Source organism: Heterodontus francisci, chromosome 13 (assembly GCF_036365525.1).
Source record: "Heterodontus francisci isolate sHetFra1 chromosome 13, sHetFra1.hap1, whole genome shotgun sequence".
In the NCBI taxonomy this organism is placed as follows: Eukaryota; Metazoa; Chordata; class Chondrichthyes; order Heterodontiformes; family Heterodontidae; genus Heterodontus; species Heterodontus francisci.
The window spans coordinates 8450060-8594238 of NC_090383.1; the positions used below are offsets into that span (position 1 = coordinate 8450060).

The 144179-nt window shown below is 43.4% G+C and overlaps 1 long non-coding RNA gene across 1 annotated transcript; it reads left to right on the forward strand.

Moving 5' to 3' along the window:
• The first annotated feature begins 18583 nt into the window (after positions 1–18583).
• LOC137376746 (uncharacterized) lies at positions 18584–103576 on the forward strand. Its single transcript, XR_010976290.1, has 3 exons — positions 18584–18663; positions 19903–19977; positions 102825–103576. It is a non-coding gene; the product is annotated as an uncharacterized lncRNA (long non-coding RNA).
• The last annotated feature ends 40603 nt before the right edge of the window (positions 103577–144179 follow it).

Here is a 144179-nt window from a genome sequence, read left to right on the forward strand (position 1 = left end):
TGGGTCTGATATTGTTTGTAATTGGTATGATATTGTTTGTAATTGGGTGTGATAGTATTTGTAATCGGGTATGATATTGTTTGTAATTGCGTGTGATATTGTTTGTAATTGGGTATGATATTGTTTGTAATCAGGTGTGATCGTGTTTGTAATTGGGTCTGATATTGTTTGTAATCAAGTGTGATATTGTTTGTAATTGGATGTGATATTGTTTGTAATTGGGTGTGATAGTGTTTGTAATCAGGTGTGATAGTGTTTGTAATTGGGTGTGATATTGTTTGTAATCGGGTGTGATATTGTTTGTAATTGGGTGTGATATTGTTTGTGATCAGGTGTGATATTGTTTGTAATTGGGTGCGGTATTGTTTGTAATCGGGTGTGATATTGTTTGTAATTGGGTGTGATATTGTTTGTAATCAGGTGTGATATTGTTTGTAATTGGGTGTGATATTGTTTGTAATCGGGTATGATATTGTTTGTAATTGGGTGTGATAGTGTTTGTAATCGGGTATGATATTGTTTGTAATTGGGTGTGATAGTGTTTGTAATCGGGTATGATATTGTTTGTAATTGGGTGTGATATTGTTTGTAATCGGGTATGATATTATTTGTAATTGGGTGCGATAGTGTTTGTAATCGGGTATGATATTGTTTGTAATTGGGTGTGATATTGTTTGTAATCGGGTATGATATTGTTTGTAATTGGGTGTGATAGTGTTTGTAATCGGGTATGATATTGTTTGTAATGGGGTGTGATAGTGTTTGTAATCGGGTATGATATTGTTTGTAATTGGGTGTGATAGTGTTTGTAATCGGGTATGATATTGTTTGTAATTGGGTGTGATATTGTTTGTAATCGGGTATGATATTATTTGTAATTGGGTGTGATAGTGTTTGTAATCGGGTATGATATTGTTTGTAATTGGGTGTGATATTGTTTGTAATCGGGTATGATATTGTTTGTAATTGGGTGTGATAGTGTTTGTAATCGGGTATGATATTGTTTGTAATGGGGTGTGATAGTGTTTGTAATCGGGTATGATATTGTTTGTAATTGGGTGTGATATTGTTTGTAATCGGGTATGATATTGTTTGTAATCAGGTGTGATCGTGTTTGTAATTGGGTCTGATATTGAATGTAATCAGGTGCGATAGTGTTTGTAATTGGATGTGATATTGTTTGTAATCGGGTATGATATTGTTTGTAATTGGGTGTGATATTGTTTGTAATCAGGTATGATATTGTTTGTAATTGGGTGTGATAGTGTTTGGTATTGGGTATGATATTGTTTGTAATTGGGTGTGATATTGTTTGTAATCGGGTATGATATTGTTTGTAATTGGGTGTGATATTGTTTGTAATTGGGTGTGATATTGTTTGTGATCAGGTGTGATATTGTTTGTAATTGGGTGTGGTATTGTTTGTAATCGGGTGTGATATTGTTTGTAATTGGGTGTGATATTGTTTGTAATCAGGTGTGATATTGTTTGTAATTGGGTGTGATATTGTTTGTAATCGGGTATGATATTGTTTGTAATTGGGTGTGATAGTGTTTGTAATCGGGTATGATATTGTTTGTAATTGGGTGTGATATTGTTTGTAATCGGGTATGATATTGTTTGTAATTGGGTGTGATATTGTTTGTAATCGGGTATGATATTATTTGTAATTGGGTGTGATAGTGTTTGTAATCGGGTATGATATTGTTTGTAATTGGGTGTGATATTGTTTGTAATCGGGTATGATATTGTTTGTAATTGGGTGTGATAGTGTTTGTAATCGGGTATGATATTGTTTGTAATGGGGTGTGATAGTGTTTGTAATCGGGTATGATATTGTTTGTAATTGGGTGTGATAGTGTTTGTAATCGGGTATGATATTGTTTGTAATTGGGTGTGATATTGTTTGTAATCGGGTATGATATTATTTGTAATTGGGTGTGATAGTGTTTGTAATCGGGTATGATATTGTTTGTAATTGGGTGTGATATTGTTTGTAATCGGGTATGATATTGTTTGTAATTGGGTGTGATAGTGTTTGTAATCGGGTATGATATTGTTTGTAATGGGGTGTGATAGTGTTTGTAATCGGGTATGATATTGTTTGTAATTGGGTGTGATATTGTTTGTAATCGGGTATGATATTGTTTGTAATCAGGTGTGATCGTGTTTGTAATTGGGTCTGATATTGAATGTAATCAGGTGCGATAGTGTTTGCAATTGGATGTGATATTGTTTGTAATCGGGTATGATATTGTTTGTAATTGGGTGTGATATTGTTTGTAATCAGGTATGATATTGTTTGTAATTGGGTGTGATAGTGTTTGGTATTGGGTATGATATTGTTTGTAATTGGGTGTGATATTGTTTGTAATCGGGTATGATATTGTTTGTAATTGGGTGTGATATTGTTTGTAATCGGGTATGATATTGTTTGTATTTGGGTGTGATATTGTTTGTAATTGGGTATGATATTGTTTGTAATTGGGTGTGATATTGTTTGTAATCGGGTATGATATTGTTTGCATTTGGGTGTGATATTGTTTGTAACCGGGTATGATGTTGTTTGTAATTGGGTGTGATATTGTTTGTAATCAGGTGTGATATTGTTTGTAATCGGGTATGATATTGTTTGTAATTGGGTGTGATAGTGTTTGTAATCGGGTATGATATTGTTTGTAATTGGATGTGATAGGGTTTGTAATTGGATGTAATAGGGTTTGTAATTGGGTGTGATAGTGTTTGTAATCGGGTGTGATAGTGTTTGTAATCGGGTGTGATAGTGTTTGTAATCGGGTATGATATTGTTTGTAATTGGGTGTGATAGTGTTTATAATCGGGTATGATATTGTTTGTAATTGGGTGTGATATTGTTTGTAATCGGTTATGATATTGTTTGTATTTGTGTGTGATATTGTTTGTAATCGGGTATGATATTGTTTGTAATCGGGTATGATATTGTTTGTATTTGGGTGTGATATTGTTTGTAACCGGGTATGATATTGTTTGTAATTGGGTGTGATATTGTTTGTAATCAGGTGTAAGAGTGTTTGTAATTGGGTGTGTTAGTGTTTGTGATCGGGTATGATATTGTTTGTAATTGGGTGTGATATTGTTTGTAATCAGGTATGATATTGTTTGTAATTGGGTGTGATATTGTTTGTAATCAGGTGTAAGAGTGTTTGTAATTGGGTGTGTTAGTGTTTGTGATCGGGTATGATATTGTTTGTAATTGGGTGTGATATTGTTTGTAATCAGGTATGATATTGTTTGTAATTGGGTGTGATATTGTTTGTAATTGGGTGTAAGAGTGTTTGTAATTGGGTGTGATAGTGTTTGTGATCGGGTATGATATTGTTTGTAATTGGGTGTGATAGTGTTTGTGATCGGGTATGATATTGTTTGTAATCGGGTGTGATAGTGTTTGTAATTGGGTGAGATATTGTTTGTAATCGGGTATGATATTGTTTGTAATCGGGTGTGATATTGTTTGTAATCGGGTATGATATTGTTTGTAATCAGGTGTGATCGTGTTTGTAATTTGGTGTGATATTGTTTGTAATTGGGTGTAATAGTGTTTGTAATTGGGTGATAGTGTTTGTAATTGGGTATGATATTGTTTGTAATTGGGTATGATATTGTTTGTAATTGGGTGTGATATTGTTTGTAATCGGTTATGATACTGTTTGTATTTGTGTGTGATATTGTTTGTAATCGGGTATGATATTGTTTGTAATCGGGTATGATATTGTTTGTATTTGGGTGTGATATTGTTTGTAACCGGGTATGATATTGTTTGTAATTGGGTGTGATATTGTTTGTAATCAGGTGTAAGAGTGTTTGTAATTGGGTGTGTTAGTGTTTGTGATCGGGTATGATATTGTTTGTAATTGGGTGTGATATTGTTTGTAATCAGGTATGATATTGTTTGTAATTGGGTGTGATATTGTTTGTAATCAGGTGTAAGAGTGTTTGTAATTGGGTGTGTTAGTGTTTGTGATCGGGTATGATATTGTTTGTAATTGGGTGTGATATTGTTTGTAATCAGGTATGATATTGTTTGTAATTGGGTGTGATATTGTTTGTAATCAGGTGTAAGAGTGTTTGTAATTGGGTGTGATAGTGTTTGTGATCGGGTATGATATTGTTTGTAATTGGGTGTGATAGTGTTTGTGATCGGGTATGATATTGTTTGTAATCGGGTGTGATAGTGTTTGTAATTGGGTGAGATATTGTTTGTAATCGGGTATGATATTGTTTGTAATCGGGTGTGATATTGTTTGTAATCGGGTATGATATTGTTTGTAATTGGGTGTGATATTGTTTGTAATCGGGTATGATATTGTTTGTAATCAGGTGTGATCGTGTTTGTAATTTGGTGTGATATTGTTTGTAATTGGGTGTAATAGTGTTTGTAATTGGGTGATAGTGTTTGTAATCGGGTATGATATTGTTTGTAATTGGGTATGATATTGTTTGTAATTGGGTGTGATATTGTTTGTAATTCAGCTGTGATATTGTTTGTAATCGGGTATGATATTGTTTGTAATCAGGTGTAATCGTGTTTGTAATTGGGTGTGTTAGTGTTTGTGATCGGGTATGATATTGTTTGTAATCGGGTATGATATTGTTTGTAATTGGGTGTGATATTGTTTGTAATCAGGTATGATATTGTTTGTAATTAGGTGTGATATTGTTTGTAATCAGGTGTAAGAGTGTTTGTAATTGGGTGTGATAGTGTTTGTGATCGGGTATGATATTGTTTGTAATTGGGTGTGATAGTGTTTGTGATCGGGTATGATATTGTTTGTAATCGGGTGTGATAGTGTTTGTAATTGGGTGAGATATTGTTTGTAATCGGGTGTTATATTGTTTGTAATCGGGTATGATATTGTTTGTAATTGGGTGTGATATTGTTTGTAATCGGGTATGATATTGTTTGTAATCAGGTGTGATCGTGATTGTAATTTGGTGTGATATTGTTTGTAATTGGGTGTAATAGTGTTTGTAATCGGGTGATAGTGTTTGTAATCGGGTATGATATTGTTTGTAATCGGGTATGATATTGTTTGTAATTGGGTGTGATTTTGTTTGTAATTCAGCTGTGATATTGTTTGTAATCGGGTATGATATTGTTTGTAATCAGGTGTAATCCTGTTTGTAATTGGGTCTGATATTGTTTGTAATCAGGTGTGATAGTGTTTGTAATTGGATGTGATATTGTTTGTAATCAGGTGTGATAGTGTTTGTAATCGGGTGTAATAGTGTTTGTAATCGGGTGATAGTGTTTCTAATCGGGTATGATATTGTTTGTAATTGGGTGTGATATTGTTTGTAATTGGGTGTGATATTGTTTGTAATTCAGCTGTGATATTGTTTGTAATCGGGTATGATATTGTTTGTAATCGGGTGTGATCGTGTTTGTAATTGGGTGTGATATTGTTTGTAATTGGGTGTGATATTGTTTGTAATCAGGTGTGATAGTGTTTGTAATTGGGTGTCATATTGTTTGTAATCAGGTGTGATAGTGATTGTAATTTGTTGTTTGCTCCCCAGACACTGCTGAACAGAGCTTTTAAAAAGTTGGGAACTGTGTGTTACACAGATTCTACACCCATGCTTGCACCAATAGGTATGTAAATTATTATGCCCAGGAAACCTTCATGTCACTCCCTCTAGGGGAGGTCAATACCGCTTTATTTAAAAGGGCAATAAAGAATCAGTAATTCCTCCAACAACAACAACTTGCATTTATATAGCACCTTTAATGTAATAAAATATCGCAAGGTAATTCAAAGGAGCATTATCAAGCAAAATTTGACATTGAGCTGCATAAGGAAATATTAGGGAAGCTGACCAAACGTTTGGTCAAAGAGGTAGGTTTCAAGGAACGTCACTTCTCTTCTATGACTTAATTTCAAAAGAGTTTGATGAGGGGATACAATTTAGTTCTTTTTAAAATAATTTGTGTAGCTCATGCTGTTGATGTGGTGTACATTGTCTTCCAGAAGGCATTTGATACAGTGCTGCACAACAGAGTTGTGAGCAAAGTTATAGCTCATGGAACAAAAGGGACAGTAGCAACATGGATACAAAATCGGCTGTGTGACAGGAAACAGAGAGTAGTGGTTAATGGAGGAAGGTTTGTAGTGGAGTTCCCCAGGGATCAGTATTGGGATCCCTGCTCTTCCTGAAGAGTGTACAGGACACAATTTCAAAATTTGTGGATGACACGAAACTTGGAAAGATTATGAATTGTGAGGAGGAGAGCGTAGAACTGTAAAAGGACAGCGACAGGTTGGTGGAATGGGCGGACAAGTGGCAGATGAAGGTCAATGCAGAGAAATGTGAAGTGATTCATTTTGGTAGGAAGAACATGGAGAGACAATATAAGATTAAGAGTATAATTCTAAAGGGGGTGCAGGAGCAGAGGGACCTGGATGTATATGTGCATAAGTCATTGAAGGTGGCAGGACAGGTTGAGAGCGCAGTTAATAAAGCATACAGTATCCTGGGCTTTATTAATAGGGGCATAGAGTCCAAGAGCAAGGATTTAATGTTGAACTTATGTAAGACACGAGTTTGGTCTCAGCTGAGGTATGGGTGCCGCACTTTAGAAAAGATGTGAAAGCATTGCAGAGAGAACAGAAAAGATTCACAAGAATGGTTCCAGGGCTGAGGAACTTCAGTTTTGAAGATAGACTGGATGTTGGGACTGTTTTCCTCAGAGAAGAGAAGGCTGAGAGGTATTCAAAATCATAGAGTCATAGTATTTTAAAGCACAGAAATAGGCCCTTCGGCCCATCGTGTCTGTGCCGGCCATCAAGCACCCAGTAGATAGAGAGAAACTGTTCCAACTCGTGAAAGGATCGAGAAGGAGAGGGCACAGATTTAACGTAATTGGAAAAAGAAACAAAAGCGACATGAAGAAAACGTTTGCACGCAGTGAGTGGTTAAGGTCTGGAATGCACTGCCTGAGAACGTGGTGGAGCCAGGTTCAATCGAGGCATTCAAAAGGAAATTAGACTGTTGTCTGACAAGGAAGAATGTGCAGAGTTATGAGGAGAAGATGGGGGAGTGGCACTAGATGAATTGCTTATTTGGAGAGCCGGTGCAGACACGATGGGCTGAATGGGCTCCTGTGCTGTAGCAATTCTGTGATTCATGAATACAATTTGAAGATATTACAGGCAGTTGCCTGGCAAAGTTTAAACTTCTATGTGTGAAAGAAGATGAAAAAAAGTCTTGCATTTATACAGCGCCTTTCATGACCTCAGGATGTCTCAAAGTGCTCTACCGCTAATAAAGTATTTTTGAAGTGTAGCCACTGTTGCAATGTAGGAAATATGACAGCCAATCTGCACACAGCAAGATCCCACAAACAGCAATGTGATGATATGATGTTGATTTAGGGATAAATATTGGCGAGGAACTGGGAAGAACTCCCCTGTTCTTCTTCAAAATAATGCAATGGGATCTTTTATATCCACCTGAGAGGACCAACAGGGCCCCAATTTAATATCACAGCTGGAAAACAGCACCATCTAACAATGCAGCACTGGAGTGTTAACCAAAATCTTTGTGTCCTGTCTCTGGAGGGAGACTTGAGCTCACAATTTTCTGACTTGAGTTAAGCATACTACCCACTCTGCCACCTCCTGATCAGGAACCCATTCTGCCCTTCACCCTCCCTAAACCTCTCCAACTCCTTAAAACCCACCTATTTGACTAAGCTTTTGGTCACCTGTTCTAATATCTCCTTATATGATTCATTGTCAAATTTTGTTTGATAATGCTCTTGTAAAATGCCTTGAGACGTTTTACTACTTGAAAGGAGTTACATAAATAAACGTTGGCATTGTTTTTAACTTCCTGTTGGTTTCTTGACTGGATCCTAACCTCTCTCGAGACTTACAAGCTTGTGCTAATCAACAGAAGCGTGTCTTAGCGTTTAGGTTGTAAATGACTCTAAGATGAGTCTATTTACATCACTGAGTACACAAGCAGTCACCTTCGAGAAAGTGGTACATTAAACTCAGCTGAACATCACAGACATGCTCAGACCTCATTCTGCTCAGGGGTGACTGTCTATCATAGGAGATCAGATAGTTTTACCTGAGGAGCAATAACAGTTGAGATTGTTTTGCTCTTCCCTTTAAAGAATTAGCATAAATGTTGCTGCTCTGCCCTTAAATCCTGGGAAAGGATAAATGGAAAAAATAAATCATCAGTCCATTGTACAAACAAAAACAAACCAATGGCGGTTCCTGCTCCTGGCCACATCCAGTGACCCCTCTGCCAGAAAGGGCGTTAGTGTAGATGTCAGATCAGAACAAGATGGGGCTTGATTATGAAGGCACAACCTGTCAATGGCAGCTGTTTAACTACACACGTAGCAGAGAAACCACTTGGGTCTAGTGCTGCAGAGCTACCAGCATCCGCAGAACGATAAACAGCTTGAGCCAAAATCTTCAGAAGTGGTGAGAGGTAAACTGGAATAAAAGGAAATGCACATTCATCATTAAGATTGACTCAACCAGCCTGAATCATGCTGTTCAGTTTAGTTCGAACTTGTTAAAACACTCAAATATGACTGAATCGCAACAACATTTGTCCAAAACATGCAAATGGAGCACAATCAATTGTATTTTTTACAGCCTCAAAAATCCTGGCACCATACTCATCCAGGCTTTTAGGTTTTCCTTCATTGTGTTTCATTTATCTTTTATGACAATTTAATCAAAGCAGCTTCTGTGATGTCTTAAATCTCATTTTGAGGAAATGCACGCATATTTTATAGGGCACGGAGGTATCCCTGGGGCATTATGCCAATGACCTCTGAAGTCAGCAGAAATATTGATTTTCTTTCCACTCAGTAAGCCTAAAATTACATTTTAGTGTTGCATAATGAAGACTGATTACATTAGCGACTTGTTACCTGTTTTGTTAAATACAAGCTCTTGATAACTTCAAAGACCTACCTTGTGATATACTTCCTATTTGATGTAGATAAGACTTGTCATTGAGGGAATGGGATCCACTTCTATTTAGAAAGCTGGCAGGATGGTGGCGTACTGGTATTGTCACTGGACCAGAAACCCAGGTATTGCTCTGGGGACATGGGTTCGAATCCCACCACAGCAGAAGGTGGAATTTGAATTCAATTAATAAATCTGGAATTTAAAGCTAGTCTAATGATGGCCATGAAACCATTGTCGATTGTTGTAAAAACCCATCTGGTTCACGAATGTCCTTTAGGGAAGGAAATCTGTTGTCCTTACCTGGTCTGGCCTACATGTAACTCCAGATCCACAACAATGAGTGGTTGACTCTTACATGCCCTTGAAATGGCCTAGCAAGCCACTCATATCAAGGGCAATTAGGGATGGGCAATAAATACTGGCCTGGCCTGCGACGCCCACATCCCATGAATGAATTTTTAAAAATGGTGCTGGAGAGCATGCAAAGCAATGTGGGTGCCACCTTGAACCCTGGAATATGGTGGAAAAATTGGAGTTCTCTCGTCCTGCCTCTCTCTGTCCATTCGCAAAGAGATGGAGCTTGCATAGAGGAGCCTGAGTGATGTCCCTGATAAAACAATCCACATCTGTGCCCAGTTCTTTGGGAACAGCTATAATTCATCCATCCTATGCCAGTCCTCTGCGCCACCTTTATTCCAACCAGGCTGTTAGGTCACAGACCGGCCACTGCGCAACAAGACATGGGTCGTGACTCCTGCCCAAGAACTGGAGCACAGCCGCAGAGCTGACCTACAACGAGAGCCATTCTGCCACCAGAAATGTCATCGAGTAACCAGCTGGCCTGCTCAAGCAACACTTCTGCTGCCTCGAGCATTCAGGTACAGGCCTGACCATGTATCTAGATTAATGATCATTTTCTGCGTAACTTTGCCATACTGAGGGACCGGTCCTTACCACCACCACCTAGGCAGCATAAAGTGCAGGAGCAAGGAGGAGGAGGAAGAGAGGGAGGAGGAGAATGAACTACCTTGACCACCAGTGCCTCTAGCTACCTTGCCTCTTAGGAGAAAAGGATCATTATCCTCCTGTGCAACATCTGGAACAGAACTTACAACATCCAAGAACTAGGACATCCGCCCTGGACCTTAGGTAGCCATTTTTTCCTATTGTGGTTTCCTTGGATTTTTCTGGCTGTCTGCAGCCAGTATGCACCATCCCTTTAAGAAGTGCTGGCTGCCTTTAATTGATGTCAGCCAAGCCCCATTTCCCACTATCCAAACAGGCATGCAGTCAATGAATAACATGGCTAGTGCTAGTTGTATGTCACCCATGATCTGCCAGCACCAAATTCACGTGGTTCCTGTAGCAATGTGCAGGATTGTGCTGTGTGTCCTCTGCCCATTTTAAAACATCCAATGTTCTAATAACCTTCTGTGTGGGAACATTTCTTTTCACTATTCTCTTTGCTTTAACCTTCAGTTTACACCCCTTTGTAAACAATTCACCCAAGACATGTACAATTACTTACCCTCTCAAAACCTTCCATAATTTTGGAAAGCTTCTGTTAGATCCTTCTTAACCTTCTCTGTTCCAATAAAAACACATCCCCATTTTTCAAATCTTTCTTCAGAAATATAACTCTCCATTCCTGGTATCAATTCTACCGCATCTTTGCTACACTCTAATATCCTTCCTATAAGATGTTGCCCCAAATTACACATGTTACTCCAACTGTGGCCTAACCAACATCTTGCTTTTATACTCAAAGAACCTTTACATAAAGTACAGAATCCCATTTTCTATTTTTGTGGTATTTTTCCCACTTTTAAAGATCGATGCAGCTACGTCCTTAACCTCTCAGTTCTTCAACTCCTTTAATAGTCTTACTATTTAGATTGGATGTTCTTTCACTGCTCCTTTTCCCAAAAGTACAACTACAAGTGTTTCTGCATTGAACTGCATCTACCGTCCATCTGTCCCTCTGTCATCCTGTTTATGTTTTCCTGCATCCTTCCCTACAGTTTTCCAGTTAACATTCCATCTTGAAATTTAATTTGCAGAATCAGCAAACTTCAATATCATTCCTCTTGTGCCTATATCCAAATAAATTGTTAAACAAAAGAAGTTCTAGATTCCTGGGACACACCGTTGTCCACATTCTGTCAATGCAAACAACATACATTGTCACCCAGTTATTGCTTTCCATTCCACACACTTTGGTCTATCTGTGCAGCTATGTTTTAATTCATAATATATGCCTTGTTTTTCATGTCTTATGTGCTACCTTATTAATTGCCTTCAGAAGATCCACACATAATATTGCCTCTGCTTTGTCTGTAGACATGTGATCTCACAAAGCATTCAATAAACTGGGAAAGCATGACCTACACTTTGCGAAACCATGTTGACTGCTCTGATTAGTCAATGACCATTTGATGTGTCCACCAATTTCACCCTGTGTCATGGATTCCAGAAGTCTACACTCAACTGAGCAATGACAACGTAGGCTGGAATTTTACATTGGGCAGGAGGGTCTGCCCAGGTGCCAAAAATTTGGGGGCGAGCCCACCTCTTCCAGGCCTGGGAGCCACTCTACAATTTTATGGGGCTTAGGCCCTTAATTGGCCTCAGGCAGGATTTCTGCCTCTCTGAGGCAGGAGTTTCCGCCTTCAGGAGCTGCTGACCAATCAGCTCTTAGTCCCAGCAGCACCACCAGGAGTAATGGCCACTGCTGGGACTGCAGCCAAGGAGTGGGGCACGAGGGATGCCAGCCCTGGAAAAGAGGTAAGTTTGTGCGGCCTCGCCAGGGACAATCGGCCGGGCCCTGGCGAGGCAAGGGGATTCGGTTGGGTGGAGAGGAATGTATTTAATTGGGGGTGGTTGGGCCGTGGGGAGCCCACTGTGGGGCACAGGGTGCCCGATCAGGATAGCCCACCCCAACCCACAAGGAGACCGCCAGGTTTTACTGGGCAGCCTCCTGAGGGGCCTGGGATGCTCATCCACTGTTGATAAATTCCGAGGCGACGGGAGTAGGCCTTTAAATGGCAGCCAATTGACCACTTAAGGGCCTTGATTGGCCTGGGGCAGATGGTCTGCTTCTCGTAAAATTGCAGCGGGGGTGAGGAAGGTGATGGGAACGGCACCCCCTGCCTCCCACTCAATTTTATGATCCCTCCCGCCTCCAGACTGTTCCTGCGGGGGCAGGTAAAATTCCAGCCCTGGTCTTTAATTTCCCAACTGCTTTCCTCTTCTTTGAGCAGCGATGTAATATTTGCCCCTCAAGTACCTTAACCCAAATTCTTGTTTCCAAAGATTTATGGAAAATTATAGTTAAAGCCTCCTGTATCTCCTCCTCAACCTTCTTCAGGATTCTGGGATGCATACTGTCTGGACTTGATGACTTTTTTACTTTTAGTCCCACTAACTTTTTTGATGAAGTTTCCTTTTGAATATGTATTTTCAGTAAAGGCCCTTTTCCTCTTTGGGTACTCTGTGGTTCCACTCTTGTATTTCTCTGAAGCTAATAAGCCCCATTACCAAGCCCCGTTCTCTCACTCTTGAGATCAAAATGGCTTGCTCTGTCTGTAAGTGGTCCCATGTTTTCTTTCAATACCCTCTTACTTCTTATGGCCTTATAAAAGCCTTCTCTATTTCGATTTATATTGAACATCAGTTTGCTTTCACATTCCCTCTTAGCTTTTCTAATCTCCCTTTTTGCATCCCATCTACTTTTCTTACAGTTTTTTTCTGTATTATCCTCCATTCTTTTCAAACCTAATTTTTGCTCTAATCCCTCTATTTATCCACAGAGCTCCAGTCCTTGATACAACCTCTTTACTCCTAGTTGTAATGTATTTAGCTAGCCTATGCTTTATGCATTTTACATTTAAATTTCTCCCACTGTTGCATTTTTTACCAACCTATTTATCTGGGCTGAGTTCCTGCTCAGAGCTAATATCCAATCCAGCAGCTTTATCCTATGTTACAACGTGACAATGCTTCATAAAGTACTTCATTGGTTGTAAAGCACTTTGCAACATCCTGAGGTTGCTTAAAGTCACTATAGAAATGCAAGTCTTTTTCTTTGCTTTTTGACTCTGCAAGCACAGTCTGCTGATAGCCACCAGGTCGTAGTCCCTCAATCGATGGTTCTCCAGAGTCAATTGTTAGTAAATGTTGGGGGTTATTATGGTGAAAGGGTGAAAACAGACACCAAAAATGGATGCTGCCTGTTTGAAAGTCTTGATTTTGCACAGAATGTTGATCCTGGTTGCTGATGACTATCATTTGGACTTACCTGGAGGCACTAATACAGCAACTCTTGAAGGTTTAACACACAAGTATTGATTAGATGCAACTTTCGTAGGGCAGTGTATGTGGGCTCCACTTACCCACTTCCACTGAAGGTGTGTAGTGGGCTGGCTGACTCACAGTGGCAGGTTTCCGGATAGCTCAGGAATGAGGGAGAGGATGGACAGGTCCTGGTGGAGGAGATCCACATGAGGAGGGATGACCTGCACCTGCAATGGCGAATGAGTCCATCTTGCCCTCCTGTCCGTCTCTTTTGCAGCAGCTGGTGCTGCTCCACCTGACCGCATCTCCGCCTCCCATGCCACCTGAAGACCAAGGGCAGACCCCTAGCAAGATACCCATGACCAAGCACTCCCTTTCTCCTGATGACTCCTATAAAGGTGTCCAATAACAGAGAGTAGCACAGCCCGTAATATCTTTAGGTGGAGTCTTCGAAGAATTTCCAGAATAAATGTCGATTTAGTGTTGGTGCCATTTTGACAAAGTGTCCCAGAAAGTCTCCTGATATGTTTCAGAGAGGTCCTTTTCACAATCCAGCAGCAATGAAGATAAAATGGTGAGCATCCCTTTAAGTGGTGAGGATCCGTCAAAGTTTACTCCCGATGAGCTGGTTGCTGTGAGAAGAGACTGTTAGTTGAGGCGTTAGCCAGCAAAGTGCTGTGCAGCCTCTTTAATGAGAACCAGCAAGCATCTTACATGGCAACCAGCTGTTTAACAAGGTTCCAGGCAGCCATTGCTAGTGCTGACTTCAAAACCTTCACCAAGATGGTGCCTTGTGCTAAATGTGAGCTGAACCGATTTCAGCTTCAGACCCCACCTTGGCCACCTCTTTGGCACCTAAAGTATTTGACAAAAATTGCCTTCACTGTGCCTTGGATTTAAAACCCAGCTGGAAGCTTTACTCAGAGATGATCCCTCTGTTTTCCCACTGACGGAGTTACATAGCATTTATAATACAGAAACAGGCCATTCGGCCCAACAGGTCCATGCCAGGGTTTATGCATAAAGGAGGCTCCAGCTGTGCATAAAAATTAAAAATGATTCCCCTCCTCAACAACTCATCCTCAATCCAACCCCCACCCCATTTGCAACCTTACGTTCATCTCTACGGACATCACCAGAGAAACTGTTTCCAGTGGCAGATGAGTTGGTGACCAGAGGACACAGTCTGAATGCGGTTGGCAAAAAAAACCAGACGTGACACGAGGAAACAGTTTTTTTACGCAGTGAGTTGTTGTGATCTGGAATGCGCCGCTTGAAAGAGCAGTGGAAGCAGATTCAATAGTAACTTCCAAGAGAATTGGATAAATAGGGAAGAAAATTGCAGGGTTACGGGGTAAGAGCTGGGGACTGGGATTAATTAGATAGCTCTACCAAAGAGCTGTGTTATTCTATGATTCTCTGAACAGACTCAAGGGGCTGAATGGTCTCCTCCTGTACTTAAGTTCCTAACACCACCCTGCTGAGATCACCAAACTGCAGATTGAGCCTGGGAGCTTCATGATCTGCAAAGTTCACTCCCAGAACAGGCAGTACCTTATGCAACTGTACCTTTGAGGGGGTGGGGGTTTCCCAAGGTATCATTTGCATTTCAAATGGCTGCAAGTTTTACATTAAGCCGAGTTCGCAGACAGCTTGTGTAACAGGCATCACTCAGATATCACTGTGTGACTCAAAGCTGCAACCCGGGATAAGGGAGTTAGCGTCTGGACTGCTATGAGTAGACGATGTCTAGTTAGTTATCAGTATATGGCAGGTACGGTGTGTAGTAGTGTGTTGCATGGGACAAACTAGCTCAAGGTTCACATTGATTGTTCATTGTTCTCCACATGTCAGACCAGTGTTTCCTTATTGTTATGACCAGGTGAGAAAGGGGTCTAGGGCTCCCCTCTCAGCCTTTGCCTGGTTTGGCCGTAACAGAGTTTGATTTTTAAAACATCGTGTTTTCAGCTTCCCCTCTGTGAATCCTTGTTTACTGCTCTCTAATTGTGATGACAAAGAAATCAACCGGACAGGTTATCTTAGATTTAAACAAGAAAAGTGTAAGTTTATTAACCTTAAAGCTATAATTCGGTTAAAACTACTAGAAATACGCGATGCGACTACACTAGCATGCACTCGCGATAAACACATACAAATAGAGTCAGTGGAGGAGAAAGAAGAGGAAAGATTTAAAGTAATAGCTGGAGTTCAGTTACTGGCTTTTGGGTTTGATGTGAAGTCTATGATTGTAGTTGTCTTGCAGTTCTCGTAGGGGCCCAGTGCACACTTTCGGACCTGTTTCACTGCAGGAGTCTTCTCTCTTGAGGTTTGAGTGGCTCCCGTGGATCCCTGGAACTTCGCGAGAGAGGGAGACAGGGAGACACCTTCCTTCTCTGTTGTCTTCAAATTGCAGTCTCTCCTCAAACTGTTCTGTGAGCACAATTCAAACAACTCCAAGTTGGCCAGCAAATTAGTCATGTGACTAACCCCTTATTTGGAATAACCTCTCCTGCGGTTTGTGCATTTCAAAGCTCTTGGTGGGGGTGGGGGGGGGGGGCGGGTGGTGTGGGGGAGGGTGTAATGCTGTCTCTTATACAGACAGGATGTGCATCATCACTGCAGCCCAGACCAAGCTTTGTTAATTGACTCAGTGAGCAGTTTCATTGTCTCTCTTATTCAACTGTCTTTTAGAATGCAAAATCTGCAGCCTTGTTTCGTTTAAACCAAGTTATTTTTTCAGTCCAGTAACAAAGTAGTATTCAGTATGATGAAATTAATATGTCTCATTTTGGCAGGTGTGGTTTTCATGACATTATGAAAATAGTGCCAAGGATCTAACAAAGAGCATGTTCTATGTCAATAAACATTAATTCATTTCAAAATAAGCTCATAGTGTCATAAATCACCAAAGTTGGCCATTCGGCCCAATGCTTCTGTGCTCACTCTTTGGTAGTGCTATCCAATCAGTCCCAGCCCCCTGCTCTTTTCCCATAGCCCTGCAATTTTCTTTCCTTTTTAATATGTCCAATTCCCTTTTGAAAGTTACTATTGAATCTGTTTCCACTGCCCTTTGCAGGCAGCGCGTTCCAGATCACAACAACTCGCTGCGTAAAAAAAAATTCTCCTCATCAACTCCCTCAGCTTTTTTTTGACAAGTACACACAATCTGTGTCCTCTGATTAGTGACTCTGCTGTCAGTGGAAACAGTTTCTCCCGAGCTGCTCTATCAAAATCACCATCAAATTTTCTAAAAGTTTATCGCAAAATGTGAACAGATATGTATTTTGAAAATTGTACAGCTGCAGCGATTAATAACTGAACAAGCCGTAATGCTATCACTATTTAATTTATCCTCTTGTCTGTAAAGGGATCGATCAGTAGCATTGAAACTCTTTACGACAGATTCCACTTTACCCGTGCAACAGCACCAGGCTCAAAATGCTGAGACCAACTACATGGCACTGAAAGGTGTACCTGCCTTTTAAAATTGATTCACCAAACAAAGTGAGAAAGGAGGGTCACTAACTAAATACTGTATCTCTATGCTGTACACCTGGATCAGCATTATCAAACTTCTGGAAATGTAATCATTTGTTTCTCCGTCAACACTGGGCGGAGGAGGCAAAATGATTTAGTCACCAGGGCGTACACAAGGCCTGAGCTACTGTAGACGATAATTCCAGTGGCTATGCTGACTGTACACCAGAGATATATATGCTCCTGCAATCCTGTGCCAATTAATTCTCAAAACCAGTATAGAAACTGCAGACCTCAAACCCCCAAGACTGAATACACAAAACAATCCTCTGATGAAAGGTCACAGACTTGAAACGTTAACTCTGTTTCTCTCACCACAGATGCTGCCAGACCTGCTGAGCATTTCCAGCACTTTTTTTTTAAATTTCAGATTTCCAACATCTGCAGCATTTTGCTTTTACGATCCCTGTTAATATAGACACCTTGTGACCCAGTTATACTGCAGCTTTTGATTTGATGGAATGAGGTTTTAAATCTTGCATCAATGAAAAAAAAACCCAGCAGTATAACTGGGAGTCAAATCAGCAATCTGAATACTGAATTCTGACAAGTGATGAGAGCCAAACACATGAATGTAATCCTACACCGTTTTAACTTTGCACTAGCTATAGTGTAACTAGCAACTGGTGGAAAGTAAACTTTAATGGAGTAGAGATTAATCTCGGGCGGTGGCTCAAAATGGGCACTATCTGATCAGCTGCCCATTCTACACAGTGTTTGATATTTAATTCCATTGACTGCAGTGGATGTGACTATCTGAGTTCCTTTAAACTTTCAGGTTGAACTTTCCAATGTAAGTGTAGAGCAGACTATCCTGACAACTTTACTCTAATATTAAAAGTCTTAACATAATAGCAGTATGTCATATGTTCACGAAAGTCTACATGCACCAGAACTCTGCTTTACTTGAGGCACCTTGACTTGTGTCAGCCATGGCTCGGTAATAACACTCTCCCCTTGAAGTCTCAAGATTCCAAATTCAAGTCCCCCTCCATGACTTGAGCACCACAATCAAGGCTGAGACTCCAGTGCAGTACTGAGGGAGTGCTGCACTGCTGAGGCGCTGTCTTTTGGATGCGATATTAAACCAAGGAGCAATCTGCCTGCTCAGGTGGATGTAAGAGATCCCATGGCAATATTTTGAAGAAGAACAGGGGAGTTCTCCCTGGTGTCCTGGTCAATATTCATCCCTCAATCAACATCACAAAAACAGATTATCCGGTCGTTATCACATTGCTGTTTGTGGGAGCTTGCTGTGCACAAATTGGCTGCCACATTACAACAGTGACTGCACTTCAAAAATATTTCATTGGGTGTAAAGCGTTATGAGACACCCACTGGTTGTGAAAGGTGCTATATAAATGCAAATCTTTTCAGAGAGCGAGACAGGTTCAGCGTTAGAACTCCACAATGCCAATCATGCGACTCTGTGCCAGGAACTGATACGAAACAGGTGCCTACAATACAATATCATTAAACTGCTGTCTTAATATTTCTTCTGCACTGAAAAACACACTTCAAAGTGAGTATTTTCTATTCATGAGCATGGTCTCTGACCCATGGATCACTGTTGCCAGTAGCCACAAGAACACAACTGACTCCACACTGCTGGCTGAACTTTTACACAGAGCTAAAATTGTGTATCCTTGAGTTTATTTTGAATTCTCTGCGTCCAGTCATTAGGACACAGACAAGCACTTCTGTTTAATGATGAGTTTAAAAAGCCGCATTTTTTAAAAATAAAATTCCCTCGTTATAAAGCCCTGTAATGTTAACATTTCTAGTTTGACATGAGGATCTAGCGACAAAAGGCTCCTACAGATCTCAAAAGCAGGCCTCGGCGGAGCTCCCAGTAAGTGAAAAACATTCCCTTTGAAACTTGTTTTTCCTGCATAGATGAAACGATATGATTGAATTAGTGCTAGGAACTAGATATTGGAAGACTTTTCTGTGTATTAAGTGGAAGTAGTTTGAGAGCTGGAGTTTCCCTTTAGTGAACATTTCCAAAGAGCCTTTGTTAATCCAAATCCCCCACCTCTTTTGTGGAGCCCAGCTGACTGGTGTCTATTGTTCTGAGAAAACCCTTCATTTTCAAGATGTTTTCTACGAAGCTTTTGCAGTTTCAGCTGGATTCCAGTTCCATACATTGTGCAGGTTCACAGTCAGCATCTTTTAAAATTATAGATTCTCGTGCAATTTAAATAATAAGTCAAATTTTGTTACTTGCACCATGAACTATTTCTACATCTCACTCAAGTTATTTCATCGTAATTTGTCAAGAATGTTGCCTTTCCAGTTTGAACCCTGACCTCGCCAATCCAGCAGCCATTTTGCTGAGTAATTTTGTCTGTATGGCCAGTTATTTACTGATGTCATCCAGTGGTCTCCACCAGACTGTAAGTGCACTGTTTGTGCTGTTAATCTGCTGTTGATGATAAAAGTCTAACATCATTTGTTTTTCTTAGTGGGATTTATTAGGCAAATCTGCACTCTCACTTCAGGGTTAAGTGTCTAATGACAGTGCATGAGTAAAAGGACAGGTGGGTTGAGTTCTGTGAAATCCTGCCATTTCTTCTTTAAACCTTTAATCAAATAATAACTAGGATTCATTCATAAGATTATTTAAAGCACATGTAAAGCTGAGGCAAACACCTTAGGGTCTGTCAGATGAGGTGTTAAACTGAGACCCCGTCTGCCCTCTAAGGTGGATGTGAAAGATCCCACGATCACTATTTCGAAGAAGAGCAAGGGAGTTCTCCCGGTGTCCTGGCCAATATTTATCCCGCAATCCACATCACAGAAACAGATTATCTGATCCTTATCACATGGCCATTTGTGGGATCTTGCTGTGTACAAATTGGCTGCCGCATTTCCTGCATTACGACAGTGACTACACTTCAAAAGTACTTCGTTGGCTGTAAAGCGTTTTGGGACATCCTGTGGTTGTGAAAGACGCTATATAAATGCAAGTCTTTCTTTTGTTCAAAAAGACCACGTGGGAAAGTTAGGATACTAAGAGGGAGAGCGTCGATGGGACAAATGGCCTTTTCTCGTCCATTACTTTTCTCTCAACTTCTTAATCGTTGTTTAGGGCCATGAATATATGATGGTACAGGCAGCAGACCCACAGCTGAGCTGAAGAGGATAAAGAGACCAGGAAATCAAGGTATCTAGCAGCTATTCTGTTATAGCACATTGATACAGTGTATACAGGAAAATCACGTGGGGAAATCCTACATTCAGAAGGAAGAACACTCAGTTTTCTGTCTATTAACTTAAAAAGGCAGGGAAATCAGATGGGCACTGTTACGGTCAGGTTAGAAGGGGTCGAAGGGCTTCCCTCTTTTCCCGCTCCTTATTTGACCACAACAGGTTTAATTTCTTCTTCAAGTGAATGTACTGGCCAATTCAGTGAGTGTTTGATTACTTACTTGCTATGATCATAACAAGAACCAATCGGACAGATTTTCTTGAGTTTAACAAAGAAAGAGGGTCACTGACCTGAAACGTTAACTCTGCTTCTCTCTCCACAGATGCTGCCAGACCTGCTGAGTATTTCCAGCATTTCTTGTTTTTATATAAGAGGTTAACTTTATTGTACTTAAACCGAACTAATTAAAACAATGAATTACACACCAACTTTCACTCACACACAGACTAGAGGTTTACACACACACAAATAGGTTACAGAGTGGGGAAAGGTAAATTGGTTGAATTAAAGTCCATAGAAAAAAGAAGTATACAGTCTGTGGGGTTTGGTGATTCAGCTGGCTTCTAGCCGAATTCGGTGCTGCTGAGGCTTTTAGTTTGAAGAGGTAGATGACTGGTTCGGTGGGTCTCTTGGAGACAGTGATGCGGATGATTTCCTCCAATGTGATTTCTGATTGTAGCCGGAGTATGCAAAGGTGGTCAGTCAACAGGCAGAAGCTTGCAAACTGGAATGGAGAGAGATAGAGAGACTCCCACTTGGGTCTACACGTGTCAGAGTCCAGAAGCTTCTCATTGCTGTTGCAGAGAAATGCAAGCTTAAAATCCACAGGTGGGGAGGGGCCTGTCACATGACAGTCACTCAGTGATTCAAGCATAGTAGCAGTATTTCTTCTTGCAACAAGCAGTTCCCTTAAATTTCCTGGGTCTTGGTTCTGCTGGGATGAGCAGACATTTCGTCTCCCTCCTCATAGGCCTTGCAATGTAGGATACAGTGTCGCAAATTAGGTGGCCATCTTAAGCTGCTAGCAAAGTCATTTTCTTTCTGTTGCTTTTTAAATTTCTTTAAAAAAATATAAATTCATGTCTCCAGTCAGTGGATTAAAGAAAATTATCATTTAACAAAGCAAGTTGGTGTGACAGGCACTATTGCTGACTAAGCTGAGAGAGCCTTTGCGAATGGGTATTCTGCATTACCATAAAGAAAGAACTTGCATTTATATAGTAAGGCGGTTTGCAAGTGATGGATTACTTTTGAGGTGCAGTCATTGTTGCTTTGTAGGCTAACACAGCAGCCAAATGCAGATAGCAAGATCCCATAAAGAGCAAACAAATGGCCAGATAATATTTTTTTCAGTGTTGAGGGATGAATTTTAGCTAGGCTACTAGAAGAAGTCACTCTTTGTCAAATAGTGTCATGAGATCTTTTATGTTTATCTACGAATGGCAGACTAAAGATTGCACCTCTGACAATATCACACCCCATCAGTACTGTACTGAAGCATTAGCCTTCGGTATATGCTCAATCAGGGCTTATACTCACAACCGACTGAGTCAGAAGCAGAAGTGTTGCCAACTGACCCATGAAATTGGCAGTTAATTATTGAGAGTGTTCATTAGTTGTGTACATGGCATAATTTCCAAATGGTATTGCCCATGACCCTGTTTTTGTTGGGATTATATTAGCCTGGAAATTTTGTTGTCATATAATACAAACACTTAATGAATTTGTATCAATTTTTCTCCATAATTCTATTTGAGGCATCAGCCAACATAAAATAGTCAACAAAGGAATTTAGTAGAAACGCATTAGACATCCATACAATAATAACAGACTTTCTATGCTATAATTAGTGCAGCACAGCATTAGTACATTTCACTCCGTTAGACTTTGACCATAATTAACACGAATGTTTGTTCCACTTGATCAATCAATGGTGTTGGTTGAGGTTAGCCAAATGTGCCGAGAGTGAGGATTATGTGGATACTGCTCAACCTCAGTCATGTAGGGACATTAACAGTAACCAGAGGGGAAACTTTCATCAAATCTGGTAGGATTGGAAGTGATAGCACAGAATTTCCTGTGCACCTTGCAATTCCCAGTCTCGTGTCTTTTAATTGTTGTTTTCTACCTCCATCAAGGTGAGAGATGTCAGTGTGAGAAAGGATTCCATTTCAGGTACCCAGTAGCTGCATCATGAGGGGGAATTTTATGCTCTCCCCCTGTGTCGGGTTTGGAGGTGGGGAGAGCATATAATTGGTAGGGAAGGTGGCAGGGTCGACCCCGCCACCTTCCTGCCTCCACTCGAATTAAGCCCGGGGTGGGAAGGTCTGTGAATGGCCTTTCTGTCCCGCTGCCAATTGAGGCCCTTAAGTGGGCAGTTAACTCCCAATTAAGGGCCTCCTGCTGCCGGATTTAGCCCAGCGGCTAGCGGGCCTGTTGCCACATAAGTAGCACGACAAGCAAACCCTTGCAGGTTGCTTGCAGGCTCCGGGGCACGGGGTGGGGCGGGGGGTCCTCGATAAAAGGCACTTATTGCCTGAACAAGGGTTCCGGCATCGGCAAGGTGCCACTCCCCTGCCCTTGCTGCCAACCCCTCTACAACTCTCTCCCCTTCAACCCGTGAAACCCCTCCCGCTGAGACTTGCCTGTGGCCTGGGTTCAGGGCCTTGGGTGAGTGCCCTACAGGCAGCAGCCACCGCCTTCCCAGTGGCGCGGCTCAGTGAAAGAGCTGCCAGCCTCTGATTGGCCAACAGCTCTCAGCAGGTGGGACTTCCGGCACCGGGGTCCTTAATCCCCAGGGAAGGCCCACTGCTGTCCACTTACGTGCCTAATTGGCACTTGATTCGGCGGGCCTTCCCCAGAGGAGGCAACGCGGTCTCTCACCAATGCTTTTGCCAGTGATTGAGACTCCTGCCGCCCGGATAAAATACCGGCGATGCACTCCCTCATCAGTTATTGCATGAATTAGGTACAGGGTAAAGATGACTACCAGAAGTATACCCAATACATCACCATTTTAACTTTTTCCCAATTCCCACACCAGCCATCTGGGAATTCTTTGAAGGAAATTGCCAATTGCTGCTGAATTAAAGCTGGTTTTGTGCTATGGATCCATGCCCACTAGCACATTGCAAGCAGCAACATGATGACCAGCAGGCAGAGAAGACTTTTATTCGGTCGGTTGGGCAGTGGGTATGTGTTGTGCAGTGGGGGTGGATGGGCATTGGGGGGGGGCCCTCCGCGGGGCACAGGTTGCCTGATCAGGAGCATCCCCCCCTTCATCCCACCCGCAAGGAGGCCACTAGGTTTTACTGGGCAGCCTCCTGGAGGGCCTGAGCCACCCGCAGGTGGTATTTTACCCACAGTGGCAGGAGGAGGCCCTTAGTGACAGTTAATTAACCACTTAAGGGCCTTGATTGGCCTGGGGTGGGTGGGCTATTTCTCGCTGCTGCTGCCCCTCATAAAATTGCAGCGGGGGCAGAAAGGCGTTAGGAACGCCCCCCCCCCCCCCCACCCCCCACCTCCCGCTCAATTTTACAACCCTCACCCCTGCCCCCACCCCCCCAACCAGCCCAATCCCGTGGGAGGGCGTAAAATTCCAGCCCCTGTGTCACTCTGCTCTTCTCCCCACCCGCCTTTCATTCTTTGCTACTGCTTTTCGTTTTATCGTAACGATGTTGGTTTTAATTAATAATTGAAAGTTCAAGAAAGTGGCTCAGCACCACCTTCTCAATGGCAAACTAGGGATGTTATATGAAATGCTGGCCTTGGCAATTGCACCAATATCCCAAGAATGAACATATTTAAAAAAATTAAATTTATTGAATTGAATGAAGATATGAGAGATGAGAGGGCTGTCCTATGAGGAAGGATTGAGTAGAATTGACCTATATTCTCTGGAGTTTCAAAGAATGTGAGGTGATCTCATTGAAACGCATGAAATTGTTAGAGGGCTTGACAGGGTAGATACCGAGAGGCTCTTTCCCCCTGACTAGGGAGTCTGGAGAACACGGGGTCACAGTTAGGACTGAGATGTGGAGAAATATCTTCGCTCAGAGGGTTGTGAATCTTTGGTATTTGCTACCCAGAGGGCTGGGATGCTCAGTCGTTCAGTGCATTAAAGCCTGAGATTTTGGATATTAAGAGAATCAAAGAATATGGCGGAAAAGTGGAGCTGAGGGAAAAGATCAGTCAGGATCTTACTGAATGGTGGAACAGGCTCAAGAAGATGTATGGCTTACTTCTGCTCCTGTTAGGTTTTTGTGTAAAAATCAGTGCACATGCAACAGGTGACAGCACACATGCATGCTGTATTTGACACACATGCATTTGCGGGCACATATACTCAGGGGCAGGCAAACCGACACACATAACAGCATTTAGCCACACCAATTACACCCGACTGGGAAGAAATTAGTTTTTAGTGCTGGGAAGCACAGGAAGGAAAATCTGGGAAGGATTGTTCACTCGTTCACAGGGTAGGAAAATCTGGCGGATTCTGATCCAGCTTGCGATCCTCCCTGCCAGATGTTTCCTTTCTACGCTCCACCCAGATGCTGCTCACCGTCCAGGCAGTAAAGATGAAAATTCACCCCACGTATCCAGATGCTGAATGACCTAGAATCATAGCATGGTACAGCATTGAAGGAGGCCGTTCAGCCCATTGTACCTGTGCCGGCTGTTTGAAAGAGCTATTGAGTTAGTCCCTCTCCTCTGCTCTTTCCCCAGAGCCCTGCAACATAAAAAATCCTTCAAGTATTTATTCAATTCCCTTTTGAAAGTTGTTATTGAATCTGATTCCAGATCACAAGAGCTCAGTATGTAATTTAATTGCCTCAACTCACTTTTGCCCATTACCTTATTTCTGTGTCCTCTTAATACCGATCCTTCTGCCACTGGAAACAGTTTCTCTTTATTTACTCTATCCAAAACATTAATGATTTTGAATATCTCTAACAAATCTCAACAACAAAAACTTATGTTTATAATGCACCTTTAACATAATGAAACGTCCCAAGGTGTTTCACAGGAACTTTATAAAACAAAATTTGACACCAAGCCGCGTTAAGGAGATATTAGTTCAGATGACCAAAAGCTTTGTCAAAGAGTTGGCTTTAAGGAGTGTCTTAAAGGAGGAAAGAGAGTAGAGAGGTGAAGAGGTGTTCAGGAGGGAATTCCAGAGCTTAGGGCCCAGGCAACTGAAGGCACGACCACCAATGGTGGAGCGATTAAAATCGAGATGCTCGACAGGCCAGAATTAGATGAACACAGATATCTTGGAGGGTTGTGGGGCTGCAGGAGATTACAGAGATAGGGAGGGGTGAGGCCATGGAGGGATTTGAAAACAAGGATGAGAATTTTAATATCAAGACATTGTTAGACTGGGCAATGTTTTTTTTCAGTCATTCCTGGGATGTGGGCATCGCTGGCCAGTCCAGCATTTATTGCCCATCCCTAATTGCCTGTGAGAAGGTGGTGGTGAGCTGCTTTCTTGAACCGTTGCAGTCCATGTGGTGTAGGTACACCCACAGTGCTGTTATGAAGAGTGTTCCAGGATTTTGACCCAGCGACAGTGAAGGAACGGCGATATAGTTCCAAGTCAGGATGGTGTATGACTTGGAGGAGAACTTGCAGGTGGTGGTGTTCCCATGCATTTGCTGCCCTTGTCCTTCTAGTTGGTAGAGGTCGCTGGTTTGGAAGGTGCTGTCTAAGGAGCCTTGGTGTGTTGCTGCAGTGCATCTTGTAGATGGTACACACTGCTGCCGCTCTGCATCGGTGGAGGAGGGAGTGAAAGTTTGTGGATGGAGTGACAATCAAGCGGTAATCCCCAGGCTGTTGATAGTGGGGGATTCAGTGATGGTAATGCCTTTGAATGTCAAGGGGAGATGGTTAGATTCTCTCTTGTTGGAGATGGTCACTGCCTGGCACTTGTGTGGCGCGAATGTTACTTGCCCCTTATCAGGCCAAACCTGGATATTGTCCAAATCTTGCTGCATTTCTACATGGACTGCTTCAGTATCTGAGGAGTCGCGAATGGTGCTGAACATTGTGCAATCATCAGCAAACATCCCCATTTCTGACCTTATGATTGAAGGAAGGTCATTGATGAAGCAGCTGAAGATGGTTGGGCCTAGGACACTACCCTGAGGAACTCCTGCAGTGATGTCCCGGAGCTCAGATGATTGACCTCCAACAACCACAACCATCTTCCTTTGCGCTAGGTATGACTCCAACCAGCAAAGAATTTCCCCCCTGATTCCCATTGACTCCAGTTTTGCTAGGGCTCCTTGATGCCATACTCGGTCAAATGCTGCCTTGATGTCAAGGGCAGTCACTCTCACTTCACCTAATGTAGGCCAGCAAGCACTGGGGTGATAGGTGAACAGGACTTGGTGTGAGTTAGATCTCCTCCTAATCTTCTCTGCTCTCGGGAAAACAACCCCAGCTTCTCCAGTCTCTCCACATAACTGAAGTCCTTCAACACTGGTACCATTCTAGTAAACCTCCTCTCCAAGGTCTTGACATCCTTGACCTTTGCACACGCATGCACATAGCCTGTGACATATGTGCCCATGTGTACATACAAATGCACTGTAAAACTTATGTATATGTAAGGTCTAATGTATGTATATAGACACGTGAGCACAGTATCCGACATATGCATATCTGCAGAGCATTTAATATAATTACATACATACACAAACGTATGTACAACCAGAATCGGGTGTTACATTGAATATTCTTGTCCCCGCACAGCTTTTGAGCTTCAGAATATTTTACTTGACAGAACAGTAAACCATTTGTACCATGTTATGGGGTTACACAAACTGTCGTTCACCATTACATCAACAAAATCCACTTTGTAATCTGTTTATTCCAACAAAATAGGAGCCATATAAGATTAAATCTGGCATAAGCTCGGGTTAGGCCCTCTGGAGTATTGCGTCCAGTCCTGGTCACTACACTTTAGGAAGGATGTGAGGGTCCTTGCGAGGGTGCAGAGGAGATTTACCAGAATGGTTCCAGGGATGAGGGATTTTAGTTACAAGGTTAGGTTGGAAAAGCTGGGGTTGTTCTCCTTAGAACAAAGGAGATTGAAGGGAGATTTAATAGAAGTTTACAAGATCATGACAGGCTTAGATAAGTTAGACAAGGAAAAATTGTTCCCATTAACTAATGGTATAAGGACTAGGGGACACAGATTGAAAGTTTTGGGTAAGAGATGCAGGGGGAATATGAGGAAGCACTTTTTATGCAGCGGATGGAAATGAGCTGGAAATCGCTGCCCACAGGGTGGTCGAAGTAGAGCCAATCAATGACTTCAAGAGGAAGTTGGATGGCCACATGAGAGAAATAGACTTGCAGGGCTACGGGGATCGAACGGGGGAGTGTGACTGATTGAATAGCTCTGTGGAGAGCTGGCGTGGACTAGATGGGCCGAATGGCCTCCTTCTGTGCCGTAAATGGCTCTATGACTCCTAGCATAACATTTTATAGATTCTTATCTAAGAAATAATTGTGTCAACATATTGACCAGCAAATTTACATTTTTAATTAATAATCTGCAGTTGAGCGTCTTTCTTCCTGTAGCAGAAACAGGTACTAAGATTCATATATGTCCTGCAGTCAAGAGGACAAGCTTCCCAGCAATGTGACATTGTACTGAATATTAGTATGCGCAATAATTCAGCCAATGGGCAATACTCATTCCATTCTCTGTAACCTTCTCCAGCCCCACAACCCTCCAGGAGCTCTGTATTCTTCCAGTTCTGGCCTCCTGCACATCCCCTGCTTCTTCGGCCCACCATTGGCAGCCATGCCTTCAGGTGTCTATGTCCTAAGCTCTGGAATTCCCTCACTAAAGCTCTCCCCCCTCCATCTCTCGCTCCCTTCCTTTAAGGTGCGGCTTAAAAACCGACCTCATTGACCAAGCTTTTAGTTGCCTGTCCTATTATCTCCTCCTTTGGCTCATTGCCAACTTTTGTCTCATTACGCTCCTGTGAAGTGCCTTGGGATGTTTTACTGTGTTAAAGGTGCTATATAAATGCAAGTTGCTGTTGTTTTACCCCTTTGCTCCATGTTTCCACACAGCAATATTTGCTCAGACAGGGATTCAATGAAAGTGGGACCTTACTCAATCAGGCAACCCTCACTGACATGGTCAGGCAGGGACAAAGAGCCCTGTCAAATAGGGCAGCAGCACTGCTCAGTATAACACACCGCCACTCCTTGCCACTTCAACAAGACTCTTTAGTGAATAGAGAGCAGGAAAAAAATAACCTCCCATTTTCTTTCCATGCCATTAGTTGAATTTAGCGACAAAATTGTAGAGAGAGCAACAGATTATTTCAATGTCACGTTGCTACCATGAGGTGCTTTCTAATAAGCAACTGTTGATATTAAAAGTGACGTGAAGTCTGCAGATTTCTCTGAGATAGAACCGAATTTGTGCCAGGCTGGTCTGACTCACCCATTAACCAAAATCCATGTAATCATGAAGGCTTCAAATTTGCATTCCATTAAAAAAAAAATTGCTTTCCATACATTTGTCCAGACTCAAGCACGTTATCAATTGATCTTTTTTTAAAAAACTTTTATTTGATTGGTTGAAGAGAGAATGTGATTTGAAGAAAGTGTTGATGCCAACTAAATACTTTGAAATTCTAAAAAAATGCGCCAGGAATTTATTTATGTATTTATTTGATGTGAGGGTGCATGATGGAGAAGATAGTTTGCCTGTTTTTTTCCAGTGAAAAGCAGAGACTTGTTGCTTGATAGGTAACCAAACATTAAACATTTATAGCAAGTTATATGAAGACATTACACCTGTGACATAAATGTACTCACCAGGTTTAATATACAGTGTGTCTTTAACCCTAGCTGAATTAGTCAAACATTAAGTGTTGTTTTATATAGTTTCAATGAACCAAAGCATCATGCAGTTCATTTTCCCAGGACAGGGTATACAAACACTGTGAAGAATGTAATGGTCTATTAATTCTGTTTCAGCAGCACTGTGAGTCATGTAGATGCAGTGACATGAGAGACACAGGCACTGTGGGAACAAATAAACAGCACAGTCATTAGGTCTTTCTTCACTGAAGTCTCATTCTAATGCAGCATTTTTTGAGTGTGTGTTTGCAGAGGTGAGGGATGTCAGCTCACCCTGTGGAAGTAATCGAGCAATCCCATAGCAGGAATAGCATAGGGTCAGATGCAAGGTTAACTCTTCGGACACACTCTTTTCCAAAGGTGAGGTTTGATCCCAGATTCGGCAGTGCGCTCCCTCCTGCACAGCAGTGCCATTTCCATTTCCTATGTTCCTGATGATTCTCTATGTGGGAGTGCAGATGTAGAATCATAGAACAGTAGAGCACAGAAAGAGGCCATTCAGCTCATCCAGTCTAGGCCAGCTCTTCTGCCCTGCTCTTTCCCATATCCCTGCAATATTTTTCTCCTTCAAGTGTTTTTAGTTGTTGGGTAGTACACAACTTGAGTATTGCTGAAAATAGAGACATTTTGTCAAAGCTTTTCGTCTTGCACTCATCAGGACAATTCACAAGAATACCAATGTAAAGGAAACAACAAATTTGTACAACAAATTTCAACAACAAATGAACACACATTGCACCTGTTTCAGTAAACAAAATAAGTGAAAGCCATTCGCTGGTTCATTCCTCAGGGCAATGCCTTGACCAATCAAAACCAAGCTGCCTGATTTAATTTTCAAACAAAGCTTGGCGGTTAACTGTCAGTCACCATAAACCGGTGCATTCTCCATGGAAATGCCTCTACCAATCAGCACTGTCTTCTCATACAGTATAAATTTGTTGTTTCCCTTACATTGGTATTCTTGCGAATTGTCCTGATGAGTGCAAGATGAAAAGCTTTGACAAAATGTCTCCATTTTAAGCTATACTCAAGTATTTTTCCAATTTCCTTCTGAAGGCTATTATTGGGGATATTTTCTCTGCTCACTATTTGAAATGCATTCTTCATAAATACATTTGCAACATTGCTACAGATAGTGTCTGGAAAAAAAACCTATTGAATTATAATTTTTTTTCTGCTATAAACCCAATGTGTATAGATGGTGGAACTTATTAATGTTAAAAGACTTTCATTTACTCATGACTGCAGGACATCCCAAAGCACTTTCCAGCCAGTCAAATACTTTTGAAGTGTAGTCATTTATGAACTCAGTGGTAAGAGTGCTACCAACTGAGCCGCAGCTGACACTCAATGTTTTAGCACTGTTTCTGCCCTGACAGGCACAGATGGGGAAATCTGCCTCTGGTTTCTGCCATGCACCCTGGCAATTCCATTTAGTTACACTAACAATCCCTAGCAGCACAGTTTAGGCATAAGGTTGCTAACTATGAAGGTTTCATCACATGACCTTCAGTCCTGCTCAGTCCTGTCCCTGTAATGAGTTCTTTATGATGCAACATAAAGGAAATGTGTGGAATCCAGTTATGCTGAAGATCTCTAACAGGTTTATTACAGCTAAATTATTATATACAGTACAGAGCAAACGATTTACAGAACCTTCCTCTAGGTGTTACAGTTGCAGAGTGACTAAGGCTTGTAGTCACATGACTACATCCTGGTACTTATCTCATGAGCATACTAAGATCTTAAAGGGACATCACTCTTAAAGGCAATCATACAACAGTCCCCACACTCCTGTCCTTGGCCCCTCCTCCCGGCATGCTGCCTTCCCACAGCCAATTGGAAAGTGAACAAACTCTTTATTACCAGACTGGATTATTCCTTTTGTTTTCCCATCTCGAATACCTTTTATGACTCATAAATGAAAATCTTGAAAGAAAATGCAAAATAACACCATTTTTTTTTTAATGCTGCAGTGATCTTTCTTCAGAATTGCTCACAGCAATGTCCCTGAGACTCGAGGACAATACCTGAGGTCTGGCAACCCTAATCAGGCATGCAGTAATACTTCTGATTGGCAGGGAGCCTTTCGGCACTTTTTGTTTTCATTTCAGATTTCCAGCATCTGCAGTATTTTGCTTTTCTTTTGATGTTTCTAATGGTTTATTTAGACTCACCCAAACTAACTGCTGGAATAAGACTAGGGATAATTTATTACATAAGAACATAATAAATAGGAGTCGGAGTAGGCCATATGGCCCCTCAACATCATGCCTGATCTTCTACCTCAACCCCACTTCCCCGCCCTATCTCTCTATCACCTAATTCCCTTTGTATTCAGGCTCCTCTTGCCATGTTATTCAGATGAAAACTTTAAACAAGTTTGTGGTTAGAAATGTTATGGTACGATAATCACAACAGGAAAACCACATTAGGACTGGGTCATGCAGTTGCACCTGGATGTTGCATTACGGATTCCATTCAGTTCCTCTGTGGTTCACTGCTGAAAAATGCACTGTGGAAGAGAAGAAAGAGGTTAGAGATTTACAGCGATATGGGAGGCACAACATTATATTACAAAATGCAACACAGATACACTTTTGCCAGTAGGTGAACTGAATAAAATGTTGGCTGTGGTCTGCAAAAGGGAAAAGTGAATAAGCAATATCAGGGGCAAGAGCAATTTACATTTATATAGCACTGTTAATGTAGTAAAATGTCCCAAGGCACTTCACAGGAGCCTGGGATCCTGGTTTCTGGGACGAGGAGGTTATCCTATGATGAGAGGCTGAGTAAATTGGGCCTATAATCTCTGGAACTTAGAAGAATGACAGGCGATCCCATTGAAACATTCAGGATTCTGAAGGGGCTTGACAGAGTCGACATTGAGATGTCATTTCCCATCTAGAACATGGGGGTACAGTCTCAGGATAAGGGGACAATAATTTAGGACTGAGATAAGGAGAAATTTCTTCACCCAAAGGGTTGTGAATCTTTGGAATTGTCTACCTCAGAGAGTTGTGGATGCTCCGTCATTGAATATGTTCAAGGCTGAAATCGACAGATTTTTGGTCTCTCAGGGAATCAAGGGATATGGAGAGCGGCAGGAAAGTGGAGCTGAGGGAGAGCAGCCATGATCGTATTGAATGGCAGAGCAGGCTTGAGTGGCTATGTGGCCTACTCCTGCTCCTATTTCTTATGTTCTTATGTAGGGGCATTAATAAAGAGATAAAATACATGTTGACAAGGCCACAATTTGCTGTTTCTATAGAAAAATGATCAAATTATGGAATGTGTTGCCTGAAACATTGGTAAAAATCCTAGATTCCTGTTTATATGCTGATACATTATTTGGTGAAAGAATTATAAACAATGTGCATCGGGAACATTCCAAGAAGCAAAGGATTTCCTGGAAATTAGCAGGGGTGTGATCTTAAGTGACAAAGATTCAAAACATTGGCGAACCCCGTAGATAAACCAGGTAATTATAGGCCTGTGAGTCTAACGTCAGTGGTAGGGAAATTATTGGAAAATATTCTGAGAGACAGGATCACTCTCCACTTGGAGAGGCAGGGATTGATCAGGGATAGTCAGCATGGCTTTGTCAGGGGGAGATCGTGTCTAACAAATTTGCTTGAATTTTTCGAGGCGGTGACTAGATGTGTTGATGAGGGTAAAGCAATTGATGTAGTCTACATGGACTTCAGTAAGGCTTTTCATAAGGTCCCATATGGGAGATTGGTTAAGAAAGTGAGAGCCCATGGGATCCAGGGTAATTTGGCAAATTGGATCCAAAATTGGCTTAGTGGCAGGAGGCAGAGGGTGATGGTCGAGGGTTGTTTTTGCGAATGGAAGCCTGTGACCAGTGGGGTACTGCAGGGATCGGTCCTGGGACCCTTGCTGTTTGTAGTGTACATTAATGATTTAGACGTGAACATAGGAGGTATGATCAGTAAGTTCGCAGATGACACAAAAATTGATGGTGTCGTAAATAGTGAGGAGGAAAGCCTTAGATTACAGGATGATATTAATGGGCTGGTAAGATGGGCGGAGCTGTAGCAAATGGAGTTTAATCCTGAGAAGTGTGAGGTGATGCATTTTGGGAGGACTAGCAAGGCAATGGAATATACAATGGACAGTCTGACCCTAGGGAGTACAGAGGGTCAGAGGGACCTTGGTGTACTTGTCCACAGATCACTGAAGGCAGCAGCACAGGTAGATAAGGTGGTTTGGAAGGCACATGGGATACTTGCCTTTATTAGCCGAGGCACAGAATATAAGAGCAGGGAGGTTATGAAGGAGCTGTATAAAACGCTGGTTAGGCCACAACTGGAGTACTGTGTACAGTTCTGGTCGCCACACTACAGGAAGGATGTGATTGCAATGGAGAGGGTGCAGAGGAGATTCACTGGGATGTTGCCTGGGCTGGAGCATTTCAGCTATGAAAAGAGACTGGATAGGCTGAGGTTGTTTTCCTTGGAGCGGAGAAGGCTGAGGGGGGACCTGATTGAGTATACAAAATTATGAGGGCATTGATAGGATAGATAGCAAGAAACTTTTTCCCTTAGTGGAGGGGTCAATAACTAGGGGGCATAGATTTAAGGTAAGGGCCAGAAGGTTTAGAGGGGAGTCGAGGAAACATTTTTTCACCCAGAGGGTGGTTGGAATCTGGAACACACTGCCTGAAGAGGTCGTAGAGGCAGGAACCCTCACAACATTTAATAAGTATTTAGATGAGCACTTGAAACGCCATAGCGTACAAGGCTACGGGCCATGTGCAGGGAAATGGGATTAGTTTGGATGGGTGCTTGATGGTCGGTGCAGGCGCGTTGGGCGGAAGGGCCTGTTTCTGTGCTGTAAAGCTCTATGACTCTGTGATTCTAATCCTGTTAGCATTTCCAGTTTAAAAAAGAAAGACTTGCATTTATATAGCGCCTTTTATGACCTCAGGACATCCCAACTTTCTGTGCAGCCCATGATGTACTTGTGAAGTGTAGTTACTGTTGTGATGTAGGAAATGTGACAGCTGATTTGCACGCATAGTGTTAACTGTGGCTCAGTTGGTAGCACTCCCATCACCGAGTCTGAAGATTGTGGGTTCAAGTTCTGCTCCAGAGACTTGATTTAAAAATCTAGGCTAACAGTGCAGTACTGAGGGAGTGCTGCAGTGTCAGAGGGGCTGTCACTTAAATGGGGACTGAAATGTTAAACTGAGGACCGATCTGCCCTCTCAGATGGGCATAAAAAACATCATGGCACTATTTTGAAGAAGAGCAGGGGAGTTATCCCCGGTGTTCTGGCTCATATTTATTCCTCAGTCAACATTGCAAAAAACATTATCGGGCCATTAGCACATTGCTGTTTGTGGGGGCTTCCTGTGTGCTAACTGGCTGTTGTGCTTCCTACCTTGCTCTAGCTATAGTCTCAAAGGCATATCTCCCCATTAGAGAAAGACATTTGGTGATGCATAGTTTGAGGGTCACTACTCCTGAAGCATGGGATAAGGTGAGGAGGCAGTCCTCCATTAACTACCACAGCTGGGACAAGGATTGAACCTGTGCTGTTGGTATCTTTTATACATTTTATACTAGCTGTCTAGCCAACTGAGCTAACCAACCCCCAAGTTCTCTGTGTTATAACAGTGACTACACTTCATCAGTACTTCATTGGTTGTAAAGCATTTTGGGACATCCTGAGGTTATGAAGGTGCTATATAAATACAAGACTTTTTTTCTTTCACAGCAAGTTCCCACAAGCAGCATAAGAAATAGGGGCTGGAATAGGCCATTTGGCCCTTCAGGCCTGCCCTGCCATTCAATAAGATTATGGCTGATCTTCTCCCTCAACTCCGCTTTCCCACTCTATCCACATATCCCTTGATTCCCTTTGTGTTCAAAAATGTGACCATGAACAGATCATCTGTTTCAGTAATGCTTACATTAAATGCAAAGTACTTCCCTTCCCTGATTTTGTCTACACCTGGGTGGCCCTGGAGAGGGAGCACACTGTTTTCCTGCCGGTACATTTGAGGCCTTTTGCGACCAGTAGACACTGGAGGGATTGGAATGCACAATGAATTCAGATAATAATATTGTGATTTGATGAGTTTCCTTTGTTTTTATGATAATTTGGAGAGTATTGTTCGTGCCCCTTGGAAAAGGGGGCACTTTTGTTCACTTGATTTCATTGGATAAGGTCATCCTAATCGGCAGTTAAAAGAGTAATAAGTTCAAAGTGACAGCAACCAAATCCCATGGCAACTAGATCCCATGGCAACCAGATCTGACTTCAGAGTCCTGTGGCTGTTCCTAGAGAACCTAGAAATTGAAGCATATCCGAATGAAATTCCTATTGACAGTCGTTGGAACTGCCCTTTGATGGAGATAGTAACACCGTTGGCTAGTTATTGTTAACTCTAGATGACTATGGACCACCCTGTTGACTGACCGCTGTGACAAGATATGGCTAATGAAGTGTATCTCTATATTGGAATTGTGCTTAAACTGGGCAATATTTACATGGTAGCTAACACAGTGACATTAACTGCTCATTACACATCCCATCCATTGACTAGAAAGGAATGGAAAGTCCTATCCTAGGCATATAATCGGCAGCCAATTTAATATCGTCCAAATTTAAAATGACCCCTGGACATCACTGAAATACACTGACACTTGACTGGATAACTAGGAGTCATGGTATTTGATTTTGGGACAAAAGTTTAATCTTTAATCATTCTTATTTGTATACTTAAATTTGGTCTCATTAGAATACCTCGTTCATCTTTTCTCCCCTTTTAAAGTAATGAGCAAGCCCCTTTTAGAGTTAAATTGGAACACTTGTGTTATAATTAATTCAATTTACTTATGTCATATTGGGCTTGATTAGCATATATCCTCACAAGTTTCATAATTAAAATGTAGATGCAGATGCCTGGAAGGGCAACTCTTTCTATGGCCTTTTGCTGTTATGTTAAACCAGCGAGAGAATTATGGAAAGCCCAATGGGTGAAGGTCAAGGTGAAGCATGAATTGTGCACCAGTTCCTTTGCTAATACTTGTCACCAGTGCAATGAAAGACTGACAGTCCATAGTTCAGTGTTATTTGATACAGCTGACAAATGTAAAGAGGAAGGAAAACTTAATTAAGTGAACTTTAACATAACAACTGGACCAATTATATGTAATTAAATCCAATCATCTAACATTTGTTATTCATAATATTGAGACAAATTGGAATATTTTTTAACATTTAAACACATTGTACACCCTAGCTGCTTCTTCTTCTCAGGAACTAGTGATCAACAACAAAAGCACTTAAGACATTGTTTGACGCATACCTTGTTTCAAATTGTCAAGCTGGAGGATGGGAAATCTATGGTCCTGGTAGTAATTTACCCATGGACCAAAAAAGTTGAGTAACGGTTGGGTCATTTCCTGAACTGTCACACATGCAAATTTTTGGGCTGTTATTATACTATTTTAGTCAAAATTCTGGGCATGTTGTTACTCTATTCTCCATGGTCTTTTGCAGAAGTAACAGTGAACATTATTGGATGTATGAGAATATCACAGTGGTTAGTCTTTCCCCGGTAGTCCCTTGTCTCCTGAGCTGTGCTGCTCTGTAGACAGGACAATGCAGTTGTCCCAATTTTTAGTGTCCAACAAAACTGGGGATGTGCATGTCTATGGTACAGATGTTCATGTTGTACGAGAGGCCGGCCAAGCCAGATTTTCTGACTGAGACGTCGCCCACTCTTTAGACTGCGCTCACCATGAATGGAAAACATAAAGAACCAGTGAAGCCAAAATGTTGGTCATCTTCCGATAAGATAACTGGGCCAGGAAAGGAACAAAGCTGCCTAGGATGAAGTCATCTCGGGAGTGACTGTTGTACCCACCCACCGCAATCGGGCAAACGAGGAAGAAGTTTGTTGGCATCTTAAAAATGCCAAGGATAGTGTATTCACTTTAGCATACATGCTTACACCTCCTTCATAAAGCCATGGCGCCATTCTAACTGGTCCTTTGGTTTATCCCATGGAGAAGGAGCTGTTAAGATCCCACAGTCCAGTGTTCCCCTGCTGTAACATACTGTTAATCAACAGGAGCCATGTGGCACATTGGTCTGCTCAGGGGAGGGGTGGAAATATGAAATCCATGCAAAGAGCTTTTTACAGATCAGCCACAAAATAGGTCTGGGCCAAGATGGAACAGTGCTCCCTCATTGGCTTTCTGTAATGCCACTTTAGTGCTATTACCACAATTTGCTTTGCATAATAAAATATAGAAAACAGGAGTGGAAAGAATTGCCCAGTCGCATACTAAATTTTCAAGTTGCTCACAAATGAGGACAAAAAAGGAAGACTTGTGTTGATATATTGCATTACACAGCCACCAGACATCCCAAAGTGCTTTACAGCCAATGGGGTACTTTTCTGAAGTGCAATCACTGTTGTACTGTAGGAAATGCAGCAGCCAATTGGCATACAGCAAAGCTCCCAAAAACAGCAATGTGATGACCAGGGAGAACTCCCCTTCTTGTCTTTGAAATAGTGCCATGACTTGAGAGCAGAGATGGGCTTTGGTTTAAGGTGTTATAAATTACCATCCCACCAACAGCACAACGTTCTCATTACTACACTGAAATATCAACCTTAACTTTTGTGATCAAATCTTGCAGTAGGACTTAAACCTAGAACCTTTGGATACAGAAGTGAGAGTGCTAGCTACTGAGCCAAGGCTTACAATAGGTTGGCTTGCTATGCAGCAGCAGCAGCTGTGGGTGATCAACTTATGTGGCAGGGAAGCCATTGAGAATCTTGGAGATGGTGAGTTTGAAGTGGAGGTGGCGTGAACCCAGCAGACACCTTCCATTTATGACGATCCTTTATCTTGTTACTGCCTTTCCCAATCCTCACAGTCGGGATTTCATGAAGCACCAAGTGGTGCACATTGGTTGTAGTCACTAACCAGCAGTAATTCCCTCAACCGGAAGGCCTGAGGCTGCCCTGAAATTAGTCCTCAGGCCTCATTATCATTCTCACTCCTTTTCTACATTGTGCTGCTTGTCACGTGGGTGGAAGCCCAAAGATAAGCCCCAAGGGGGAGGGGTGAGTGTAGAAGCAATGAGGTGTGGTTGGCGTGGTAGGGAAGGGGGAGAGGAAGGTGGGGGGGGTTGTTGTCCATCCGCAATGCTGTGAATTCGGGGCCACCATTTCACTCTCGGAAGAATCCCGAGCAGAGGAGGCCTAGTCTCGTGGTTCACTCATCGCCAACCAGCTTCGCCAAGGGGACCGAAGACAGACGTTAGGCCCCTCATTTACAAATGTATGGGGCCTAATAGCTGATTTAGGTGGCCGCAAGGGAAAATTAGAACAAATTGGGTAAATTTACGTGCTGCGTCCTATTACTGTGAACCAATTCAAAAAGGGCACGATGAAAGTGCATGTTTTAAACTGCTAAAACTAGCGATCTAACAAAATTGTTCAGCATAGCATTGTGCGGCATGACTCACTGGCGCCATATACTGGTGGCTCACATGTTTGGTGTGTCACTGTGCCATGGCGGTTATCACATGCCAATCTCAAGGTTTAAGTTCCTGTTGGGGATGGAGGAGGTGGGAAGTGGGTTGGGGGGAAAGTGAGGTTTGTCATGGGTAGGGTGAGAAACTCAGAGGGCGAGGCAAATCCAGTCCATTCCTGTAGACTTTCTATTGAGAACATAGGCAGAGGCACAGGATTAGGTCACGGAATGGGACACGCATTCAGATAAGGGTTTATGGTGCGGGACACCATTATGCCACTCAACTCCCTTCTCCCCTTACACCTCCGGGACTCTGAGACCCTACTTGAGGAAATGACTTTTGTTGGCACCTTTGGAGGCAATAATGCACGCAGTAGCAAAGGGTAATCAGCCCCCTGTATACAGGCCAGCAATGTGGTCAGGGATGATAGAGCAAGACAGAAACAAAGGCCCCGACATTAACTATGAGGCAGGAAAGGAGGAATTTGTGGCCAGGAAACCTGGAAAAAGGAAGTCCTTTTTTTTCCCAGTTTCTCCAGCAGGTTTTCCAGCTGCGGCAAGCCAGATTGACACTCCGCTGGCTGTCGGCTGGAAAGGAAACTGGGGAGCAGAGCAGAGCAGAGATTAGTCCAACATGGAGGGGGATGCGGAGGTCAGGAGGAGTCTGACATTGCGGTGGGGGTTCATCAGCCAATCAAGTGGATCCCATCGCATGGAGGTAAGCTTGGAGGTTATGCAGGGGTGGGGGGGGGAATGGGGGGGTTTGCGGGAAGCACTCCTGCTGTACTGAGTCACAAGCTGTGCTGTAAAGGTGCTCACGATCCAACCAGTCACACCTGCATTCAGCTGCCAGATCCCCCAAGGCTTGGGAATCCCAGTTCGCTTGCATTAATGTTAACAATTAGACCCAAAAGGTGCAATCCATGACTTTCAAGTAACTGCCCCTGTTCAGTTGCTTACTTGATATTGCAGCCACCGTGGAACTTGCTTCAGAATATTAATAGGTTGGGTTTCATTGTACGTGGAAGCAGAATTATTCCAGTTCAGTAATTAAAATACAACATCAAAGGCTGATCCCTAATGACTAGTCAGTCAGGTGTTCCATTTTGACTGCAGAACTTTGGCAGGAACTGGACCCACCGTGATCACAACTGTAAAGCAATTGTGCCTGCAGAATTTTATTATAGCTTAGATGTTCCAAAATGTTGTGATGTAGAGTTTCTGGCCGTGGGCCTCAACATACGTTGGTGAAAAACCCGCACAGGACAGCAATGCAAAGAGCCACACCGCTACCCTTTACAGATCAAGCTGAAAGCTCTCCGTCTGAGAAAATGTATCCAGTGCCAGCCATGCTCATTTATGTTTGTTGGAAAAGGTGCTTCACTTCTAATGTAGTGTGAGGAATCACTGATCAGGATGCTACAAGGCGCAGTGGTTAGCACCGCAGCCTCACAGCTCCAGCGACCCGGGTTCAATTCTGGGTACTGCCTGTGCGGAGTTTGCAAGTTCTCCCTGTGTCTGCGTGGGTTTTCTCCGGGTGCTCTGGTTTCCTCCCACATGCCAAAAACTTGCAGGTTGATAGGTAAATTGGCCATTATAAATTGCCCCTAGTATAGGTAGGTGGTAGGGAAATATAGGGACAAGTGGGAATGTGGTAGGAATATGGAATTAGTGTAGGATTAGTATAAATGGGTGGTTGATGGTCGGCACAGACTAGGTGGGCCGAAGGGCCTGTTTTCAGTGCTGTATCTCTAAATAAATAAATAAAATAAGAAAGAGCAGAGCAGTAGCCTATTCAGCCCCTCGAGCCTGCTCCACCATTCAATGAGATCATGGCTGATCTTCTACCTCAACTCCAATTCCCTGCCCTATCCCCAAATCCCTTAATTCACTTAGCGTCTGGCTTGTTTACATTACATCAGTGCTGCCAGAATCAGTCACATAAATGCAGTAACAAGGTGGGTGGGGGTGGGGCATTCTGATCTGTTGAAAGCTACAATGCAATCCAAAGACGTTTTTATGTTGAAGGAATGTCCTTGGCGGCGAATGCATCGTACGCCGAGCATCAACTGGATTCTGTAACGGAACAAAGCCCAGCTTCTGGAGAACCACTGAGGCGGAAATTTGTCTTGAGTGCAAAATGGGTGGAAAAATATCAGCCGTCCATTATGTTAAGTTCCACTGACTGCGATGTGGCTGCGAATCCACCTGTTTTGAGATACTGCGTAAGATGAGCTTACATCCAGATAACTTTGGAGACCCACTCCTTCAGGCATCTCAAATGCTGCCATTGGGTCTCCGTTTAATGTTAAGCCCATGGTTTTTTTTTTAGCTCTAGGAATTAAGGGTCTCCAGTGGTCGAGCTGGCTTTACTTAGAAGCAACAACACAAGCCTAAACAAACAGCAGGGAGCGCCACATGGATTTTTGGCCAGCGTTTTGATTGGACTCCCTCCCCCCTTAAGAAAACGAAAGTTTCAACAAGACTTTAACAGCTTTAGATGAGATCTGGTGCTTGTGTTGTGGGCATCAATGGGAGAATGAACGTTAAGCTGTAGGTTGAATGTGTGAAGCAGTTGCCTCTCACTTGGAAGTGACTCATGTAATGATGTGTGGCCTGAGGCATTTTAGGCAGATAATCTCGCAAAACCATTAGATGTAATTGCGGAGACATTAATAGGTCACATCCAACAAATAAACAACTTTCAATGATGACATCAGGACAGCATAACCACACAGACACTTTATGGAAGGGTGGGATTCTGATCCATTTTTGTTTATGACACACTTAACATTGCAATCATTAAGCTAATAAGCACAAAAAAAAACACAATTTAAGTGCAGTAATGACTCCAAATCTGCAGCAGTGATTGGCAAAGCCTCAATTTTAAAGTTCTCAATGTTGTTCTCAATGCTCTCCACGGCCTCCTCACTCCTCCCTATTTCTGTAACCTCCTTCAGCTCTACAACCCTCCGAGATCTCTGCTCTCCTCCAATTCCGGCCTCTTGCGCATCCCCGATTTTAATTGCTCCCCCCATTGGTGGCTGTGCTTTCAGCTACCTGGGCTCCTCCTTTAAGATGCTCCTTAAAACCTACCTCTCTGACCTAGCTTTTGTTCAGTTTTTCTCTTATCTCCTTAGATAGCTCCGTGTCAAATTTTGTATGGTAACACTCCTGTGAAGCACCTTGAGATGCTTTATTATGTTAAAGATGCTATATAAATGCAAGTTGTTATTTTAAGTACAACACCAGTCCGCACATACTGGTGGGAAGAAATATAATGACCCTTCTCATCATTCGCACCTCAGTAACACACAGCTGTGTTTTCACTCCATGTCTGAATAGCAATAAATATTCACTTAAGTTAGAAATTAAGAAAAGAAGGAAACCTAAGGTATTCATTGAGGCATCTTTTCGCGTAACCTATTTTCAATTGGGTGTGCAACTCCAGAAATCCCCCTAGAGCTTCCATTGTATTAATTACTTAAGACTGCTTGGGAACATCTGGAAGAATGAGGTTTCTATTCTTGTGCCAATGATGTGCCACGCAACAAGAAACATAGGGCTGGATTTTAAGAGCCCGTGGTAGGCGGGCGAAAAATGATGGTAGTCTGCCCAGAGTCGCTGCGATCTACCATGGCAGCTCATTTAAATACCCTGGTCGGCCCACCCACCCACATGCAATGAGATCATGGTTGATTTGTATCTTAACTCCATCTACCTGCCTTGGCTCCATATCCCTTATTACTCTCGGGTAATAAAAATTAGGTGTAAAATTCTCATTGGGCTAGCATCTCGTGTTTTTTGTGGGAGAGATTTCCACAATTCAACACCCGTTGCATGAAGAAATGTTTCCTAACTTTTCTGCAGAATGGCCTGACTCTCATTTTAAGGTTTTGTCATGGATTCCCCCCAACCCGCAGCAGCAGAAAAGGTTTTTATCTATCCACCCTATAAGTTGCTTTCAAAATCCTGAAACCTCAATCAAATCACCCACCTAACCTTCTATATTGCAGAGAATACAAGCCTAGTTAATATAATCTCTCCTCATAATCTTACTCTTGGAGCCCTGCTAACATTCTGGTCAATCTGCACTGCATTCCTTCCAAGGAGATATGCATATTGACTTCTCCCATGAGGGGCCACACAGCAGATGTCACAGCAGCTGCTGCTTGCTCCAATGCTGCCTCTGTGCTTCCAGTACCATACATGGGAACCTGACACGCATGGGTTGCGGAATTCTCCACACTCTTCACTATGTGTTGGAAACTGGTGGCCCAGTTGGCCAATTCCTCCAACTATCTCAGGCTTCCGAACATGACCCCAGGGATCAGCACCCATCGCCCTCTTCAGCTGTGGATGGAGGTGACCTGAACCTCCATCCAGATGCTTCCTGCTCCTCCTGGGCCTCCCCATGCCTGCCTCTGTGCCCTTGTGCTTCATGCACCAATCACCCCTTGTGCTGCCCTTAGATTGACAGGATGAGCGGATCTGGCCTGGCGAGACCCAATGCAGGAGACCAGTGTTAGCTTCTTCTGCATATATACAGAGGAAGAAAAAGGAGACGTGTTGCTAGCACGCCCTCAGACCAACTTTATGAACAGAGCTCTTGCCAAACACCTCAAAGAGTCCTGCTGATGTATGCAAACATACCTGTCAGTGCTTGTGTGATCAAGTGTAAGGAAAGTTTAAGTGCTGCACTAGCCCTATGCTGGGGCCATGTCTCCAGCTTCCCCAGCTCATGTCTCTTGCACCCAGACCTGGCCCTGAACTTCCTGATCCCCTCCTCACTTGCTCAGGCTGCTCAATTTGTGGCCATTAAGATGAATGGCAAAGGAACCAAAGATGACAGGAGAAAAAACGTCCTTACGCAGCGAGTGTAAGAGTGCACAGCCTGAGAGTGTGGTGAAGGCAGATTCAATTATAGTTTTCAAAGGGGAATTTTATAATTACCCAAAAAGCAAAAATATTTGCAGGGCTACGGGGAAGAGGTGGGGTGTGGGACTAGCTGGGTTACTCTTGCAGAGAGCCGGCATGGACACGACGGGCCAAATGGCCTCCTTCTGCACTGCAACCATTTTATGACTCTATGCCTTCTGTTATGTACTACCCTCTGCTACAACAGCAGGAGTATGTATTGCTTGTCTAGCAAGAACTGCAGGAAAATCTGCCTACCTCCTGTTTGTGAAGGTTCACTTCGGAGGGATTGAGAAGACAGAAACATGCAGCGTGGTGATTTCGGTAATGGAAGATGTTGTTATTCAGTTGTCCTAGGCATCCTCATGTTGGGCAAGAGAGGTGCTAGCAAGTACACATTGCAGCGTCATTGGCACTTGTGGAAAGGTGGAATACAAGTGAGGAACGCCTGGGGAAGGAGGAAGGGATCATTATTCATATTAGTTGATACATTGCACAAATATGAGCTCATGTTGAGGGCAATGGTACAGTTTTTGGTATCAGTCTAATTGCACTAATTGTGGTGAACTCCCAGCATTAGGAATGCCTATCATTGGGAACATGCTTGGGGTTTGAAGTAATATGCTGCAGCAAAACATAAAGGCCCACACCAACCAAAACTGCATTCCAAGCGTAGCTGCAATTGAAGAATGTAAGTTAAATTTTGAGGTCGTCAGTGGGTACTCAGAGTCCCCCAGATTCATGGAGGAAGATGCAAATGACACATAACCTCCAACAGACAAAGGGAGTCAAATGTGGCATCAGAACATACGAACATACGAATTAGGAGCAGGAGTATGCCACTCGGCCCATCGAGCCTGCTCCACCATTCAATAAGTGCATGGCTGAACTGATTACTCCACATTTCCACCTACCTCGATAACCTTCCACCCCCTTGTTTATCAAGAATCTATCTACCTCTGCCTTAAAAATATTCAAAGACTCTGCTTCCACCACCTTTTGAGGAAGAGAATTCCAAAGACTCATGATCCTCTGAGAGAAAAAATTTCTCCTCATCTCTGTCTTAAATCGGCGACCCCTTATTTTTAAACAGTGACCCCTAGTTCTAGATTCTCCCACAATAGGAAACATCTTTTCCACATCCACCCTGTCAAGACCCCTCAGGATCTTATATGTTTCAATTAAGTCACCACCTACTCCTCTCAATTCCAAGGACACAAGCCTAGCCAGTCCAATCTTTCCTCGTAAGACATCCCGCCCATTCCATGTATTAGTCTAGTAACCCTTCTCTGTACTGCCTCAAAAGCATTTACATGCTTCCTTAAATAAGGAGACCAGTACTCTAGATGTAGTCTCACCAATGCCCTGTATAGCTAAAGCATAACCTCCCTACTTTTGTATTCTATTCGCCTCGCAATAAACGATACCATTCTATTAGCTTTCCTAATTACATGCTGTACCTGCATACTAACCTTTTGCGATTCATGCACTAGGACACCCAGATTCCTCTGCATCTCACAGCTCTGCAATCTCTCACCATTTAGATAATATGCTTTTTTTTATTCTTTCTGCCTAAGTGGACAATTTAAAAATATCTGTTCAATTCATCTGCCATCTCCTTATTTTCCATTATTAATTCCCCAGACTCACTTTCTATAGGGCCAACACTCACTTTGTTAACTTTTCTTTTTAAAATATCTATAGAGACTCTTAATATCTGTCTTTATATTTCTAGCTAGCTTTCTCTTGTACTCTAATTTTACCTTCCTTATCAATCTTTTAGTCATTCGTTGCTGTTTTTTATATTCTGTCCGATCTTCTGACCCGCCTCCCATCTTTACACAATTATACGCTTTTTCTTTAAGTTTGTTACTATCTTTAACGGTTTTAGTTAACCACGGATGGCGGGTCCTACCCTTGGAATTTTTCTTTCTCGTTGAAATGTATCTATTCTGTGTATTCTAAAATATCTCCTTAAACGTCTGCCACTGCATCTCTATTGACCTATCCCTTAATCTGATTTGCCAGTTCACTTTAGCTAGCTCTGCTTTCATGCCCTCATAATTGCCCTTATTTAAGTTTAAAATACTAGTCTTGGACCCACTCCTCTCTCCCTCAAACTGAATGTAAAGTTCATCATATTATGAGAGCTGCTCCCGAGGGGCGCCTTAACCATGTTCTTTTGGGCCTCCTTATCTCGAGAGACAATGGATACGCGCCTGGAGGTGGTCAGTGGTTTGTGAAGCAGCGCCTGGAGTGGCTATAAAGGCCAATTCTGGAGTGACAGGCTCTTCCACAGGTGCTGCAGAGAAATTTGTTTGTTGGGGCTGTTGCACAGTTGGCTCTCCCCTTGCGCCTCTGTCTTTTTTCCTGCCAACTACTAAGTCTCTTCGACTCGCCACAATTTAGCCCTGTCTTTATGGCTGCCCGCCAGCTCTGGCGAATGCTGGCAACTGACTCCCACGACTTGTGATCAATGTCACACGATTTCATGTCGCGTTTGCAGACGTCTTTATAACGGAGACATGGACGGCCGGTGGGTCTGATACCAGTGGCGAGCTCGCTGTACAATGTGTCTTTGGGGATCCTGCCATCTTCCATGCGGCTCACATGGCCAAGCCATCTCAAGCGCCGCTGACTCAGTAGTGTGTATAAGCTGGGGGTGTTGGCCGCTTCAAGGACTTCTGTGTTGGAGATACCATGTGGTCACTAATTATTCCTATCTCGTCCAGTATAGCCTGCTCGCTGGTTGCCTCCAGAATGCATTGCTCCAAGAAATTATCCTGAAAATATTCTATGTACTCCTCATCTAGGCTACCTCTGCCCATCTGATTTTTCCAGTCATTATGTAGGTTAAAATCCCCCATAATTATCACCGTACCAGCTGCCATTATTTCTTCCTTTATACCCTATCCTACAGTGTGGTTAATCTTAGGTGGCCTGTACACCACTCCCACAAGTGACTTCTTGCCTTTGTGATTTCTCATCTCTAACCAAACTGCTTCTACATCCTGGTCTCCTGAACTTAGGTCATCCCTCTCTGTTGCGCAAATACCATCATTAATTAACAGAACTACCCCTCCACCTTTTCCTAGCTTCCTGTCCTTCCTAAATGCCATGTACCCTTCAATATTCAGGTCCCAATCTATGTTGTCCTGCAGCCATGTCTCTGTAATGGCTAGCAGATCATACTTATTTATTTCTATTTGTGCTCTCAATTCATCTGTTTTGTTTCGAATGCTACATGCATTCAGATACAAAGCCTTTAGTTTTGTCCTTTTATTATTTTTGTAACCTCTAGCCTTATCTGCTGATTTACTCTTAGATTTGTACACTCTGTCCCTTCCTGTCATAGTCTGTTTATCATTTCCCATATTAATACCTTTCTCTCTTGCCTTGTCTCTACTCCTTGATTTACTCTATCTTCCCAAATTTGATCCCTTGCCCCCACTATTGAGTTTAAAACCCTCTCTACTTCCCTAGTTATGCGGCTTGCTGGAACACCTGCCCCAGCATGGCTCAGGTGTAGATTGTCCCAACGGTTCAGCCACCACTTCCCCCAGAAGAGAGTAGCACTGCAGGAAAGGGCCAGGGCAGTGCATACCAGCTCTGATGGCCATTGCACAGCAGCTTAGTTGGCAAATATACCTGTACAAGCAAGGTTCAGAGAAGCCAGCCACACCTTCTGAGAATGCATTGTACTCCACTGAGTCATCCATTGACAAACACCTCCCCTCATGCTAAGTTCAAGTGCTTGAATTACTTATTATCACTGGCCAGGAGAATATGGAAGTGTTCCTTCACTCACAATATTACATGCAGTCAACTTACTAAAAACTTCAGGTTCTAATTTCTCGATGGATCTATCCTGACCTCTGGGTGTGTGAATTTTAAAAAAATTTGCTCTTGGGACATGAACGTCACTGGCAACGCCATCATCTATTGCCCCTCCTTAATGCCCTTGAAACTGAGTGGCTTGCTAGGACATTTCAGAGAACAGTTAAGAGTCAACCACATTGCTGTAGATCTGGAGTCACATCACATGTAGGTCAGACCAGGTAAGGATGGCAGATTTCTCTCCCTAAAGGACCTGAGTGAACCAGGTGTAGTTTTTAATGACAATCCAGTAGTTTCATGATCTTTATTAATGAGACTAGCTTTTCATTCCAGATTTATCAATTAATTGAAATTAAATTTCCCCAGCTGCCATGGTGGATTTGAACTAATGGCGGCGGGGTCTCGACATCGGGGGAAACTGATGCCAAGTTGCCCGCGTTGCCTCTTTTCTGGAAGTCCCACCGAATTTAGTGCCAATCAGTCACTTAAGTGAACAGTGGTGGGCCCACCATAGGATCTAGGACCCCATCGCCGGAAGTTCCGCCCTTAGAAATCTGCCGGCCAATTAGAGGCTGGCAGCTGCAGCACCTCGCGGAGGCGGCGGCCACTGTTGGAGATGACCATCCTGGAGGCCGGGGATTGTCGCTGGACCCAGGCCTCAGGTAGGACAGGGCAGGAGTGTTCTCCTTGGGTTGGGGACGTGAGGGAACGGGGGGAAGGGGATTGGCAGCAAGGGCAGGGGTTGGCCCTCAGTGGGCCCCCCTTTCCCAATGCTGGGTCCTTCGTACAGGCACTAAGTGCTTTTGAACAAGGGAACATCCCCCCACCCCAGAGCTGGGAATCAGCCCACACAGTTTTTCCTGCTGTGCTTCCCATGGGGCGGCAGGACCACTTACCGCACGGGTAATTGCGGCTGCAGCAGGAAACAGCCTTTAACTGGGCGATAATTTCCCAGTTCAGAGTCTCAATTGGTGGCGTGGCAGGAAGGCCATTCACAGGCCTCCCCACCCTGGACTAAATTTAGGCGGAGGCGGGATGGTGGCAGGAACCCCAGACCCCTCCACTATCCCACCTAATTTTGTGCTCTCCCTGCTTCCAAACCTGCCATGGGGGAGAGCATTAAAATTCCACCCCATGTCTCCAGAGCATTAATCTGGGCCTCTGGATCACTAATTCAGTAGTATTACCACAATGCTGTATAATATAACTCTCAAATTTTGTGCTTCTTACTTTTTTTTGGGTTGTGAACAAGGTTGCAAGACATGGCAGATTCCCAAATCCTCATCTTGTATATGGAGGAATCTCCTCAAATCCTGCAGAGAGGGGGTGCAGAAGGAACTAATGACATGGAAGCAAGACAGCATGTACCGACTGACAGTTCATCCCAAACTCCTCCTGCTCTTCCTACCTAATACGATCATCAAATGTATATAATGAAGCCCTCGTGTTATACCTTCTCCTGAAAGAATTACAGGATATACAGCACAGTAACAGGCCATTTGACCCAACCAATCCAGGCAGGCGATTATGCTCCACTCAAGCTGCCTCCCATATTTCCTTATTTAACTGTATCACCATTACATGTGAACTCTGGTCCTCAGCAATCCATTGTAACCTGTCTCCCTTTTTGAATATCTCTGAGGAAGGAGATGAAGAGATAGCAGAAGAATTAAGCCATTCTGGAACCTCTGTCACTCTCCCATCCAAGCAGCAGCTCAGAGATAGCCATCCTGAGGAAATTAGAGGGTGAGCCTGAGAGTAAAACATAGGCCAGTGTGAGCTGGAGCAGGTAGGAGTGGAACATAAGGGTTAGAGAGTTGGGAAACGGCAGGGATCCAGATCTCACAGGTCTTAAAAGCAACGTCAAGCAGATATGTAGGCTCTTTAGGTTGTGCCAGAGAGTGTGCTGTAGATATAGGGCTGAACGAAAGATTTCACTACACAGAGGTGCAGTACCCTGATAGATTGTTTGACAGCACTGCAGTCCACCCTGGGAAGTGTGGTAGCTCCAGCAAGATCTTCAATGGAGGCCCTCGTGATAGAGGCCCTATGATCTGTTCTTCTGTCATGGATGCTCACTCGGGCTGTTGGCTGACAGACCCATGGTACCTGTTGAGGAGGGTGATCACTTCCAGCCTCCAAGCAAGGGATAGTCTTCAGACAAGCATCTCCGGGGGAATTTACTGATGCCATTGATACCATCAAGTTCCTTTTTCCCCTACTTTGGTGGCCAGGTAGACAGAGACAGGGATGGGCACAGATGATGTTCTTTTTTACGATGGCATTGCCTATCAGTGCCCCCCACCATCGCCTCCGAAACGTCACATTTGGGCAAAAAGGGCAGAAGACCCTGCTGCCCTTAGAGCTGCACAAACATTGCAGCCTGTGTAGATCAATCTTGAACTTACCCAGGATGAAATGAGGACCATCTCAGTACCCTCTTTTAGGAAGGCAGCTGGCATAAACCAACCAGTCAGGAAGTACCTAAGAGAATAATAACACTAGTTTTAAATGTTTACGGGCGTGAAATTCACATCCGTAGTGTTACAACCGAGGCAGGAGCAATGCACTGTCAATTCAGTCCCATCACTCCACAGGTCACAGCATATTATTTAAAGTTATTTTTCCACTCAACCAGAAAACAGCCAAGTTAAACACTCCAGTAACCCTCAGAATAAAACAGACCAGACCAGGTATCTTTAGACAACAACAAATTAACTATTTATTAAAACTAAATCTTAAACACTATTAAGATAAACCTTTCTCGAGAGACCTTCTTATTTAATTGAATTTCCCTATTCACACACATACACTCAAGAATAACAGTAGTTAACCATTTTTAAAAGTGGTGTTTTTTTTAAATTAGCTGTTTCTTAAGAATAAATAAGTGTGCGCAGGTTATGTTTCTGATGGATGAGGTATTCTAATCTGAAAATAATCAAAGCTACTTTAAGTCTTCCCTTGGATTTGATGAAGCAGTCTGATAGGCATTCAAACTCTTCGGCTGCAGCAGGCATCAATAGTTCCTTCAGCAATACCAAATGGTCTCTTAAAAGGGTTCTTTCCTCTTTAGGCAATTTATTTGGCCTGTAGCCCCTTGTGGAATTTCTGCAGAGAGAGAATGGACAGCTCTTTGCTCTTCAATACGCTTCGCTGGTGAGTCTGGTTCAGACCAGTTTTTTTGCCAGCTTTACACACAGTTAAGTGGAAACATTATACCATGTGATCTCTCTCTCCTGCTATTATCTCTGTCACAAAATGCAGCTGTGGCACACTATGTCTCAGAAAATCTAAAACTTCGCTCCCTGTCTTAAAGGCACACTGTTTTTGACAGAATCTTAAAGGTAAACTGTTTTAATCCAAGGAGAAAAATAATACAAGTCCGTCACAGTTGCACCACCTGAGGGAACTGGCAGACAAGTTATCCTTTCATTCTGGCCTGGCTGCAGCCCACTCATGCCCACTGACTCACCACGTGCTGATCCGAACACTATACTAGTCTCCAAGTTACGTGCAGTGGCAGTATCTGAGCTGGTGGCTGTAAGTGTCAGACCAAGTGAGGGCGCTTCTTCGGTCTTGTGGTCTTGCTGTTTCTCTTCTTCCTGGAGCTCCTGCGGCTGGGCAGGTGGCAGTTCTTAGGCGTCTGAAAGCAGAAAATCAAAAAGCGGAAGGTTGCTGTGAGGGAAGCTTGCTCATCATGGCAGATAGCAGGATGAGGGGTAAGTTGGAAGTTGAGGAAGGGTATAAGGCAGAATCGTGCTGTCATCCTCAATGTTCTCAGCAACAACGGATGCCACAGGCTCTGTTGCAGCCGCCCCATGATGCTCAAGAGATGCAGGTGTCCTTTTCCCCCTCCAGTTCTGCTCTGCTCCCTTCTGTTGTGTTACCTTGTCCTGCAATAGCGAGGGCAGAATGTCAGTGATTGTGTTGCACTGTGTTTGGGTGAAGCGTCTGCCACAGCTGAATAGCTGGAGCTATGTGTAAGTAAAGGTATGTGGAGCTGGGTGAGAGGCTGGCAGCATTGGTAGGTGTGTGAGGGTGAGGTGGAGTATCTGGATGTTATGTGTGAGTCCCAAGTGCCAGGAACTACTGATTGGTGAGTGATGGTGGTGTGATGCAGCATGATAGGTTGGTGCAGCAGTGAAGAAGAGAGTGAGGACACATGCGCTGAGCTTGACTACCTGTGTAAGGTCATTAAACATCTTGTGGCACTGCTGCAAGGTCCTCAGGGCCAGACTGCTTGCATTGATCTCCTTGGCCACTTGCTCCCATTCCCTTCAAAGGATAATACCAGAAGGTCTCCTAGCTCGCATGGAAACCTGACCTCCCTCCTCCTGTCGACCTCTACCACTAAGGTCACCAGCACTGCATCTGTGAACCTAGGATCCCTCTGTCTTCCCTGGTGATCCACTTGTGCAGCTCTTTCTTGCAGCCGGTGTCCATACAGGCTGCCAGCAGCTCCCTTCCACTGAGTGCAGCTCCTCTTTAAGACAGACAGACCACTTTTAAGACGAGCAGGCTGGCTGCACCATGTGCTCTCAGTGAACCCTGCTGGGCCCTCTGCTGAGCATTCAGGTAGCCAGCAGGACGGGCCCCATTGCAATGCTGCACCCGGAAAAGGGACATAACCAATTTTTAACCCTACTTACCAAACAGTAATTCCGTGGAAGCATGGTACTAAGATTTATAAGGCACATGCCCATAATCGTTTGACATTAAAATGATGGTTGCACTAATGTTTTTGTACCCGCTGATATTGTTTTTGGCAAGGACTGAAAGTAGTTGGTGCAATCACATAACGATGTGAAGGTGATGGCATATTTGTGGTGGGCAGAGGAAAGATGTGGAAACAGCTGCTCGTGCAGATATCTTTGGCTCCCAGAATGGCTCTCTATAACCTGGTGTGGTGATGCCAGCAACTAGCTGCAATAGGCCCACGGTGAAGTCTAGCCTGCATTAATTGCTCCTCCTCTTCCTCTACTGCCAAGAAGCACATTAGGCAGGGAACTTCTGATGAACACAGTATTGTATCCAGTCCAAAAGAGGAGGGGCAAAGCAAAGCAAAAGTCTCTCTGCAAATGACACAGCGAACGATGCCAAAGTAATAGTAAAAGAAATGACACAATCAGAAGATTTTAGTAGTGTTACGAAAGTTCGTCTGTGTTTTGCTAAATATATTTTTTGAGGATTCATTTTTGAAAGAGTGAAGAAATGTTAAACTTTGGGGTTTTCAAAGGGGGTCATGTAAAAGCCTCTTGGCTTTGAAAAACAGTCCCTGGAAATGTTTTTTAAAGGGGGCACTGAAAGGTCTGTTGAGAGCAACAAGCCTTTCTGGGAAATCACCTGTCTTCCAGCTCAATAAACAATAGAGAACTTTGGACACCTGGAGAAGTTATTTGCAAAGAAGTGACAGGTCAAGATTAAAGGAGGTCAAATGTTTGACCTCCTATTGGCGATTTTGCTTTTGAATTGTTTGGAGTTGGGGTGGAACTGTATAAAAAGGGAGAGAACTTCCAAGGAGAGAAGAAAATTCCCAAGGAAGGAGAGAAGACAACAACCCAGCTCAGCTTTCCAGCACCTCTCTAAAAGACCCTGAGAAGTCCACTGTGTCAACTCATTTCATCTCCTGTCTTTGAAGAAAAGCCTGCTAAATTAATTCTCAACGCCACCTGAAAGAACTGTTCTAAAAGATCCCAGTGACCTGTCTACGTGTACTCAGAGACTGTATGCCAGTTTTGGAACACAGCACATCTCACCTGCTGTTTCTTCAAGAATGAGCAAGTATTTAGCCCAAGTGTTTTTTTTTTTGTCTGTAATAGAACTCTAAAAACAAAAATCTCTTTATTTTTCTGGTTAACCAGTATATGTGGCTGTGTGAGTGTAAGGGGCTAAGGTAAAAAGGGAACTTTAATATTTCAATCTGTGTGTTTATGCTTTACTTCATTACTGGTTAAAACTTGTTTTATAATAAACTGCTAATTTTGTTGTTTATTAAAGAAACCTGGTTGGTGTGTTTTATTCTGAGATAAAAATAGAGTCTATGATTGACCATATCGGTAAGTGGGAAAAAATTTAAATATATGTTGTGACCCGTGGAGAAGTCGAACCAGAATAAACAGTGCATTCCTCCCACCTCAGTCATAACAATAGCAGTTGCCAATGTTTGGATGTATGTCCTGTGTCATACTGCCATCATATTGCTGAGTTGTAAGGTGTTAATACTGGAAAAAGGCATGCCATTCCTACATCATTTGCATACACAGTGGTGGACTCAAAAGTGGGTGGGGATACTGACAAATGTCTCTCCACCCCCATTTCTCCCCTCTGCTCACCCACTGAGTGTCTCAAAATTGGGAGGATTTGGAAGCAAATAAGGAACAGGATGAAAGAGAGGAAGCAACAAGTACTTGTTAGAAGAGTAAGGCCAGGCCAGAATGGAGTGATAGGCTGACTAGAGCTTCCCAAGGATCTGTCCTGGGACTCTCACTGTTTCTGATCTGTCAATGAGCTGGAGTCAGAAATTCATTGCAAGTTGGTCAAATCATTATTGGGGCGAGAATGGGGAAGCAGTAGACTATGACACAACAGCCAAAGAATTACATAAAGTACCAGGAAAATGACCCTAAAATTCCACCAGAGCTCTCTTGGTCTTCCACCATAACAATGGCAGGAGAGCAACAGAGCCCCCAGGGAAATGACTTAAATATGTGTGTTGTAGAGGTCACATTTTCATTACACAGACCCACACAAGGCTGGAGCCCCAGATTTTCATTTCTGGAACAGTTGTACCCTGAGCCCTTCACCATTTCACAGTACAACGGCAGAAGAGCAGGGACACACAGGTCTCTCAACTAAGATCTGGATGTTGCAATAATGTAAAAATGCTTTGTGTTTTAGAGTAGTACATGGTGTAGGGTAGAGGTGGGGAAGGTGAGCAAAAAAACAAACACTGGGAACATGTGAGGCAGGGCTGTCTAACATATGGCCCGGGGGCCAGAATTCAGCCCGCCAAAGGTTTCTATCTAACCCGCCAATCCTGTGTGACACACAGCGGGCTGTCCGGGCAGGGTGAACGCTGATTGGCGGTTTGTGGCACAGGCGTGCTGGGATTGGCTGCCCCTGCTGTTGTCGGGCAGTTCAGGGAGTGAGCAAGTGAATGGGAATGACTGCTATGGGAGAGAGGGTGAGAAAGGCTGAGGGAAGTGCAGGAAATGGGCCAGCACACAGCCAGTAGCACGGGGCGGAGCGGCACTGAGGGAGCACAGAGAGAGGGAGAGAGAGTCAGGCTGCCCTTTAGCAAGCACCGGCCCTTGGAACAGAGGGAGAGAGAGAGAGAGGAGGGAGAGAGGGGCAGAGAGACAGACACAAAGAGGGGAGAGATAGAGGAGAAAGAAAGAAGGGTGGAGAGAGATAGAAACAGAGAGGGGAGAGAAAGAGAGAGATAGAAGGAGAAGAAAGGGGAGAGAGGGAGTGTGGAGAGAAAGAGAGGGAGAAAGAGAGGTGGAGATAGATAAACACAAGAGGGGAGAGAGAGTGAGAGATAGATAGGAGAGAAAGAGACGCAGGAGAGCGCGGGGAGAAAAAGAGAGGGACAGAGAGGGGGAGAGAGATAGACACAGAGAGGGGGGACAGAGGGAGGAGAGAGAAATAGACATAGAGGAGAAGAGAGATAGACAGAGAGAGAGGAGAGAGATAGAGAGAGGGAAGAGAAAGAGGGTGAGAGACAGATAGACAGAGAAGGGAGAGAGATAGACAGAGAGAGGGAAGAGAAAGGGGAGAGACAGATAGACACAGAGAGGGGAGAGAGATAGACAGAGAGGGAGATAGAGAGAGAAGGGGGAGAGAGGTAGACACAGAGAGAGGGGGGAGAGAGAGATAGACACAGAGAGAGGGGAGAGAGCCCCTTCACCCAGGAGTGAGAGCCAGAGCAAGAACACAAGAAATAGGAGCAGGAGTAGAATATATGGCCCAGCAAGCCTGCTCCACCATTCAAAACGATCATGGCTGATCTCAGGATTCAACTCCACTTTCTCACCCACTCGCCATATCCCTTGATTCCCTGAGAGACTAAAAATCTGTCTATCCCAGCCTTAAATGTATTCAATGATGGAGCATCCTCAACCCACTGGGATAGAGAATCCCAAAGAATCACAACCTTTTGAGTGGAGTAATTTCTCCTCATCTCAATCCTAAATAATTGACCCATTATCCTGAGACTGTGCCCCCGTGTTTTAGATTCCCTGATCAGTGGAATTAATCTCAGTGTCTACTTTATCCAGCCCCTTTAGAATCTTAGATTTTTCAATGAGATCTCTTTGGTCAACACAGTGGCGCAGTGGTTAGCACTGCAGCCTCACAGCTCCAGCGACCTGGGTTCGATTCTGGGTACTGCCTGTGTGGAGTTTGCAAGTTCTCCCTGTGACTGCGTGGGTTTTCGCCGGGTGCTCTGGTTTCCTCCCACAGCCAAAGACTTGCAGGTTGGTAGGTAAATTGGCCATTATAAATTGCTCCTAGTATAGGTAGGGGAATTGTGGGGATGTGGTAGGAATATGGGATTAATGTAGGATTAGTATAAATGGGTGGTTGATGGTCGGCATAGACTCGGTGGGCCGAAGAGCCTGTTTCAGTGCTGTATCAATAAATAAAATAAAATAATTCTAAATTCCAGAGAATACAGGCCCAATTTACTTAATCTGTCATCACAGGACAAAGCCCCCACCCATCCCAAGGATCAATCTAGTGAACCCTTGCTGTACTGCCTCCAACGCAAGTATATCCTTTCTGAAATGTGGAGACCAAAACTGCACATGGTATTCCAGATGTGGTCTCACCAAAACCCTGTACAATTGTGGCAATCGAATGTGTTGGCAGACATTGGCTACTTATGCAAGCAAAAACATTGCCAGGTATCTCACTAAATCAGTGTTCAACATAGTGACGAGAACATAAGTTAATAAATTAGTCTTCTCATTTAAAGGTTATTCACAAAAATGCACATTTTTTTGTTATGTTGATTAATAGTAAGAGAAATTTCTAATGCCTTTATCTTTCCGAAATTTGCTCACCGGCCCCCTATGTAAGACAAAAATTGTAATGCGGCCCCTCTCTTGAAAAAGTTGGACAACCCCAATGTGAATAACAAATGCAGGTCATAAGTAGCCTGTTGCTAAACAGCACTGAGCACTGAAAACACTGGAAGCAGCAGACTACGTTTTGTACGTTTTTGATTTAGATTACATCAATGCACTCTGTGAGTCACGAAGCAGGAACATTACAGAAGATAACATGTGGGTCGCCTGAATAAAATAAGGTTTCAGGATAAAATTCTCACGCACCAAGCCATTTCACTTTTTAATTTCAGCCAATTAAGTCTGTATAATAAAACTACAGGAACAAAAAAAGAAGACGGTGATTAGGTAATTGAACAAAGGATGGCAAATTTGGTGATAGTTTTAAAAAGTGATTGTATGTGTGGCAACAGTGAGTTAATAGGAGACTGTGGTTTGTGTTTTCAATGAGTTAAGCAAGCTTTACAAGTTTTGTTTCAGGGCGGGGGTGTGGGGGGGGGGGGTGGGTGGGGGGTGGTGGTTGCTGCTGGTGATGCTGCTTGGGCAATACAAATATTGAAGCTCTGTTTTCCACAGTCTGTTTTTGTACCTGCCACTACATGTTACTCAATTCTTGCCACGCCTGTGGTATAAATGGATCTCATTAACATTGGAAGTGGAATCACCCTACATGGCTGGTGCTCAGTTCTCCTTGGGTGTGAGTTCGGCTGTGTTAAGGCTGCAGGAGAGTTTCCCACCCAAGGCCTGAGGCAGGTCTGATGTGACTGTGGAACTCCACAACTGTGAAAAAACAGGCAGCCCATATCAAAACACATCCTGAAGACTTACTCTGGGAGTCAAACCAACCTCCTATTTTTGGGTGAATATTCTGCTCATGTTTGTACTGGGGAGTGGAATATCATCACAATTATTGTGCCTGATATTGTAAGGTTCGGTGTGGCTCAAGTTCGACGCAATGTAAACCTTACTCGTCTATCAGCTAACAATAAGCTTTAACCCTAAGCTTGGATCTGCTTGTTTACTGCACGCCAAGGGCGAGGAGCTCATTTATGTTTTTGCCTCAACATTTGAGACTACCTACTCAACTCCCCTCAGCCTTCTCATCATCAATTGCCTGAAACCTTAAATCATCCTGCAACCTCTTCTTTTCATTTCCCCATCACAGCCCTCTTCGAACTCATTCCTCCATTAGATTTTCCTTCCTTCCTTCCTTCCTTCCTTCCTCTAAGCAGAACAAATACCTGGAGTACATTGTTGAGTAATTGCATTGTCTGAAAGCACAAGCTTCAGACTACATAGAACACATGAAGTATACATGTTCCTTCACCTTCAAATAGCTTGTAAAATGAAAGATGGCTGCAGAACATCCTCTAGAAGGATAGAAATTGAACTAAAGTGACACTATAGTCAAACCACCTCCAGTAAAACGATGAGCTAAGAGAAGTTAAAGTGGGATGGGCAGCAGGTGGGGAGTGAGAAAGCCAGGTAAAAACAAAAATGCTATAACATCTTGGCAAAAAGCCAGGGAGGGATTAACTTAAATGCTAGGTCAATTCATGGTAAGATAATTATCTGAGGGAAGGTGGGGAAGACAGACATGTTTACATGTTAAATTCAAATAAGCTTTAGTTGGCTGAAACAGTTTAAAAAAGAAAAAAAATATTGATAATAAATTACAGGCTAAGGCAGGCGTTAGGCATGCGATAGGATAAGATTGTAATGAGGTAGGATGATGCTTGAGCAAGTTATGATTGGACCTGAACCTGACAGCATTTTGAAGCTATTTTGAAACAATGGTTGGGTTTTTTCTCAGAGCAGCTCCCAAATCAAACAAAATTTGACACCAAAACACATGAGGAAATATTAGGACAGGTGACCAAAAGCTTCGTCAAAGTAGTAGGTTTTAAGGAGTGTCTTAAAGGGGGAGGGAGAGGTGGAGAGGTTTAGGGAGGGAATTTCAGAGCTTAGGGCCCGGGTAACTGAAGACATGGCCACCAATGATGGTGCAATTAAAATCAGGGATGTGCAAGAAGCCAGAATTGGTTGAGTGCAGAGATCTCGGAGGGGCTAGGTCATGGGAGATGGGGCGGGGGGTGCAGAGTTTGAAAACAAGGATGAGAATTTTAAATTCGAGGTGTTGTCGCACTGAGAGCCACTGTAGGTCAGCGAGCACAGGGGTGACAGGTGAATGGGACTTGGTGTGAGTTAGGATACGGGCAGGAGGTTTGCAGAATCACACTCTTCCTGTGTGACTTCACATTTCCACAATCTCTTTTCACCTGTGGGCCGCCATATGAGCTCCATAATGCCACCTTCACAGTGGTAGTGATTTTCCAGGGTGGTAGCTGGCCAAAAACACAAGAGAAATATTGGCGGGGGTTGGGGAGGGGGGTGCAATGGCCATGACCCCCTGCTTCATCTGGTCGCACATCCTGCAGGCAGATAAAGGTCATAGCAGGGTTATGGTAGGGAAATTGTGGTGGCCATTTTTAGGAGCAGAGTTTCGGCTTGAGGGTCATTCTATCCATTTAACTCGCCAGACCCAGATATGTGTGTTTTTTCTGTGAAGGGAAATCAAGGGCATTAATTCTAGGACACAAAGCAGAAGAAAGAGGCCCTTTGAGTGAAGATGGCTTCGTGGTCAATGAGCAGCTGATTTTTACTGTGCCCAATCTCCTCTCCATTAAAGTTCACAGAACGGTAGATCAAACACATTTTTGAAGACTCATTCCTATCTCACTCTTGCGTTTACTCGGTTTGAAATTAAAAATCTTGGCAATATTTTTCAAGCCAATGGAAACTGGCGCAATGTACAACACCTCTGCTTGCATACCAAGAGCAAGGTAGCACATGATACAGGAGAGCAAACTGGAGAAGGGCTCAGCAATTGCAGCCCTTTCATTCCTTTAGAGGAGGATATCCTAGTTAATATTGTATAAGACAGCATGGATGAAGCAGAGAAGCTGCGAATGTCTGCGCCAAGATAGCATGCCACGTTGTGTTGTGAAGGTGAAACTGTTGTTCTCCACCAAGCCCAGGTCTAGTACCATCCTGCTTTTATGTCCTGGTCAACACTTATCCCTCAGCTAACATCAAAAGAATAGATCCTCTATTCATTATCTCATTTCTGTTTGTGGGACATTGCTCAGCATTTCCATAGCTCCCTTCATGGTCTCAGGACGCCCCAAAGTCTTTACAGACAATGCGATACTTCTGAAGTGTAATCACTATAGTCATGCAGGAAACGCAGCAGCCAATTTTCACACAGCAAGCTCCCACAAACAGCAATGTGATACTGACCAGATAATCTCTTTTTCGTGACATTGGTTGAGGGATAAATATTGGCCAGGACACTGGGGATAATTCCCCTGCTTTTCTTCCAAATAGTGGCCATGGGATCCACCGGAGAGGGCAGCCAGGGCCTCAGTTTAATGCCTCATCCAAAAGATGAATGAGTGCGAACCTGGTGGTCAAATGGCCCGCTGACTTTAATTCCCTGATATTGTACAGGCAGAATGCATTAATGACTCCTGGAATCCATTCATTCTTCTCACTTTTGTATGCGATAGAATAGAGACCATGCCGTTCGTGGGCCTCAGATGTGACATTGGCAGATTGACTGCCCTTGTAGGGAGGCTAGGAACTGGGAGCTAAGCTCAAGCACCCTTCCCGAAACTCCAATGTGTTCCTGCATTTCTTTCTTAGGAGCTGCAGTGTTGCTTTTATCACACGTGAAGCACTTCAAAGAGGTGATATAGAATGATGTTTCAAAAATATCAGATGTTACTTGAGGTTTTAATATTCTTCTTCAGGCCTCGCTGGATGTTCTCTTGATGAGTGCGAGTACACACTCAAGCAAAGTTTGGGTTGCCTGGTGACTGATTTGGTTTCCATGGCAGTGTTGATGATGTGTGAAGGTATCGGCAGATATTTTTTTCAAGTGACAATATACATTATAATCCAAGTACTTGGTCAAATAGAAAATCACAGGAGAGGTGTTGCTTGTGGTCACAGTGACCTAGATTTTCTGATTGGGCAGCCTGCCTCTTCTGAGATTAAGCCAGTCTGTTCGCAACCTTGGTGTCACATTTTGACCCCGAGATGAGCTTCTGACCTCATATTCACACCATCACTAAGACCGCCTATTTCTACCTCTGTAACATCACCTGACTTCGCCCCTGTCTCTGCTCATCTGCTGCTGAAACTTTCATTCATGCCTTTGTTATCTCTAGATTTGACTATTTCAATGCACTCCTGGCTGGTCTCCCTCATTCTACCTTCTGTAACCTTGAGGTTACCCAAAACTCTTCTGCACATGTCTTAACTCACACCAAGTCCTGTTTCCCTATCACCCCTGTGCTCGCTGACCTACATTGACTTCCAGTCAACGGCTTGATTTTAAAATTCTCATCCTTGTTTTCAAATCCCTTCCTGGCCTCTCCCCTCCCTATCTCTGTAATCTCCTAAAGCCCCACAACCCTCCGAGATATCTGCACTCCTCCAATTCTGGTCTCTTATGCATTCCTGCTTTTAATCGCTTCACTACTGGTGGCTGTGCCTTCAGTTGCTCTGGAATACCCTCCCTACACCTCTCTTTCCTCCTTTAGGACATTCCTTAAAACCTGCCTCTTTGACCAAGCTTTTGGTCATCTGACCTAACATCTCCTTTTGTGGCTCGATGTCTTGTTTCATTTTACAATGCTCCTGTAAAGCACCTTGGGATGTTAGAGTCATAGAGAGATACAGCACTGAAACAGGCCCTTGGTCCCACCAAGTCCACGCTGACCATCAACCACCCATTTATAATAATCCTACATTAATCCCGTTTTCCCTCTCACATCCCACCTTCCCTCAATTCTCCGACCACCTACCTACACTAGGGGTAACTTTTACAATGGCCAATTTACCTATCAACCCGCAAGTCTTTGGCACATGGGAGGAAACCAGAGCACCTGGTAGAAACCCACACGGTCACAGGGAGAACTTGCAAACGCCGTACAGGCAGTACCCAGAACCGAACCCGGGTCGCTGGAGCTGTGAGGCCACAGTGCCACCCTTTGTTCTATTATGTTAAAGCCGCTATATAAATATAAGTTATTGTTGTTCTGCAATCTGACCTGATTCACATCCCCCTGTTTGTCTTCTTGGTATTCCTCCAGAAAGCAGAGATACAGGAGGGAATACATATTTAATAAGGGCAGGTAGATGGATCAGTGTGTGGCAGGCAGAAATCTCATGAAATTGTGTGGACATCAAATTAATGCCTGAAAATGCAAAATATTTGGGAGCACAGACAATGAAATCACCTCGTACTTGTTGGTGGATGTAAAGGACATAAGGAGTAGCCCACTCAAGTCTACTCCACCTTGTCTGATCTTCCACCTCAATTCCACTTTCCTGTCAGATTCCCATATAAGCAGATTATAGTGAATGATAAGCAGATGAAGATTTTCTCAACCTTTTTTCACCCTCCTTTCTTGACGACTGATACTCCTAGCTCAAATAATGTTCCAGGGCATCAAGTGCCCTCCAGTATCATCCAAATGGTGATTATATACACCTGATAGTGAAACCAACCGACTATTTAATAGCGGTGACCATCACAGCTAATGCAATCCTGTGCTCCCTCAACCTTTGCACATGAACACCTCCACCTTGTATTGATGGAACATGATCAGGAATGATAATCGTGACATATTTATCCCCCTCAGTAACCCCAAAAAAACACGGTGCGGCAGTAGACGCCACTGAACCCGACACGAGGATTACCAGGCCCGATCTTCCCAGAGGTGACCCCTCCGCCTCGCTGCGATGGGACCCGAGCTTATATATTTAAATTACATCTTTGCATGAAATAAAATGTAATTCGCAGCGATCTTACCTTCAGCTGCCAATATTCAGTGTGACGAGAGGCACTGACACACCTTCACTTTCACATCCAGGAAAAGCTGGTGCCACTGAGGGGAGGAAAGGGTCAACACTTCACTGTGTACTGTGAGCAGGCTGGGTGGGGAAGGGTGAACTCTGCATTATGTTGCACTGTATGGAGGGGGAAGGGTGAACTCTGCATTATGTTGTACTGTATGGAGGGGGAAGGGTGAACTCTGCGTTATGTTGTACTGTATGGGTGGGGAAGGGTGAACTCTGCGTTATGTTGTAAAGTATGGAGGGGGAAGGGTGAACTCTGCGTTATGTTGTACTGTATGGAGGGGGAAGGGTGAACTCTGCGTTATGTTGCACTGTATGGAGGGGGAAGGGGGTACTTTGCGTTATGTTGCACTGTATGGAGGGGGAAGGGTGAACTCTGCGTTATGTTGTACTGTATGGAGGGGGAAGGGTGAACTCTGCGTTATGTTCCACTGTATGGAGGGGGAAGGGTGAACTCTGCATTATGTTGCACTGTATGGAGGGGGAAGGGTGAACTCTGCATTATGTTGTACTGTATGGAGGGGGAATGGTGAACTCTGCGTTATGTTGTACTGTATGGAGGGGGAATGGTGAACTCTGCGTTATGTTGTACTGTATGGAGGGGGAAGGGTGAACTCTGCATTATGTTGCACTGTATGGAGGGGGAAGGGTGAACTCTGCATTATGTTGCACTGTATGGAGGGGGAAGGGTGAACTCTGCGTTATGTTGCACTGTATGGAGGGGGAAGGGTGAACTCTGCGTTATGTTGTACTGTATGGGTGGGGAAGGGTGAACTCTGCGTTATGTTGTAAAGTATGGAGGGGGAAGGGTGAACTCTGCGTTATGTTGTACTATATGGAGGGGGAAGGGTGAACTCTGCGTTATGTTGCACTGTATGGAGGGGGAAGGGGGTACTCTGCGTTATGTTGCACTGTATGGAGGGGGAAGGGTGAACTCTGCGTTATGTTGTACTGTATGGAGGGGGAAGGGTGAACTCTGCGTTATGTTCCACTGTATGGAGGGGGAATGGTGAACTCTGCGTTATGTTGTACTGTATGGAGGCGGAAGGGTGAACTCTGCGTTATGTTGTACTGTATGGAGGGGGAAGGGTGAACTCTGTGTTATGTTGTACTGTATGGAGGGGGAAGGGTGAACTCTGCGTTATGTTGTACTGTATGGAGGGGGAAGGGTGAACTCTGCGTTATGTTGTACTGTATGGAGGGGGAAGGGTGAACTCTGCGTTATGTTGTACTGTATGGAGGGGGAAGGGTGAACTCTGCGTTATGTTGTACTGTATGGAGGGGGAAGGGTGAACTCTGCGTTATGTTGTGCTGTTTGCAGGGCAGGCAGCATTTAAAAATGGCGCCAGCACCTGCTCCTTCAACAGATGATGCTGTGGACAGCTTCGCCGAGGCACTCCCGCCATGTGATTGTGGGCGTGGCCGCTTTGAATATGCTAAGTGGTCGTCCACCGCAGAATCGCCGTGGCGCAGTGGAACGGGTTCTGCATGGGCGGCTGTCATTTTCTGCACTCGCTGCACCTCCCGGTCGTGTGACAACAAAATGCAGCCCTCTATGTCTTCTTTCATTCCCTCTCAATATCATTAAAACCCTCATCAAATCCCCCCTTAACCTTCTATATTCTGCGGAATACAAGCCTAGTTTATGTCGTCTTGCCCCTTTTTCTAACTTTCTGAGATGTTCCAACATGAAAGGTGTTTTCCAAATGTGTTACGTTTTGTAGGTTTTGCTGCAATGTTTTTCATCCTTTAGTTTAATGAACAAGATCGACTCCGAGCTTCCTGTCACTTGCCATTTCGGCACTCCATCCCCTCCTCCCCCCCACCCTGCTCTCATGCCCACATTCTGTCCTGGGATTTCTGCAGTGTTCCAGTGAACATCAATCCAAGCTCGAGGAACAGCATCTCATTTACCAATTAGGCACGCTACAGCCTACCAGACTGAGCATTGAGTTGAATAATTTCAGAGCATGACGGGCCCCCCTTTTTTAGTTTTATTTTATTTTAGTTTGTTTCATCGTTCAATTTTTTTTTACCATGTGCCTGCCCACTGTTTTTTTTTTCATGTTTGTCCTTTTGGCTAGGGCTTTCATTATTCTGTCATTTAACACCCTCTCTGCACCAACGCTTTGTCTTGCACTACACCATGAACACACTCTTTACATTTGCCCCATGACCTTCTTGTCCGTTATTCTCTGTGACCCTCTGTCCTATCAACACCTTCCCTTTTTTTCTCCTTTGCCCCTCCCCTACTTTGTTTGCTTAAAACCTATTACATTTCTAACCTTTGCCAGTTCTGATGACGAGTCACTGACATGAAACGTTAGCTCTGCTGCTCTCTCCACGGATGCTGCCAGACTTACTGAGTATTTCCAGCACTTTTTGTTTTTATTTCAGATTTCCAGCATCTGCAGTATTTTGCTTTAATTTATTAAGATAGACTCTTGCCTGTCTAAGGTGAGACTGCTGCGAATTTCTGCTTTAGATGGTCGGAGTTGAACACCTCATGGCCAGGATTTTACCAGCTCTTTGGAGCTGGGCTGGAACAGGGTGCGGAGGGGCTGGTAAAATGGTGGTGGAAGGCGCGGGAGGAAAGTCAATGTTTTCCCACTGCCAGGGGATATTTCCAAAGGCGATTGAGCCATCCAGTGACTGGAGGCAGGCGGCCAATCAGTCCAACTAACGGGCCTATTGCAGGCCATTTTACCAGCATCAGAATAGACTCCCACCATGTGAGGAGCACACCAAGCCTCATTGGGTGGCTTCCCAAGGAGGCTTTCCTTTCCAGAGGCTCCATTGCCCACAGAGGGGTCCACCAGCTGTAATGGCTGCCCCTGTGCTACTGGAGGGTACATCCCTCCGATTGCTGGGGTCTGCCTGCCTGGCCCCAGCACAGAAATAAAAGTTTCCACTTTCCAGCGAGGTTACCTCAACATTGGAGGTGCCCTCTCTTTCCCCTTGCAGCCTCAGCAGTGGCCTCCTCTATCAGTGGTGCTGCCAAGGCTGCTGGGTTGCAGGCCCTGGCATGGGGCTGGCTCCTCAGAGAAGCAGGCTGCCATCCTTAATTGGATTGCAGTCCAGGCAGCAGCTCTTAATTGGCCGCTGGCGGTAAAATCGCCTCCACGGTCCTGTCATCCACCCGCACGGGTTCGTGACCTGCATTTGGCTCTGGCGTCGGGACCCATGGTGTGCGGGTGAAATCCGGTCCTGCTCTCTAATGACATGAAGTTCAGCTTCAGAGAGTCACCTGACTAAGCCTAAACAAAGTTCCCTTTTTAATCCAACTTCACTTTTGTTCAAATTACTTTGGTGCCAAACATCAGATCATAATGTCTCAAACACTACCACCGATTCATTCTGCCCCGAGCTAAATTGACTGGAAAAGGCTCCACAGGCTTCCACCAGTGATGTTCCTGAGCCAGATGGCAGCAGGTGAGCACGTGCAGTCGGTGCTTAATGCTTTACTGCAGAGATCACTGGGGACTCTTTCCCATCGCAACATCCGCTTTGGGGTGTGAGAGCAATATGGGAGGGGTTAAAAAAAGTTCTTGCTGAGTTGCTCCAGAGGGAAGGGATACACTCCCAGCCGATGATTTTAAAGGTCCAAATGGATTGGAATTCAGGCTGACCATGCAGCTTCTAGCATGTTCCAGGAGCGGTGCAGCAGAATCCTATCCCCATAGCAATTAGTTAGACACCACTCTACACAAACTGGCTCATATCTACGTCAAGACATGGTAATCGTGCTGGTTCCATCCTTTTAACTTGAGTGTTGCACACGCCATTTTAGTAAATTGTACATTTTTGCGGTGAATGGAATGTAGACTTAACATCTAATGCTCAGCCCGAGCCCACCCGAACTCTAACCCTGACCTGAGCCTAAATGAAAGGGCAAGTCAGATTGCCCTTTCCTTATTCCTACTTTCTTACATTCTTAAAATAACAAGCAAGACTGATTTGTCATCCTGCTGGATCACACAGCTAAAGCCAGTATCAATGAAAAATGTATCCTGGCTCATACAGTCAGTGAAGGCCCAAGGTTGGGCCCTGCTTCTGTTGAAGCATAGGAGTAAATTTTCAACTGTACTTCTTGGGTGTAAAGCATCTCCTGGGCAGAGGGTGGGGAGAAAGACTAGGCAGGATGAGTATACTCCAGTAACAGAAACCTTCAGCATGGCAGTGCCTGACACTGATCCCACACTAAGGGTTACTAGAGTTCAGTATCAAAGCATAAAGAGCCTTCAAATGGAATAGAGCAAGTGAAAATTCCCATTTCTTAAGGACTGAGGCCTCAGGAGTAGCCTAAAGTATCATAATCTCTTAGGAATGTAACTGTGGTACCTAAAGCCAGCTAACGGCTGTGTGTGTTGTCAGGAGATAGAGGAAACCACCTAGACTGGCCTGTGAAAGTGTCGATCACCTCCCAAATGACCCAGTGCTGTAGGTGGAGGTCAACGAGGTGAAGGATTTTAAGAAAAAACAGCTGCAAACGATCCCAACGCTCCCAAAGCAACAGGTACAAAAATCTTTATTTAGAGCTCGGAATGGTGAGAAAGGCCGAGAACATGCAGCTGAGTAAATTCAAATTATTGATTTTAAAACCTCCCAAATGTGTTCTAAATTGGCCATTTAATGAGATGGTGAGGTATTAGGCTGTAACACAGCAGCTTGGGATGCAGCAGCAGAATTTCAGTGCTGCCTACCCCAGAAGTCAGTCAGGCTTACAATAAAGCAGCTCAGCCACGGTGACAAATAAAAAGGAGGAATGTGGCTAAAATATTTACAGATCAGCATCCGAATTTTAGTAAGACTTTCCAGATACTGCTGTTGTTACTGATTGGCCGGGCAGGTGTGCACTCGGTTTTAAAAGTTCCCTTTTTCCGCTTGCTCCTTCACTGCGAGGATTCAGCAAGCACCAGGTTGTTACAGTTCACACACAAGGACACCTTATCCCTGCAGTCAAAGCCACTCCACAATAGGTTGGCAGGAGGCAGTATAGGTTTGATATGATGAGAGTGGATTTCTCCTCTGATTGCTTTTCCTTTGCTGGTGTTGGCCTCTCCAATGTTGTGCGGTATGGGTCTAATCAGCCAGTTGTACTGTCGTTCTTGATGAAGCTTTCATGTGGCATTGATGTGAAGCAAGTCACGTGCATTGGACGTTAGCGAGCTGCATCAGGCCACCTCTCAATGCAACTCTCACAGCATAGCCTGAGGAAAACTTTGTAAATAACTTTGTTTGCAAAACTTTTGATTGTTATTGAAGTGGAACTGCCCCGTCAGATTACTGGCAACGTTCAAAAGTGACCAGCTTGTGTGGAGCCCTGCTAGGCCTGACTGTAGAGTGATGCAGAGCCAGCAACTCTCCTCATAGCCTGCACTGCTCTTGGGCAGATACCGGAGCCAAGTTTGTGCCTCAATACAACAAGACCATGAGAAGGAAACCCAAGATCTGGTACAGTTTGCTCTGCGAGGATTGTGAGCCCAGCCCCGCAATTTGGTCACTTTATTTCAATGCAAGTGTTGCTGAGTAGAGTCAGGAGCTTTTTGATCTCAGGGTAAGAAGTCTCATCCATTTTCTAGCATGTTCTTTGTCCAGTACTGCATGCAAAATTGCAAATACATATATTCAGAGCATGTTTATGAAACTAGAATATGAAACAGAGGAAGTCTTCACAAATATTTTAACAGATGATAACGCAACACACTGCTACTAGTGACATCATCGCTAGTGTTGTGTTCAATGACAAAGACAGTTCAAACAATGGATTTCTCAGTCAGATGGGCCAATGAGTGAATTTCCACACAGGCTGAAGAGCATACAATGGTCTCTGGCGACAACAGTCCGATGACAACACTGTACTGGAAAGGTTGTCAGGTGGAATTAGATTTTAAAGCAGCAAAAAACACTTTGCTGCACAAAGGAGCCTATGAATGATGGAGAGTGGAGGAGGCACATGTGTCATTTTTATCTTGTTAGATTCCGCACCACATGACTTTGAACAAACATTTCCCTTTGGATGGTAGCTGAAGTGTGCAGAGATTCTGGGGGAGTTCAGAATGAACATTTCTTTGTGTTCTGTAGCCAAAGGCAGCAGAAATATGAAGGATAACCCGCAACATTCTTTAAGGAGACTTGCTCCTTACCATTGTAGGTTATCCATGTTGTCACCTCCCCAAATTCCACCAACCTTTGCTCTCTTGTTCTTCTGCTTCTGTATTATACCGCTCAGGAGACTGATAGTTTTGTTTACTTAACTTTCTGTCTGTATTCGAAATTTGCCAGCTGAAAAAAAACAAGATTTACATCAGTGTGACGCACCCAAGATTATACATAATTCTTTGCGTGGTCATCAAACACAGGGATGATTTCTGCCTCTGATTTATCGGCCCACTGTTCCATGCAGGACATCAAAGGAAAAATCACCGAATTCTATGGAACAGTGGGCCGATTAATCAATCAGAACTCAGCGTGGTGCTGGAGGCAATGCTATATATAATAACTGCACTGGGATGTGCCCGAGGCTTGATAAACAACAAAGCAATCACCCGCAGATGGCAGTAAGAATTGTGAAGTAACTCCCTGGTAGAGTCCTGAACTATGAGGAAAGATTGAGTAGAATGGGCCTGTCTTCTCTGGATTTTAGGATTTTAGAAGAATGGGAGGTGATCTCATTGAGGCATTTAAAATTCTGAGAGGGCTTGACAGGGTAGATGATGAGTGGCTTTCTCCACCTGCAGAGTCCAGAAATAAGGGTCATAGTCTCAGGATTAGGGTTGTCCAGTTAGGACTGAGATGAGGAGAAATTTCTTCACTCAGAGTGTTGTGAATCTTTGGAATTCTCTACCCCAGAGAGCTGTGGATGCTCAGTCATTAAGTATATTCAAGACAGAGATCGATAGATTTATGTACACTAAGGTAATCAAGGGATATGGGGATAGGGCAGGAAAGTGAATTTGAGGTAGAAGGTCAGCCATGATCGTATTGAATGGCAGAGCAGGCTCGAGGTGCCATTTGACCTACTCCTGCTCTTATTTCTTATGTTTTTATGTTAAATTTGAAAGCAAGAAAGAAAAAGTGCTGAATGAGTACTAGAGAAAATGGACAAATGGAAGTTATGCTAAATGACATAGAAGCTCCACTCTTGATGTACTTAAATCAGTTGGATATTTACTATCTAGTTATATGCCGAGTATATGTTGGCAAGTCTTTCATACAAGCACTAGCAAACACAATTCATGCTGGGACCTCAACTCCACCTTTCCCTCCCATCCCCATATCCCTTTGGTCACTGAAGTCTACAGACACAAAAGCGAAGACATCTTCTGTCCTAATTGTGTAAAGATGTCCTTCGCACAATAAAACGTCTTCGGTTTAGTGGTTGAATGAGAGGTTGACTGCATGGGGAGAAAAAAAACAGGAGAGTGATGCAAGTGAACCAAAGGAAAATGAAAAGCAAATAGTAATTAGAATATACAAGTTAGACAGAAACAAAGGGAGAACATAAACTAAAAATTAAAACCTGAAGGCCTGCCACAATGATACAGTGCACTGAAATTTTATCTATGAGGGGCACTGATAGGATAGATAGGAAGAAACTTTTTCCCTTAGCGGAGGGGTCAATAAACAGGGGGCATTGATTTAAGGTAAGGGTCAGGTGGTTCAGAGAGGATTTGAAGAAAAATCTTTTCACCCAGAGGGTGGTTGGAATCTGGAACACACTACCTGAAAATAGGTGGTAGAGGCAGGAGCCCTCACAACATTTAAGAAGTATTTAGATGAGCACTTGAAACGCCATAGCATACAAGGCTATGGGCCAAGTGCTGGAAAATGGGATTAGAATAGATAGGTGCTTGATGGTTGACACAGACACGATGGGCCGAAAGGCCTGTTTCTGTGCTCTATAACTCTATGACTATATGACTCTATGGCACACAAGAACATACAAAATGGGAGCAGGAGTTGTCTATGTGGCACCTCTTAGTTCCATACTTCCCCAGTCTTTCCCCATAGCCCTGCAAATTCATCCCCTCCAAAGTGCAGTAAACAATAAGAAAAAAAAAGAAAAACAAAAAAGATGGCACAGACAGGCTGGTAGACACATGGCAGGTGAAATTCAAGACATCAAAGTATGAGGTATTACGTTTTGGTAGGAAGAATGCGGAGAGACAATACAAACTAAATGGCACAGTTTTAAAGGGGTGCAAGGATAGAGATCTGGGGTGAACATCAACGCAAGCTCGAGGAACAGCATCTCATCTACCGATTAGGCGCACTACAGCCTGCCGGACTGAACATTGAGTTCAATAATTTCAGAGCATGACAGCCCCCCATTTTACTTTCATTTTTAGATATTTTTTCTTCCTTTTTTTTTACGTTCCTTTTTACATTTTTTACAATCTTTTTTTGCATTTATTTCATTTCATCTTAGTTTGTTCAGTTTGCTTACCCACTGTTTTTTTTCAGGTTGTTTTTCTTCAGGTTTGCACTTGCTGCTGTTCAATATTCAGTGTATTCACACCTAATCTGTACTAATGCTTTGTCTTTCAACACACCATTAACGTATTGTTTGCCTTTTCTCCGTGACCTTTTGGTCAGCTTTGTGGCCTGGTCCAATCTGCACCTTCTCCTTTGTTATCTCTTGCCCCACCCCCACCTCACTTGTTTATAATCTGTGACTTTTCTAATATTTGTCAGTTCCGAAAGAAGGGTCACTGACCCGAAACGTTAACTCTGCTTCTCTTTCCACAGATGCTGCCAGACCTGCTGAGTGATTCCAGCATTTCTTGTTTTTGTTGTGTTAGAGATCTGGGGTGTTTGTGCACAAATCTTTGAAAGTGGCAAGACAGGTTAACAAAGCAGTTAATAAAGCATAAGGGGCCCTGGGCTTTATAAATACAGAATACAAAAGCTAGGAAATTATGCTAAACCTACATAAAACACTAGTTTGGTCCCAGCTGGAGTATTGTGTTCAATTCTGGGCACCACACTTTAGGAAGGATGTGAAGGCTTTGGAGATAGTACAGGAGAGATTTATTAGAATGGTTCCAGGGATAAGGGGTTACAGTTACGTGGTTGACTGGAGAAGCTGGGGTTGCTCTCCTTAGAGCAAAGAAGGCTAAGAGGATATTTGATAGAGGTGTTTAAAATCATGAAGGATTTAAATAAAATAAATAAAGAGAAACTGTTTCCAATGGCTGAAGGGTCAATAATCAAAGGGCACAGATTTAAGGTGATTGACAAAATGAGGCAACATGAGGAAAAACGTTTTTTACCCAAGCAGTGGGTAGGATTTGGAATGCACTGCCTGATAGGGCTGTAGGTATAGATTCAATAGTAACCTTCAGAAGGGAATTGGATAAGTACTTGAAGGATAAAAAAAAATTGCAGGGATATGGTGAAAGATTGGGGAAAGTGGGACTAACAAGGTTGTTCTTCAAGACAGCCAGTGCAGTCTCAACAGGCCGCCTTCTATGCTGTACTATTCTATGATTCTAAGTGTATATCCAATACCCTTTTGAAAGTTGCTATTGAATCTCCTTCTACTGCCCTTTCAGACTCTTCAATTCAGACCACGATACCTCTCTGATTAAAAAAGAATCTCCCCCTATAGCGACCTGGTTCCCTTTTAGATTTTACATGTGTACTCCATGCTCTGACAAGAACCCAATTCAGAACCAGGACTCACCTAAACAGGCATTCACTGAATGTGAGTTCGAACTTACAGCTCACAAAAACAACCTCTTCCCCTTTCACTTGCCGTGTTGAAAGAAAGAAGAGAAATTAATTGCAGCTGAAGATGTGGCTTTCAACACAACCATACCTGGGGCTTTTGCCAGGATATAAAGCGCACTGTGCAGGAGTCTGATGAGCTGTGAAGTTTATTTATAGGCACTGTAGTTTGTAGAGCGTTTCAAAGTACATTTTACAACTGTTTAGGATATCAAGCAATGACATTCTTTTGGATCAAAAGCTATGTCAAATTTGAAAAAAAAAGTTTTTTTTTTAAATTCACATTCCCATGTTGTACAAATCACAAAGTTACAATATTTTTTTTTACCTGTTGTCATTGTGATTATGGGCAGTAGTAGCAAAGGTTTTCTAATTGCAGTCTTGACTGCGGCTCTTACAAATGGAAAGATGGTGTCAGCTGGCTGTAAAATAACTTTATTTATGGTTTTGCCTCGCTGCTGTATCAGGAAGCAACATGTACCTGATTACAGAGCAATAGATGACCTAACTCCTTGTGACTTATTTGAACTATTAACAGACTGTGACCTGCTTTTTTCCGCTATTGTGATCTAAGGGTGGGGGGGGGAAACAGTAACAGGAACAGTGGTCCAGAGAGCAGCAGTTCCCTCTTCTTCCTCAGTAATGGTGTTGAGTGACAGGAGCTGCAGTTCTTTAGAATATGATGTATTTTTCTTGGGATGTAATCAGACTAGTTCCAATTATCAACCGTTTCTCTCTCTTCCATTTTCTTTCTTCTATCCAAGCTTTCCTTTCTCAACCTCTCTCTTATTTTTTTAACCTCTCTCTTCTTTCTCACTTTCTCTCCTTTCTCGTCTTTTTATCCTTTTCCTCTATTTTATTCCGTCTCAATTACGTTTCTTTCTCACATGCTGTCGCTCTCTTGTAAGTAATCATATGAAACAAAATTACCGGAAATGCGAGTTGGTTGTTGACCATTTATATGCAAGGCACTGTCAAATTGAATGATTTTAGTCTGGAGTAAAATCTTTTAAAGAAGGAAGTGACTCTGGTAAAGCATCTTGCAAGATCTTTGATAACGTCTGTATGTTACCATGTCAATGCACAAAAGAGTGGACAATGAAACAATCCACACCAGATGATATCAATGATAATTGCATTTTACAATACAGCTTTATTATGTTACGAAACAGCAAAACTGCAAACACCAGATATTACTGTAGCAGACGCTGAGTCTGCCCCATGAACCTGCTGCAGTTTCCACTACAGAGGCATTTCCCCGGAATTTTAAATTGGGCTGATGCACTGAGGAAGCTTTTCTGAAAATTCTCCGGAATGTCACCACTTTAGAAGCCAGATAACCCTAAAGCAACAAACAACCTACTGATTTTAATCACTCCACCATTGGTGGCCGTGCTTTCAGCTATCTAGGCCCTAAACTCTGGACATCCTTCCCTAAACCCTCACTGCCTCTCTACCCCATCTCGCCTCTTTTAAGATGCTCCTTAATACCTATCCCACCTGTCCTAATATCCCCTTATGTGGCTCAGTGTCAATCGTTTTTTGATAATGCTCCTGTGAAGTGCCTTGAGACATTTTACTACATTAAGGGCACTACACGAATGCAAGTTGTTGTTGTTGTTGCACGGCTATTTAAAAAAAATGGACTGCATTTTGCATGAACAAGCCTCATCTACAAAGATGGACTTATAGCTCCATATGTGGCAGAACTGTGCTCTGTATAAACACAGAAGATGAGGGCTTAGGTTGGAGTGATTAGCACATTAAGGAAGAAAAGCAAACAAGTATAAAATGGCACATGCTTCCCTCACTGCCAGCAATATGTGGTGAAAACTGAGTGGTTAGCAGGTGGCTTAGTGGATAACTATACCTCATGCTCCTACACTGTAGAGATTAGGAAGGTCCCAGGTTCAATCTCAGCTCTGTGCTTAGTTGTTTGATGTAAGTCAAGGCTGCTGTTAGGGAAAGCTGTAATTGGCTTCAATATTCCTAGCACAGGGTGGGGGGGAAAATGCGCCAAAGCTTTTACTCCTAATTGTTAACCTATGACTTTTACAGGAAGTAAACATCGTGGACAAGAGAATGGGCATTGGCAACTTGTTAGCATTCACTCTCAAGGTTCACGCATGTCCAATACCAGAATATTGCCGCACCCAAGAATCACATCCCAGCAAGGGGGTCAACATTTCCAGAAGAATTGGGAAGAAAATCGGGCCATGTAAAAGGAAAGCACAGGGACATGGTAAAATGTAGCACAGACACCATCAAGGATCTTGCAAGGCATGTTACTACAGAACCACTTCCTCATTGAGGTGCAGTTATCCACTAAGTCATCAAGATAGCTGAGCCACAAGACACTCATCTGGTTTCTACCACATCTTTTTGGTTTGGCGAAGCACGTGGGATTTTATACTTGATTACATGTCTTACCAGTGAAAACGGCTGCCCCCTTTGACCTCTTTTGCAGGCATGAAGAATAATTATTCACAATAGACGTTAAATGCCAACAAACCTTTATCTCATCCCCTGCCTATTGAAAAATGCTGCCTTTGTAAATGTGTTTCATTGCTTTCGAACACAGTACATAGCCTCGTCCTTTACTGTAAAGGATGGAGACAGTTGGGGCCATCAAGGTTACATCACCCACAAGCAACACGATGATGTATTTTGCTGTGATTTGCATTGCATCCCCATTGCTATCTGAATGTCTTGGCAATCTGGAAAGCAACGACAAAACAAAAAGCTTATCACACACCTCATGGTAAAGACTCCTCTTTTAATGTACTTACCCATTAAATAGGGCACTAGATGGATCAAGTCTATCATGCAGAGTACCACCTTGAAATTTATGGGATGCTAACACAGTGATCAAGGCAGGTAACGCTAATCCTTCAAACGGGTCAGTAATATGTCCTCCCCAATTGCTTATTTGACCGATGCTCAACACAGAATGGAAAAGCTCACTCTGCCTATTCTAAAACCAGATGAGCACGCCATGTTGAGCTTCCTGAAGAAAGTACACTGTGCCCATAAACTACTTTACTCTGCTAGTCTTCAAAGATAGTAGGACAACTTTAGAAACCGCCATTGCAGCATCTGACACATCAATGCTCCACTTCTGAATTCTCACAGTCCTGATTTCAAATCATGAGCTGCATAGTCCTCTACCAAATCCCGCAGGAAAAAATGTATTCAATCAATTTACATTTACAGAGTTAGAGAAACCCACTTACCTCTGGTACTGTAGCTCCAGCATCAGCTACCGTTTACTGTTCACAAGCAACTGTGACAGTAGAATGTGTATGCCAGGACTTGAAAATTGATGTTGTAGAGTCATAGAGTCATTACGGCACAGAAGGAGGCCATTCAGCCCATCGACTCCATGCCAGCTCTCTGTTGGACAATCCGGTCAGTCATGTCGGTCATGCATGGAGAAAGACTGCCCTGTGCTCTGCATTAAAGGCTCTGGTTGGATTGATCCAAACCTAGATCAGACATACCACCTTCTCAAATGTGAAATTGTTATAGTGATCCGCCTAAGGGCAGGTCCTCTGCTCATTTCTCCATGCCTTGCAGTCTTGCACTTTCCTCTTCAGTTGCACATAGGAGCCTCTCATTTTCAGTTTCAACTTGTCAAACATCATCTTTCCTTTTCACCCTGTTGGTCTCCATCCCTCTAATCGTCCTTTAATCCCCTACAGCAAGTTCTCATGCCTTAGAATATGACAATCCAAACTTGTTGCCTTTGCTTGATGATGTTCACTAATGATCTATCATGCTGTACCATTCTGAGAGCTTCTTCATTGCTCTTGCATTCTTTGCAAGTGACCCACTCCATCCTTCTCCAGAACCACACTTCGCAACTTTGTAGTCTTTGGATATCCGCTTTGAAATCTGAAATAGTGCACCTAAAATGGCTTTGGGTGAAGATTTTGATTTGGTGTTTATTCCAGGACCACAGGATGGAGAACAATATAATCCATTTGACTTGACTGTAGCCATATGCCATTTTGAGGGTGAAAAGGCCAGTGTTCTCAGACACTATACCTGGTGACACACTCTGAGAACTGAAACACTGCCTGTAAAAGTGATATCATGTCCTTACAGTAACATTAGAAACTTGCATTTATATAGCGCCTTCAACTTAGTAAAGCACTTACATGTTATGATCTACTCGCCCTCAAATATTGGGATGTTGTTTCTTCCCACAGTCCGTAGTTTCTGCTGCTGTCAAGTCTAATATTTTGACCAAAGGTAATGGACGCATGAATAAAAATGACAGAAAATATTCCCTTTTTTGTTTTTTCAGGAATTTCGGAATGGAACCTGCTAAACGGTCACCTTTAGAGCATAAGAATGTGCTGCTGCAGTTTTACATTCAATGCCAGCACAGAATTTTCTGAAGGTCATTGCAGTTTTGCAGTGATACTGACCTACAACAACAACAACTTATATATATATATATAGCGCCTTAAACGTAATAATCCCAAAGGTGCTTCACAGAAGAGTTTTAAAGCAAAATTAGACACCGAGCCACATAAGGCAATATTAGGGCAGATGGCTAAAAGCTTGGAGAAAGAGGTAGGTTCTAAGGAGTGTCTTGAAGGAAGAAAGAGAGGTAGGGAGGTGGAGACATTCAGGGAGGGAATTCCGGAGTTTAGGGCCTAAGCAGCTGAAGGCACGGCCACCAATGGAGGAGCAATGAAACCGGAGATGCTCAAGGTTCCAGAATTAGATAAGTGCAGATATCTCGGAGGGTTGTGGGATGGAGGAAATTACAGAGCTAGGGAGAGTCGAGGCCATGGAGGGATTTGAAAACAAGGACGAGAGTTTTAAAATCGAGGCATTGCTGGACCGGAAGCCAATGTAGGTCAGCGAGCACAGGGGTGGTAGGCGAACGGGACTTGTTGCGGGTTAGGACAAGAACAGCAGATTTTTGGATGGCCTCAGGCTTATGGAGGGTAGAATGTGGGAGGCCGGCCAGGACTGTGTTGGAATAGTCAAGTCTGGAAGTAACAAACCATGAATAACAGCTTCAGCAGCAGATGAATTGAGGCAGGGCATGAGTCAGGCGACGTCACGAAGGTGGAAATGGTCAGTCTTAGTGATGGTGCAGATACGTGATCCGACCTTCTCGCTCAAGTGCTTCCTTGTTGCACAGTTATGCAACAGCTCATGGTGTTGTGTGTGACATCTCTAGTAGCTTATTATATTAGCCACTGTTGCTGAACGCACAGGTATCCCTGTGAGCACAGTTTCTAATAGAAAGTGGAATCACATGCACCAGTGCTTTCTGCAGAGTGCTGACCCACTCAACCGACCCACTTTGAAACATTTTTTAAACCTTTTCCAAACAGGCATGTAAAGATTGTTGCTTAACCGGAATAAAATGTTGGTGTTGAACCGTTCTCTCTCCCATGCCACCATTCCTCCTAGGTAAGTAGAACATCAGTTGTGCATCAATTATTACTTCAGTCATCCAGCAAGTTCCCCTCCCCCACTTCCCCACTGAGAGCAGTAAGGGAAAAGAAAGTCAATACAGAATGTATCCTCTGTTCAAAGAAATCTGTGTTACGTAAGGGTTCTGAATCTGTGGTACTGGCACCTTTACAAGGTTAGAGCAGGATGAATGATCAAAATCACTGAGGAAGGAACACAGTTCAAAGGTTCTGTATGACCTGAATACTATACACCCTCTGCAGGTCCGGACATCTTCCATTTCCTGCTTGGCAGTGACATTGACAGTGAAATTAGTTAAGTAAACATGTTATAAACATAATTCATCCATTAATCTATACTTCAATGGATACATTTTAAAGATTGCAGCATTGATGCCTTTTATCTCTCAGAATGCCTATGCCTGTATTTTCTCAAGCACCTTTTGCACTATAAGGCATGTTTTTCTTAGAATGGCACAGGGTGGGTGCCTTTCAGAACTTTTTTTTTAAGCATAGCCTCATTAAAAAAATCTCTGAACTACCTGGTGTAATTAGAATGCAATTTTCTCCACTTCTGCAAGTGACAACAGCAACTTAATACGGATTAAAGCACTTTAGAGATAAAGGTCAGAAAAAAACAATCTAGACCATGAACGGCCAGCCTCCAGTACTCTCACTCTTCCCACTACAATATCAACTTGCATTTATATAGCACCTTTAATGCAGTTATAACAACCCAAAACGCTTTTCAGGATTGTTATCAAACAAAATTTGATGCTGAGTCACATAAGGAGAAGGGGTGATCCAAAGGTTAGAGGGGGTGTTGAGGAGTATTTTTTCACCTAGAGGGTGGTAGGGGTCTGAAACTCACTGCCTGAAAAGATGGCAGAGGCAGAAACCCTCATAACATTGAAAAAAATTCTTGGGTATGCACTTGAGGTGCCATAATCTACAGGTCTATGGACCAAGAGCTGGTAAGGGGAATTAGGCTGGGTAGCTCTTTTCTGGTGGCCACATGCTCGATGGGCCAAATGGCCTCCTTCTATGATATTTCTATAATTTCATGATGTAAGTTAGGTTTTAAGGAAGGAGACAGTGGTAGAGAAGCAGAGAAGCTTAGCAAAGGAATTCCAGAGCTTAGGGCCTGGACAGCTGAAGGCATGACCGCCAATGTCAAAGTGACTTACAGCATCACAGACTCAGGATTTACATCCAAACATTCTAATTCCCTATTTTCAAATTCCTTTGCCTTATTCTGCAATCATTGTAAATGATGATACTTCCATCTTCCCGGAACTCGTTACAAGTTCCCCGGTGTCTAGTCAATTCTTTCTATTGAATCATTATGATGCATACTTATACATCAATATACAAAGTTTTCCTCAGTATTAAATTTTCCATTTATCGGCCCAATTTATTTATTTATTTTTTTAGAGATACAGCACTGAAACAGGCCCTTCGGCCCACCAAGTCTGGTCTGACAATCAACCACCCATTTATACTAATCCTACATTAATTCCATATTCCTACCACATCCCCACCCTCCCTCAATTCCCCTACCTATACCGGGGACAATTTATAATGGCCAATTTACCTATCACCTGTAAGTCTTTGGCTGTGGGAGGAAATCAGAGTACCCGGCGAAAACCTACACGGTCACAGGGAGAACTTGCAAACTCCGCACAGGCAGTACCCAGAATTGAACCTGGGTTACTGGAGCTGTGAGGCTGCAGTGCGCGCCACTGTGCCACTGTGGCGTCCCCCAATTTGGCAAACCAATTTAAATCCTTCTGTAAACCTTTATCTGCATCCTCTGTGTCTACTGCTCTACCTGTTTCAGTGCTGTCGACAAGTTTGATGAGCTTACAATATGTTTTGATTTTCAAGTCATTGATATAGATTAGGAAGAACAAGACTGACGCATGTGTGACTCCATCAACAATTTCCCCCATTAAGCTGCTACACCTCTCACAAATACTCTGTTTCCTTTTTTGAACCTCTTCCTTATTCAGTCCCACATTCCTGTGCTTCATTTAGGATTCCTCCATGTAGGACTTTGTCGAAATCTTCTTGAAAGCACAAATAAATGCAATCAGACTGTTCTCCGTTATCGTCCTCAGTTGTCTTATCTGGTAAAAATAAGTCAAGAAGATTTGGCAGGGGCTTTCCCTTCAAAATCCAATTGTAAGGCTTAATTGGCATTATAAAATCCTGATTATGACTCTGCATACAAATTCTGGTGTTCATGAAATCAGATTATAAGGCACGCAATCATCATTCTGTGTAGTGCATCTGTCACATCCTTTCTGGGAATGCCCAACTTAGATTACTGCAGCAATCGGGTTCCGAAGAAGGGTCACTGACCCGAAACGTTAACTCTGCTTCTCTTTCCACAGATGCTGCCAGACCTGCTGAGTGATTCCAGCATTTCTTGTTTTTGTTTCAGATTTCCAGCATCCGCAGTATTTTGCTTTTATTTTAGATTACTGCAGGTTGTATAACTGTGTGAGTGGGTCAGTAATGTTTGGGTATTGTTTGGACAGTGGGGAAGGCGGGGCCTGGCGAACAGGAGTTCCGAAGGCTCCACACACAGTTGATGAAGAGGACTGAAACGTGCTTTAGTGAATTTTCCAAAATGTCAAAGCACCATCCCCCCCTGATTCCCCCCAACTCAGTTATAGATGTTTTTTATATCATACATGACCTGTACAAATGATGTGATATTTGGGGGATCAGTATATTGTTGCTAAGAGGAGAATATAATGGTTATGAAAACGTTGGGGTAGATTTTCTCTGTTGTGCTTGGATGGCAATAATCATCTGGGTGTATTGCTTGGAGGAAGATTGGAGTGTGGAGGTCCACAGGCCTGTAACGGAGCCTGCCCGACTCTCCACCTAATTTTCTGAGCCCCTGAGGCTTTCAGCCTGCTGCACCCACACAGTCAGCGCACAATTGAGTGGTTCGCAGCCACTCCAGACATATCCCCCATGGTCCCTGTCTGTTTGCTCCCGGACGTTCTCTGTCAGTGACATGACAGAAAGCTGCTGCTTGAAGTAGTTAACTCCTTGGGCAGAGCATGAAGCAGTAGTTCCAGGATGTGTCTTCATTGACTGAAGGAGAAGCAGCCACACGGACAGTGAGCGTGGAGAAATTGCAACCTCTCGCCATACAGTGGGAGGACATTTGGGCCTGTGCCATTGCTGAGTCACTCAGAGAGGTATTCAGTTGAATAATTTTTCTTTGGATGAAATGGAATCATGTATGGGGGTGTGTGAGGGTGAGTGTATGTGTGAGTGTGTGTTTGTGTGAGTGTGTGTAAGTGTGAGTGTGTGTGAGTTTGTGTGAATGTGTGAGTGAGTCTGTGTGTGAGTGTGTGTTTGTGCATGTCTGTGTGTGAGTGTGTGTTTGTGCGTGTCTGTGTGTGAGTGTATGTTTGTGCATGTCTGTATGTGTGTGAATATGTGTATGTGAGTGTGTATGTGTATGAATGTTTGTGTGTGTGTGTATCTGTGAGTGTGTGCACACATGTCAGACACACTTTGGTGTCTCACTAGTGTCACTGGACAGTGTTGATCACTTCCCATATCTTGGGAGTCTCCTCTCAGCAAAGGCACATATTGACGACGAAACTCAACATCGCCTCCATTGTGCCAGCGCAGCCTTCGGTCATTTGAGGAAAAGAGTGTTTGACGACAAAGACCACAAACCTGGCACCAAGCTCATGGTTTACAGGACCACAGTGTTATTTGCCCTCCTGGATGCATCAGAAACATGGACACTGTACAGCAGATATCTCAAAGCCCTGGAGAGAGATCACCAGCAGTACCTCCCCAAGATCCTGCCAATTAAGGCAGCACAGTGGCACAGTGGTTAGCACCGCAGCCTCACAGCTCCAGGGACCCGGGTTCGATTCTGGGTACTGCCTGTGCGGAGTTTGCAAGTTCTCCCTGTGACCGCGTGGGTTTTTGCCGGGTGCTCCGGTTTCCTCCCACAGCCAAAGACTTACAGGTGATAGGTAAATTGGCTGTTGTAAATTTCCCCTAGTGTAGGGAGGTGGTAGGGAATATGTGATTACTGTAGGGTTAGTATAAATGGGTGGTTGTTGGTCGGCACAGGCTCAGTGGGCCGAAGGGCCTGTTTCAGTGCTGTATCTCGAAATAGAATAAATAAAATTCAGTGGCATGACAGGCACTCCAATATCAGTGTCCTCTCTCAGGCCAACATCCCCAGTATCGAGACACTGGTCATGGCTAGTCAGTTGCTTTGGGTGGGCCATATTGTCCGCATGCCTGACACAAGACTATTAGGAGGGTAGAGGAAATGCTACAAGGATGTCCTTAAAGCCTCTACTGATTCATGGGTATCTCTTGCCCGAGATCACCCAAAATGGAGAAGAAGCATCTGTGAAGGTGCCAGCCTGTTCGAACAATGTCGACATGCCCAGTCAGCGACCAAGTGCAAACAGAGGAAGGAGCGTTTGGAAGTTCGAGCATCCCATTCACTTGCCACGCCACCTGCCCCACCTGTGGCAGACTGCGCGGATCCAGAATTGGACAATGCTGTCACCTAAGGATCCACAACCTGGAGTAGAAGAAAGTCATCCTTGTTCTCGAGGGACTGCCTAAGAAAAAAATGTGTGTGAATATCTCTGTGTGTGCGTGTGAAAGTCTGGGTGCACATGTGTCACACACATTGTGGTTTCTCTCTCAAATGGAAGGCTGCTAGAATCTTAACGGAAGATAATCAAAACTGAAAGCTGACTATTCCTTTTCCCTTTCACTGTCCCCATGGGCTCTGCGACTAACGTTAGCACCCTTGGGTGAACTCAGAATGCATGGACAAGCAAGCATGTGACCCCTGGGGCCCTAGGGTTGATTTGCACGTGGTGTATGTGTTTGTTTATTTATTAGAGAGGAAATGGAATCTTTTTACATGTAAAATGATTTCCTCCTCGTGGCTCAGCAATAAATCCAGTGGACAATGTAAAATTGCAATAAATATAATGTTCATTCAGCAATGTCACATAACTGCTATCGTAAAAATGAAAGTACTTGTTCTGGTGCCCAAATATTGTCAAATTTAAACGGAGAAGAATCAATTATTCTTAAACGCATTATGATGAGGAATGTTAGCGCATGGAAATGAAAGCATTCAGGAAGCCAATGTCAGCATGTAGAATCCCCAGATCAGGTACAACATGACCAGATATAGAGCAAAGCTCTCCTCACCCTTGTCCAAAGATGTGCTTAATCTTATTTTTTATTCATTTTGTGGGATGTCAGCCTTGCTGGCAAGGCCATCATTTATTGCCCATCCCTAATTGCCCTTGAGCTGAATGGCTTGCTAGGCCATTTTAGAGTCAACCATATTGCTGTGGGTCTGGACTCACATGTAGGCCAGACCAGGTAAGGACGGCAGATTTCCTTCCCTAAAGGATATTAGTGAACCAGGTGGGTTTTGACAACAATCAACAATGGTTTCATGGTCACCATTAGACTAGCTTTTTAATTCCAGATTTTTTTTAGAATTAATTGAATTCAAATTTCACTATCTGCTGTGGTGGGACTCAAGCCCATGTCTCCAAAGTTTTAGCCTAGGCCTCTGGATTACTAGTCTAGTGACATTACCACTACACCACTGCCTCCCCTCTTAACTTCACACCCAATCCAGCACCAAAGGAACATTTGCAATTCCTACAGCAGCAATCCTTTGGGATCTTTAACTGGGATTGCCAGTTTAAGGGGTAGAAATCGGTCCTCGTTGTCCCTGTTTTGACAGGCTTAAAACAGGCTCAAAAAGGACCAATTTTGGGAGCGCCCTAAGGACACCTGAGAGACATCTATCCCGAAATTGGGTTGGCCTTCTTTTCAGGCATCCAGGAGGCTGACTAAAAGAGATATTGGGCCGCTTGCTGTGCTAATGAGGGGTCTGCCACAAGGACCATTACAAGAAATTGAGCTTCCCTGTCTTCGTTCAAGTTTTCAGACGTGGATAAGGCCTAGCCTGTGGCCACCACTGAAAAGGTAAGTATCTTAACTTTCGGAGAAGGAGGTACGCTTCACAGTATTTCAGCTGGCTATCGATATCTACCACTATGCCCAACCCATTCCAGCACTACCCCCCCCCCATCCCCTCCTTGTCCTACCGTGCTCTGCCAGGACTTGCCTGAGGGCAGCTGCCAGTAAGGCAGCTGGCCTAAAATATTTATGGGGCCTGCATGAGAACCGATTTTGCCGTCCTCGGGCCTTCGCCCTTGGAAGGAGGGATTGTTCCCTGCTCGATTTACTGGATTAAAAGTGGCCTAAAGGAATTTCTACACCATGTTTTTTTTCCCCCCAATTCCTATACCAGCCATCCGTAGGCCTAACTGAATGGCATTGCCAGTTTGTACTGTGAGCCCACTTGCACTAGGAAGAGGTTTGAGTCTGCACAGACCCATTTCAGACAGGACCCGTGGGGCCAGCAGACAGAGGAGATGTTCATTCCATCAGTCTGGGCAAGGCTTATAGCCAAGTCCCAGAGCTGAAAGGCAAATGTCTGGTCCCCACTGCATCACCCAGCACCCCAACTAGGTTTAATGAGCTAAAAGGGGGGGGGGAAAAACATGAATGCTGAGAAAATAAAATAAATAAGAAGAGAAGATGCTGGAATTGCAGAACAGACCAGTCTTGGCCTGTCCCTGAAAGGGTAGTACACTGATCTGGCTGTGATGCTTCCACTGATGCATTCTGAAGAGTTACCTCTGAAATGTCAACTTTCACTTCTCTTTTCGAGACTGTCTTGGCATTTTCTGTTTTTTTTTTAAGCTCTGTTGAGACACTATCATTGCTGCATTGATATTGTTCTATCAACAATCCTCATAGGCAGTGGCTGACTCCCCAAAATCATCCCGTGCATGCATTTGCTGAATAACATGACCTAATTATAGTCATAGACCGATATGACGCCCGTAAAGCCAGTTTAGTAATTATCTTCAGTCACCCAGACAGCTAGAGTGAATTAGTTGGTGCCACCAGCAGACATGAACAAATGCCTCAGTTACTATAAGACAAAATAATTATTTTTCCCGTACGATATGTTTGAGGTTATTCCTTTCCTAAATATATATGTACACATCACATGATTAGAGTAATGTGGCAGATGTGCAATGGTAAATTTTAGCAGATCGTGAATTTCCAAGACTGACGAGCTGCTCGTGAATTGTGTTCGGTTATTCTTATTGAGTCTTTTACATGTCTAAGACAGCTGCAAAATTCTAGCAAATGTGCACACAAAGGCATGGAAAAAGTTATTTTTCTCTTCAATCCCTTATTTTTTTCATCGTTCCCACTTCCTCCAAGGTATCCCTGTACATCCCTGCTACTTTTTGTCAGAATGATGCCTGGACTACAAGAGTTACAATACAAGAGGAGACCACACAAACTAGAGTGTATTCCCTGGAATTTAGAAGGTTAAGGGATGATTTGATCGAAGTTTCCAAGATTTTAAGAGAACTGATAGGGTAGATAGGGAGAAATGTTGGTGAGTCCCAGGACTATGGGGCATAGTCTAAAAATTAGAGCCAGACCTTTCAGGAGTGAAGTTAACAGATACATTTAAGGTTTGGAATTCTCTTCTTAAGCAGCAATTGATACTGGGTAAATTGTGAATTTTAAATCTGAGATTGATCGATTTTTGTTAGCCACAGGTATTAAGGGATATGGGCAAAGGCGGGAATATGGAATTAGATCACAGATCAGCCACGATCTCATTGAATGGTAGAATAGGCTCGAGGGGCTGAATGGCCTGCTCCTGTTCCTGTGTTCCTGTTGGTGAGTTGGAGTAGCCTGCAGTGTGTGTGTGTAGCAAATACCTCCTAATTTCCCGAGGTGCCTCTCCACACCTCAATGCAAATGTCACTTATTTTCCTAAAAAAAAAACATTTTGACGGGCAAATCTTTCAATCGTGAACTAACTAAAGATCTGGAAAGAACTTGACTGCGCATTTTTAATGTAAAACAAAGGCAGGACAGTGTGGTATGGAGCAGGGGTAGAAAAGAGTGTGTATAATTTTAAACTTGTTGTCTATGCATTGAGAAGCTGGAAATCGGCATATCCACCATCAAAACAAGCTTTGACAATGGGAGGGGGCACTTATCCCCTTCCAATTGGCAGTTGAATTCGCAACCATACACTGAATTCCTGGGTATTTACAGAATTTAGCAATATGAGCCTCTTTGTGTATCCATGAGTCACACGGTAAGTAGTCAATCCTTGGCAGAGGTTGTCGGACAGTGGTGTCAAGCGGGCAGGCATGCTCCCTGCACCCACCACTCTCCCCCCGAGATTTGAGAGTAAGTCAGAGGTTGAGACTAAACAGGCAGTTGTTCTGCTCTTATTAGCAGAGAAGAGGGGCAGAATTTTGAAAGCTCGCCAGAGGTGGGAATGGAGGCAGACAGTCCCAGAATTTCCTGATACGGTCAGGGGATGTGCGAGGCAAGTTCTTTACACAGAGGGTGGTGAGTGCCTGGAACTTGCTGCCGGGGGAGGTGGTGGAAGCAGGTACGATAGCGAAGTTTAAGAGGCATCTTGACAAATACATGTATGGAATGGGAATAGAGGGATACGGTCCCCGGAAGTGCAGAAGGTTTTAGTTTAGGCAGGCATCAAGATCGGCGCAGGCTTGGAGGGCCGAATGGCCTGTTCCTGTGCTGTACTATTCCTTGTTCTTTGTCTGGCATATCAGTTTTCTAGCACGGTCCTGCCTCTGGGCTATTTTTAAGGAGACGGGGTCATGGGTGAGACAGCTCCTGCTCGCAAGCAGTGAGTAGCCAATGAAAGCAATTAAGGGGCCTATTAAGACCCCTCTCCTGTACTGACTGGAATTTTCCAGTCGGCAGGCGGGCCCCCTGGAGTGACCGAAACACGGCCAGAGAAAGGAGACAGCCTCCCGGTGGCAGATTAGGATCCAATACTCCTGTACGACTTTAAGACCCATCCCTTCACCTCCCTCCCACCACACACGGCACTGCCCCCTCCAACTCCTTCACTGCCGATGCAGGATAATGGCCACAGCTCTCAGGCTGCCTTGTGGATGTGTGGCAGCTGTGGCCATTGTTATTCTCAAAGATTTTAAAAGTGCTGAGAGGACCCTGCCATCGTGAGATGCCCTCTCTCTCTCCCTTACCTGCATCAGCAGCTTTCTCACTGTTTGAGTTCCTCCAGCATCAGGACCAGGTTGGAACCCATGTAACACCACTCGGGCTGTATCTTTGGCATAAAATGTAAATATTGTAAGTGTAGTAAGTCTGTTCAGAATACCTCATACTGCACTGAAAGAAACTGATCTGTATTGCAAGTTATGTAATGTCAAATTTGAACTGCTGTGTAATGTATTTTTACAAATTTTATGAATAAAGTATATATTTTTTTTAAAATCGGGAACCCGCCCACCATCCTTAATCAGATGCAGAGCCCTCTGGCCATTAAAATCCAACAAAAATCCCACTGGGCATGTCAAGGCCACGCTGTGCAGGGTCTGAAATTATCCCAATGTCCGGGTGCCGACCCCAAAACAAAAGTCCTGCCCAACGTATTTCTAAGTCTTGGGTACGGCTTTCCTGTTTACCCTTTCAGACAGCTGAACGAGGTTGGTTGGGGTGGAGTGAAGATGCAAGTGGTAGAAGGATCAAGGGAAAAGAAAATAGGTGAAATTAAATGACCATTTTTTGAGGGCGTGCAGTATTGTGAATAGAAATTATGATGAGCCCTGGCAGATTGTTAATCTTTGGTCTGTGCAGAATGTGTAATAGTCCATTGCACACTGAATTAATTGCTTATTCAGCATTTGCAACAGCACTGGAGCAATCTGGAATGTAATCAGTCTCAACTCCCATGGCTGGTATTGCCTTTTTCTTTTAGAAGAGTTATTATTAATAAAGTTGTGTTCAGTTTAACACATCTGGTTTGCAAGATTAAGAATGGCTATTGGCTGGATTGCGATAATTGAAGCTAATTGAAATTTCAACAATTTATCGATAAGTTTGCCTCTGGCTGGATAACTTGTGCACATATCAAACTTCTGGAGTAAAAATGTCAAAGGTGAAATGATAAGAAGGGAGATCTGTTTCCAATTGAGCCACGGCCCAGGAATTCAAGCAAGGAATTTTCAAGGAACTACTTGGACTTCAACAAGTAAAGAAAAATCACAGGAACAGAACTGCAGCCATGACAGCTGCTGAGAAATCAGAAAGACCAGAGCCACAAGAAGTCAGTCGTGCAGTGACTGCATTTTTCTTCTTTTTCGCTTTGGAATGCAGTGTTACCATCTTTCTGCACCCTCCCCAAATGCTCTCACCCATTAAATCATCAGAAAAACACTGATTCCATATTCTTTGCATACTGTCTATAAGAAAGTCCTTGCATTTATTCCTCTCACAACCTCTGGACATCCTAATGAAGTACTTTCAAAGTGTAGTCACTGTTGTGATCTGGGAAATGCAGAAGCCAATTTGCACATAGAAAGCTCCCACAAACAGCAATGTGTTAATGACCGGATAATTTGTTTTTTTGTGATGTTGGTTGAGGGATAAATATTGGCCGGGACACTGGGGATAACTCCCCTGCTCTTCTTCAAAATAGTGCCATGGGATCTTTTACATCCTCTTGAGAGCCCACTGCCACCATCTAATGAGAAGCATTTTATGTTGTCTGGTGCAACATAAATGAGATGCTAGGAGTTCAGGTTGTTGAAGATCTCAACCAGGTTTATTAACAGCTAACTAGTATATACAGCACAGAGCTAACTATTTACAGGAGCTGCCTCTTGGTGTTACAGTTACAGAGTGAGCCTGGCAAGTAGTCACTTGACTGCATCCTGGCACTCATCTCATTAGCATACAGTTACGACCGGGGTGGGAGGAGTGCACTGTTTATTCAAGTTCCACTTCTCTGCAGGTCATAACATATATTTAAATGTTTTCCCACTTACTGATACGGTCAATCATAGACTCTATTTTTATCCCAAAATAAAACACACCAACAGGTTTCTTTAATAAACAACAAAATTATCCATTTATTATAAAACAAGTCTTAACCAGTAATGAAGCAAAGCGTAAACACACAGATTGAAATATAAAAGTTCCCTTTTTACCTTAGCCCCTCACACACACACACACATAACCGAAAAACAAAGAGATTTACTCTTTAGAGCTCTAGTACAAGAAAACAACAACAAAAAAATACATTGGCCAAAATACTTGCTAATTCTTAAAGAAAAAAGAGACGATATGAAAAGATGTCAGAAGTCCTTTTTGATTTGGAGTCCTAAATACGTATAGACGGCTGGCACTGGGATCTTCCTAGAACAGTTCTTGACAGGCGACGTTGAAGCTCAGTTTCGAGAAGCTTTCCAGGAAAAAATATAGCAAGAGGTTTCAGGCAGTTTCTTAACAGTTGCTTCTCAGCTTCTCAAGAGATGGAAAACTAGCAGGCTTTTTCAACGAGCTGGAACAGACTGAGCTGGGTGTTGCTCTCTTGGCAAGTTTTCCTCAACTGTCTTTTCAAACCATTGTCCATATCCCAACTCACTGTCCAAAAAGAAACCATAAGCAATGTCAGGAGTCAAGCCTCCTGACCCCTATAAAACTTAACCTGTCACTTCTCTGCAAACATCTTTCCCCAAGTCAAAAACAACCCCTGCTGGGTAATTATTTGAAGACAGTTGCCTTCCAGTAACAGTTTACAGTCCAGACCTCTCAGTGACCCTTGTAAAAAACATCCATGGGCTCCTTTTAAACCACAAATCTTCAAAATGTAACAAAAAAATGGAAGCACTCGTAACAATATGAAGATCTTAAAGGGGCATCACTCTTAAAGGAAAGCATATGTTTGAAACCAGCATTGTTTAATAATTATGATAGATTCCCATGATCTGCATTGGCTCTCGAATCCATCGGCTCCATTTCTCCACACCTCACGGTTCTGCGCTTTCCTCTTTGGTTGCTTATCAGTGTCTCCCATTTTTTAACATCCATAAAGAAGTGAGCAATATGACTCAGGGAAAAGTACATGAGATGGTTCCTGTTGCCTTCCTTATCTGTGCTTTAAAGGAGACGCAAGTCCTCCTCCACCTGCAAGCAACCGTTGAGGAGAAAATTTGCTGGTTCCACCGTTGGCCATGGCTTGTAACCCTGAGCATGGGACCCGTGCCTGGGCCGACCTTCGGGCTAGCCACAGGAAATTGTGGCTTGTAAACTAGAAAGCATCTGGTCATATCAGTAGCCTCTTTAATACAAAACTCTTATCTCAAGCAACATCATCCATGTGTGCGGGATTGCAGAATTTTGTATCCACTCCCCGCTGCACACTGTTCCCACACACTTTCCATTCAAATGGCAAAGTTGCCCGTGAAGAGTAATCTGGAGGAGTCGAAGGTTTAAAGGAGCACATTACATTGGGTCTCTGATTCATTGACCATTTTCACCATAATACCTAAAAACTTTGTTGTGAGCTGCAAACTACTGAAATACCTTTCATGAGTTTTTTTTATAGAGAGATACAGCACTGAAACAGGCCCTTCAGCCCACTGAGTCTGTGCTGACCATCAACCACCCATTTATACTAATCCTACATTAATCCCATATTCCCTACCACATCCCCACAACTCTCCTACCTACACTAGGGGCAATTTACAGTGGCCAATTTACCTATCAACCTGCAAGTCTTTGGCTGTGGGAGGAAACCGGAGCACCCGGCGAAAACCCACGCGGTCACAGGGAGAACTTGCAAACTCCGCACAGGCAGTACCCAGAACTGAATCCAGGTCACTGGAGCTGTGAGGTTACAGTGCTAACCACTGCGCCACTGTGCCGTACTTTGCTGTAACAAAGCCTATTTACACAGGTTAATAATCATGGTGACAAACATACACACAACATGTGTGAGGACACAGAGTTTCCGGTAATCAGCCATTTTCTTTCAGAAGCTGATATGAAGGAGCTGATTTGAATAAACAGGAGAGGATCATGGATGACAACTTTTCGCGGGTGGATTATTAAAATGGATGGAATGTTCCTTTTACAAGCTGCTAATAACACCTGTAAATTTTTTTTTGCCTTTAGACTGTCCATTACATTTCAGCTTCTCATTCAATTCTGATGAAAACCAGACTTCACGTTAAAACACATAAGCAACCTAACCGTTAATTGCAGGACATGTTAAATCCCTTTGAACCTTTGTTACATTATAAACTATCACCCCTCCTAAACACATCCAGCTGTACAAAGTTCAGCCAAGCGAGGAAACTGTGCAGCTTAGTCCTGCTTGAGTTGAAACACTCATTGATAAGGAAGCAGAAAGTGAAGATGTTTGAGGTACTTTCATGAGCTCAAGGACACAGAGTGGCAAACCGTTCTTTGATTCTAAATACATTTGTTATGGACAGGTAGTGAGTGGCTTTCACTTTTCACCTCCCAACTGATCGCAATCGTGTTTTGTTAAAAACGGTGCATTACTCCCTGAGTGTTTTAGGTCAAATAAATAGACAAATGACAAGGTAACTCGTAGGTTTAAAAAAGGAAGATAATTATTTATTTTATACAATTCCTGAAATGGTCACAACCTTCACTCACTCTCGCACATGCACACACGAGTAGAGAGAGAGAGAGAGAAAAGGGTAGGATGCAGTTTAAAGTCCAAAATGATTTAAGGGTTTGTGGTTAACATAATAGTGTTGAGTCTTCTCAGGAGGAAAGTTTTTTTTAAAGGTGCAGGCCTGGATGATGAAGTTGCTGAGGAGTTGCAGAGTTCCAGTGGTTAAAACTCAGCCCAAGGTTGGTGGTGTGAATTTGGTTTACCTTCACAGATGGAGAGTCTCAAAGTCACTTTGTAATTTCTCTGCTGTAGTGGTTGTACAGTTATTGTTCAGCAGGGTTCTTCAGTTTAGCTGGATCTCTCTCACAGCCTTTGGCTGGAAACTGGCTTTCTGTGGTCTTGGCTTGATCTCCCTCTCTCTCTCCAAAGGATTACCTTTTAAGGTAAAAATCCATCCCAATTGAGTTTCTGTTGGGTAACACATGGCCTTCTCCCCTGGTGTGACCAGGCAATGGACCAGGATATGGAAACCATGGCTCTCTATTGATGTCTGAATGGGAACCAAATCTGTCATAATGGTGCTACTTAATATCTATTCATTTTGGTTTGGGCTGTGAATCAATCTGTCTCCAGAACCTTTTGTTAGTTCATTCATGCAGATAGGCATCATCAATATGCAATGGTGCTTCTTTCACTCTCAATGGGTTCACCCCAGAACGACTTCAGACGAGGTTAAATAATTTCATCCTCAACAGACGGAAGTGTGCATTGTCAATACAGGAGGGTCACGTGACAGCTACTCCATTTTGTCCGTGACACAAGTGTCCATGGTCTTGTGGTTCAGCTTAACAGACTTTTTATTTTCATAATTTCTCCAATTCATTGTTTGTTTCATCATGGCACCGTCTGAGCATGACACAGTTCACAATGAGGGTGCCCTCAGGAAGGAATTCTTATATAATATAAAATAAAAACAAGAAATGCTGGAAATACTCCACAGGTCTGGCAGCATCTGTGGAGAGAGAAGCAGAGTTAAGAAGGAATTCTTATTGCTGATGAGCAATGATCAATTGAAGGCTGTCGGCTATTAATCTTAATATTGATATCTAATATTAAGATCCAGTTCTGCTGGCTCACTTACATCACATTCAAACAACTGAATGGCCTAATTTAAATTTGAGATTTGCACAGATGGATTTTTCCTGGAGTTTGGGTCCATTCAGAAGTTGATGGTCACTTCAGACATGGCTGTAAAGTTGGCTGATTCAGGAGGGATCTGATTTAGCCTTGGCTGACTGAACGGAGGCTGTTTTTCCAGTCAATCTAACAAGCATTTCAGCTTGGCTCGTCCTCCCTGCGGAGGGCAATGAGTCTTGCTGAGGATCAACTGCATCAACCATACTTGTTAATAGATCACCCAAGCATCTAACCTCCATGTGCTCGCCTGGAGTTTCCTCCCACCTTGCCCCCACCCACCCCTGCCACCTCTCAATTCCAGGTTGTTTCCTTGGTGGATCGGAGGTGGGTGGAGTTGGAATGTAACTCTGGAATATCCTCCACTGTGTCCCTGGCTTTATGCGATTCAGGCTGTTCCCGTTGGAGTGTCTGAGACCCACTCCTGTGCAGGAGGCTATTAACGAATGAGAATGAGTAGACTGGGCCTATATTCCCTGGAGTTTAGAAGAAGGAGAGATGATCTCACTGAACCATATAACACTCTTATAAGGCTTGACAGTGTAGATGCTGTAGAGCTGGGGAATCCAGAACTAGGGGCCATAATTTCAGGTTAAGGGGTTGGCCATTTGGACTGGAATAAGGGGATATTTCTTCACTCAGAGGGTTGTGAACCTTTGGAATTCTCCACCCCAGAGAGCTGTGGATGCTCAGTCATTGTGTATATTGAAGGCTGAGATCAGTAGATTTTTGGACACAAAAGGAATCAAGGGATAGTACAGGAAAGTGGACTTGATGTAGAAGGACTTAAAAGCTACAGCAGTACACAATCTTCCCATCCTGTCGTGAGTGCTGTATTCAAGGTATTGCCCCACGATGTTCAACGTAGCTGTACCCAGAGAATGGTCAAGCTAAGCAGAGGTCAAGGCAGGCACATGTGAGACACACGCTGTCCCCATTTACACTGTGATGATCGGGGGCCTTGCTGTTGGTGGAGCCATTTCGCTATGTGGGGGCATCAAGGCCTCACTCAATGTCCACACTTACCCTTGCAGCAGGCCTCACTTGATATTGCACTGGAGAAACATGAGAAACCTCAGAAAGTATAGAATGAGAAATATTCAGACAGGTGACTGAAAGCTTAGTCAAAGAGGTAGGTTTTAAGGAGCATCTTACAGGAGGAGAGGGACAGGTAGAGAGGTGGAGAGGTTTAGGGAAGGAATTCCAGAGGGAGGGCCCCAGGCAGCTGACGGCACGGGCCACCAATGGCAGAGTGCTGAAAATCGAGAATGCGCAATAGGCCAGAATTGGAGGAGCACCAGATCTTGGAAGGTTGTTCCGCTGGTATCCATTTATTTAAGCACTGTTAAAAATCTGGGTCTTATTTCCTTTGAGAATGACTTTTCCAGTAGAAGTAAGCTGAGTCCCATGAGATAGAGGCAGGGAGGCCAAACCCTGAAATCATTTGCGAAACAGAGGAGTGTGATAACAGACTGGGCTCTTTCGAAATGGATGAGTTAGGATGTACTCACCAGCCTCCTTCACCCCTAGCTTTTGATCTGATGAAAATACAACACAGGCAGTGAAGAGAAACTAAAAAGCAAACCAAACAATCTCACGCAAGAATATTAAAGAAAATCAACAGCAACAGGAAGTCAAAATATCCCACCTTTTATTCCGACTGTGATACTTCCAGTCCAATTTAGAGCTAAATATACAAGAGCCAGGATTGTAAATATTGGGAGAAGAGCTTGTCTCAGCAAAGATTTTTCAGAAAGGAAACATGAATAAAATCGCAGGAATGCCTGACATTCCTATGTGTCAACTGTAAGTAATTTAGCTTCAGTAGCATCAATGGAATATGTAGGAGGCAATCAAGATACACCTGGAATTGTGACCTTTCCACATTTCTGAAGCAATTAATGAGTCACGACCCTCAGGTATTTTGAAAAGGCCATGAATTGTGCTGTGGAATCATGGAGCAAACTCTTAGGAAATTAGGAAGCACTAAGGTGGAGAAATGTGAGCCTATTTTGGGTGAGGGAAGACCAGCTCCAATCAATGCTTATCTCAATGCTTCCGAGTACCTGATAGAAGATCAGAGGGCTGGCAAAATCCAGCCCAGTATTTTGTTCATAAGTCCCACACCCTCCAATGCAAAATTACTGAGAACACAAATTGCCATGGAATGTTTGAAAGCAATTAAAATTTGGCTTTTTTTGTGAAGATTGTGAATAAGACAAAAGGTGAAATCTTTTACTTTCTCTGAGGTAAGTTTGAAATATAAACAAGCATATCATATATTAGCTGAACTGCTGCACCTATAATTGAGGAGTATAGTGAGAGAAACATTAAAGTGGGAACAACTCAAGAGTGGATCTTTTCGCATTGCAGTGCATTCTAAATGGTTTTACTTATAATCAGAATTCAAAAACAATTCTTCATATAAATAGGAGCCATTTTTGAAAAGGCTGAACAGTTGAAGGGAAATTCTGAATAAAAGTCCTTAGTTTCAGTATTTATTTTCATTATTTAATTTTTGTTGCACCAAGTATGTTGCACAGCTATTTGATGAATAAAAGATGCAGATTCATTTAAGCTTTTCCTAAATTTTATATCCTTCAGTTTGCTATAAAAAAAAATGGGTAGGAAAGAAGAGTTTCTTCCCCCTTTTATGTACAGAGATGTTTTATTTGTTTACAGTGTTTTTTGGAGATGCCGTAGTTTAGATGAGATGTTAAACCAAGGCCTCATCTGTCCTCTCAAGTGGACGTAAAAGATCTCTTGGCCGCTATTCAAAGAAGAGCAGGGGAGTTCTCTCCGGGTGTCCTGACCACTATTTATCTTTCAACCAACAGGATATTAGGCAATTTATCTCATTGTAAATTGTGGGCCCTTGCTGTACACAAATTGGCTGCCATATTTCCCTACATCACAACAGCAGTTACATGTGTTATGTTGCTTTCAGAACATGTACAGAGAGTGGGCACGATCATCACAAAATGAAATGATCTCACGTAGCGTGTGACCATGCCGGTTGTAAGGTGTGGATCCACAAAGCTAGATGTGCCTCATAAGCTCTCTGTAACAGAGTTGTAATATGTCTGCAGCAGTCTGAGCTCTAAAGTAACACAAACCTATCTTTTATTCATACCAATCGTCTGGTATCTTCGTCTTCTTTGGCCTCCTTATCTCGAGAGACAATGGGTAAGCGCCTGGAGGTGGTCAGTGGTGTGTGGAGCAGCGCCTGGATTGGCTATAAAGGCCAATTCTAGAGTGACCGGCTCTTCCACAGGTGCTGCAGAAAAATTTGTTTGTCGGGGCTTTTACACAGTTGGCTCTCCCCTTGCGCCTCTGTCTTTTTTCCTGCCAACTGCTACGTCTCTTCGACTCGCCACACTTTAGCCCCGCCTTTATGGCTGTCCGCCAGCTCTGGCGAACGCTGGCAACTGACTCCCACGACTTGTGATCAATGTCACAGGACTTCATGTCGCGTTTGCAGACGTCTTTAAAGCGGAGACATGGACAGCCGGTGGGTCTGATACCAGTTGCGAGCTCGCTGTACAATGTGTCTTTGGGGATCCTGCCATCTTCCATGTGGCTCACATGGCCAAGCCATCTCAAGCGCCGCTGACTCAGTAGTGTATATAAGCTGGGGATGTTGGCCGCCTCGAGGACTTCTGTGTTGGAGATACGGTCCTGCCATCTGATGCCAAGTATTCTCCGGAGGCAGCGAAGATGGAATGAATTGAGACGTCGCTCTTGGCTGACATACATTGTCCAGGCCTCGCTGCCATAGAGCAAGGTACTGAGGACACAGGCTTGATACACTCGGACTTTTGTGTTCCGTGTCAGTGCGCCATTTTCCCACACTCTCTTGGCCAGTCTGGACATAGCAGTGGAAGCCTTACCCATGCGCTTGTTGATTTCTGCATCTAGAGACAGGTTACTGGTGATAGTTGAGCCTAGGTAGGTGAACTCTTGAACCACTTCCAGAGCATGGTCGCCGATATTGATGGATGGAGCATTTCTGACGTCCTGCCCCATGATGTTCATTTTCTTGAGGCTGATGGTTAGGCCAAATTCATTGCAGGCAGCCGCAAACCTGTCAATGAGACTCTGCAGGCACTCTTCAGTGTGAGATGTTAAAGCAGCATCGTCAGCAAAGAGGAGTTCCTTGATGAGGACTTTCCGTACTTTGGACTTTGCTCTTAGACGGGCAAGGTTGAACAACCTGCCCCCTGATCTTGTGTGGAGGAAAATTCCTTCTTCTGAGGACTTGAACGCATGTGAAAGCAGTAGGGAGAAGAAAACCCCAAAAAGTGTGGGTGCGAGAACACAGCCCTGTTTCACGCCACTCAGGATAGGAAAGGGGTCTGATGAGGAGCCACCATGTTGAATTGTGCCTTTCATATTGCCATGGAATGAGGTGATGATACTTACTAGCTTTGGTGGGTATCCAATCTTTTCTAGTAGTCTGAAGAGACCACGTCTGCTGACGAGGTCAAAGGCTTTGGTGAGATCAATGAAAGCAATGTAGAGGGGCATCTGTTGTTCGCGGCATTTCTCCTGTATCTGACGAAGGGAGAACAGCATGTTAACAGTCGATCTCTCTGCACGAAAGCCACACTGTGCCTCAGGGTAGACGCGCTCGGCCAGCTTCTGGAGCCTGTTTAGAGCGACTTGAGCGAAGACTTTCCCCACTATGCTGAGCAGGGAGATTCCACGGTAGTTGTTGCAGTCACCGCGGTCACCCTTGTTCTTATAGAGGGTGATGATATTGGCATCGCGCATGTCCTGAGGTACTGCTCCCTCGTCCCAGCACAGGCATAGCAGTTCATGTAGTGCTGAGAGTATAGCAGGCTTGGCACTCTTGATTATTTCAGGGGTAATGCTATCCTTCCCAGGGGCTTTTCCACTGGCTAGAGAATCAATGGCATCACTGAGTTCCAATTTGGTTGGCTGTATGTCCAGCTCATCCATGACTGGTAGAGGCTGGGCTGCATTGAGGGCAGTCTCAGTGACAACATTCTCCCTGGAGTACAGTTCTAGGTAGTGCTCAACCCAGCGGTCCATTTGTTTGCGTTGGTCAGTGATTATGTCACCTGATTTAGATTTGAGGGGGGCGATCTTCTTGATGGTTGGCCCAAGAGCTCTCTTAATGCCATCATACATTCCTCTGATGTTTCCGGTGTCTGAGGCCAGCTGAATATGACTGCATAGGTGTTGCCAGTAGTCGTTTGCGCAGCGCCTGGCTGTTCTTTGTGCAGTGCTTCTGGCTGCTTTAAGTGCTACGGATGTTAACTCGCTGGGGGCTTTCTTGTCATCTACAGCAAACAAAACAGCACGACCAAACAATAACATTACACTACACTTCATAAGTACTTCAGGGATCGTGAACTGCTTTGGAACATTCTAAGGTCATGAAAAGGGTGTAATACATGAAGAAAGAAATGTATTTATGCAGCTATGTGTAGTGGGTTATGAAAATACTATTTATCAAAAATATTTAATTCATTTGCCAGGGATGCTCCTTACAAACTTCTGTCCAAACTCTCTAACTATGCTAAAGGTGCTATATTGGAGAGATTGGGGAAAGTGGGCCTGTATTCAAAAGGGTTTCGAAGAATGAGAGGTGATCTCATTGGAACCGACAAAATACTTAAAGGGATAGACAGCATAGATGCAGGTAACATGTATCTCCTGGTTGGGGAGTCTAGAACCAGGAGACACAATTTCAAAATAAGGGGGAAGTCACTTAGGACAGAGGTCAGGAGAAATTTCTTTACTCAGAGGGTTTTGAATCTTTGGAATTCTCTAACCCAGAGGGCTGTGGAAGCTCAGATATTGAGTATGTTTAAAGAAGAGATTGACAGATTTCTAAAATACAAATGATGTAAGGGGATATGGGGATAGTGTGGGAAAAAGGCATTGAAGTGGATGATCAGCCATGATCGTATTGAATGGTGGAGCAGGCTCGATGGGCTGAATGGCCTCCTCCTGCTCCTATGTTCCTATAAATGCAAGTTATTGTTGCAGTTGTTATATAAAACATTCTGTCCCTACTGCTGCCCTCTCCTCCAGCCCCACAACCCTCCAAGATCTCTGCACTCCTCTATTTCTGGCCTCTTGTGCATCCCTGATTTTAATTGCACTACCATTGGTGACCGTGCTTCAGTTGCCTAGGCCCTAAACTCTGGAATTCCCTCCAAACGCCTCTCCATCTCACTTTCCTCCTTTAAGAACTCCTTAAAACCTATCTCTTTGACCGAGCTTTTGGTCATCTGACCTAATACCTCCTTTTGTGGTTCGGTGTCATATTTTGTTTTATCATGCTCCTGTGAAGAACCTTGGGACATTTTATTACATTAAAAGTGCGATATAAATATGAGTTGTTGTGGTTATTATTGGATTCTGGCATCCCGGACTACAGGGCAAAGGTTAACAGAGTGAATTTACAAACCACACGTTCCTGGCATTGATCTCTGCAGTGAAAACCTCAACATCTTCACAACAAATGAAGCCTTGAAGACCCACTTCAACCAGTTCCTATCAGAATTTGATGGCAATTATGGAATAACAAGTCGTTCGAACACTTGTCAGGCTGATCATATAAAGTCCCTTTTTATTTATTAGTTTAATTGTTATCAACATACAGTCATGGAAACATAAAATTACGGTGAATATTCTCCAAATGTCACACAATAAATGAACCTGGACTTTCTTATAGCATGATACTTGAAGTAAAAAATGCTGATCTCAGGTGTAATAAGAATGGTCTCCATAGCAGTAATCAGGATGATAATACCTTATCATATCTCTGAGGTCACTCCAAAAGCACTTCACACACAGTGGGCAGATCTTATCCTGCCTTTGGAGATGGTAAGGTAGGTGTGGGGGCCATATAAAGTGACATGGGAGGGTGTGCTGACTTTGTCCTGCTCCATGCCATTTTGTCCGCAGTGGGGAAGTTGGGGGACGGCCCTCCCGCCCAAAGCAAATTGAGCCACTTAAGTGGCCGATTAAGGGCCACTTAGGGGCAGCTTCTCACCTCCACACCCATTTAACTAATGTCAGAGGGGCCTATCGCCACATGGAGACACCACCAGTTAAGATGTGGCTACCTCTGTGTATTCCTTCCTCTAAAGGCAATCAATGGCCCACAGAGGGTCCCACTCCTGCCGGCGATGGCCGTCCCCGCAGCAAGACCCTCCCTCACCAACCGTAACCCCCACCCCCTCATCAGGGCCTGCCTGACTGACCCTGGCTACCCCAACCCATTTACCTGGATCCCAGGGACTCCTCCATATTCCTTACTGCAGGCCTCTTGCAGTACCGGCAGTGGTCAATACTCCCGGTGGAACGCTGGTACTGCTGAGCTGCCGGCTCTCTGATTGGCCAGCAGCTCTGGAGGTGGGAGTTGGTCCCTTAAAGGGACAGCATCCCCGACGGCAGGCAGTTAATTGGCTGAACGCCGTGGAATTCGGCTGGGGTCCAACAGAGAGCCAAGGCTGGGTCGCCTCCCCCTCCCCCCACACACTTTTTCAGCCTGCCTCCGGGACCCCTGTTGCTGGGATAAAATTGGGCCCAATTAATTTCCGTCACTGTTGTTTTGTAGGTTAATGCAATGACCATATTATTTTTGCCCAAAGTGCAAATGAGATGATTGATCATTTGATCCGTGCTGGTTAAAGAAGACTGTTAGCTCAGTAACCTCTCTATTCTTCTTCAAATTGTTCCATGGGATCTTGAAAACTGGCTTCTTTAGTATCTCATCCAAAGGCTGGCATCAGCATCAATGTAGCTATATCTCAGTATTGCACCTGAACGATTAGCCCAGACTTAGGACTCAAATTCTAGAATGGGTCCTGGTCGCGAAAACCTTCTGGTTTAGACGCAAAAGTAGTACGCATTGAGCCAAGCTGGCACTGTTAAATCATCACCATCTTCAGTCTCCAATCCAAATAAATTAGACATGGTTTTAAGAAAGCCCAAAATGAAGCAGCTCAGGTTTCATCCTTGCGGTTTATCATGTCACCTGATCCCTCCCACTGCACCACTGCTTCTTCTAACTGGCTGCTACCAGTCCATTGTTTTATATATGCTCCAGTATGTACCAAGAGTGTGGTGTGTAATTAAACCTTCAACTTTATTCTTCAGATTAATTAAATTCTTCATCGGTGCAAAAATTATAAATACTGCCAAATTGTCAATGTGCTTTAATTGGCAGTTAGTGCCCACTGAGCCTCAGACTGTGAGCGATCAAACTCTTTGACGCACAGAAAATATTGGAATTCTGTCAACTCTGGTCCGTCATTCACTTCCTTCAATTGGCCTGAGCTGTGGGATTGCGGTAGTGAAAGACCACGGCCTTCGGCTTTGAGTTCACACTGCCTAAATGTTACGCTTACTGCTTGACCCAAGCTGACTTTGCTCTCAGAGTTATGCAGTTGCCCCATGTGTGACAGGAAAAAGAAAGACTTGCGTTTATATAGCACCTTTTACAAACTGAGGACATCCCAAAGTGCTTTATAGCCAATGAAGTACTTTGGCAGCATTGTCCCTGTTGTAATGTAGGAAACACAGCAGCCAATTTCTGCACAGCAAGATCCATAAACAGCAATGTGATAATGACCTAGATAATTTTTTTGTGATATTAATTGAGAGATACATTTAGACAGGACACCAGGATAACTCTGCCACTCTTTTTTCGAAGCAGTGCCATGGGATCTTTAACATTCCCTGAGAGGGCAAACAGGGGCCTCAGGTTAACATCTCATCTGAAAAGCAGTATCTCCAACAATGCAGCACTCCCTCCGTACTGCACCGGAGCGTTGGCCTTGATTTTTTGCACTCAAATCACAGAATGGGTCTATGACCTCACAACCTTCTGACTCAGAGGCAAGAGTACAACTTACCAAGGCACACCAAACCCTTGGGATAGGGCCTGAGAATATGCACATAAAAACAAGGCAAGGCAGAAAGTCAACAAGGAAAGGGAAGGAGTGCAACCCTGGGCGACTGTGTTTTTACACAATGCTCAAATGATTCAAAAGTGATGTCCTGTAATAAAAACTACAACTGGGGTCAGTTTGGAGTGAAACCCATTTGAGTGGCTTGACGCCAGTAAAAATAATGTTTTACAATCAGAGCACCGTGAAGTAAAAACACTTGCCGCTTATCTCAAACACACTGGGGCTTTATACTCAGTGTATCTGATTCCTCAGCAGGTGTGAGTGAAGCTCTCCAGCGCCCAAGCAGTAAAACTTCTACTACTGACCCACTGTGAATCCCTGTGAGTCTGAAACCACTGTGAAGCCAATAGAAGCTATTATGGGCTACATTTTCCTCAAAAAAGGGAGGTTAAATCTTTGCAAACAAGCTTTCGGTTGGCTCTCTTAACTCCCAGATTTTTACCATTGGTTTCTTGTTACTTTTCTCTCCATAAAGCACCTTGTGATGTTTTTTCCAAGTTAAAGGGTTTTAGAAATTGCACATTGTTAATGTTCTTTGTTGTGGAATTAACAGAAAATGCCATTTGTTCTTGATTGCATGAAGCTGAATTAATTTGCTGGAATGACAGAAGACCGGCATATGATAATGCACCAGGAGGACCATCAGTTTCAAACTTCTGAAGTAACTGGAAGCGGAGACGATAATGATTTCAAAAGGAAATTGGACGGGCAATTGAGGGAAATAAACTTGCAAGGCCAAGGGAATCAAGCGGGGGAATGGGACTGACTGGATTGCTCTACAGAGAGCTGGGATGGACTCGATGGGCCAAAAGGCTGTGCTTTAATGACTTTATGACTCATATGAGTCCATGAATCTGTAACTAAAATGCAGTTTATCCACAAAGCTCTGCCTTCAAAGATACCCCATGTTTAAAAAAATGATCATATCCTCCCTGTTTAAAGAGATTCCAGTGCAGAATTTTGTTTAGGCCAGATGTTGGTCAGGAAGAGTGCAGAGCAATCACCTAAGCGAGAGGCACAAGCAGTATCGCTGCCTGTGCCTCATCTGATGGTAAAGGGAGAGTTGTCAGTTCAACCCATGGTGGTCTGCAGGCAGTCCCTCCATGGCCAGAGATACTTGAGATCACCCATCAGGTGGCTTCAGTCAATTCAGCCACCTTCCATCTCCCAAGCGGTAGTAACAGGGGACCCAGTTCATGGGGTACCACAATAGGCAAAGGACCACAGTAGTCAGACATTAGGAGGTTCACAGTAGAGATCCTTCTCTAAAGGACATTAGAGAACCAGATAGGCTTTTACAACAATCCAGTAGTTACATGGTCACCATCAGTGATATTAATTCCAGATTTATTTAATTAACCCAATTCAAATTTCCCAGCTGCTGTGGTTGGACTTGAACTCATGTTGCTAGATTAGGCTTGTGGATTACTAAATCAGTAACATAACCACTGTCCCACTGCATAACTCAGCTCTTGGTCATAACAATTATAGTGATGCAAGTGCAACACCCAGGAAGGTGTACATGTTACGGTCATTTATGTGGTGGGTGTAAGGACCTTGGGTGAGATAGTAAGAGGTACTGTTGGCACATTGGGTTGGGAGGGATTATTCACCTGACACTCTGCTTGATTATTTACTTCTGCACAGCTCTGGCAGCTGGTAAGATTGAGGTCCTACCTATTCATAGAGAGTTTCACTTTCCTGCTCATATTCCTAATCCTGCACCTCCATTTCTTTCTTTCCAGGTGCCTCTAAGGACAAAACATGCAACAGATGGCGATGAATCTGGACAGGTTCTTCACCTCATAAGAACATAAGAGATAGAGCAGGAGTAGGCCATCTGGCCCCTCGAGCCTGCTCCGGCAAAATCCCACAAGCAGTCATTGACCGATCAATCTGTTTATTACTGAAAGTCGAAAGGAGGAATTTATTGGGGGAGGAAGGTTAGGAGAACTCCCTGCTTTTCCTGAAATAGTGTATTGGGAAAATTAGCCGACACCGAACTCACCAGAAGCCCAGATTTGACTTCTCATCTGAATGAGTGTTTCATTGGCAATGTTGCACTTGCTCAGTGCTGTATTGGAGTGCTAGGACCGGTTATCACCTCAGACCCTGAATGCTTTCATGATATAATCACTCTTAGCTGTCAGATTCGTTTCCCAAATCTCCATGACCCATGGCCAAACCAATTATCTTTCTTCCTCAATGGGCTGCAGATGGGGAGATTTGGGGACTGTTGCTTTGTCGGAGAACCCAATAATAAATGCTAAGCGATGAGATTTGCATCCAGTTCAAGTTGCATTCAGGCGTGAAATTCCTATCAAAACGTGGGCTTGTGAGAGAAAGACGTGCATCTAATAGCACTTGAAAACCAGAGAGTGCATCCTGCTGCCTGAGGGCCAGCAAGTCTTTAAACCTGGAGAATAGGATGACCTAGAAATTATATCACCACACCTGTTTTACAGACGTAAAAAGGAAACCTACGCATTCAATATGGTGAATGGAGTGCACATGTTTACACTATGCCAAAATATGGAAGGTTCAGGGGCAATTTGATTAAGATTTTTAGGATATTGAAAGGAATTGCAAATGCAGATGGAGAGAAACATTTTCCACGGGTGGGGGAGTCGAGGACAAGGGGACATAACCTTAAAACCAGAGCCAGGCCCATTCAAGTTAGGAAACACCTCTTCATGGAAAAAGGGGGTAGAAGTGTGGAACTCTCTCCCAAGAAAAGCAATAAATGGGAGCTCAATTAATACTTTCACATCTGAGATCGATAGATCTCGACTAGTCAGGATTATTAAGCGATATGAAGCCAAGGTGGTGGATATAGTTGGGATACAGATCTCATTGAATGGTGGAACTGGCTTGAGGGGCTGAATGGCCTTCTCCTCTTCCTATGTCCCATATTGGTAGTAGCTCCTCCATGGGCGCCCAGGATTTGCCTGCCTAACAACAGTCACCTAACCTCAAAAATAATTTTTGATTGTAATGTACTTGGACTTGTCCTGGAGATATCTTGGAATTGCAAGTTTTCCTTTTATGCTGTAGATTTATGTATTCATTGTTCATTGCAATGGTTGCTAAAAGGAATACTCTTTGTTGCAATAAAAGTGGTGCTTATTCATCATTTTCATTGTTTCAACATCTTTCCTCAATTGAAAAGCTTGTAGCTGAACAAGTGGAGTCCAGTGTTTCCCTAAGTCCCTGGCAGAGTGCAGATTACCAAAGCGACAGCTTCCCACCATCTGCGCCCCGCTAGGGACGAGGGGAGCTCGGTTAGACTGTGGCCCTCAGAGCCCTGGCCAAGAGGCCTGATAGAAGTGAAGATTACGCTATGAAAGACAACGTTGTCATCCCAAAGGCCAACTGTTCTGCAGCTTCTGGCAAACAACATCTATTTACGTCAATCGGATTTAATATCAAACCATGGACTTTCACTTTGAATCCAGGCAGTATTCCCTTAAGAGATGGTCGGAAACCAAGTCTAAAAAAAAAAGACATTGAAAAGGGTCTGAACGGGTATCTTCAAGGCTCTTGTGGTTGTGACTCACTCAAATCCTTTGTGAAGCCCTGCGTCACATTCCCATTTTATTTCATGAATATAATTGCAGCACTTTGTAAGAGGTTTGGTCTTATTTAGAGTACATTATTTATAAGAAATAATTTTTTTGAAATGTCTAGAAATTCTATCACATTTATTGCAATCAATCCATTGCCAAATCACATTTCTGCATTTTATTATTCTTCCAATATATTGATGCTGTTGATTCAGTTATATATTTCCTTCAAGTTATAACTGAATTTTTACAATGTGTTAGGCAGATAAAAAACTGCATTGTATGCTTAATAAAATGTTGATAGCGTCTTATTTTTAATAAAAGGAGAAATGACTTTGAGGTAAAAAAGATATATAGGCAAAAGGATGTCCCACACAGCATTTTCCAGCAGAATTTCCACATTGGGGCTAATTAATAACTCCAAATACTTTTTCTTGTATCCAACACAAAAGCCAGCTCCAAGAATTCACCCTAGGCTTCTCCACAAGTTGAAGTGAGGTTTTACACATAAAGGTAACTGGAGGTATGAACATAGAAAATAGGAACAGGAGCAGGCCGTTCAGCCCCTCGAGCCTGTTCTGCCATTCAGTGAGATCATGGCTGATTTGGATCGTAACTCCATCCACCTGCCTTGGCTCCATGCTCTTTGCTACCCCTGGCTATCAAACAAAAAATATATCGATCCCAGATTTGAAATGATTAATTGAGCTAGAATCTACTGCTTTTTGTGGGAGAAAGCATGAAAAACTGTTTCCTAACTTCTCTCCTGAATGCAAATCACTGTGGATGCTGGAAATCTGAAAGATGAAAGGTCATCGACCTGAAACATTAACTCCACAGATGCTGCCTGACCTGCTGAGTATTTCCAGCACTTTCTGTTTTTCTCTCCTGTATGACCTGGCTCTGATTTTTAGGTTATGTCCTCTCGTCCTGGACTCTTGTATCAGTGGAAAACATTTCTCTGGATTACACATAGAATTTTTACTCATGCCCCAGTTACTCAAAAGGTGATTAATAGTGTCAATCACACCAGACACCTTGCACCGCAACCTACAGCTGCCAGGCAAGGTGGCCTAACGCCAGTGACTCTATCCCAAATCCCAGAGATACAGTGGCAACTTCACCTGTAGTGGCACGATGCGGGCACCCCTCCCACTGTCACGTCTTGAAATGGTGCTCTGAAGAGACAGAGACGAAGGTCTGCTTTGGGCCAAGGAGAAAGTTCTGTCAATTTTGTCCTTCGCTGCTCAGACGGAACAATCTAGAACAGTAATCGATCCCTCTAGCTTCTTCAGTAGTGGGGCTTGCACTAGGTTTGGAATGGAACCTGCACCTGCTCTCAGCAGATGTCGGTCCTGCAGGGTCTATCACCTGATATGATTCCCATGGTAACCCAGGAACACCCCCGGACACATATCACCTTCCCACAAACCACCGCCAATCTGCTGGTTCTGGAGGAGGAAGACTAGGTTCCAGGGAAACCTACACCTCACTGCAGCCAAGATGTCCACAATTCTTGTTGTCTGTCCTGTCTTACACAACTACACCCAGTGATGATAGTCTTGCTGTGCAACAGGTGAGATTATAGAGGACCTTCTCAAGAGCAATTAGGGATGGGCAACAAATACTGGCCTTGCCAGTGTTGCTCACATCCCATGAATGAATAAAGAAAACTCAGTAAGCAAAGGCAGTAGATAACTATGACCATTTGTCTATGGCTCTGACCAGATAGCTGGAATTATAAGGCAGATTGTACTAGACGACATATTTACTTAAATGTCAGAAACATCTGAGTCATCTATACTGTACAGGCTCCACATATTTGCCAAAAAAAAGCAGCACCTCCATTGACAAAGTCATATATCAAATACCCCTGAATGGAGTTACAGAATTTACAGCTGAAGAGGACAACATTTAGCTCATTGAGGCTGTCCTGTCAGTCTGACTTCATCCCATTACCAAGCCCTCCACATACTCTTATTTTTTTTTCTTTTTCAGCTATTTATCCTGTTTCCCTGTTAAATATTGTTATGCATTTGCTTCCATCAGTGTTGCTGGCAAGACATTCCACTTGCTAGGAACTCACTGTGTAAAATAAATCCACTTAATATCTCTTTTTGTGCTTATGGTAATGATCTTACATTTCTGTCCTGTAATTACTGACTCACTAATCAGTGAAAATCGCTTTTCACAGCCTGCCTTATCAAAAACCCTTGGATGTTTTGAATACTCCACAAGATCTCTATTTTGACCTTCTGCAATTTAGTGGGAAAAAAAGCCCCAGTACCTCAAGTCTCATAACTAAAGGCTCTCATCCCTTGTATCATCTTAACACGTCATTTCTGTATTCATTCCCTGGCTTTAACATCCTTCCTAAAGTGGGACTTCCAGATTAGGACACAAATTAGGCAGGAGTTTCCGCTAGGTTGAATTGTTTTTTTCAGTGCAATTTGCCCGGAATCGGCCAAACCATTGCAAAGAATCGCAGAATTTCAAGTGAAAATGACGTCCAGCGCAATTCGAGTTTCCGTGCTCTTCCGCACTGGGTTAATAAAAATCATGGTAGAGGTTGGCCCCACCCACAAAACTGGCGATGATCCCAGACTGAATTAATCACTATGGCGAGTTTCCACTAATTGTGCTCATTTCTGGGTCTACAAGAAGGTTCTGAAAATTAAACTGTTCTTTGAGACACAAGAACACGAATAAGCCCGCTCTTAAACATTCATTTATTAAAAATTTATGAACAAGCTAACTACTGTACTCTAATATAACTGGGAAATGATTCCACATAGTTTTTTAAAATCATCTTCAGTGATTTAAAATTGGGTTACGCACTACTCCAATGAAAAGTGCTTATTTTTTGTGATAACCCCATTTTTTGCTGTATTAATCGAACTGCACCAGATTACCACTCTTAGATTACGTTCTAAAATGCCGCTTGAGATGGTTCATAGAACATTTTACGTTCAGTGATATGCAAATGAGTTTTAGCGAAATTATGAGTAAAGGAAAGCACTTCTGCATAGTTTTGAGCGGAATTTGTACCCGAATCACCAACTGCACCCAAAGTAGAAACCCTTGGCCAATAATTTAGCTGCATGATTTGTACATGTTTAGCTTTGCATTTGTCCTCTATGTCCATATTAATAAAATCTAGGCTCCCAAATACTTTTTTCTCAGTTTCATCAACTTCTTGCAATTTCGGATTTGTGTACTTGAATCCCTAAGAGTCTCTATTCTTTTTAAAGGTGTACCATTTCTTGTATATTTCTCCTGCTTAATCTTCTGAAAATCTATAAGCTAACATTTTTCCACATTAAATTTCATCTGATACCTCTTATCGCACTAACACCTACAAAAATTGCTTCTAGTCTTCTTCATAATTCAGCACACGATCTATTTACATTATCTGCAAAATTCCGTATCGTGCCACTTATACCACATTCAGATCATTTATATGTGTGTATATTTAGTGAAGATAAATGGTCTCAAAATTAACTCCCGAGGGGCAGCAGGATTTACATCCCTCCAGAGTGAAAACCATCCATTAAGCACTACACATTGTTTTCTGGCTTTTAGCCAGATTTTATCCATGCTGCAACTTCTCCCCAGCTATCTTAACTTCCCTCCTATCCATACAACTTTCAGGACTCATGACAGTATCAGTCATCTCAACCTTTAGAAACTCTGACAGTGTGTGCTGCATTTGTGTTGAGTGTTTCTTTTTAGTATTATCATTTAGTGTTATTTTCATTTAGCTCCAAAGAGATATGGGGGCCCAGGTACTCAGATCATTAAAATGTCACAACAGTTTCAGAAAATAATCTAAAAGGCTAATGGAATGCTGGCCTTGTGATGAAACCACACCTGCTAAATGGAAACATATTAATTTCGTCATATGGAACACTATTTGAACTTTTAGTGGAAATTGAACATAACTTGTTTAAAAAGACCACAATGGCTGAAAACATGGCTGCATATTTGCATTCTGAAAGACAGTTGCATAGAGAGACAATGGGAGTGCCCCTAATTCAATTAGCCAGATGAGTTTTGTCGATAGTTATGATTAAAAGACATTGAGAGTCATTGTCCACCCTGCCACTGAGTGTGTCTAGTAAGCTTTGAAGAATCAACAATCCTGGTACTGCCTGTGTGGAGTTTGCAAGTTCTCCCTGTGTCTGCGTGGGTTTTCTCCGGGTGCTCCGGTTTCCTCCCACAAGCCAAAAGACTTGCAGGTTGATAGGTAAATTGGCCATTATAAATTGTCACTAGTATAGGTAGGTGGTAGGGAAATATAGGAACAGGTGGGGATGTTTGGTAGGAATATGGGATTAGTGTAGGATTAGTATAAATGGGTGGCTGATGTTCGGCACAGACTCGGTGGGCCGAAGGGCCTGTTTCAGTGCTGTATCTCTAATCTAAAAAAAAACAATCCTTGCAGGTGATGCTACTTCAAACAAAGAGCTGGTCACATGACTAACCTGCTGGCTAAACTAGGAACTGATTGAATCATGCCTCACAGAAAAATTTGGGGAGACTGCAATTTTGAAGTCCAAAGAGAAGCAAGAGAAGCAAGGACTCGCATTCTCTCTCTCTCTCTCCCTCTCAAGCAACGTCCCAGGGACCCACAGAAGCAAATTAAGCCTCAAAACAGAGGACCCCTTTTCAGCCTCTGGTACTAGCGAAACAAGTTTGAAAGTGTGCACTGGGCCCCAACGAGAACTGCAAGACCTAACTCCAATCAAGGACTGTACATCCAAATCAAAAACAGTAACTGAATTCCATCTACTACTCCAAACCGCCCCCCCCAAATTCTTTCTCCTCCTCTGTATATATTTGCGTGTGTTTATCACGTATGCATGTTAACGTGGTTGTGTCATGTATTTTTAGTAATTTCAACTGAGTTAGAGTGTTAAGGTTAATTAACTTACACCTTTCTTGTTTAAACCTGAGAAAGCCTCTCTGATTGGTTCATTTACAATTACAACTAGAAAGCAATGAGCAAGGACTCACTGAGGTGAAGCTAAAGACACTTGAGTATTAAAAAATTAAACCCTGTTATGGCCAAACCAGGAAAGGGGCCAGAGGGAAGCCTGAGAGCCCTTCCTCAGCTGGTTGTAACAGCCTTTATATCCAGAGGACTAGAATACAAGGGGGGTAGAATCATGCTTCAGCTATTACTAGCCCTGATTAGACCACACCTAGAGTACTGAGAACAGCTCTGGGCACCACTCCTTAGGAAGGATATATTGGCTTGGAGGGAGTGGAATGTATGTTTACCAGAATGATACCTGGACTCCAATGATGAGGAGAGATTGCAAAAATTAGGGTGACCACTTTGCGGAACACCTCCGCTCAGTCCGCAAGCAGGACCCTGAGCTTCCGGTTGCTGGCCATTTCATCACTCCCCCCTGCTCTCATGCTCACATCTCTGTCCTGGGATTGCTGCAGTGTTCCAGTGAACATCAACGCAAGCTCGAGGAACAGCATCTCATCTACCGATTAGGCACACTACAGCCTGCCGGACTGAACATTGAGTTCAATCATTTCAGAGCATGACAGCCCCCCACTTTACTTTCATTTTTAGTTATTTTTTCTCCTTTTTTTTCTTCTTTTTTACATTTTTTACAATCTTTTTTTTTGTGTTTATTTCATTTCATCTTAGTTTGTTCAATTTGCTTACCCACTGTTTTTTTTCATGTTTGTACTTGCTGCTGTTCAATCTTCAGTCCGTTACCACCCTATCTGTACTAATGCTTTGTCTTTCAACACACCATTAACATATTGTTTGCCTTTGCTCCATGACCTTTTGGTCAGCTATGTGGCCTTGTCCAATCTACACCTTCTCCTTTGTTATCTCTTGCCCCACCCCCGCCTCATTTGCTTATAACCTTTGACATTTCTAATATTTGCTAGTTCCGAAGAAGGGTCACTGACCCGAAACGTTAACTCTGCTTCTCTTTCCACAGATGCTGCCAGACCTGCTGAGTGGTTCCAGCATTTCTTGTTTTTATTTCAGATTTCCAGCATCCGCAGTATTTTGTTTTTATTACAAAAATTAGGGTTGTGTTCCCAGGAATTTAGAAGATTAAGCAGTAATTTGATTGAAGTTTTCAAAATATTAAGGGAAGGAGATAGGATAGATAGAGAGAGACTATTTCCACTGGGTGGGGAGTCTAGGACTGGGGGACATAGCCTAAAGATTAGAGCCAGATCTTCCAGGAGTGAAGTTAGGAAACACCTCTACACACAAAGGGTGGTAGAAGCTTGGAACTCTCTTCCACAAACAGCAATCGATGCCAAATCAATTGTTAATTTTAAACAGGCTCAAGAGGCTGAATGGCTTCCTCTTGTCCCTATGTTCCTACATTCCGATGTACTGTACGCAGTGCTTCTTGTTAAAGTGTGTACATTCTACTCCCTAAAATGCTCCTTATAGTTGGGAAGAGGAATAGATGTCCTTGCAACTATAGTACCTACAGATATTGTTGAGGTGGCTGCCTGGACCTGTATGCACCTTGGGAAGTTTTACCACATTAAAGACATATAATTGCAAGTTATTGTTGTTGTATGCTTTCGTGACAAGTGCGATTTTGCATTTGAAATTTTGCATTGCTTATTTATATGGTAATATGGGGATAGTTAAACCTATTTTTTATTTGCCTATTTGTATCTGCGCATGTCAAACAAGAACAGCAGAGAAAGGGTTAACACCAACACGGGCAATCCTACTCAACCACCACTTGAGTAGGGGGAGGGGGCCCAGCTTGAATGAAACTCCTGAATACAAACATGGTATGGGAGCAAGAATTTCTTGGTAAGAACAAGTACTCTAGCAGAAGTCTTGATTGAAGATAGAAAGAAAGAAATTCGGCTTTTCTTTTTAAGGTTTAATTCTCATACTAAGAAATTCCAACCTCTAGTCTGTTGGAATAGTCTACTTGTTGGTTAATTGGTAAGAGCTGTTTTTTATTTTCCCCTGTGAAATAAGGTTGTATTTTGTACCTCTCGTCATGCAAGAGCCATGGAAGAAATCATAAAGCAGATTATTTATATCTGCATCATTAGATTTGCTGACAAAATGCCTATTTTCTAACAGTCTGCATATTCAGTAGTTGCAGTGTGACTGGCGTGATGGGCCGGATTTTACCAAACTCCCGACGTCAGGCTCTGTGGTGGGGGGGGGGTGGGGCGGGGGGGTGGTGCTGAAGATGGGCCCGGATGAGACCACGGGACCTCGATGCTGGGAGGGCCCAGCCCGATCCTCCCTGCTGCGCCGAGGCTCTTTGGCAGTACCCCCACCGCTGGGCGACGGGACCTGAATTTAAATATTTAAATGAATAAAATGAATACATTTGAACGGACTTACCTTCAATCTTCCGGCACTGCCGCAATCTTCGGCGTGGCACTCCCGTGCCTTCAATTCCCCGTCCGGAGAAAGGCGGCATGACACCGGTGGGGAGGGAGGAGGAGGTAAGATTTTCAGTGGGGGGGGGGGGGTGTCAAATAAATGTAATGGGTGTAGAGGATGGTGGGAAGGGGTGAACTTTAAACTTGGTGCAATCTGGGGGGGGGGCGTTGAAGGTCACATTTAAAAGGTATGTGTTTTGGGGGCGATGTTATTTGTTATTTGTAAATATTATTCGGGGGTAGGAAAGGGGCGTTAGAAATTTATTGTATTTTTTTGAGAGCATACTTCTTCAAAAGTTTAAATCAGCCGGCAGGTAGAGGGGGAGACCATAAAAGTGACAAATGGAGAAACACAATGTCAAAGTATTCATTAGAAGCAGCCAGATTCATTGTGGAAATTTGCCCCTGTGATGCTATAAAGAAGGAATAAAGACTTGGAATTTAAATAGCGCCATTCATCACCTCATGACATCGCAAAGCACTTTACAGCCAATGAAATACTTTTTGAAATGTGGTAACTGTTGTAGTGCAGGAAACCCTGCACAGCAAACAGCAATGATCAGATAATCTGTTTTTATGATGTTGGTTGAGGGATAAATCATGATCAGGGCACTGTAATGAGGAGCTGCCACCATGTAATGTGTTCTTATGCTGTCTGATGCAACATAAATGAGATGCATGGAGTCCAGTTGGTTGAAGATCTCAAACAGGTTCATTACAGCTAAACTAATATGTACAGTACAGAGCAAACTATTTACAGGACCTGCCTCTAGTTACAGTTATAGAGTGACTCTGGCTCACATGACTGTGTCCTGGTACTTGGCTTATTAGCATACTAAGATCTCAAAGAGATATCACTCTTAAAGACAATCCTACAACAGATACCAGGGATAACTCCCCTGCTCTTCTTTAAAGAAGTGCCCAGGATCTTTTATGCTCACCAGAGAAAGCCTCAGTTTAACATCCCCTCTGAAAGCCAGCACCTCCATCAATACAGCACTGCACTAGAGTGTCAACCGGCATTTGTGCTCAAGTCCTGGAGTGGGACTTGAACCCTCAAACTTTTGATTCAGAGACAAGAATGCTGTCCACTGAGCCAGGGCTGCCAATCTATGTAATACTTCTGTATCATTTGATCTGAGAAAAATAGATGTTTCTTCACTCTGAGGGGCATCACCTGCATCAACCCCTGCCATTTCCCTGTTTCTGAGCACCCCCTAAACATGACTGGGGATCTGTGTGAGAGCAGAGATGAGAAGCCATGAGATAATTGAAGTCTTGTGTTATCTTTATGCCCAATTTGGTGAAGGCACAGAAAACAGTCTGGTATAGATTGGAAGCAACAGTCCCTAGAACCCTAATCATTGCATCCTTTAAGGTATCTATGGTGGAGCATAGGACTGCAACCAAAGGAGGGCTGCACTACAGGGTGTCATAGAGTGGTCATATTTCCTTTCGAGATCTGCAGCTTGGTCAAGTGATCACACAGCACTGCACGCGTGGACTCCTCAGTAAATATTACTGAACTGTACAGGCTGCTTGGCTCATTCTCAACTAACTTTATGAACTGCTGGCATTGTCCTATCAAAATGTATTTGTCTGTAGGCTCTGTAAAGGCAAAATCCCGAGGCTCATCTGCTGAAGGACTACTCTTCAACTAATTATTCATTGGCTGTAAAGTACTTTGAGATGGTTTGAGGTCGTGAACGGCGCGATATAAATGCAAGTTCTTTCATTGAGGGTTTTAGGGAGGTAGAGGCTTCCTGTGAGTTTAAGGTTGGTCCCATTGTTATGCCTTGCTCTTCTCCTCACGCAACCACAGAAGCAGTGCACACAATCTATTTTGTTTGAAGGTAAACCATTATGGTGCTATTTTTGGTATCAGCGCTGTGAAGACTAGGACAGGCGGAATCAGACGGATTGCTACTCCTGATAGCTGTCCAGTCACGACTGCTTCAGAATGTGCACATGGAGAATTCAGAGGGGGACAGGATCAGACACAGCGGTGATGCATCTCGTAGCCAAAGAATCTCTATCAAGGCACACATGCAAAAAATGACTGCTTGCTTGAGTGAGGTATCAGGCAGGGATTGGGATGGGTGCCACCCTGTACAAATCACTGCAAGGAAAGGGGAGAAAGGAGATAGAAGAATGAATTTAAAAGTACCACAAAACTTCAGTTGCGGGTGTAATAAAGTCCCCAGTCTATAAAGGGTTAACGAGAACCAGGAGCAGTCCTGTTCCGTGTGTTTATCTAGTTATTTATGGAGAGGCCATGTTGTATATGAAGTGTAACAAGGGGCAGTCTCCACTCAAGTACATTCTTAAGAAAATAAATATGAAGCTGCTTGTCATGGAAACGGTTTCTTTATTTAAACGGTCACTTGAGCTCAGTTCTGCTTTAAGAACAAGGGCTAGAGTCTCCACTGTTAAATACACAAATATACCAATCACAGAATCAGGATGAGATTGAAAATTAATTGAATCAAGGCTCAGCTTGACTTTAAGCTTTTCATTATTATTCGCACTCATTAGCAGTATGGTTCAGCCACTGTACAGAGCCAAATGTGAAACTATTTCAGAAAAGCTTTGTGGGAGGGTTTTCACTTTGTTGTTGCTGGCTGTCGTAATGTGGAACAGTCCATATTTCAGAAGCAGTGTGTGTGGGTAAGGTGCTTCTGCGAAGTGAAGTAATATATATTTGAGGAAATGATGTTGTGCATATTGGGATAAGCATTGAAACAAATTCAACAGCCAAATGACCCATACTGTGTAGCTTTAAGTTGATTCACGCATCCCACACCTTCGTAAGGAAAGGTGGTGTATGTTTCTCACATAAGTAACACAGATAGGGTGGTATGTCCACAGTGAAGACCCATTCAATAGCAGCGTCGGGTTGACAGCTTTAACAGGTTAAGTAGAATACTGCATGTTCTTGAAGTTTTCATTCTGTTTAAGTACATTTTGCTTAAGTCATATTACAGGGATGAGAGACTTCAGTTGGATGGAGAGACTGGAGAAGCTGGGGTTGTTCTGCTTAGAGCAAAGAAAGCTAAGGGGTGATTTGATGGAGGTGTTAGGAACATAGGAAATAGGAGCAGGAGTAGACCATTTGGCCCATCGAGCCAGCTCCACCATTCAAACAGATCGTGGCTGATCATCTACCGCCACGCCATTTTTCCCCACTATCCCCATATCCCTTGACGTCACCAGTATCCAGAAATTGATCAATTTCTGTCTTGAACGTGCTCAGTCATTGAGTTTCCCAAGCCCTCAGAATCATGAGCGGTTCTCACAGAGTAAATAAGGAGAAAGTGTTTCCAGTAGCAGAAGGTTCAGCAAGCAGAGGTCACAGGTTAAAGGTGACTGGCAACAGAACCAGAGGTGACATGAGGAAACATTTTTTGAAAGGGACGAGTTGCTCTGATCTGGAATGCACTGCCTGGAAGGGTGGCGGAAGCAGATTCCATAATAACTTTCCAAAGGAAATTGGATAAATGCTTGAAGGGGAAAAATTTTCAGGGTTATGGGGATAGGGCACGGGAGTAGGACTATTTGGATAACTGTTTCAAAGAGCCAGCACAGGCACGAAGGGCCGAATGACCTCCTTATTTGTTTGTGATCTGTGATGTTGCAGCAAAAGACTGGGACTAATGCACTTGCAAGGCATTTCATACTCAGAGCACCGTTATACTGTTGGGTAAAGTTGTCGATTCTACACTCCTATTGCAGGTCGATGCTCAAAGCGATTGTGGGTTGGGGAATCGCTCTTTGAGTGGGAGGCTGCAATTGGTGCATTTACCTTATGCAGTCTCCAGTCAAACAGCCTTGGTAATCACTCCAGTCTCCCTGGCTGCCTGTCAGCCATGCCCATTTCTTATTCCTCCTCCTCTGTCAATGCTGCTCACTGACCTTCCTATTTCACTTGCTGAAAGGCTTCCCCTCTCTGGATAGCAAAACTATGCGACAGATGCTGTTAAATTTCGAGACCCTCTTAGGGCTGTAGAGAGTAGCCACCCTCTCTCTGTCCAGACATAGATGTCTGTAAGAGTAGAACTGTGACTTCTGGGAGATCTTTGATTTCTTCCTTCATGGTTGCCTGTAAGAACTTTCTAAGTGAGTGGCTTGACATTTTTCTGTATTCTGGACCCAACAGTTCATGAGAGATCCTTTTCCTGCTATATCTGCAGTATTGTGGGTTAGCACTACAGTTGGCAGCAACACTGTACCCTTTGGTACTTTAGTCAGCAGTGGCTCAGCAGATAGCACTCTCATCTCTGGGTTAGCTGGTTGTGGGTTCGCAATCCCACTCCAGAGACTTGAGCAAAAATGCCTAGATTAACACGCCTGGGCAGCACTTAGGGAGTGCTGTGCTGTCTGTCAGATGTGATATTAAATTGAGGCCTCATCAGGTGGATTTAAAGGTTCTGTGGTACTATTTCAAGGAAGTGGAGGGATGTTATCCCTGGTATCCAAACCAATATTTATCCCTCAGCCAACAACACTAAAATAAAAGCAAAATACTGCAGAGGCTGAATAGCTACCATTTCAAAGAAGAGGAAAAAAGGAAACAAAATGGAGGCAAGGGTTATAATCTAAAATCATTGAACTCAATGGTGAAAGAGGAGGTAATTCAGACACTAGAAGGGTTTAAAATTGATAAGGAGGATGTATTAGATAGGTTGTATGTACTTAAAGTGGATAAAGCACCAGGATCGGATGAGATGCATCCAAGGATACTGAGGGAAATGAGGGTGGAAATCGCAGAGGCACTGGCCATAATTTTCCAGTCTTTCTTAGATTCGGGGTGGTGCCAGAGGACTGGAGAATTGCAAATGTTACATCATTGTTCAAAAAGGTGTGTAAGATAAGCCCAGCAACTACAGGTCAGTCAGTTTAGCTTCAGTGGTGGCGAAACTTTTAGAAAAAAATAATTTGGGACGAAATTAATTGTCATATGGAGAAATGCGAGTTAATTAAGGAAAGCCAGCATGGATTTCTTAAGGGAAAATCATGTTTAACTAACCTGCTGGAGTTTTTTGAGGAGATAACAGAGAGAGTTGATGAGGGTAATGCTGTTGATGTGGTGTATGTGGACTTTCAAAAGGCATTTGATAAAGTGCCACACAACAGACTTGTGAGCAAAGTTATAGCTCATGAAATAAAAGGGACGGTAGCAACATGGATACGTAATTGGCTGAGTGACAGGAAACAGAGAAGTGGTTAATGGATGTTTTTCGGGCTGGAGGAAGGTTTGTAGTGGACTTCTTCGGGGGTCAGTGTTGGGACCCCCACTTTTCCTGATGTATATTCATGACCTAGACCTCGGTGTACAGGGCACAATTTCAAAGTTTGCAGATGATACAAAATTTGGAAGCATTGTGAACTGTGAGGATGATAGTGTAGAACTTCAAAAGCATATAGACAAGTTGGTGGAATGGGCAGATACAGGGAAGATGAAGTTCAATGCAGAGAACTGTGAAGTGATTCATTTTGGTAGGAAGAACATGGAGAGACAGTATAGAATAAAGGGTACAATTCTAAAGGGGGCGCAGGAGCAGAGGGACCTGAGTGTATATGTGCATAAGTCATTGAAGGTGGCAGTACAGGTTGATCTTACCTGGGGAGGCAATGACATAGTGGTATTGTCACTGGACCAGTAATCCAGAGACCCAGGCTACTGCTCTGGGGACATGGGTTTGAATCCCACCATGCCATATGGTGAAATTTGAATTCAATTTATCTGGGAATTAAAACACTAGTCTAACGGTGACTGTGAAACTACTGTTGATTGTTGTAAAAAGCCATTTGGCTCACTAATGTCCTTTAAGGAAGGAAATCTGCACAGATTTAAAGTAATGGGTAAGAAAAGCAAAAGCGACATGAGGAAAAACATTTTCACGCAGTGAGTGGTTAAGGTCTGGAATGCACTGCCTGAGAACGTGGTGGAGGCAGGTTCAATTGAACCATTCAAAAGGGACTTAGACAGTTATATGAAAAGGAGGAATGTACAGGGTTACGGGGAGAAGGTGGGGGAATGGAACGGAGGGAATTGCTCTTTTGGAGAGCCGGTGCAGCCACAATGGGCTGAATGGCCTCCTTCTGCGTTTAACAATTCTGTGATTCAACTTCTTGAGCTAGAAAACAGATTATCTGGTCAATATCACACTGCTGTCTGTGGGAGCTTGCTGTGCGCAAATAGCTGCTGCGTTTCCTACATTACAACAGTGACTACACTTCAAAAAAGTACTTTGTTGGCTGAAAGCATTTTGGGGCATCCAAAATTTTAAAAATTCTATCAAATTTTTCTGTAGCTTTGCCTCATTTGTGCATTGCTCTCAGATAACGTGAGGTTCACTATGTGGGCTCCAGACAGTTCAAACCCTAACAATTGTATTAACATTTTAGTGGCAAAGCCTACACTGCTCCATCATCACTGCTAACCTCTGTTAAGCCTCAGCAGCAGCACATCCTACATGGTCCTACTAGAGGAGCAATAAAACTCACACTTTTGCTGTCTGATGCTATAGGGTCGAAAATGCAGGAAAAATTGTTGTGCTATAAAATGATTTAGCTCACTGCTCTTGGGCGATAAGTTCAACTAAATGTTAGCCATTATGAATAAATTGAAAACAGTCAAGTTTAGACTGTGACAGGCTCTCAGTTCACTATTAACTGTTCTCTGGTACATGGCTTGGCATGTTTTAGGAAATTTGAGGGAGCGTGTGCAAGTCTGGGTAAGGGATATTAGCACTTTTCTTTGTAAATAATTCTAGATTGGGCTGGAGAAAGCTCTAGATTTGAAGGCTGTGAAGTATGATATTTATTTTGAATGGGTTAACATCTCCATCAAAAAAAAGCATTGAGATGAATTTGAAATGCATGGATAAAACATTTATACAATAATATTAGCACAGGTAACTTCTATCCTGATATACTCAAGAGTAAAAGTGAGGCAGGTGGAGGTGATTAAAGGAACCAGGATGTTGGGAATTTTTCCGATTGTGGGAAATCTATGAATGGTACACCAGACCAGGGGACACATCAGGAGCAACCACTGGCAAAGGGAGTTGAGGTGGAGATCACCCATGATCTAATCAAATGGCACAGCAGGCTCAGAGAGGCTGAATGGCCTGCTCTTGTTCCTAAATGAACATGGGTCCCCTGATGATGTGAGTCCACAAGCAGGTCCAACAAACCAGCTATGCTGTGGTGCATTAACCCATTCGTTGCTTCTTTTGTGGGTCTTCATTCTTTTTTTGTTTTAAATGCACTTTACTTGGCTGCTTGTCCAGTGAAATGAAACATTTTGCGATTCTGTTCCCTTCATTTCCTCAAGTTCAAATTATAGTTGAGAAGGTTATATTTTTATTTGAGCAGAAGTTGCTGTCAGAAAATTATTGATCAAAAGCTGCATCTAAAAGCACTTGCCTTCCCTTCAACCAATGGCTAGGCAGCAATGTGGAGCATAATGACGTTTCTGATTGTGATTTATTGCGTGCATAGCTTGCCGTTCTGTCGCCAGACTGCCAATCCCCATTGGTGTTCAATAGCTGATTCTGTTGGGCTAATAACAGAAGAGTGAAGTTATCCACATTGGTAGGAAAAATAGAAAAAGAGAGCATTGCAAAAATGGTGAGAGACCAGGAAATGTTCATAGTCAGAGGGACTTGGGTGCCTTTGTGCACAAATCACAGAAAACTAAGGTGCAGATACAGAAATCAGTTAGGAAAGCAAAAGATATGTTAACCTTTATTACAAAAGGATTGGAGTATAAGAGTGTAGAAGTCTTACTGCAATTATATAGGGCATTGGTGGACTACTGATCGAGTACTGTGTGCAGTTTTGGTCTCCTTACCTAAGGAAGGATGTACTTGCCTTAGAAGGAGTGCAACAAAGGTTCACCAGACTGATTCCCGGAACGGTGGGATTGTCCTATGAGAAGAGATTGAGTAGACTAGGACTATATTCCCTAGAATTAAGAAGAATGAGAGGTGATATTATTGAAACAGACATAAAATTCTTAAGGGGTTTGACAGGGCAAATGCTACAAAAATGTCTCCCCTGGCTGGGGAATCTAAAATTCAGGTTGACAGACTCAGAATAAAGAGTCAATCGTTTTGGACTGAGATGAGGAGAAATTTCTTCACTCAGAAGATTGTAAATCTTTGGAATTCTCTGACCCCAAGAGCTCTGGATGCTTAGTTGTTGAGTATATTCAAGGTAACGATTGATAGATTTTTGGATACTAAGACAATGGGGATAGTGCAGGAAAGTGGAGTTGAGATAGAAGATCAGCCATGATCTTGTTGAATGACAGAGCAGACTTGTATGGCCCACTGCTGCTCCTATTTCTTAAGCTCTTATGTAAAAACATTTTTCTCTTTCCAAATAACAGATTCACATCAGCGAAAGTTAAATGTTTCAAACCTTACAGTTCAGGGGAATCATTACATCATCTCCTAGACATCATGTGTGCAACATATCTTATTTTTGATAATGTTACAAGTTAAACATTCCATCAGTCCAACATTGCTCCCCCCCCCCCCCCCATTATTTTTGTTTCCCCTTTTCTCAGTATGATTAATTATATACTGCAGTATTGTGAAAATGACCAAATTTAGAATTTGTTCACGTTACTCCTTTTGGTTTTTTTTCCTCTACATTTAAAGTTATTATTGTTAGAGTTGGATCGTAAAACTCTGCAATTTTTATAGCCTGACTATACATTTTCCAGAAGGTATGACAGTCAGATACTTACCAGTCCTTGTAGCCCTGGTTATCATTAACAAACCAATACTGGGTTTCAGTGACAGAGGTTATAACTCATGTATTCAGGGCCTTTTTTTTTCCTGCCTGTGAATGATTTGATGTGTCTGGGAACCTGTGATATGAAAACGTTTAGCTGTTAGGAAGCAGTGTGCTTATTCCCACGGCAGGCTCAGCTAAGACCACTAATAGATCTTTTTACTTTTTGGCTAATTTGGATGACACTTGTACCATTGGTTAAATCCCAAACTGGTTATCTTTGCTCTCCAGTCAATGCACAGGAAATGGAGTGGCCACAGGCTAATAGACAGAGCAAATCATTACACAAACTCGCAGTTAATAGTCCTCTTTCCGATTGATCATTCACTTCCTGTGAAGCTTTAGTGACACGGTTTTCGCTTCTGTCAACCCAAGTCTGTATGGCCAGGATGTTCACATGCTTTCTGTGCTATTTATTGTTTGTCACTTGTGCCCCATGGTCATAGCTGACCAGAAGTATGGACGGCGATCAGTTATACTTGACCTCACCCGCACAAAGCATGTTTCTAGTGTGGATCATCACCTGCCACAGTTCGATCCCATCAGAAATAGGCAGGCACTTAATTTACAAAAACATCACCGGCATAGCAGCATCATTGTTTGGATGTTCATACTATTTCCCAGCCTTCTCTCCAGAAATGAATGGAATCTTAATTTCACGCACAAATTTTTTGGGCTTCAAGTGATGCTTTTGAAGACAATCATATTTGTGAATCACAGGGCTTCTGCTCTGTGACCAAATGCAGAACACTAGACCGGTCCATGACCACTTGCCAAACAGCAGTCCTAATGCCTTTATTTTATTTTATGGCACCTCACCATGCTCCCATTATTAGATTTGATAATAAAACATGCAAGGCTGACTCCCAGAACACCATGGCTGCCACAGTATCAGTTTTCAGAGATATGCTGACGACACTCAGCTGTACTTCGCCACCACGTCTCGCGACTCCTCCACAGCCGTAAATTATCAGACTGTTTGTCTGACGTCCAGTACTGGATGAGCAGAAATTTTCTCCAATTAAATGTTGGGAAGACCAAAGCCATGGTTTTTGGTCCCCACCACAAACTCTGTTCCCCTCTAGCCACTCTCCCCGGGAACTGGCTGACACTGACCCAGACTGTTTGCAATCATTGTGCCATATTTGACCATCTTTTCATGCCATTACTAAGGCCACCTGCACAATATTAGCCAACTCCACGTCCGCTGATGAAACCCTCATCCATTGTTACCTCCAGACTTGACTATTCCAATGCACTCCTGACCGGCTTCCCACATTCTACCCTCTGTAACCTTGACATCATCAAAAACTCTGCTGCCCATGTCCTTACACACAACAAGTCCTGTTCCCCTATCACCTTTGTACTCTCTGACCTATATTGGCTCCCAGTTAAGATTAGATTAGATTAGAGATACAGCACTGAAACAGGCCCTTTGGCCCACCGAGTCTGTGCCGACCATCAACCACCCATTTATACTAATCCTATATTCCTACCAAACATCCCCACCTGCCCCTATATTTCCCTACCACCTACCTATTCTAGTGACAATTTATAATGGCCAATTTACCTACCAACCTGCAAGTCTTTTGGCTTGTGGGAGGAAACCGGAGCACCCGGAGAAAACCCACGCAGACACAGGGAGAACTTGCAAACTCCACACAGGCAGTACCCAGAATCGAACCCGGGTCCCTGGAGCTGTGAGGCTGTAGTGCTAACCACTGCGCCACTGTGCCTCAATTTTAAAATTCTCATCCTTTTTTTCAAATCCTTCCATGGCCTCACCCTTCCCTGTCTCTGTAACCTCCTCCAACCCTACAGCCCTCGAGATTTCTGTGCTCCTCTAATTCTGGCCTCTTGAGCATCCCTGATTTTCATCGCTCCACCATTGCTGCCTGTACCCTAAGCTCTGGAATTTCCTCCCTAAACCTCTCCGCCTCTCTTTCCTCCTTTAAGATGAATCTTAAAAACAATCTCTTTGACCAATATGTCCTTATGTGGCTTGGTGTCAAATTCTGCTTTATAACACTCCTGTGAAGCACCCTGGGTCTTTATATTATGTTAAAGGTGCTGGATAAATTGTTGTTGGAGTTGCCATGTGCACCTGCTGAGCAGAGGCACAATGAGATGCATGCATTTACCACAAGCGTCGTTATCATGTGAAAGCAGAGTTTTAGCTGCCTACGCAGGTCAGAGTTCACATGACAATACAGTCTGGATCAAAATCACCGACATGGGCATAACCTGCAGCCAGCTACACAGCTTCATAAGAGAATGGGCATCACAATGGAGCGCCCAGAGGAGAAAAGCAATGAGCATCAGCTAAAGGACAAAGTAAATGAGACAGTGGAGGTGCCCCCTTCTCTGGAGCACTTGCTCGAGCAAACCTCCATATCGCCATTGGAAAATCAGGCTATGCTACGGCTCAGACATGTCACCCTGTGTGAGAATCACTCTGGTTCTCTATTGCATCCAGGAAAATCATTAGCCTCTTGCATTTAATGGGTGAGTTGCCAAAGAGAGGCCCTAGGATTCACCTGGAAATAGAGAAGGGCGTCAACCCATTAAATGGCCGGACATGTATTAACGTCAGAAGAGCCATCTTGCACCTCGATGAAAATCAGGCCTGGATATCTGCAACTTTGTAGAATGGTGGGGAGGGGGTGTCAAAATGATTAGAATTACTGCTAACAGCTAAGAAGGATTTCCCTGCTGTGGGATTTGGCATTGCCGTCAGTCATTCTCATAAGATTTCATTAGGGTTTCTCCATTTAGATGCACTGCGGTAGAAAATACCTGCAGTATTGTCCACTTGTCTCCCTATTCCCACCTGGCAGCAAATACGTCTGCAGCTGTCCAAGAAAGTGCCATGCCGGCGTCTGAACATCTGGATTTAATTTCAGGAAAAGTGGGAGGAGAAGTGTGAAAGAGGGAAGGTGGGGCGGGGGCAGGTGGAAAGGGAAGTTTTGTTGCAATATTCAGTCAAAATATTGGCAGTCAAACTTCAGAAATAAACGTTATCTACGGTTCCTGAGTCACTTTCTCTGCAGCTTTCTGACTGAACGTTTAAAGTTAGCAAGTTCTGTTCAGCAAAAGTAATCCTCGTCCTTTTTGCCAATAAAAGCAAACTGAGCAATGAGAGTGGCCTAATAACTGAGCAAAGCGAATCTAGTAAAGTCGCTGTTAGATGTTTATGCTGCCAACAAAATATTGTGGAACATTCATCAATTTGTAGGACAATAACAAGAGAACTAAATAATCTTAGAATCATAGGACCTTTGAGATCATTTGGCCTTTGTCAGTTCCCTGAAAAAGCAATCCATTTATTCTCATTAATCTACTCTTTCTCCAGCTACATAATATATTTAAAATGTTATGCCTACAGTACTTGCATGAGAAATTACTATGTTCATATTTTATAATGGGACTATATGTGTCATTTGTCACCCTGTAATTCCACCCTCCCACCAGAAATAGCACTGTATTACTTTAGTTTTATATCTCCCAGTCAACCTACACCGCAAAGAAACTTTCTAACTCTACCTCACTGCTTCAGAAATTGCTAGACTTTCTGTTTCTTAACCATAATGTTACAGTGGCAGAGGAAATTCCCGAGCCATGTCATGCATTCTATTCCATCTAGTTAATCTCCTGAGGGAACATTTTGTGTAAATTCTTCCTGATCCTCAAACATTCCCAAACAAAACTCCCGACTATGCATCCATCTTCCTACTCAACCTCAGTGTGATGTCCTCCATAAACAATTTCTCCACACTTCCCAACACATAGGAGCAGGAGGAGGCCATTCAACCGGTCGAGTCTGTTCGAGCATTCAACGAGATCATGGTTGATCTGTGACCTAACTCCATGTCCACCTTTGCCCCATATCCCTTAATACCTTTGGCTAACAAAAATCTGTCAATCTCAGTTTTAAAATGAATTGCCGTTTGCAGAAGAATCATAGAGTCATAGAAATTTACAGCGTGGAGGAAGACCATTCTGCCCATTGTGCCCATCCCGGCCGACAAGTAGTCATCCAGCCTAATCCTCCTTTCCAGCTCTTGGTCCATAGCCTTGAAGGTTACAGTACTTCAAGTGCATATCCAAGTACTTTTTAAATGTTATGAGGGTTTCTGCTCCTGCCACCCTTTCAGGCAGAGAGTTCCATATCCCCACCACCCTCTGGGTGAAAAATCTTTCCTTTGAATCCCCTCTAAACTTCCTACCTCTTACTCTGAATCTATGTGCTCTGGTTATGGACCCCTCAACCAAGGGGAATAGAGCCTTCCTATCCACTCTATCTAGACCCCTCATAATTTAATACTCTTCAATTAGGTCTCCCCTCAGCCTCCTCTGTTCCAAACTTCTACCACCCTTTGCGGGAAGAAATATTTCCTAATTTCACTCCTGAAAGGTCTGGCTCTAATTTTCAGACCTCGCCCCCAAGTCCTAGACTCCCCAACTAGTGGAAATAATTTCTCCCACTCTACCCCATCAGTTCCCCTAAATATCTTAAAAACTTTGATCAACTCATCCCTTAACCTTCTAAATTCCAGGGAAAACAACCCTAGATTGTTTAATCTCTCCTCGTAACTTAACCCTTGGAGTCCAGGTATCAATCTGCACTCATCGCAGCTTTAATACATGTCCATGAATTACTATTTTTAAAGCATTCATTGTTATCTAGGGATCATCCCCTGTGAACAGCAGCAAGACAATGGGAGATTACATTATAAGAGTTGGGAAATCATGAGCAGCACATCTGAATTACCCAAATGTGTTCTCCAATGCGATCACAATGTTGGAAAAGTACCCTTGTAAACTGATTATAAATTATTGCAGAAAAATGCTGCCTGAGGGGTTAGAGAGGTACCACTAAGCCAAGGTAACACGTCTAACATAAATTTGGAAGCTACACTATAACACTGTATTGATATAATAATATTTTTGTGTTATTCACCAATGGAAGCATCTAGTAGGCCATGAGAGTGAGCTTTGTCACCAGATACCGATTCACTAGCTCACTCTAATACCCCATTTGCTACAGGGATCAATTCTGCGTTAAAAAAATAACAGTATGTTCCTCTCCCCCCCTCCCCCCAAACAAAAGGGGATAGAAATCCCAGCATAGTGCACATCAAGCAGAAACTAAAGGCTGTGCGACGAGAAGTAAGTTGGGAGGTGGGAAATGAATGGGTATTTTTACATGATATTTTTCTCATTGATAAAGTGCGTTTCTTTTCACACAAGAGGTTCTGCATTGTGACTGTGGACTTGGTGATTTTTTTTTCAGGCCAAGCAGACTTTCATCAGGCTGATGAGAAAACCCACGTCATATGGTATTTCCAGACATGGTAGATGGTCCAATGGCCATCTCTCAGTCACTCTTGTCAATCCAGTTATCAGAGCGAGGTTGAAGGCAGCTTGTGTGTGCTGCCTGACCTGATATGAGCTCATGGGCTTGGAATTCAAAACACTACCAAGCCTGTGGGAACCTGGGAAGAAACCTGTCACACTAAAATGGCATCTAGATATGTGTGTCCATCAAAACGTGGAAAGTGAATGAGGGTGAGCGATAAGGAGAACGGATGGAAAAAGGAATTGTTTCGGAGCACACAAGTGATGGATTCACTCAGCGATTAAGACCACGAAAACATGGAAGTTTCAGCACATTTTTTGACAGCAGAGTGGTTAAGGAGCAACATTTGCTTTGGCCCTGTCCAAGTGTTTTAACTGTGGTCCTTAGTATACATTCCCACACGCTTTTGGTTTATTTTTTTGAGCCATATAGGAAGATGAAAATATAATCATATCATTATGGGGTTTTATGTGGTCCATTGTGGACAAGGACTTTAATGTCAATAATTTCAACAGCAAAACTCCATCCCTATAATTGAGTTATTCTGGTGGTTCATCAAATTGCTTTTAGCCTTCATTTCTTGCGAGCAGAATCTCTGATTCAGTGGTAAACAGTGTCTTCAATTTGTACAGCTACTAAATTTCTAATTTCCTGTTTGTGCAATGTAATTGTCTGTTCGTGACAGTGTAATCTGAAGTGTTTCAAACCAGACTGGGGCACTTTGAAGTGACTAGACCATTTTAGATATTAATAATGTCTTATTATTTGAAATTGTATACCCCAACAGCCAAACAATAGGGATATGGATAACAACTGAAAAATTGCACTTGTTAACAAAGTGCACGTGGCTTTTAAGTTTGAGTGAGCAGAAAAAAACGAAGCAACTCTTTAGTTTATGAGACACTCTAAAGTATCATCCCGCCAGCTCCAATCAGCCTTATTGTGCCTGACCCTGTGAGCGCTGCGATAACTTTTCCCTCTCCCACTGACTGGCTCCTTGTCTGCATAAAAAGTGTATCTTATTCCATTTTAGGAATCATTTCCTCTTGCTAATGTTCAGTCAAGTGTCTTAGGAGGGTGGAGAGCTATTAGGTGATTTCATGAAAGCTCATGCTCACCAAGCAGTGAGTAACTTTTAAAGCATCCTTCAGATGTGTTTTCTCTGGGTGTAATGTAACACAGATTTCATACCGAGTGCTTATTATGTAACAATTTACTTTATTTTATCAGTTAGTCATCATAACCAGATTGGCCAAAGAAAGCAACAACTCGCATTTATATAGTGCCTTTAATGTAGTAAAATGTCCCAAGGTGCTTCACAGGAGCATTATCAAAAAAATTGAATCAGAGCCACATAAGGAGATATTAGGACAGGTGGCCAAAAGCTTGGTCAAAGAGGTACGTTTTATGGAGCATCTTAAAGAAGGAAAGAGAGGTAAAGAGGCAGAGAGGTTTAGCAAAGGAATTCCAGAGCTTAGGGTCCAGGCAGCAGATGGCATAGATGCCAATGGTGGAGCAATTAAAATCGGGGATGCTCAAGAGGCCATCACGAAAGCATACCAACCCTTTCAACTTAACCAACTCAACTGTGGTCTGCCTGCTGCCAGTGAGGTCTTCCCATGTAGAGTGATGGAATCTTAGCTTTGGCAGCTTCTGTGGAGCTGTGCATTTGATCATTCGCAAAAATATTTAGTTGTGTCCCCTTGGGTTCATATCATGCAGACAGACTCCATAAAGCTGCAAGCGATGCTTTGTGACTGAGTTTGTGCCAGAAGCAAAGAATCTCACTTGTTGCCAGTGCATATCAGAAATTCATGCTTGTGTTGGCAAACCTCAAGGCTCCCCATTGGCATAAAATGACCCCCGTTGCGAATATAACCTGGCGGTTGGTCACTGGAAATGTAGATGAGATGGCACAGCTGCCAGCAGAGGTCAAGGCCATTGGTTTCCATGAGTACCTCCATGTGGCAACGCCAGTCTCATGGCAACATGAAGAGAATTCGGGCTTGATTCCTGGGATAAGGAGAGTTTGAGTAAAATACGCCTATATTGTCTGGAGTTTAGAAGAATGAGAGGTGATCTCATTGTAATGTATACAATTCTGAATGGGTTTGACAGGGTAGATGCTGAGAGGCTGTTTCCCCTGGCTGAAGAGTCTAGAACTAGGGGTCACAGTCTCAGAAGAGGAGTCAGTCATTTTGGACTGAGATGAGGAGAAATTTCTTCAGTCAGAGGGTTGTGAATCTTTGGAATTCTCTATCCCAGAGAGCTGTGGATGCTCAATCGTTCAGTACATTCATAGGTTTTTTTGGGGCACTAAGGGAATCAAAGAATATGGGGATCAGATGGGAAATTGAAGTTACGGTAGATCAGCCATGATCTTATTGAATGGTGGAGCAGGCTCAAGGAGCTGTATGGCCAAATCCTGCTCCTATTTCGTACGGGCTTGGAATTCAGCCCTGCATCTGGAGTCAGCCGATAACACTTTGCCCACTCACATATGTGGGCTGAGCAGTTCAGACTATGTGTGGTTTTTGCTTTCAGAGGCCTGTGCAGTCTTTTTCCAGCCACTGAGAGATTATGCGGCTGCCAGTTACACACAGTTGGTGCATAATTGTTCTAAAAGTTAAATTGACTGCTGTAGAAACCAATCTAGTGTATAAACGAAGCTGTTTCTATAGCTCCGGGAACCAGTATTACAGAATCACCTCTTGATGAGGGGTCATCGACCTAAATCACTAACTCTGTCTCTGTCTCTCTCTCTCTCTCTCTCCACTGGCACTGCCTGACCTGTCTGAATGTTAATCAGCATTTTCTGTTTTTGTTTCAAAATCACTTCCTGCAGTGGATCTAAAACGTGTACCAGCTATAAGATGAATCCCCTGAGGTCATCACAGTGCACTGATAAAATAGTATTTTATTTATTTAAAATTGACGTACAAAATAGAACAATGCCTATGAGCATTACAATCCACACATCTGTTTTTGTTCATACAAACTATGATATTAATTTATAGCTACGGAATCAGTGCCTTTAACACAGCACCTTGTGGCTTCTCTTCCTTTGAAATGGCTGCATGAGTAACACTCCTGCGCATATCACGGCACCAGCTCAAGCATCTAAATATTTGCCAGACAAATAAGCTGCATAAAGCTCACCTCCTTTAGGAAGGATTAATGCATCAACTGAGAGTGAAGGGCCCAATATTACTGTGTAGATAAAAACTTAAGGCTTGCTAAATAAATAGAAACCTTGTACTGTTGACACAACAAGTAATGTGAAAAGGTGTTTTGCAATTAAGCTATTTCAGGTCTACTTAAGGGTCTTTGTGCTGGTGTCAGATGTGGCTTAGTGGGTAGCACTTTTACTTCTGAGCTAGTATGTTGTGGGTTCAAATCCCACTGCAAGACTTAACCACTAGAGTTTAGACTAATACTCCAGTGTAGTATTGAGGGAGTGCTGTGTTAATATTTCAACGTGACATTAAACTGAGGCCCTATCTGACCTCTCAGGTGGACATAAAAGTTCCCATGGCACTATTTTGATGAAGAGCAGTGAAGTTATCCCCTGTGTCCAACCTAATATTTATCCCTGAATCAACATAATTTAAATAAAACAGATTATCTGGTCATTAACACATTGCTGTTTTTGGGAGCTTGCTGTGTGTAAGTTGGCTGCTGCGTTTCCTACATTACAACAGTGACTGTACTTAATTGTCTGTAAAGTGGTTTGGGACACCCTGAGGTTGTGAAAGGTGCCATATAAATGCAAGTCTTTTTTTAATCAGCTGCGATTTTTAAAACAAAGATCTGAAGCAACATCAGCACTGTTTACCCGAGTAGTACTGACATTAATTAGAGCCACTAAGCTTTAGGGGGACTGGGCAGTGCACTAGGCCAGACACTGACCTTTGACCTTTAGAACCTGGTTCAAGCCAGCCTAAGCTGATTGGTCTATTAGCTGTAAGGATCACATATGCATTTAGCCTGAAGTTGGTGATTTAGTTCCGCATGAAATATAGGCCCTGCCGCAAAGCTGTCAGCACTCATTGGCGCTAAAAATTGTCAATCTCATTCGGGGAGGCCACAAGATGGCTGGTATTTGAAATGGTATAGGTAGGGAAAATCTGGCGGATATGTCTGATCTGGGATTGTTTGATGGCAACACTGGGTATTCAGAGTGCGCAACAACATTCCAACTCTACCATCCCTCAAGCACAAAATAATGTAGTCAAAGAAGATGAAGGGGCAGATTTTTTGGTTTCGACACCTGGATATATGGGATCACCTTGGGAACGGTGCATCAAGAAAAGCTGGGTGGAAGGGGAGAACCTCACATGGACAACATGTTACAACATGGTCAATTTTCCAACTATTTGCATAGACATTCAAACAGACTGTTTACGAGCATGCAATCTTCCTCACCCAGCATGTACTATACCTGGAGCATCCTGCATAGGTGCAGAAACAAGATAATCTGCCCTAAGATGTCCTGAAGCTATGGTTTTGTTCTTTGATCCTAAATCCTTTGTTAATTTCCAGGAGAGTGTCTGTACTGATTCTTCAGATTGAGCAAACAAAGGACAAGTGCAACAAATATATTTATACATATGTATAATACAGACTGGCCCAACTGCAAATGATGTCTCAATAAAAATTGCAGTAATAATGTTTCAGCTGTTAACCTTCCAGTGACATGCTGTATTCTGGTATTCTGTTGCTGCAGTGACAGCCATTGTCAGCACAAAAGAACGCAGGCCTACAACTGAATAACTACCACCCCCCCACCCCCCCCCCCCCACCCCCACCCCCACCCCCACCACCCCCCCTAACCTCAACGGAGCAAAATAAACAATACACACTGTAAAAATTAACAAATTCCCCAGGAGTGACCACCAGGCAATAATCTTTGCTGTGGCAGCTCGTAAAATCATCAGATTACTGCCTTGTAATCACTCCCAGGTAGCCATAATTCTCTATTTGACATGTGATAAAAAGAGCTTCATGGTGTCAGCACACATCATTCTCAAACATCTTTCCATTAGGAAGAAAGTTGCATCGATTTGTAGCAGGAGTGAGTGTCAGAGAAATCCAACCGTATATGTATATAGGAATAAAACAGGTCAGGAGTGGGATGAAACAATAAGACTGGAAATTTTGAAACCCTGAGTATACAAAAATACAAGAATTGCTGTGCAGGAAGGGAGCAATTAGCTTGATGTCACAGTTAGTGGTATGGTAGCATAGTGGTAATGTTACTGGATGAGTAATCCAAATGCTTGGACTAATGCTCCAGAGACATGAATTCAAAACGCCATTTTGGCAGCTGCTGGAATTTAAATTCAGTTAATAAATCTGGAATTAAAAGATTATGATCAGTAATTGGGACTATGAAACTACTGGGTTGTTGTAAAAACTCATCTGGTTCACTAATGTCCTTCAGGGAGGGAAATCTGCCAGCCTTACTGGGTCTGGTCTGTATGTGAATCCAGCAATGTGGTTGACTCTGAACTGACCTAATATGCTACTCAGTTGTATAAGGGATGGGCAATAAATGTTGGCCTGGACAGTGATGCCCACATCCCATGAATAAATAAAAATATATAATAGTGCCCGTTTCAATGCCTGAGAGATGGGGAGATCCCAAGCACTTTAAATCTTAGTTAGAATCATGTTAAACAAATTACAGGGTGCTTTCATGAGTATGTCGCTTAGCGCTGGGTCTAGACCAGGGTTGTCCAACATACGGCCTGTGGGCCAGAATCCGTCCCGCTAAAGGTTTCCATCTGGCCCACGGGTGTAAACTGTACCCAGGGCCGTTCCTCAACCTCACCGTGACTGGAGATAAGAAATTTCCCTTTGTCTTCTTCTTACAGAGCGGCCTTTTTTAAAAAATTGCGCTGTCAGTTTCACAGGTGACAGCTTCTGACATCAGGAACAGCCGTTCCCCAACAGACTCAGGGTTTTCCGCGGTCAGAATCTGCTGGAAGCTATCAGCGACTGACACCTGTGAAACTGACAGCGCGATGCTTTTAAAACCATCTGCTGGGCGTTCCACTCTCTGCAACCGAGAGAGAGTGGAGGGTGGCGGGGGGAGAGACAGAGGGAAAGGGGGGAACAGAGAAAGGGAGAGAGAGAAGGATAGAGAGAGAGAGAAAAAGGGGGACACAAAGAGAGCAAAAAGGTGAGAGAGGGATGAGAGCGAGAGAAAGGGGGAAACGGGGCGGGGGAACAGAGAGATGGGGACAGAGAGAGCGGGGAACACTAAGCACGCAACACTGAGCTGGGAGTGGGGAACACGGAGCGGGGTACACTGAGCTGGCAATGGGGAGCACTGGAGACACAGAGCTGGAGAGAGATACAGAGAGAGGGTGGTTGGAGAGGGACAGAGAGAGGGGGAGAGGGAGACAGAGAGACAGACAGACAGAGAGGGAGAGAGAGGAGGAGAGAAGGAGTCAGAGTCATTTACTTACGGCACAGAAGGAGGCCATTCTGTCCATCGAGCTCATGCCAGCTCTCCACAGAGCTATGCAGTCAGTCCCACTCCCTGACTCGATCCCCGTACCCCTGCAAGTTTATTTCTCTCAGGTGGCCATCCAACTTCCTCTTGAAGCCATTGATCATCTCCACTGCCACCACCCTCGTGGGTAGCGAGTTCCAGGTCATTACCACCCGCTGCGTAGAAACATCTAGATAGATTACCACAGGATTAACTCCATTCAGAAAGATGAGTCAAAAACCATTAAAATAATGTAACATATTGCAGGCTTTCCTGTATACAAGAGAATTGTTGTCCATTATTGAATAAATACTTAAAGGGAAACAAATTTCAGGACTATGGGAAAAGAGCAGCGGAGTGGGATTAATTGGATAGCTCTTTCAAAGAGCTGGTACAGGCACAATGGGTCGAATGGCCTTCTTCTGTGCTGTATTATTCTGTGATTCTATGATTATACAGTCCTGATAGCCCCTCCCATATATAATGGTGAGATCACTGTATCATGTCTGAGAAATGATTCTTCAGTGACACAGTGCTGAAGTCTTCCTCTTAACTAATTTGAAAGCTTTAACTGTCTGCTGGAGTGGAATGGAATTCATTACACTGGGAAGGCAGCAAACTCGGCTCTCCCGCCTACCCAGGTTTTATTTTAAAGGCACTAAAAATACCTGTTAAAATATTATTATCAACATGTGAGTGTCCAGTCTTCTGCTGGGAATGCAGTGTTGCTTGACTAAGAAACCCGGAAGTTAATAACTAAGACCTTCACTGATAAAATTATTTTTTAATTACAATTTTCTGCTTTAAACTCCATATACCTATCTCACGTAATTAAAAAAGAGTATGATGTCTTGTGCTGGACAACTGTCCCAATTTTATTTTATGGGGGAAAAGTAGCTTTAATGCTTAACATCTGCCCTCTAACGTTAATGATTCGCAATGCCCTTTAACATTCCCAGGTTTACAGTTCTACCAGTCCGACTCCCCCCACCTTTTTTTTTGTTGGCAATCACTGTCATTATCTTTTACACAAACTGAAGATGTTTGTGTGATCTGTCGGGAGCCCTTAGCGCAGATCCTGGCAGTATGCTCTCTCAGGAATCTACGGCCAAAGCTACATCAACCAGTCAGTCTGACCTATAAAGAGAAACATTGAAACGTTGGAAGACTTACAGCACAAAGGAGGCCATTCATCCCATCATGCCCATGCTGGCCAAAAAAGAACTGGTGAGTCTAGAACCAGGGACATAGTCTCAGAAGAAAGGGTCAGCCATTTAAGACTGAGATGAGGGGGAATTTCTTCACTCAGAACGTGGTGAATCTTTGGAATTCTCCACCCCAGAGGGCTGTGGAAGCTCAATCATTGAGCATGTTCAAGACAGAAATTGATAGATATCTGGATACTAATGGCATCAAGGGATATGGGGATAGCACAGGAAAGTGGCGTTGAGATAGATGATCGGCCATGATCTAATTGAATGGTGGAGCAGGATCGATGGGCTTTTTCCTATTCCTATATTCCTATTTCCTATGTTCCAGCTCTTGGTCCATAGCCCTGTAGGTTATGGCACCTCAAGTGTATATCTAAGTGTTTTTTAAATGAGTTGAGGGTTTCTGCCTCTACCACCCTTTCAGGCAGTGAGTTCCAGAACCCCACCAACCCCTTGGTGAAAAAAGATATTCCTCAACTCCCCTCTAATTCTTCTGCCAATTAATTTAAATCTATGCTCCCTGATTATTGACCTTTCTACAAATGGAAATAGGTCCTTCCTATATACTGTATCTAAGCTCTCATAATTTTACACACCTCAATTAAATCTCTCCACAGCCTCCTCTGTTCCAAAGAAAACAACCCCAAAATGGCCAATCCTTCCTCAAAACTAAAGTTCTCCACTCCTGGCCATATTCTCTGTACCCGCTCTAATTGTATCGCTGAGGGGTTGAGAGAACGAATCATCAAAGTGGTGGCCACTCTTGAAGCGAATGCAGCCTAATTAAACATTTTGGGCAAAAGGTGCAATTCTATGAATAAAATGTTTTAATTTTCTGCACACAGAACCTTCTGTCTACTATTTTCTTTTCAATGCCATTTTTCCACCCAGTGATGCGAAGTCATGGGTAGAGAGAGGGAAGCTCAATCCTTTCCTCCACACAGTTTCTATTCTCAGTCCTGCTGCCCTGAGGAGAGGCTGGCCAGAGGCGTGACAGGACAGTCAGAGTGGGCATTTCTGCCAGGTTACTGCCACACATTTCCCTCACAGCTGGCACAGAGCGCAGTCAGGCGGTAGCCTTCTGGAAAGATGCCAACCTACCTCCTTTCACGGAAACAGATGGGTAGCCTACTGAGATCCACACTTTGGTTTTAACTCAGGGCAGGATAGGTGCATGTTGGAGTGGGGGCCAAGTGGGGGGAGTGGGACCCGAGCGAACACCAGCTCAATGAGCGCTGACCGATCAGGAGTGACAGGAAACTTAACTGTTCCTCCACTGAGCTGGGCTGGATGTATTCCTGGATGTATTCCCTCAACAGTTGGGAGGACACAAATCCTGCGCATGGTTCAGTTGGCAGCAGGCGGGAAGATTTTTGTGGGACTCAAAGCAGCAATCGCAAAATAAAATCCGCAGCACCATTATCTTTTACTGCTGCTTTCAGAGATTCCTGAGGTGGTCCCTTTAGGGTTAATCCACCCCACCCCATTGCTACTCAAACATCCCACTGAGGGTCTGCAAACGGCACAGGACCCACACTTAAATATTTTAATCAAACCCCTTTCCGTTTTAGCCAGGGAGCACTGGCTGCCCATTTCAAGCCAATGATGGTAAGCAAAAAAAAATCTTCCTCCACCTCCTTTTTCAGTGAGAACGAGAAGGTAGGCAGGCAAAAAAAAAATTACGCCCTTTTGTTTCTCCTGGCAGAGAAAATGTTTAACACTTTTATTTATTTCCATATCTGTGATAATTTACGACTTTAAACTGTCTACTGACTTGCAGAGTGCTTTTCTTTATTTTTCCATACGTGCTCGAATCCAGAAATGCTGGATGTCCACATGAATTACTACTGCTGGACTGTTTGCAATGAGGGGATCTGGTTTCAGATTGTAACCACTGCTTGAAATAAAGGAGGTTGGAACAAATAAATTACTTTAAAAAAGTTTCTACTTGGCTACCAATGGATATCATGAATTGCTCCAACGTAAGTCAAAATAAAATGATTAAGTATTTCTTTTGAAAAAGTAAACAACATTTTTTGATGCTCAGGTTTTTAAACATGAAATATCAGTGTCTACACAGGAATAATTTCCCATGGGGAGGGTAAAGATCACTTCTGATTATTTAGGAGTTCACACAGTGATTTATAACACAGCAGTGCAAGCGAAAGAGAAATGGAATGATAGAAGGGAGTCGAGGAAAAAGAGAGGGAAGAGGAAGTCAGATAGATAGAGGGAAAGAGAGACAGAGAAAGAAAATTAAGTGCTCTACAATTAGGTCTGGACAGAAGTGGGGCTCAAAACAGATTGAAAGGCTGCTTCCCAAATGGCGACTGATCACAGAGCCATTTCCTTTATTAGCCTGGATTTTGCAGTCAGCAGCAAAGGAAGAGCACTCACCATTGACTTCAAAGGAAGATTTTTTTCTATTTTTTTCATGGGATGTGAGCATCGCTGGCCAGGCTGACATTTGTTATCAATCCCTAGTTGCCCTTGAGAAGGTGGTGGTGAACTGCCATCTTGAACCTCTGCACTCCATGTGGGGTAGCTACACCCACAGTGCTGTTAGAAAAGGGAGTTCCAGGTTTATGACCCAGCGACAGTGAAGGAACAGCGATGTAGTTTCAAGTCAGAATGGTATGTGATGAAGGGGAACTTGCTGCTGGTGATGTTCCCATGCGTCGGCTGCCCTTGTCCTTCTAGGTGGTAGAGGTCGTGGGTTTGGAAGTTGCTGTTGAAGGAGGCTTGGCGAGTTGCTGCAGTGCATCTGGTAGATAGTGCACATTGCTGCCACTGTGCGCCAGTGGTGGAGGGAGTGAATGTTTAAGGTAGTGGATGGGGTGCTGATCAAGTGGGCTGCTTTGTCTTGGATGGTGTCAAGCTTCTTGAGTGTTGTTGGAGCTGCACTCATCCAGGCAAGTGGAGAGTATTCCCATCACACTCCCGACTTGTGCCCATGTAGAACCAAAGAGCTGCCCACAAAGATCTAGTGGTCTCTATGCTGCAGATTTCTCCTTTCCCCATGGCAGTTTAAATGCAACGGCAAGTCAAGGGGATCTCCAGTTGTGCAGCAGCAGTGATGCCAGCAAGCAGGGTAACCAGCCAATCACATTGAAATATTCACACACGGCAAACTAACAAGTTAAAAGCACTTTAAAAACCTTCACTTTCAATTTAAATATTCAAATAGCAAAATAAGCATGTGACTGTATTAAGATAGAAGCTAAAATAAAGATTAAATTGAATTTTAAAAGAAGTTTTTTTTTTTACCTTTTTAAAAATATGTGGATTGTTTTTATCATTGTGGAGAAATGTGACATTCCACAAATATAAAATTAGCTTTTCAGGGCCAGAGCTGTTGTTCCGAAGTAATTATGAAATTAGTACATCATTTAAAAACCCAGTTACACCTCATTCAACAAGGGTTTTTTCTGGGGTTTTTACAGTGAGACAGTAAGAGCGGAGGTTTGTTGCAAATCATGATTGCAAGGGAGATTGCACTTTGTGGGAATCTCAACAGTGCACCATATGGAAAAGTATAGAATCACTGACAGCAACTTTGGTATTTCTGCACATGTCTGGACTCTGCAGTTGTTGCCAGTTTCAGTGGGGTAATGATGGTGAAAGCTGGCAGTTTCGCCATCAATCCGATTTCAGTATGGTTGGCTCTTTAACACTATGGCCAGGTTTTGTAACCAGTTTCCTCCCCCTCTAATCCCGGCACAGGCAAGCATCCCAGTCATGTTGCAAATGACAAGGATGCCTGTCTGATTGATAAGAATTCTCGTGATCCTGAACAGATTAGTTTAGATGAAGTGTGAATGAGATCAGGTTTGGAGATCCCAGAATTTTGTTGCTTATGAAACCAAATAGCTGAAAGCCGGTACGTACGACTTGGCTTCAAGATTGTACTTGCATTCCTTCATTAACCTCCCCCTCCCCCCCACACACCCCATTCACCCCCACCACCCCTTCCCCACTGCATCCACCTACAACGGAAAGGAATATGGACACAAACACTAAGTAGATTCCTTCACCCCAAAACAAGGCACAAGGATCATCTATGCTGCCCTAGAATAAGATGTAAATCACAACTAATGAGCGAGGTGTCAGCTGGGAAGGTGAGTTTCAGTTTTAAGTAACTTACCTTTTGTTTCGGCGGACACGGGGACTGCTGGGTATGTAAACTTATATATTCAGGCAGTGGCTAAACCCGAAACACTACACATGTAGTGTCTCCCACCCATCCTCCTCCTCTAACCAAAAAAAAAAGGACTCTTGTGTGGAGGGTTTAGTAAGGTAAGGTTTTCCTTTTTTTTAAATCTCTGTTGTCAATTTAGTGCGGAGGGGATGGAAGCTAGGGCAGTTGCATGCTCCTCTTGCAGGATGTGGGAGGTGAGGGTCACCACTTGCGTCCCTGCTGACTTCACCTGTGAGAAGTGCACCCAACTCCAGCTCCTCGCAGACCGCGTTAGGGAACTGGAGCTGGAGCTGGATGAACTTAGGATCATTCAGGATGCTGAGGGAGTGATAGCGAGCAGTTATAGGGAAGTAGTGACACCTAAGTTACAGGATAAAGGTAGCTGGGTGACCGTCAGGGGAGGGAAAGGGAATAGGCGCACAGTGCAGGGATCCCCTGTGGCCGTTCCCCTCAATAATAAGTATACCGTTTTGGATACAGTTGAGGGGGACGACCTACCAGGGGAAAGCCACATTGGCCAGGTCTCTGGCACTGAGCCTGGTCCAGTGGCTCAGAAGGGAAGGGGGGAGAATAGGAGAGCGATAGTGATAGGAGATTCAATGGTTAGAGGAACAGACAGGAGATTCTGTGGTCGCGAACGAGACTCCCAGATGGTATGTTGCCTCCCGGGTGCCAGGGTCAGGGATGTCTCGGACCGAGTCTACAGGATTCTTAAGGGGGAGGGGGAGCAGCCAGAGGTCGTGGTACATATCAGTACCAATGACATAGCTAGGAAAAGGGATGAGGACCTGAAAAGCGAATATAGGGAGTTAGGTTGGAAGCTGAAAGGCAGGACGAGCAGAGTAGTATTCTCAGAATTGTTACCGGTGCCACGTGCTAGTGAGGCTAGAAACAGGGAGCGAGTGCAGCTGAACACGTGGCTACAGAACTGGTGTAGGAGGGAGGGATTCAGATATGTGGATCATTGGGATACCTTCTGGGGAAGGTGGGACCTGTACAAGAAGGACGGGTTGCATCTGAACTGGAGGGGCACCAATATCCTGGGCGGGAGGTTTGCTAGACCTCTTTGGGAGGGTTTAAACTAGTTTGGCAGGGGGATGGGAACCGGAGCTACAGATCAGTGGATGGGGTAGCTGTTGAACAGGCAGATACCGAGTGCAGAGAGTCTATGAGGAAGGTTAGACAGTTGACAGGGCAAAGTTGCAGCCCGTATGATGGGTTGAAGTGTGTTTATTTTAACGCAAGAAGTGTCAGGAATAAGGGTGATGAACTTAGAGCATGGATCAGTACTTGGAGCTACGATGTTGTGGCCATTACGGAGACGTGGATATCACAGGGGCAGGAATGGACGTTGGATGTTCCGGGGTTTAGATGTTTCAAAAGGAATAGGGAGGGAGGTAAAAGAGGTGGGGGAGTGGCATTGCTAATCAGGGATAGTATCACAGCTGCAGAAAGGGAGGTCGTCGAGGAGGGTTTGTCTACTGAGTCATTATGGGTGGAAGTCAGAAACAGGAAAGGAGCAGTCACTTTGTTGGGAGTTTTCTATAGACCCCCCAATAGCAACAGAGACATGGAGGAACAGATTGGGAGGCAGATTTTGGAAAGGTGACCGCAGGGATCTGTTCTGGGACCTCTGCTCTTTGTGATTTTTATAAATGACTTGGATGAGAAAGTGGAAGGCTGGGTTAGCAAGTTTGCCGATGACATGAAGGTTGCTGGAGTTGTGGATAGTGTGGAGGGCTGTTGTAGGTTGCAACGGGACATTGACAGGATGCAGAGCTGGGCTTAGAAGTGGCAGATGGAGTTCAACCTGGAAAGGTGTGGTGATTAGTTTTGGAAGGTCGAATTTGAATGCGGAATACAGGCTTAAAGACAGGATTCTTGGTAGTGTGGAGGAACAGAGGGATCTTGGGGTCCATGTCCATAGATCGCTCAAAGTTGCCACCCAAGTTGATAGGGTTGTTAAGAAGGCGTATGGTGTGTTGGCTTTCATTAACAGGGAGATTGAGTTTAAGAGCCGCGAGGTTATGCTGCAGCTCTATAAGGCCCTGGTTCGACCACACTTGGAATATTGTGTTCAGTTCTGGTCGCCTCATTATAGGAAGGATGTGGAAGCTTTAGAGAGGGTGCAGAGGAGATTTACCAGGATGCTGCCTGGACTGGAGGGCATGTCCTACGAAGAAAGATTGAGGGAGCTGGGGCTTTTCTCATTGGAGCGAAGAAGGATGAGAGGTGACTTGATAGAGGGGTACAAGATGATGAGAGGCATAGATAGAGTGGATAGCCAGAGACTTTTTCCCAGGGTGGAAAGGGCTATCACCAGGGGGCATAATTTTAAGGTGACTGGAGGAAGGTTTCGGGGAGATGTCAGAGGTAGGTTCTTTACACAGAGAGTGGTGGGTGCGTGGAATGCGCTGCCAGCGGTGGTAGTAGAAGCAGATACATTAGGAGCATTTAAGTGACTCTTGGATAGGTACATGGATGATAGTAGAATGAAGGGTAGGTAGTTAGTTTGATCTTAGAGTAGGTTAAAGGTTCGGCACAACATCGTGGGCCGAAGGGCCTGTACTGTGCTGAACTGTTCTATGTTCTTAAACCTAAAATGTCAAAGTGAGCTACAAAATTCATATCTTGCCTCATCCAACGTTATGTTTATGATTACATTTTCTTTTTTTAAAGAAAGGAAAGATACTTAAGAGAAACAAATACAAAGCATATTGTGACCACTCCCCAGCACCCCTTCGCCTAGGCCTTCCACACTGGCCCGGCGACCCTGCCTCACGTACCTTGGGTCCAGGGTTCCACCACTGGGCCTGGGGTCCGAGGCCTCTGCAGTACCGGCAGTGGCTGCCGCTCCCGTTGGCTCTGCCGATACTCTGATTGGCCGACAGCTCCTGGAGGCGGGATCCCCGCACCTTTAAAGTCTTTGACACAAAAAGACCGGAGGATCACTCCTAGGGAGGTGGGGAGGAAATGCAGAGGTGGGGATCTGCCAGCCTTTGTGGCCTGACACCGGGACCCCCACCTCCAGTACAAAATCCAGCCCTGAGAGTTTGACATTTACACTGACTGGACTTAATGAACTTCAAGTCAGTGAGTGAGGATATACACCCAAAAGATTTGTCATGTGAATTCGAAGCTCTGAATTCTCTGTCAGCTATTTTTTTCAATAGCTTGCACCTTCTGCCACAGAGAGAGCTCATGTTTAGTGCAGCACATGTTTGGGTTCCAGTGCAAATCCAGAACTTTAAGGGCCAATCAGCTGCCTGTGCAATGTTTTGTTGTAAAATAGATGTGTGCAGGTTATGTGCTGGAAAGAAAATTAGTTAAATAAAGCAACTAGGCACAAAAAGATAAAAGGACAATTAAAACTGCTGCTAATCTGAAAATACTGAAACTAAATGTCAGATCCATCAGCGCCTGAAAAGAGGTAGACACATTAATTTGGTGGCGATTTCTTAACAGAAGAAGGTAGTTTCTGTTGGGGCCTCAGAGGAGTGAAGTAACACATCATATAACCCACCAGTTTCTCAAGGGCAATTTGGGATGGGCAATAAATGCTGTCCTTGCCAGCAATGCCCACATCCCATGAATGAATAAAAAAAACCTAATTAGCTCTGCAGACAAGGTGGAGAATTTCTGCTTTATATTATCATATGACTTTCCTATGATTTCGGCTAATTAAACTAATTGGACAACTCTTTCTCAGAGCCTGCACAGGCACGATGAGTCGAATGGCCTCCTTCTGTACTTTGTGATTGTGTGAATTTCCCTGCATGTTTCAGCATTCTGCTGGGCCTCCATCCCACTTGGTCTCGGTTGGATTTCTGCTGGGCCTCCATCCCACTTGGTCTCGGTTGGATTTCTGCTGGGCCTCCATCCCACTTGGTCTCGGTTGGATTTCTTCTGGGCATTCCATGCTCCTTCCCCCTTCCATGTAGATATGGGTTAAAGAGGTGGGACCAGTGCATGATGGAATTTACTGCAGCTCCCACCAGTCCTGACTCAGCTGGCTCTGACTCGATGAACGGCTGCTTATCTCAGGTCTACATGCTTGGCAGGGCTGGTTTGGGAAGAAGTGGGGCCCAATAGAGATTCCCCCATGGCGACCAATCTTCCGAGCCATACCTTTTAGCATTTATGAATTCCTTGGCTGGCCCAGTTGCCTCTTTAATGCTATGGCCAGGCTCTGCAAACCCCCCCACACCACCGCTACCGCCACTGCCCCCCACAATGGGCAGCGACACCAGTCGTGTTGCAAATGGTGTGGATGCCTACTCAATTTATACAAAATCTCCTGATCTTGGGTCATGGGGACAACCTATGCCAGTGCTTGTGGCTTCTGTTTCTGCTTTGGTTGTGTCAGCATCACAGACTAACATCCATATTCTTCCAGGGTAGCAGATCAAGATTTGCAGATTTTTTTGGACCTTGTAAATTTGAAACATTCTGCTTGGCTCTGTAGCACAAGAAGGTAAGTCCATAAAACTTAACAGATTATTCCAAGTCTTTCAATGAGAATTCACCAGCCTTCATGACTTTCTGGACTCCAAAACTCATTAGGTTAAAGATTGCTTAGTGCCTTGGAAGTCTCCGTTTGAAATGTATGTGAGTCCACAGACTAGAGAATATGCTTGGAAGGAAGATTGTTAATGCCTTACTGTTGACATCTGTGACATAAGACTTGGCTTGAAAAGCCTAGCTGTTCAGCCTTATTTTAACTTGCTAGTGATGTTGAATTCCACTGGCTTGAGATAGGAGTTGTACCGTTGACTTATGCCTTCATATTAGGAAGTCCATGACAAAAGTCTTTAGCATTAACCAGACTGATTAAGCAAGTGCTAAAGAGGATATTTTAACACTTTGCTGACTCATTTAACTTTAATATTTTAAGCATTCAATTATTGGCTTCTTGCTGTGTGTCACTTCTTCTGTGTAATTATTATACTTGCAAGTAAATCCAACTCTTTATTTTAACCTGAATGTAATAACATTACAGTTCAGCATTTACAATCTTTCAGAGAAGACAGGAAAGCATGGTGGTCATTACATATAATCTCTGGTGTGTTATACCATAATTAAAGGAGAATTGTTAGTCTTGTGCGACACATAGCACTTTGAAAGACATATACAAGTTATGGTTTGTAAGCGATATGGTCTACTTGTGGGAACTGTCTTTCTGCTATGAGCACAAGTTAAAAATGTTGGGTTAAAGCCCAAAAAATAACAAGTTCAATATTATAAACACATGGGAACCAACAAATTATAACTTCATATCATGAGATGATCTTAATGAGGCTGAAATGTTTTTACTGATTATAACATAATTTTTGCCAGAACTAGAGAAGAATTTGTTGTTATGCAAGATTTTGGATTATGTGCTTGTGATAACAAGTATCCGTAAGAGAATAAATCATTACATGAATATATGAGGATGCGAATTACAATCTACAAGGACAAGAATTTTTATATTGACTTCAAGCAATTACTTATGAAGAGGATTTTAAAACAACTGCTCGAATACTTTTTTAATTCGCATTGCTTGATATCATAAATCATTTAGTCCCAACAATACTAAAAGTCATACTTTACTTCCAAATGTAGTAAATTGTTCTGCTTAGAAGGAACTTGGTTAGTAATATAAAAATATTTCAAGTTTGTTATTTCTATTAACTTCTTTCAGTTGCAAATTTTGCATATCAGCCACTTGGAGATCACAAGAGAGTGCTATCAGGTACACATGTATGTTTGAGTGCATGTACACGTGTGTGTATGTGTGTGGAAAAATGTAGATGTGTGTATGTGCACATGTGAATGGGGAGTATGTGTTGGGGGGGTGTGTGTGTGCGTGGGGAGTATGTGTGTGTGTGTGCGTATACATATGTGTGTGTGTATACACATGTGTTTGTGTGTGTATACACGTGTTTGTGTGTGTATACACATGTATGTATATACACATCGGCTAAAGGCAGAATTGAGATTGACTGAATGGTCCTCAAAGTCAAACATTGGCAACACAACTGTCAAAGACCGCACATGAATAATAGCC